General features: G+C 38.7%; 2 protein-coding genes and 1 long non-coding RNA gene across 6 annotated transcripts; 2 read left to right on the plus strand and 1 right to left on the minus strand.

The window, feature by feature from the left end:
- The first annotated feature begins 9,276 nt into the window (after nucleotides 1–9,276).
- vps13c (vacuolar protein sorting 13 homolog C) lies at nucleotides 9,277–102,871 on the plus strand. Of its 4 annotated transcripts, XM_062023006.1 has the most exons (87): nucleotides 9,277–9,494; nucleotides 13,180–13,223; nucleotides 14,914–14,956; nucleotides 15,985–16,080; nucleotides 16,335–16,367; nucleotides 16,691–16,792; nucleotides 20,729–20,791; nucleotides 21,152–21,226; nucleotides 21,429–21,538; nucleotides 23,497–23,556; nucleotides 23,632–23,691; nucleotides 23,770–23,850; nucleotides 29,633–29,690; nucleotides 29,779–29,906; nucleotides 30,027–30,133; nucleotides 30,711–30,885; nucleotides 30,972–31,034; nucleotides 32,335–32,476; nucleotides 32,543–32,643; nucleotides 32,724–32,866; nucleotides 32,947–33,139; nucleotides 33,217–33,331; nucleotides 34,394–34,530; nucleotides 34,646–34,778; nucleotides 34,846–34,963; nucleotides 35,048–35,180; nucleotides 35,291–35,363; nucleotides 35,444–35,544; nucleotides 35,614–35,767; nucleotides 37,291–37,370; nucleotides 37,457–37,516; nucleotides 37,602–37,749; nucleotides 37,818–37,934; nucleotides 38,014–38,117; nucleotides 39,332–39,499; nucleotides 43,391–43,695; nucleotides 43,755–43,902; nucleotides 43,971–44,079; nucleotides 44,160–44,287; nucleotides 44,350–44,512; nucleotides 44,583–44,662; nucleotides 44,874–44,933; nucleotides 46,305–46,461; nucleotides 47,638–47,757; nucleotides 48,797–48,900; nucleotides 49,020–49,187; nucleotides 49,323–49,627; nucleotides 49,746–49,893; nucleotides 51,889–52,027; nucleotides 52,128–52,246; nucleotides 52,504–52,670; nucleotides 52,752–53,005; nucleotides 53,354–53,580; nucleotides 54,663–54,755; nucleotides 54,833–55,066; nucleotides 55,153–55,284; nucleotides 55,376–55,465; nucleotides 55,657–55,812; nucleotides 61,571–61,835; nucleotides 61,917–62,077; nucleotides 62,143–62,264; nucleotides 62,334–62,631; nucleotides 68,976–69,365; nucleotides 69,476–69,580; nucleotides 72,825–72,980; nucleotides 73,060–73,185; nucleotides 73,251–73,384; nucleotides 75,055–75,181; nucleotides 75,252–75,487; nucleotides 79,537–79,681; nucleotides 79,751–79,891; nucleotides 79,980–80,061; nucleotides 80,138–80,207; nucleotides 80,279–80,390; nucleotides 80,458–80,571; nucleotides 83,640–83,770; nucleotides 83,840–83,921; nucleotides 84,005–84,118; nucleotides 84,184–84,259; nucleotides 84,338–84,501; nucleotides 84,582–84,627; nucleotides 84,704–84,827; nucleotides 89,756–89,870; nucleotides 93,738–93,829; nucleotides 93,897–94,020; nucleotides 101,644–101,727; nucleotides 101,801–102,871. In XM_062023006.1, exons 1-87 carry the CDS (start codon nucleotides 9,395–9,397, stop codon nucleotides 101,900–101,902), a joined length of 11,262 nt encoding a protein of 3,753 aa, XP_061878990.1. In that variant the 5' UTR covers nucleotides 9,277–9,394; the 3' UTR covers nucleotides 101,903–102,871. The 4 variants fall into 4 exon arrangements, with proteins under 4 accessions (XP_061878990.1, XP_061879000.1, XP_061879008.1 ...); XM_062023016.1 differs by lacking the exon at nucleotides 16,335–16,367; XM_062023024.1 differs by lacking the exons at nucleotides 20,729–20,791; nucleotides 21,152–21,226.
- On the minus strand, nucleotides 21,387–23,912 carry LOC133631044 (uncharacterized). The gene is made up of 3 exons (XR_009821389.1): nucleotides 23,763–23,912; nucleotides 23,473–23,684; nucleotides 21,387–21,493 (listed from the first exon to the last, which is right to left on the minus strand). It is a non-coding gene; the product is annotated as an uncharacterized LOC133631044 (long non-coding RNA).
- A 10,831-nt stretch (nucleotides 102,872–113,702) lies between the features above and the next one.
- LOC133641847 (uncharacterized) lies at nucleotides 113,703–115,270 on the plus strand. Its single transcript, XM_062035921.1, has 4 exons — nucleotides 113,703–113,822; nucleotides 113,895–113,978; nucleotides 114,057–114,229; nucleotides 114,325–115,270. The coding sequence occupies exons 1-4, from the start codon at nucleotides 113,703–113,705 to the stop codon at nucleotides 114,947–114,949; spliced, it is 1,002 nt and encodes a 333-aa protein (XP_061891905.1). The 3' UTR covers nucleotides 114,950–115,270.
- Nucleotides 115,271–118,033: the final 2,763 nt, after the last annotated feature.

Genomic DNA, 118,033 nt, shown 5'->3' on the forward strand with positions numbered 1-118,033 from the left:
GTGGAAAAAAACTGACAGCTCAGTTGCCAGAAATTTACTGTAAAATGTACAATGTTTTTTATTTATTTATTTTTTCCCCCATTTATTACTGTAAATGGAAAAACATGTTTGTTTTTTACAGCATGGTGGTATTTTTTTTTACAGCATATTACTGTAAATGGAAGAACAGAACCACTGTTTTTAAGATCAAAAAAAAAAAAGACAGCTCAGTTGCCAGAAATTTACTGTAAAATGTACAATGTTTTTTTGTTTATTTGTTTCCACCACATATTACTGTAAATGGAAAAACATGTGTTTTTACAGTGTGGTATTTTTTTACAGCATATTACTGTAAATGGAAAAACAGTACCATTGTTTTTATGGTGGAAAAAAACTGACAGCTCAGTTGCCAGAAATTTACTGTAAAATGTACAATGTTTTTTATTTATTTATTTTTTCCCCCATTTATTACTGTAAATGGAAAAACATGTTTGTTTTTTACAGCATGGTGGTATTTTTTTTTACAGCATATTACTGTAAATGGAAGAACAGAACCACTGTTTTTAAGATCAAAAAAAAAAAGACAGCTCAGTTGCCAGAAATTTACTGTAAAATGTACAATGTTTTTTTGTTTATTTGTTTCCACCACATATTACTGTAAATGGAAAAACATGTGTTTTTACAGTGTGGTATTTTTTTACAGCATGTTACTGTAAATGGAAAAACAGTACAATTGTTTTTATGGTGGAAAAAAACTGACAGCTCAGTTGCCAGAAATGTACTGTAAAATGTGCAATGTTTTTTGATTTTTGTTTTCCCTCCCCACATATTACTGTAAATGGAAAAACGTGTGTTTTTTTTTTACAGCGTGGTGGTTTTTACAGCATATTACTGTAAATGGAAAAAACAGTGCCATTGTTTTTATGGTGGAAAAAAACTGACAGCTCAGTTGCCAGAAATTTACTGTAAAATGTACAATGTTTTTTATTTATTTATTTTTTCCCCCATTTATTACTGTAAATGGAAAAACATGTTTGTTTTTTACAGCATGGTGGTATTTTTTTTTACAGCATATTACTGTAAATGGAAGAACAGAACCACTGTTTTTAAGATTAAAAAAAAAAAGACAGCTCAGTTGGCAGAAATTTACTGTAAAATGTACAATGTTTTTTTGTTTATTTGTTTCCACCACATATTACTGTAAATGGAAAAACATGTGTTTTTACAGTGTGGTATTTTTTTACAGAATATTACTGTAAATGGAAAAACAGTACCATTGTTTTTATGGTGGAAAAAAACTGACAGCTCAGTTGCCAGAAATGTACTGTAAAATGTGCAATGTTTTTTTTTTTTTTTTTTCCCCCTCCCCACATATTACTGTAAATGGAAAAACATGTGTTTTTACAGTGTGGTATTTTTTTTTACAGCATATTACTGTAAATGGAAAAACAGTACAATTGTTTTTATGGTGGAAAAAAACTGACAGCTCAGTTGCCAGAAATGTACTGTAAAATGTGCAATGTTTTTTGTTTTCCCTCCCCACATATTACTGTAAATGGAAAAACGTGTGTTTTTTTTTACAGCGTGGTGGTTTTTACAGCATATTACTGTAAATGGAAAAAACAGTACCATTGTTTTTATGGTGGAAAAAAACTGACAGCTCAGTTGCCAGAAATTTACTGTAAAATGTACAATGTTTTTTATTTATTTATTTTTTCCCCCATTTATTACTGTAAATGGAAAAACATGTTTGTTTTTTACAGCATGGTGGTATTTTTTTTTACAGCATATTACTGTAAATGGAAGAACAGAACCACTGTTTTTAAGATCAAAAAAAAAAAGACAGCTCAGTTGCCAGAAATTTACTGTAAAATGTACAATGTTTTTTTGTTTATTTGTTTCCACCACATATTACTGTAAATGGAAAAACATGTGTTTTTACAGTGTGGTATTTTTTTTACAGCATATTACTGTAAATGGAAAAACAGTACCATTGTTTTTATGGTGGAAAAAAACTGACAGCTCAGTTGCCAGAAATTTACTGTAAAATGTACAATGTTTTTTATTTATTTATTTTTTCCCCCATTTATTACTGTAAATGGAAAAACATGTTTGTTTTTTACAGCATGGTGGTATTTTTTTTTACAGCATATTACTGTAAATGGAAGAACAGAACCACTGTTTTTAAGATCAAAAAAAAAAAGACAGCTCAGTTGCCAGAAATTTACTGTAAAATGTACAATGTTTTTTTGTTTATTTGTTTCCACCACATATTACTGTAAATGGAAAAACATGTGTTTTTACAGTGTGGTATTTTTTTACAGCATATTACTGTAAATGGAAAAACAGTACCATTGTTTTTATGGTGGAAAAAAACTGACAGCTCAGTTGCCAGAAATGTACTGTAAAATGTGCAATGTTTTTTGGGTTTTTTTTCCCTCCCCACATATTACTGTAAATAGAAAAACGTGTGTTTTTTTACAGCGTGGTGGTTTTTACAGCATATTACTGTAAATGGAAAAACATGTTTGTTTTTTACAGCATATTACTGTAAATGGAAGAACAGTACCACTGTTTTTAAGATTAAAAAAAAAAGATAGCTCAGTTGCCAGAAATTTACTGTAAAATTTACAATGTTTTTTTTGTTTGTTTGTTTCCACCACATATTACTGTAAATGGAAAAACGTGTGTTTTTACAGCGTGGTGGTTTTTACAGCATATTACTGTAAATGGAAAAACGTGTGTTTTTACAGCGTGGTGGTTTTTACAGCATATTACTGTAAATGGAAAAACATGCGTTTTTACAGCGTGGTGGTTTTTGCAGCATATTACTTTAAATGGAAAAACAGTACCATTGTTTTTATGGTGGAAAAAAACTGACAGCTCAGTTGCCAGAAACTTACTGTAAAATGTACAACGTTTTTTTTTTGCTTTTTTTTTTACCACAAATTACTGTAAATGGGAAGACGTATTTTTTTACAGCATTGTGTTTTTTACAGCATATTAACATATTACTGTAAATGGAAAAACAGTACAACTGTTCATGGTAAAAAAAAAAATAGCTCAGTTGCCAGAAATTTACTGTAAAAATGTTTTTGTTTTTCTAAAACATATTAAATGGAAAAACAGAACACTGTTTCTGTACAGTAAATTTCTGGCAACTGAGCTGCCAGTTTTTTACCATAACATCTGAGTTATTGTGTAGAAATATGGGGAAACAACTACAAATGTGTGCTTCATTCACTAAATGTGTTACAAAACAGATCAGTTAGAATAATACATAATGTTGGATATAGAGAACATACAAACCCTTTATTTATTAAATCACAAATATTGAAATTCAACGATTTGGTGCATTTGCAAACAGCTAAAATGATGTACAAAGCAAACTATAACCTGCTAGCCAAGAATGTACAACAATCCTTCTCAACAAAAGAGGAGAAATATAACCTTAGAGGAAAATCTAATTTAAAACATTTGTATGCGCGTGCAACACTTAAAACCTTCAGTATATCAGTATGTGGAATTAAATTATGGAATGGATTAACCAAAGAAATCAAACAAAGCACCAATATGATTCAGTTTAAGAGACTGTTCAAACTACAAAATGTTCACAAAGTACACAGAACAAGAATTAGGATGAATATCTTACTAAATTGGCCCTAGTGTGTGAATGTGAGTGTGAATGTTGTCTGTCTATCTGTTGGCCCTGTGATGAGGTGGCGACTTGTCCAGGGTGTACCCCGCCTTCCGCCCGAATGCAGCTGAGATAGGTTCCAGCACCTCCCGCGACCCCGAAAGGGACAAGCGGTAGAAAATGGATGGATGGATGGATCTTTGTTTTTTATTGAGACAAATATTATTTATGTATTTAATATTTGTTTGCTTATTTTTAATTTATTATTTATTTGTTCACTGTTACAGAGGACAAGGACATTGGATAAAATTGCTATGGTATGAAAAGGGGTAGGATAAAATAAGAACTGCTTCTTATACTCCTTTTGGGACGTGCTGTAATGAAACAACTGGAATTGCGTGATGCTTTACATTGTATTTTGGCAATGTTCCAAATAAACTGAAACTTGTATACTATTGGCTAAGTTTTATATTCATAAATGTAAGTTTCTCAATACCCGACCTGTTTTTTTGTGCCTTTAAAAAAGATATAGAACTGTACATTAAAACATTCTTTACCTCTAACAACCAAAAAACTGTGAAAACGATGATATTGTGTTCCAAATTTAAGTTATTTACTGAGATTGAGTGAGCTTCGCACTTTGTTTATTATTAGAAATGTCCGATGATATTATCGGCCTGCCGATATTATCGGCTGATAAATGCTTTAAAATGTAATATCGAAAATTATCAGTATCTGTTTTTTTTTATTATCGGTATCGTTGTTTTTTATTTATTTATTTATTTATTTTTTAATTAAATCAACATAAAAAACACAAGATACACTTACAATTAGTGCACCAACCCAAAAAACCTCCCTCCCCCATTTACACTCATTCACACTAAAGGGTTGTTTCTTTCTGTTATTAATATTCTGGTTCCTACATTACATATCAACAGTGTTGGGTTAGTTACTTAAAACCAGTAACTAGTTACAGTTACTAGTTACTTTATTTCAAAAGTAACTCAGTTACTAACTCCGTTACTTACACCAAAAAGTAATGCGTTACTGTGAAAAGTAACTATTTAGTTACTTCTTTTTTTAAAGCTCCCATTAATGCCCTTTTAGCCTTCATTTCAGTACTGTTATTGCACTGCAGAATAATACAATGTGTTGATCAACTTGACATGCATTTGCATCACTGAACTCTGCTAAGCAATGTGGTCTACATACAACACACAAAGACAAAGATATGTTTCAGAGGGCCAACTTATTTCAGGCCAGAACAAATTGACAAAACTATTTTAAATAGCTGCAACATAACATACATAAGTAACAAACAGCATAATAACAACATAGCTGAAAAAGAAATATGGACTTTAACTTTATTTTTACATACCAAAGCCTAACCAGGCGTTTTTTCTCTCAAGGAATTCTGAAATAAAATCATGTCTTAAGCCCAGAACACTCTACACATTTCCCCAGTTTTAGTTTAGAGCAGGGGTGTCAAATGTACGGCCCGAGGGCCGGATCAGGCCCGCGAACAGGTTTTATCCGGCCCGCGGGATGAGTTTGCTAAGTATAAAAAATGAGCCGCAATTTTTGAATGAAATAAACTGCTGTTCTAAATGTGTCGGAATAGCAATTCTTTGTATCTTTGTAGATGATGCTACGTATGTAAAAAAAATTAATAAACCACATGTTAGTGCACCAGTCGAGGAAAATGATCAAACTACATAAATAACATCCTGTAATTTGATTTTGATATAATTTTCTTATCTTGATGGATTGAAAATAAACACCAATGAGTTGACTAATGAACATTATCACGTAATGTATTCAGAAAATATAAATAACGACAAATAAAGATAGAATACTATTAACCGCAACATGTAAGTGTAAAAAAACCCAACAACATTATGATTTGTACATTTTCAGAACGTGTTTGTTCCATTTTTAAACAAAGAAAACTATCTGAAGTTGTCTTTATTTTTAAGTTATCGTGCCGTGATTTCACCAGTCCGGCCCACTTGGGAGTAGATTTTTCTCCATGTGGCCCCCCATCTAAAATGAGTTTGACACCCCTGGTTTAGAGATAAGGAAATATTGGCCTGGCCCACTAGGATCCCTCTTTATGTTTGTGAACTTTATTTTTTATACATTTAGAGTGATGTGATAATCAAACACTCTAGAATAAACTTATCACTTTCCTCCGGCACTGTTCCCCTAGCATTCAAAAAAGCGGTTATTCATCCTCTGCTCAAAAGACCTAACCTCGATCCTGACCTCATGGTAAACTACCGACCGGTCTCCCACCTTCCGTTTATTTCCAAAATTCTCGAAAAAACTGTTGCACAGCAGCTAAATGAACACTTAGTGACTAACAATCTCTGTGAACCTTTTCAATCCGGTTTCAGGGCAAATCACTCTACGGAGACAGCCCTCGCAAAAATGACTAATGATCTATTGCTAACGATGGATTCTGATGCGTCATCTATGTTGCTGCTTCTTGATCTTAGCGCCGCTTTCGATACCGTCGATCATAATATTTTATTAGAGCGTATCAAAACACGTATTGGTATGTCAGACTTAGCCTTGTCTTGGTTTAACTCTTATCTTACTGACAGGATGCAGTGCGTCTCCCATAACAATGTGACCTCGGACTATGTCAAGGTAACGTGCGGAGTTCCCCAGGGTTCGGTTCTTGGCCCTGCACTCTTTAGTATTTACATGCTGCCGCTAGGTGACATCATACGCAAGTACGGTGTTAGCTTTCACTGTTATGCTGATGACACTCAACTCTACATGCCCCTAAAGCTGACCAACACGCCGGACTGTAGTCAGCTGGAGGCGTGTCTTAATGAAATTAAACAATGGATGTCCGCTAACTTTTTGCAACTCAACGCTAAGAAAACGGAAATGCTGATTATCGGTCCTGCTAGACACCAACATCTATTTAATAATACCACCTTAACATTTGACAACCAAACAATTAAACAAGGAGACTCGGTAAAGAATCTGGGTATTATCTTCGACCCAACTCTCTCGTTTGAGTCACACATTAAGAGTGTTACTAAAACGGCCTTCTTTCATCTCCGTAATATTGCTAAAATTCGTTCCATCTTGTCCACTAGCGACGCTGAGATCATTATTCATGCGTTCGTTACGTCTCGTCTCGATTACTGTAACGTATTATTTTCGGGCCTCCCTATGTCTAGCATTAAAAGATTACAGTTGGTACAAAATGCGGCTGCAAGGCTTTTGACAAAAACAAGAAAGTTTGATCATATTACGCCTATACTGGCTCACTTGCACTGGCTTCCTGTGCACTTAAGATGCGACTTTAAGGTTTTACTACTTACGTATAAAATATTACACGGTTTAGCTCCAGCCTATCTCGCCGATTGTATTGTACCATATGTCCCGACAAGAAATCTGCGTTCAAAGAACTCCGGCTTATTAGTGATTCCCAGAGCCAAAAAAAAGTCTGCGGGCTATAGAGCGTTTTCTATTCGGGCTCCAGTACTCTGGAATGCCCTCCCGGTAACAGTTAGAGATGCTACCTCAGTGGAAGCATTTAAGTCCCATCTTAAAACTCATTTGTATAATCTAGCCTTTAAATAGACCCCCCCTTTTTTAGACCAGTTGATCTGCCGTTTCTTTTCTTCTCTCCTCTTCTCCCCTGTCCCTTGCGAGGGGGAGTTGCATAGGTCCGGTGGCCATGGATGAAGTGCTGGCTGTCCAGAGCCGGGACCCCGGGTGGACCACTAGCCTGTGCATCGGTTGGGGACATCTCTGCGCTGCTGACCCGTCTCCGCTCGGGATGGTTTCCTGTTGGCCCCGCTGTGGACTGGACTCCCGCTGATGTGTTGGATCCACTGTGGACTGGACTTTCACAATGTTATGTCAGACCCACTCGACATCCGTTGCTTTCGGTCTCCCCTAGAGGGGGGGGGTTACCCACATATGCGGTCCTCTCCAAGGTTTCTCATAGTCATTCACCGACGTCCCACTGGGGTGAGTTTTTCCTTGCCCGTATGTGGGCTCTGTACCGAGGATGTCGTTGTGGCTTGTACAGCCCTTTGAGACACTTGTGATTTAGGGCTATATAAATAAACATTGATTGATTGATTGATTGATAGAAGTCTAGAAATAAAGAGTATATAAGAGAATTGACAGAGTGTGTGTACTATAATTCATAATAACATTGATTTTGATTCAATATTATGTTATGAGCAATGACAGTTTGAAAGAAAAAAAAACAGCTTTGTTTTATTAGTCAACATTGTAACGTTTTCTAAATTACATTTCACCTTTAAGCTTTTTTATTTCACTTTTGTTATGTTTTTGTTTATTTTAATAGTATTTTTAGAAAGTGCTGTGGGCCTTTAAAACATTAGCTGTGGGCTGCAAATGGCCACCCCTGCTATAGATAATAAAAAATGTAATCTGATAAATCTATCGATAAAAAGCTGAGCCTGGCAACGCATGCGCGTTAACAACTCTCTCGCTCTCTCTGTCTCCGCCCCTCCCTCACGAATGCTGCTGCGCGCGCACCTCCCTCCCTCCCTCCCTCCCTCCCTTCCCACACTCAGACACACACACAGCGCGGCTCCTCCGTGTGACACAAGAGATTCAGAAGAACGACACCGTAGCGCTGCCACAAAACACACTCAGATCTTCTGCTTCAAGCCAATACTACATACAAAGTAACGTATAATAACGCAGTAACGCATCATGTAGTAACGGTAACTGAGTTACTGAATACAAAAAATAACGCGTTAGATTACTAGTTACCGCCGAAACTAACGGCGTTACAGTAACGCGTTACTTTTGTACTTTGTAACGCGTTAGTCCCAACACTGCATATCAATATATATCAATACAGTCTGCAAGGGATACAGTCCGTAAGCACACATGATTGTGCGTGCTGCTGGTCCACTGATGGTACTAACCTTTAACAGTTAATTTTACTAATTTTCATTAATTACTAGTTTCTATGTAATTGTTTTTATATTGTTTTACTTTCTTTTTTTATTCAAGAAAATGTTTTTAATTTATTTATCTTATTTTATTTGTAATTTTTTTTTTAAAAAGGACCTTATCTTCACCATACCTGGTTGCCCAAATTAGGCATAATAATGTGTTAATTCCACGACTGTATATATCGGTATCGGTTGATATCGGTATCTGTAATTAAGAGTTGGACAATATCGGAATATCGGATATTGGCAAAAAAGCCATTGTTGGACATCCCTATTTATTATTTATATATATATATATATATATATATATATATATATATATATATATATATATATATATATATATATATATATATATATATATATATATATATATATATATATATATATATATTTTTTGCATTCTATTTTAGTTACTTTACAACCCCCTGGTGCTGTTTTGTACTGTTTTTGTACTGTTTTGTACTGTTTTTCTACTTACTTTGGTTATTATTTTCAACTGTTTGTAAATGTTGAAATTTATAAATAAAGGTTTGTATAAAAAAATAATAATAAATAAAAATAAAAATGATTAAAAAATAAACTGAAACCGAACTAACAGACACACCCTTCAAAAGGAATCAGCTGACCGATCGATGCGCTCCGCCTGCACTTGCTTCCCGCGGACGCACAGACATGACTAATCGACGCAGGCGGCAATCGCACACACAGAATCATCGATAAGGACGCAGCTGTCATCGTCTAATGCGGAAGTCGGGGGTAAAAAAGTGACGCTGTCCTCGGCAGCGGGGTGTTCTGTCCGCGGGTGTCAGTCATGGTGTTCGAGTCTATGGTCGGTGACCTCCTCAACAGGTTTATCGGAGACTACGTGGAGAACTTGGACAAGTCCCAGCTCAAGATCGGGATCTGGGGAGGTGAGCTGCGCAGCTAGCTAGCTAGCGACGGTAGCGTTACGCTCCAGAGCCAGACTTGGAGCAGTTTTGTCGCTATTCAAAACTCTCTTCTCTCTCTGCAAATAAATCCTGATTACAGTGAACCGTGGAGCATAAAACTCCACGCAACAAGGTCTTATCTCAACTTCGGCATTCATTTGAGCGTTAGAATTTAATTCGGTGCAAATGTTATTGTCAACAAATAATGATTTATTTATTATTTGCTCAATATTTACAGGTGCATTAATGCACCTGTAAATATTGAGCGGTTTGTCATGCGCAGCCATTGGCAATATTTCATCCACTTATGTAATTTAAAATACAATATGACACTTTAAAGTAAAATGTATTTATAAATGTGTGTTTGTAGAAACACTATCTCGTCATAATTCGCTTCATGTTTTCCCGCCTTTGTATTACGTCATCACACAAACAATTAAGCCATAAAAATAATTCAATTGTCAGTCAGAAGGAGCCACTTAGTTTTGTTTAAGGGGAACTGCACTTTTTGAGACTTTTGCATATCCTTCACAATCAATATGTAAGACAAACACATAAGCCTTTTTTTTTTAATGCATTGTAACTCGTAAATAAACGCTTTAAAAAAAGGAGAAATATAATCTTAAGAGAAGGAGAAATATAATCTTAGGGAACAATTTAATTTAAAACATTTTTACGCACGTACAACACTTAAGACCTTCAGTATATCAGTATGTGGAATTAAATTATGGAATTGGATTAAAAGCAAATAAATCAAACAATGTACTAATATGATCCACTTCAAGAAACTCTTCAAATTTAAAGTGTTTACAAAGTACAAAGAAGAAGAACCATGATAAACATTCTGAATTGATCTCACCCATAAAGCTTACCATGAATTGATTACGTGGACCCCGACTTAAACAAGTTGAAAAACGTATTCGGGTGTTACCATTTAGTGGTCAATTGTATGGAATTGTACTGTGCAATCTACTAATAAAAGTTTCAATCAATCAATCAATCAATCTATTCATTAGTTTTCAAGATAATCTTACTCATCTCACCATATGAAATATATCTTACTTCACCCAATTATTGTTTATTTATTTTGATTGTTATTACTTATGGAGTATATTGTGTATAAATTGAGAACAGGAAGTGAACAAAAGTTTTAGCAACTGCTATGTAAAGGAAACGGGGTAGGATTAAATAAGCTCTGCTTCTTCCTACTCCTTTTCGAACATGTTGAATAGAGAAACTGGAAAACTGTGATGTATCATGTTGTACGCATGCGTGTTCCAAATAAACTCAAACTCAACTCAACTCAAAAACAAAAGGCAGTTAACAATGGAGCCTGTGGTAGTCGCTGTATAGTGCTCTAAAAACATCCAATCACCTCAATCAAGGTTTTATATACATGCTGTAAGTATATATGTAATTTAGTAACAGGCACATTCATAATAACATGTCATATTTACCTATTTTGCTCATTTTAAGCATTTGGCAGCATATTAATTTTACGGACGCATTACACCGTTCGCTATTTCCTTTAACATACAACTGCTTCTACTCATGGCAGACTTCATCAAAGACAACAGACATACTGAAACAGACACTTACTGTACAATGTCTGCTCTCACTGGGATGACGACCAATGGGATGTTCATACATTCCCGTTGAGATGAAGAAAAACCAGCATCTTTTCGTGTCTTTCTCGCCATTTCCGGGTATAAGTTGGATGTCATAGTTGACCAACTTAATACTATCTAAGTGAGAGGCATGATTTATAATCTAGAAACAACTTTTACCAGTTCAGAGGCGGTGCAGCAGCGCACCGGCTGATGATGTCAATATGATCTGTGATCAATGCACTGCTAAAAGTAGGTACTTAACGTTAGCCCGTATAATAACAAAATCGCTAATACTATTGTTGAGTATTGTTGGCGGTTTAATGGGCACAATAGACGCAATGACGCCATTACCTTGACTTGTATTTACAAGTTAAAATGCATTGAAAAAAGACATATGTGTTCGTGTCTCACAAAAGGATTGTGAAAAATGACAAAATAAAAGTGTAGTTCCCCTTGAAACGTTGCCCGATTATGCTTGTTACTCTGCTGTGAGGACACACAAACGCACACATAATTATTAAAACACAACAACATTTTTGATAAGTCCACTGGAATGTTGTAAATGTGTAACCTTCTGATGTGACAGTCACAATTAGAAATTGAATTTATGGCTCTTAGCAGGGAGCCGGATCTTGTGGAGCTGTTCCTTTTAAAAGGGCCGTTCAAAAGACTGGCTCGTTATTATAGTTTTTTTTTGTCTTTTTTTTTTTTTTAAAGATGTGGATCAGAATATTTACATTTTTCATAAATATTACTGTATTGGTAAGAATTATTCTGAAATATTGACAATATTTCTTTGTGTTAACTGTACAACAGGGAAGGGATTCATATGGCCCCATTCGCTGGGTAGATCTTACGTTAGAAGAAGCTGGTGGGGTTGGTTAATCATTTTGCAATGCAGTCTGCTGAAAAAGATGGAAAGCGCTACCCTACATAGCGATTTATGCTGTGGTCAAAGTTGGAATTGCAACAAAACACATTTTAAGATATTCAACACTTGACTGCCGTTTGGTGGCTTAAGTGGATTGTGCATCCCCCCAGTTTGTCACGTTTCATGTGTCAGGTAAACTGCAATGAATGGGGCTACACAAATTCCCTTCCTACTGTAAATATTCCTTAAGGTGGTCCCACAGTAATATCACTATTTACAATTTTTCCTGACCTAAAGAACGTTGGAGCATTTTAATGATACAGATAAAAATATACAAATAACAAGTGAGACTAAAATGTATATAAAAGAGTAAATACAATTAAATAAAAACTAGGACATCATAGAAAAACTTAAATAGGACATAAGAAAATTGTAAATAGAAAATTGTGCGTACGCTTAACCTACATCAGAACAATAAGCCATAAGAGTGAATCTAAATTAAATAAAATAACTTAATGAAATAAAAATCAATAAACAAATAATTTGAAAAAGTTTTATTTTTTAGTCCAGTTGCCTTGTGGGGTACATTGTATCTGCATGTGCATAAAAACAGCTCTCAACTGCCAATCGGTTCTCATCGTTCACTTATAAGAACCGTTCAAAAGACTTGAATCGTTCATGAACGTCACATTTCTAGTCACAGTGTTAGCGTGCAACATGCGCAGTGTTGTTGTTGTTGCAGAGAAAGAAGTGTAATCAGGTAGTTTCTTTAGCACTAACAAACCTGTATGTCAGGATGACATCCTGCTGGCTTCACATGTTTGACACACATAAAAGCATTCTGCCTTTATGGAGCCATCAATCAACCCTGTAAGGAACAGAAAGTAGCTGAGGCTGGTTTGTTGTCGTCATTTGATCCTTTTTTTGAGCGCCTGTGACTGAAAGTCATTTGGGGAAATAACAAAAAGCACCGCTTATACTGTTACGCTCCCGGGGGCGTGGGAGCCTCGCCCGAGTGACTTGACAAAAATGTGAAAAGACTTTCAAATTTAGTGTTTAAAAAAACAAAAACATTTTGATCATTTAAATGCTGTCCTATTTCCCAAATATTGTGTGTCACCTGCATAAAAACATTGTTGCCCCACAGTAAATCAAATAAACTCTTCTTTCTTCTGCATCCCCTTAGGAAATGTTGTGCTCGAGAACCTGAAAGTGAAGGAAAATGCGCTGGTAAGGCTGCCGCTGCTCCCCCTCTTTTCTCTGATGTCATCATCATCAGCCAGTATAAACTATCCATCCATCCATTCATTTTCTACCGCTTAAAGAAGTATACATATTTAGCTGTGATCTTCTTTCAACCATCATTTTTATGCATATTTTCACCGATTGAAATCAGCTCACACTTACATGGAGCCCAGAAAACATTGTGAATGTTTATCTTTTTATTGCCTGTGCATGGATCCTATAACAAGCCTATCTTAACAACATTTACAAAAACATAAGCTCATGTTGCACATTTTTTTATGACACAAATAAAAACGCTCCCTTTTACCCGTCCACACACAAGCAGTGAGTTTTACAGCATGGCCAGTTGTGCAAATTAGACAATGACATGATTTAGTGCACCCTGAGGAACAAAATGGCATTAGAAATAGGTTGTGTGAAATTAGTGCATTATTTGCGATTCAATAATCCCAGTCATAATTAGGGTGTTATGATTTTTAATGGCGTCAATCTAATTTATAATATCCAACGTTTCTGCCTCTGTATGCCTTTGTGTTTCTTCGCCCTCTTCTTGTGCTTGACTCAGAGCAGCAACATCATAATATCTATAAACAACACTCCCGCCATGCAGCACAAAGATAATACAGTATGCATGCAGCCACGGCAAAGAAGAGCTTTCAATTATTATCTAACAAATAGTGTAAAATATTCATAATACGCCTGAAGGAGAACTGCACTTTTTTGAAATGTTGCCTATTGTTCACAATTATTATGAGAGACAAAAACACACGTCAACCCTAATTTGAACAAAACCTTTTCAAAACAGATTCCAAAAGCTTCCCTTGGCTTCTGACGTATGACTTATTGTGTATGCACAGAGTTGGCCAAAAAAACATATTTTTAAAAATGTATTTTCCAAATTGTATTTACAAAGTCACAGAATGTTAATCTAATAAAATAAAATACACAAACCCCTGCTTTAACCCATTCACTGCTTTACAATATTTAGGATTAAAAAAATTACAAATCAATTGAGAAAACATGCAAATACAATACTAAAAAAAGGAAAAACAAATATTAGTAAAAGCAACAGTGTCAATGAATCTTCTTTTTTTTTGTGTGTGTGTGTTCAGCACTTTGTTTGCCACTTGCCTGTGTATTAATTGTGCTATATAAATACAGTTAGATTTAATTGGAATAATGACAACAATAGTAATATCAATAAATTGATTCTTCAAAAAAAAAAAAAGCAAAAAAGTTGTATTTTATATTTTTTAAATCGATTTTCAAAAAATGATTAAACAGTAACAATTGCGATTTGGATGTAAATGGATTTTTTGGAGCACCCCTAATCTTTATACTAATGTAAACAATTTAAATGAAAATACTTCAAGTTGAGGGCTTTTCTCAGCATTTCTGGTGAGATCAAAAAAGAGATTAATTACATTTATTAATTACAGTTAATGATTAATTGATCAGCCCTGCGATGAGGTGGCGACTTGTCCAGGGTGTACCCCGCCTTCCACCCGATTGTAGCTGAGATAGGCTCCAGCACCCCCGCGACCCGAAGGGAATAAGCGGTAGGAAATGGATGGATGGATGGATTCATTGATCACACATTTTTCCTGAATCACTTCACAGCACTAATTACCAGTGAGTTGTAGTGGTGACATTGTTCTTGTATTTTGTATTTTAGAGTGAATTTGATGTCCCGTTCAAGGTGAAGGCTGGACAGATAGGTGAGTGGCTGTCAATCAAAAGGTGACGTCGCCTGATGGCGTGGTCATCTCTGTGTTTAGAGCGCATGTGATGAAAGTTCTGATGTGTCATGTTGAGCCAAAAAAAAAAAGACTACTGTATATGTGCAGATAATTTGTTCATATGCATCTTGACTATGGAGGTTAATTTGTGTCTTTATCCTGAAATCTTTTTTTTGGTCACATAATTTATGTAACTGCATTTTTTTCATTTGAATTTTGTGAACTTAAATTTTGTACACAATTTTCGTAGAATAAAAAAATAGAGAAAAATTCAGTGAAAAAAATTCAGTGCAGAAAAATTCAGTGTAAAAAAATTAATTGCAGAAAAAAAACGTGTGTAAAAATTTAGTGTTAAGGAAAAAAACAGTGTGTAAAAGTTCCATGTTAAAATATTCAATGTAAAAAAATCACTGTATTAAAATTATGTAAAAAACATTTAGTGTATAAAAACTGTGTATTCAGTGCAGAAAAATGTGTTGCTTCAAAATGTAAGAGCCATCCATTTTCTACCGTTTGTTCCTCTTGACTTCTGCTAGATAAAGACTGAAGCACCTCGTTGTCTGGTTCTGAGACAGGATCGATTCAGTCTTAATTTACTAGAATTGAATATGGAGTTTTGAAGCAATGAATATGTCTGCATTTTATTTCTGGGCACTGAATTTTTATACAATGTTTTTTTTTCCACACTACCCCAGGGCAGCTGTGGCTACAAAAGTAGCTTACCACCACCAGGTGTGAATGAATGATGGGTTTTTAACATGTAAAGCGACTTTGGGTACTTAGAAAAGCGCTATATAAATCCCAGGTATTATTATTATTATTATTATTATTATTATTATTAAAACACTGTAGTTTCACAAACTGAATTTTTAAACACGCAAATTTTTCTCACTATTTTTTATTTAATAAAATTTGATTAAAACGCAAAAAATTCACATTTAGTGTCAAAAAAAGCTGTCGTAATGAAGACACAAATGAACCTCCATACTCAACCTTTTTTGTGTCAGGTACGCTGACGCTGAAGATTCCCTGGAAGAACCTCTACAATGACGCTGTGGTGGCGACCCTAGATGGACTCTACCTGCTGGTTGTTCCCGGAGCCAGTAAGCAAACTTCCTGTTACTTGAGTGACAGCTGCCATTGTTTAGTGTGTACACAAGATTTTGATGCATGACAGGGAATATAAGCCTCATCTCGACTCCACAATGGTCCTGGGAATTCTAACGAGGCGACAAAACAAGGAAGTGGTTGTGCCATGAAGCGGTCACATGTTCTGGCCACGTCCAAGCCACTTATTTCCCAAACTAGCACACGTGTTGTTTTGTGTGTTCTCACATTACGTGTGTGTGTGTTCCAGCTGGATCTCAGCTGATAACATGTCCCTTTAACGGTAAGGCTGACGCTCACGACTGTGGTTGAGGTCGCTTCAACCGCCGCTCTTCTGTCAGGCTGTTGAGGAGTTCCTGTTAGGCTGCTTGATCCCCGATTTACTGGAAAAATATGTCATGTGACCAATCACAAGATGGTGCTGTGCAGCCCATTTAGCGCTTGGTATGGTCTGAGTGGTCTTAGCTGCAGACTAGTCTGGGCTTTCACTGGGTCATCCTTCTGGTGGGTTCTGGTTTCTGCACACTCTCTGATGTGGACACCTCTGAGACAACTACCCATAGAACTATGCTAGCTGAGGTGTTGACCTTTTTGTCTTCTTGGCAGCCATCAAGTATGACGCGGCTAAGGAGGAGCGCTACCAGCAGGAGGCGAAGCAGCGCGAGCTGCAGCGCATCGAGGAGGCGCTACAGATGGCAGCCCGCCGAGGTGAGCCCCTTTGGCCTCTTCATTGATGGTCACTCTGAGCTACGATAATCCCCCACCTCTAATATTGGAGATTTCAACACGAAACTGTTAGACACAACAATAATGGCGTATTCCAAGCAGGAGCTCAACTATGTGACAATAGAACCTCTAAAGTGGAACACCCTATAGGTGGGCAATACTGGGAATTATAGTATCGATCCGATACCAAGTAAATAGAGGGCTAGTGTTGCTGATACTGATACTTTTGACTAGGGTTGTCCCGATACAACCTTCTCACTTCCCAAACAAAAGCTATATTGCAGCCTTGACTATTGGCCAATATCAATCTGATATGATATCAGCAGGACTAATACAGGCTTGTTTACTTAATTTATAGTGTGGAATGTTACAAAAGGCTTAATAAAGTGATATGATGTAATCATGTGAGCTCTGCATGCTGGATCTTGGCGCTGCTGGATAAAAGTGCTCGAGCGCAGTCTAAAATGGACTGGATACTATTTTGTTTTTATACCTTGTTTTCTTACAGTAAGTATGTTGCCATGGTCAAGAAGTAGGGGTGTTAATCATTGGGCATCTAACGATTTGATCCGATTCCGATTTCCTGAGGTGATTATTCAATTTGTAATCAATTCTCCAATGAAACCGATTCTCGCAATGTATTTCTATTATCTGTTAGAATACCGTATTTTTCGGACTATAAGTTGCAGTTTTTTTCATAGTTTGGCCGGGGGTGCGACTTATACTCAGGAGCGACTTATGTGTGAAATTATTAACACATTACCGTAAAATATCAAATAATATTATTTAGCTCATTCACGTAAGAGACTAGACGTATAAGATTTCATGGGATTTAGTGATTAGGAGTGACAGATTGTTTGGTAAACGTATAGCATGTTCTATATGTTATAGTTATTTGAATGACTCTTACCATAACGTAACATATTACGTTAACATACCAGGCACGTTCTCAGTTGGTTATTTATGCCTCATATAACATACACTTATTCAGCCTTTTGTTCACTATTCTTTATTTATTTTAAATTGCCTTTCAAATGTCTATTCTTGGTGTTGGGTTTTATCAAATACATTTCCCCCAAAAAATGCGACTTATACTCCAGTGCGACTTATATATGTTTTTTTCCTTCTTTATTATGCATTTTCGGCCGGTGCGATTTATACTCCGGAGCGACTTATACTCCGAAAAATACGGTACTATGTTTCAAAGTGAAGACGCTTTTAAAGGCTCTCACAATGGAAATTTTCAGTTTTTTCTCTGCTAAACTAGCAAGAAGAAACGTTAGCGGGAACTTGGAGCTTAGAACAGACTGCTTGTATCAGAGTTTTTATATCGGACGTTTTAGATGCTAGCTGATGTAATCCGATTTTGGCTGATATCGGACTGTTATTGGATATCGGATCGGGACACCCCCCCTTTTGACTTGAAAATCATTAATTGTAAATCAAATATTTTCATAGTTAGACATAAAAAAACTTTGTACGAGTTTTTAAATACATTTTTCAACATTATGAGAGCCCCCTAGAAATAAAATAACACCTTTTGGTCAACTTTAAACTCTTTTGATCCAATATAGCAATGCTGCATGAGGCCGAGCCAATCAGTGCCCACCATACTAAACAATGCGCTCTGGTTGGTTTGGTCTCCTCTAGTGGCCAATACAACTGCATTATTAATGTCTTTAGTTTATTTAACAGTTTTTATGGTTGAAAATAATTAATTTAGGCCCAAAAAATTGTAGAAAATGCTTTAAAAATATATATAAATATCTTTTAAAAAATTGCATTGTGGTGAAGCTGCAATATTTGAAGCCCAATGTGGAAAGCGATGACTGTAATAATCTCCATTTTAATCATTCAGTTTTACTACACACATTTTTTTAATTACTTTACCGCAATAATTTCACAACATTATAGAATAAAGTACCTTGTCCTTTAAATGGTAAATGGGTTGTACTTGTATAGCACTGTTCTACCTTTAAGGTACTCAAAGCGCTTTGACACTATTTCTACATTTACCCCTTCACACACACACATTCACACACTGATGGCGGAAGCTGCCGTGCAAGGCCCTAACCACGACCCATCAGGAGCAAGGGTGAAGTGTCTTGCCCAAGGACACAACGGACGTGACTAGGATGGCGGAAGCCGGGGATTGAACAAGGAACCCTCAGGTGGCATAGGCGTTCTACTCCCCTTTTTTTTTTTTTTTTTAAGAAATAAATAAAAATTACAGTGAATGTGATATATTAAAAAATAAATACAATAAAAATGAAGTCAAGAAAAAAGTTAATAATTGTAGTACAAAAAAAATACACATAACTGTCTGAGGAAAAAAGTCACTATTGCAAAAAACAAATAGAGCAACAATTTAACAAAGATATAAAATTGTCAAATGTAAACAAAACCACAAAAATAATACCATTACACGCAGATATTTATGAAAAATAACGTCAGTGAGTAGAGCAGAGAAGGGAGAGGAAAAGCATTCCTGACAGACTAGAAGAGATGCTGCAGTCCTATAATAAACTCTGTGACGTATAGAAGAAATCCTGCAACAGAAGTATCAATCCCATCACGCTAATATCGATCTATAACCGAGATCTCACTACTATCGACAACAATTAAGCTACTATCGATATTTAGATCTCACTCCTACTATAGAACACAAAATTGTTGGGATCTCTACATAAAACTTCAAACATTGCCTGTACACTTAAAGGGGAACTACACTTTTTTGGGAACGTTGCCTTTCGTTCACAATCATTATGAAAGACATGATGACAGATGTATTTTTTTTTTATTGCATTCAAAATACTAAATAAATGTCTGCTTACAACGGAGCCAATGGGAGGTCCTCTATTCCGCCCATAAAACCCAAAACAAAAACATCCAGAAAGCGCCCACAATACGCCATTTACATTTTGTGACTTGAATATTAACCAAGTATTAAGGATATTGTTATTATAAGCGCTAACACAGACAAACTATTTGTAGCGGCACCGTGATCACGACCTTGTGTGCCAATGTTGACATCCCTCGTTTCCTTGCTCGTCAAACTTTATTGTAGATCATAAATCATGCCTCTCACCTGGATAGTAATAGGACGAGGATGTAATCCGACAAGTTGGTACACTTTGACAGCCAATTTAGACCTGGCAATGGCAAGAATGACACGAAAAGAGGCTTGGTTCCACCCCCCTTTTCTTCACAAGGATTATCGTCATCTAATTGGGAACATATGAACATCCTAGCAGTTGGCATCCTAATAACAGCAGACATTGTACAATATGTGATGATTTTTTTGGCTCTCATGAAGTCTGCAGTGAGTAATAATCAGTGATGTAGTAGAAATTAATGTGCCGCGTATGCTTAAAATTATCAAAATATAAAATATTGTTATAAATGTGCCTGTTACTACATGATGTATATACTTAAATAATGTATATAAAATCTTAATGGAGGGATTTGCATGTTTTTTTAAGGGCGTTAAAGGCAGAATACTTTAGGCTACCTTGTAAGCGGACTTTTGAGCATTTATTTACTATTTAGAATGCATTAAAAAATACATCCGTCATCATGTCTTTCATAATGATTGTAAAAAATAGGCAAAATAAAAATAAAAAAGTGCAGTTCCCCTCAAAAGCTTTTACGGTGGCCACAGCTGGACTCTAGAACAGATCATTTCCATTTCCAATATTTCTTAAGTTGAAAAAAACAGCTTCTAAATCTGAACAATTCAGACTGTCCCTGAGACTAGTGTCCTGGAAGGGATTGTGTTCCACTTTAGAGGTTCTACTGTATGTTACATGACGTGCGGTTCTAAGGAGAAAAAATCAAAAAGAGTTCTACTCCAGTGAAAGTGTTTAACGAACGTAACAATTTTGTGTTGTGTTGTGTTCACGCTGCGTTGACTGTCAGCGTCTCACACTGGCGAGCTGCTCTTCAGTCTGGAAAGCGTTGTTTATAAGGAGCCCGTGGATGGTAAAACACACATGCATGCATACCTGAAAGTAGCACTAGCGTAGCACCGGCATGCTAAAGCTGGTTCCCGTGATTGTATTGTGGAATTTAATGTTAAAAAAAATGTGTGTTCCTTTTCGTCCCGATAGACACATTCATATCATCCAATACACATGTAGACGTAAATGTGCAAAGGTTTTATTCAGTTTTTCAAACTACAACATGAACCTCCAAATGTCTTTGCTGTGCGTCCTAAACTCTGCTCAGTGATTAGTTGCTCTACTCACACGTCCACCTACCTCCTCCAGGTGGGCGCTTTTGACCTCATTCTTTCTACTTCTCTCCTATTGACTGCTTTCTCTTTCTTTAATGCTGCCAAAGTCCCCAAAGGACATAAAAAATTTAAAAAGCACAAAAAAGCTCTGAAGAAGCTGAAACATCGCGTGAACAAATCAGGTGAGTCTAATGATTTTTACTGCCAATCAAAGATGGCGTTAACCTCCAGAGTGAAGTTTCAACTGAGCAAAAAAGATGTGATGTGGTTTTTGGGAGCATCTTCATCGCCTCAAAGACGTTTTACTGATTCAAGCTTTTGTCTAGGACCGCGTCTGGTCAGTCCGGGTTTAGATCTGAGGAGTCTTCTGTTTGCTGCTTCCAGAAAAGCCTCAGGAGGAGAAGAAGGACACGTTCATGGAGAAACTGGCCACCCAGGTGATCAAGAACCTGCAAGTAAAGATCAGCAGCATCCACCTGCGCTACGAGGATGATGTAAGCTTTGCTTTTTAAAGCCAGGCTTAAGAATCAGGGCCTTGTGTAGGAATTTTTAGGTTAAAGTTCCAGTCAGGATTTGGTTATGTCTACTCGGCCTGGGCAATATGGCTAAAAACTGTTTCATCATCTGTGTCATCATTATGACCTATCAAAAATATATACCAGGACAATAAAATGTTTTAATTAAAAATGTAACCTTCTTCTGATTGTAATCCCCCCAGCTATCAATGCAGAAAGAAAATTATATGTCAACACAAGCATGGAAAACACTAAATCAATGTAAACAAAATTCTAAAATCACATTGAACACTCAACCATAACCTCTTAGAATGCAAAAATAAGGAATATGTAAGAAATGCTCAATAAAGTGTAACAAAATAGTGCAAAGTGTGAAAATGTAAACATAGAGAAACCTGAGAAGATCTTTTTCTGCAGTTGGAGTGCCAGGAAGTGTTGACTGTGCTCTAAAGGGTGAGCGCGGCTAAGGTGGTGTGGTGTTACCGGTCTTGGTGGGGACAAGCGCCTTTTGTTTGTTTGTTTGTGTGTGTGTGAATAATAATGGAAGTATAATTGTTTGTATATACTATATAATTGGTACAAAGGTTTAACTAACATGTGTACAGGGATGCTTCACATGTCTTTACTGTGTATATAATTCAACAGTGTTTATGTTGTGCAAAGGAAATTTTATACTTTTTAGAAGCTCATCTTGTATTTGACATTGTTTATAGGGTTAGGCGCAATAAGTGTTCAACTTCAGCCTAAACCCTTTCGGTCTGCAACATTTTAAATTTTTGAATGTACAGCTGTGTGTGTGTAAAACTGTTTGTTTATTTTGTTGACCACTGACCAAAGAAATAATAAACTAAACTACATATATATATATATATATATATATATATATATATATATATATATATATATATATATATATATATATATATATATATATATATATATATATATATATATATATATATATATATATATATATATATATATATATATATAAAAGGGCTGGGCGATATATCGCGTTTGTAAAATATATCGATATATTTTTAAACAAGATATGAATTAAGAAAATATCGTAATATCGCTATAATTTATTTCCTGTTAAAATGACCAAACGCCGCTTATTTGTTGTGTTCCTTGTTCTCCCCCGCTTGATGGGCTACTAAACCCCTCCCCTTCCTCCTTCCAAGACGTGCTTGCATGTATAAGAACATCCATGATTGGTTGGTTGTTTACTATGAGGAGTCACAATTGGTTAGAGACAGGCCAATCAGAGGCAAGTGAAATCACAAAGTGCCTGCCTGCAAACGTATTTTTTTATCAGAGTTTGATACATTTTGTATTATTTGCACAGCTACGTTATTTATTTTACGTAGAAAGAATATTTTTCTATTTTATTTATGTTGTGTAATTCTGTGCTACTTAAACAATTTATTTTCTGTGCTGTTTATACCCATCTTGACTAACTGGGTTAATAAATGTGCCACTGACTGTTTACAGTACAGTTGTCATTCACTTCAATTTCACTGAATATCGCTCAAAAATGAATATCTTTATATGTATACTTTCACCGAAAAATATATCGAGATATATATCGAATATCGAGTTTAAGTAAAAATATATCGAGATATACTTTTTCGTCCATATGGCCCAGCCCTAATATATATACAGTACATACTGTATGTATGTATGTATACATATATATGTGTGTGTGTGTATATATATATGTATGTCCATACTATATATAAATATATATTTAACGTTTTATGAAACACACTTTGTGTTGATATCGATTACGTGTCTATCGCAATATATATTGATATCGATTTATCACCCAGCTCTACTGTCTACTGAAGTTGAGGTCCAGCTTTCCATTAAGGCTTTGATTATGAGTGCTCTGGTCATGAAACTTGACTTACCTGGAGATGTTTGTGGATTTTTAGGTTTCTGACCCACAGCGCCCCCTGTCCATGGGAGTCACTCTGTCGGAACTCAGCCTGCAGGTAAGACATGCCCGTGTGTGTTCTTGGTCTGAAGACGTCTTCTCATCCTGCTCTTGCATCTTTGTCTTCCCTTAGACCACTGATGAGAACTGGAAGTGCTGCATCCTCAACGAAGCAGCAAAGATCACCTACAAGGTGACGATTTCAATCATGTGTAGATCTCGTTTGTTTGTTCTTATCATCATTGATGCATTTTATGTTTGGACCTGTTAGCTCGGCCGTCTGGAGTGTCTGTGCGCCTACTGGAACGTCAACAGTCAGATTTTCTACAAAGACTCATGGCAGGACATTGTGGTGAGTTTGATGAGGTCACAAACAAGCTACAGTATGTACAATCTTTGGAAACAGGGGAGCATGGCTGTGTCCCCATTCACATGTATGCTGAAACACGTGCAAACTTGATAGCACACGTAAAGCTGATCTAATAAATGTGTGCAAAGTGGATTGCGTCTGTTAAGTGAGCAAAATAAGGCGTGCAATCCATTTTGCGTCTCTGTCTTCATCAATATACAAAATATATGCTGATCAGCAAAAGGCCCACAATACTGGGAGAAGAAGATGCAAATATAGATAATTTAGCTCGCGTAATGTGATTTATCAACACTCTTCACTCTTTTACGTCTTTTTGTCATGTCAGAATGACGAGAAAACTGACAGTCACACACACGGCTGCATGATCAGTGCTCGTGCTGCACAGACAGATGATGGACAGACGAGAATCCTCCGTCCTACATGTGTGTGTGTCAACATTTTGCACGGTCAGAAATAAAACATATTAGACACATCGTTTATTTAGCTACATAATTTTATAGCTGCTAGAGGAATTAAGCGGCGAATGAAAACAAATTCTATTGATGCATTTGGTGTCTTTTAGTATTTTTTTAATGACGTTTGTTTAATTTACGTATAATATGTATTATTAAAATACTTCTTATATGAAAAAAAACAACCTAAATATTAGCGATATTATCGTCCGATAAATGCTTTAAAATGTAATATCGGAAATTATCGGTATCGGTTTCAAAAAGTAACCTTTATGACTTTTTAAAACGCAGCTGTATGGAGTGGTACACTGACGTAGGGAGAAGTACAGAGCGCCAATAAACCTTAAAGGCTTTTCACACACACAAGTGAATGCCAAGCATACTTGGTCAACAGCCATACAGGTCACACTGAGGGTAGCCGTATAAACAACTTTACCACTGTTACAAATATGCGCCACACTGTGAACCCACACCAAACAAGAATGACAAACACATTTCGGGAGAACATCTGCACCGTAACACAACATAAACACAACAGAACAAATACCCAGAACCCCTTGCAGCACTAACTCTTCCGGGACGCTACAATATACAACCTCCCTACCCCCTACCCACTCACCTTGTTACATTGTTTAATGCATCCAGCGGGGCATCACAACAAAATTAGGCATAATAATGTGTTAATTCCACGACTGTATATATCGGTATCTGTTGATATCGGAATCGGTAATTAAGAGTTGGACAATATCGGAATATCGGATATCGGCAAAAAAAAGCCATTATCGGACATCTCTACTAAATATGCATTTTTTGCGTTTTGAAAAAAAAAAGTGGTGTCAATAGATTCAATGCAGTCAATAAGAGTGTCCTTGTGGCGATGCCCCGTACAGTACACGTAAAATCCCCCTTTAAATAAGGCGGTCTGCACCACTTTTCAATTACACAAGTAGTGTTAGTAAACCGCACGCAACACGCCCCCTTATAGTACACGCTATTTTATATATTGCACATGTTGTGTACCGCATGGTGTTAGGATCTCAGTAAATCAGGCCCTTAGTCTTTAGAGTATTTCCATTGAGAAGTGTAAAGGCCGAGTGTGCAGCGATGGACCATTTACCTCCCTCTGTAGTTGCCATCTTGGCTACGTAGAGGAACGGGAGGGACTAACTCAATAACTAGAAATTCATAATTTAAAAGGAGAGAAGAAAATGTTTCCAGTAAATACACAACAACAGTAATGGATCCTTCCCATCATGCCTTGCTGCAGCATGGTTAACCATTAGAGCAGTGTTTCTCAATTATTTTCTGCTACGCTCCCTTAGAAAGAAGAAAACATTTTGCGCCCCTCCCCCTATTCTCCGCCATGACTATAAATAGTATCATTTGTCTATAAAATTGTTATAAAGTACACTTATGCACAACATTGTATCCAAAGTCTTCTCAATAATACGGTGACTGTATCAAACGAAAACTCGGTGAGTGTAGTTTTTTTCTGGCGTTTTAATTTGAAATTGTCGTTATTTTGAAGTTATCGTGCCTAGATTTTACCAGTCCGGCGCACTAGGGAATAGATTTTCCTCCATGCGGCCCCTGAGCTAAAAAGTGTTTGACACCCCTGCACTAAACTGTACATTATTGTTTTACGCTTGTTTACATTGTTACTTTAAATACATCAACTGTAAGTTATTATCTTAAATATTAGCTTGAATTATTTGGGGCATGGTTTACTAAGATCCAAACACCATGCGGTAAACCATACTTGCCAACCTTGAGACCTCCAATATCGGGAGATGGGGGGAGAGGGAGGGGTCTTGGTCGGGGGTGGGGGGCGGGGGGGGGTTGTTTGGGGGCAGGGGGCGTGGTTGGGGGCGTGGTTATTTACAGCTAGAATTCACCAACTCGAGTATTTCATATATATATATATATATATATATATATATATATATATATATATATATATATATATATATATATATATATATATATATGTATGTATGAAATACTTGACTTTCAGTGAATTCTAGCTATATATATATTTTTTATTTTATTTTATTTACATAGAAAAAAATAAAAAATACTTGAATTTCAGTGTTCCAGTGGCTATCCATTAGATGGCAGTATTGTCCTGTTTAACTTCTCTGTTCATGATGAGTATATCATTTCGGCCGCCATGTCTGTAATTTCCTCGTTCTTCTGCTTCGTCTCCATGTTGTGTGCGCAGTTGTGCACTCTATAAAAGCCCTAGATGTTATGACGTCTTTGGGCAGGCAAGCTGTTTATTTTGTGGGAAAGCGGACGTGAGAACAGGCTGTCCCCACTCAGTCTCAGGTCCGCATTGAGCTGGAGGGGGCGTGGCCTCCAGCTCCGGCTGAATACCGGGAGTTTGTCGGGAGAAAATCTCTGCCGGGAGGTTGTCGGGAGAGGCGCTGAATATCGGGATTCTCCCGCTAAAAACGGTAGGGTTGGCAAGTATGCGGTAAACAGGGTGTGCAATACATAAAATAGTGTGTACTATAAAGGGGCCGTGTTGCGTGCGATCTACTAACACTACTTGCAATTGAAAAGGGGTGCAGACTGCCTTATTTATCTTGAATGTATAATAGACTGTATTTATATTATTCACATGTGAATAATGCTGTATAATAGACTGTATTTATATTATTCACATGTAAAAATACCCAAGTGTTTATTGTGAGCAAACTGTGGTGCTGAATTTCCCCCAGGGATCAACAAAGTACTTTCTATTCTATTCTATTTAAACAACAGTAATGGATCCTTCCCATCATGCCTTGCTGCAACATGGTCAGCCATTAGAGCATTGCTTCTCAATTATTTCTGTTACGCCCCCTTAGGAAGAAGAAAACATTTTGCGCCCCACTCTCCGCTGCAAATACCGTAATTTCCGGACTATAAGCCGCACCTGACTATAAGCCGCACCAGCTAAATTTAGGGGAAAATACAGATTGCTCCATATATAAGCCGCACCCGACTATAAGCCGCAGGGTTTTGATGTGTAATTACCGTAGTATATAGGGGTTCCTGCTACCACGGAGGGGATTGTCGGGACTAAGATGACTGTTTGGGAACGCAAAGCGTCCCATTTATTAACAATAAATCTTTCAATCATTCAATCAAACTTTCACATCTTTGACATGGCGAACAGCATTCGTGCAGAGTACAAATAATACAACGGTGCAAAGTAATACAAAGTGCTCGCCTGTACGTTATCAAAATAACCAGCCTACCGGTATATGAAAAGTCAGTCTTTAATCATTGTGTCATCGTCTTCCTCCTGCGTACTAAAACCACCGAAATCCTCTTCGTCGGTGTCGGAGAAGAACAGGCCGTAAATAAGCCGCACCCTTGTATAAGCCGCAGGGACCAGAACGAGGGGAAAAAGTAGCGGCTTATAGTCCGGAAATTAGGTAGTATAATCTGTCTATAAAATTGTTGTAAAGTACACCTGTGCACTGTGAACGAAATATGGAGCATGGAGTCTAATAGACTAAGCTTCATCATTAGAGCCACATATGATGTCCTGCCCTCTCTAACCAACCTACATCTCTGGTATGGAGAGGACCCAGCCTGTCTCCAGTGTACAGCCCCAGCAACCCTCAAACACATCTTGGTAGGTTGCAAGACCAGTCTGACTCAAGGGAGATACACCTGGCGCCACAACCAGGTACTGAAGTGCTTGGCTGCCGAACTTGAGAATAAGAGAGTGGTCACCAATGCCATGCCTCTAAATGCTAAGGCAACCTTCCCACGCAAAACTACTTTCATCCGGGAAGGAGAGAAACGGCGGACCAAGCCATCACCTCCAGACTTAGGCCCACTGAACGCAGCCCGAGATTGGGAAATGCGGGTAGTCTTATGGCTTAGGCTTATCTTCCCACCCGAAATTGCAGCAACCAGCCTGCGCCCAGACCTGGTCCTCTGGTCCATATCCTGCCACCGTGTCTTCATCGTTGAGCTAACGGTCCCATGGGAGGACGCCATCGATGAAGCATTCGAGCAGAAGAGGCTGCGATATGCCAACTTGGCAGCTGAGGCAGAGGCACGGGGCTGGAACGTGAAGGTGTGGCCAGTGGAGGTGGGCTGTAGAGGCTTTGTAGCCAGTTCCACCACAAGGCTCCTGAAAGAAGTAGGAATCAGAGGACAGGCGCAACGCAAGGCTATTAAAGAACTTTCCACCGCAGCAGAACGGAGCAGTCACTGGCTGTGGCTGAAGCGCAGGGATGCAGCATGGGCTGCCAAATAACCACGTGGTGCCACCATGCGACACACACCCAGGTCTGATCAGCCGGTGGTGGGCCAACCTCGGCAGAGGGTGTCTTGTGATAAATGGCTGAAACGCCCAATGACGTCGGGGAACACAACTGAAGATGTGTTGTACTGGTGGCACCACGTGATTAGTGCCAAACTCCACCCCACCCAAGAGGACATCTCCAACCCCATTTAATTGTTATGCTGAATATTTAGGGATCTTTAACAACTAGTCCTATTAAGAATCCTAAAAAAATAAAAAAAATATAGATCAACTTACAACAAAGAATAACTTTACCAACATTGTTTATTAGTCTGTTACAGAAAATATTTAAAGTGCATCAATTTGCCTGAAATGTAAAAAACATTTTTAATCCTGCATTACATGAAGGGTTCTGCAGCTGTGAAACATTTCCATGTCTCCTATCATAATCATGATTTACAATGTAGTAGGATTATTTTTTACATTTAATGATTTCACATCACCCTCAATGGTTTGCACAGGACTATAATCTTTTTGTGGCAGTGGGCTGCCGTGTCATCCTATAATGTGTATAATTGGCCATGACGCATGTGCATGTCATGTTTTGGATGCTGTGGAAGAGACAACAAGTAAAAATGAAGAGCAAAACAAAAATGTTTAGAAAAAAATAAGTTGATGGATTTATCGCTAGTCTTTTTTTTATTTAAAGCTTGATAAATACTAATCCCTCCTGCTGAGTCATTTTATTTTCTGACAGACCAGGTACGTACTAGATATGCTAAGAAGTGGAGATATGATGTATGCCGCCACAAGCTACATTGACAGACAGTCCCGTAATAATGTGTTTATGAGTAAAGGCGGACAGGTAGCGACAAATCTAGTGGTCGTGTGCCACAAATAAATGTATGTAAAACACTGACATTTTTATTTTCAATTTAGCTCAGCCATTAGATGTTAGCACTGTAAAAGATCAAATTAATACTAACTAAATAAAACACATGCCATTTTTCTGCATTGATTATGTGTGATGCGTTGTAATTCCAACTAATCGTGTGTGTTGCAGGATAAGTTGAAATGTGGGATCAGCACTAAGGATCAAGAGCTACCTCAATATCACTACAGTGAGTCCACCAACAACTCAGCCAAGTCTCCTTTTCATCGTTCGCCTCATCTTACTGGCCGATGGGTCGCTTTGTTTGTGCTTTTCAGTATTTAAACCCATCTTTGCGTCCGCCAAAATGCGCATCAACCCAAACGCCGAGCAGGAACTGCAATCTCCAAAAGCCAAGCTGCACCTGGAGGTGCAGGACATCGCTATAGAGATGACCAGACCTCAGGTAACATGTCTGCCTGACTGTTGAGGTCACATGACCACTGTTGTCCATGACTAGCAGCTTTTGACCATCACTTGAATGCATACTGGCTCAGTGCAGATGTTTGTCTGTTGTCATGTGCAGTATGCCACCATGGTGGAGATGCTGGAGTCCATTGACCGCATGGTGAAGAACGCTCCTTACAGGAAGTTTAGGCCTGAAACTCCCATCCATGCCAACGCCAAAGTCTGGTCAGTCCAACACTAAAGCAAACATCACATCACGTAGTACGGGATAGATTTGAGACATTTGGGGTAGTTGCAGTATAGGGACCCTCCCTCATAGAAGGAAAGACTCCTACCAGATTATTTAGTCCTAAGGCTGTTTAAAATGATGAGAGGTGGCTATAATAAAAGTTTAACAATTGAGAGAACCTAGCTACCTAAAGCTCGAAGCAATTTCTAAAATGGACAACCCCCTCATCTGCGTTTGTCCTCCTTGGTTTGCAACGTCTTGGCAGAGATCGAAACTGAAAGTTAACTTGACGTGTGTGCCAAGCTCACACATTCTCCTCCACTCTCTCTCTCTCTCTCTCCAGGCTAATAATGATATATGTGTGTGTGGGGGTGCATAGATATAAAACACAAGGTGCGTTCATTGTGATTAATTTCTTCAAACAGAACCAATGCCAAAGCTAGTAATTTCTAAGGTGTTCCATTTTGTCCAAATGAGGGAAATTATACCACAGCAGCATGCATATTTTATTTCAAATTCGCTGGAACAACGGTGGCTAAAATCTAAATCTCCTCCCGATCTCATTTCCACTAGGTGGCGTTACGCCTTCAACAGTATCCTGGAGGTCCACATCCGCCACACCAGCCGCATGTGGTCCTGGTCCAACATCAGACACCACCGCGAGAACGTGAAGGCCTACAAGTTGGCCTACAAGACCAAAGTACTGAGCCAGAACAAGCTCAACGCCGACACCGAGCGCCACATTCAGGTCCAAAGAGTTTCATGGACACCCCCGCCCCCCTGCCTTCTCAGTGGATCAAACAGCCTCATGTGACTTCTTTGTCTTTCTGCCAGGACCTGGAGAAAGTTCTGGATGTGTTCAGCATCACATTGGCTCGCCAGCAAGCTCAGATGGAGGTAACACTATGGTAGGGCTGGGCGATAAAACGATATCAATACATATCGCGATAGACACGTAATTAGCTATAAAAACATGCTAAAAATGTATAAAATATGTATACAAATTTAAAAAATGTCTAAGTCTAAGTTCGATGATATTTTTAAATTCCATGTCAGAAGAAAGTTCTGAAGTTGCGATTAAGGTTGGTTGCATGAACGAAGGCAGTCGCTCTATAGCAGTGGTCCCCAACCTTTTTGTAGCTGCGGACCGGTCAACGCTTGAAAATTTGTCCCACGGACCGGGTTTTTTAAATTTTATTTTATTTATTTTTTTTATTTTTTTTTATAAAGAAATACAATCATGTGTGCTTATGGACTGTATCCCTGCAGACTGTATTGATCTATAATGATATGTAATGTATATATTGTGTTTTTTATGTTGATTTAATTACAAAAAAAAATATATATATATATATATTATTTTTTTTTTACATTTCTTGTGCGGCCCGGTACCAATCGGTCCGCGGACAGGTACCGGGCCGCGGCTCTATAGTAACCCAGCAACACAGGATAAGATCAGTGGGAGTGACACGCTAACAGCCAATCAGGTAACAGTATCAACTATCAGTATTGTTGTCTCGCTGTTGATTCTTTACATGGAATGAGAAGAGAAAGTAAAAATGAGTGCTGCAGAGACCGAATAAATAAATAAAACTTAACAGTATGGCAGTTTTTGGGGGGATTTTTTCAAACGGATCATAGTCAGACCAGTTTGGTCTGTAAATTTATTAAGTGGCTCGTCCCTACCAAGATCAGTAATACCACACCACCATTAGAGCACAGCTGTTACTTCCTTCCAAGCACTAAACCTGCAAAAAATTGTTATTCTCGAGTTTCTCTATGTTTACATTTTCACGTTTTGCACTATTTTGTTACACTTTATTAAGCATTTCTTACATATTCCTTATTTTTGAATGTTAAGAGGTTATTGTTCAATGTGATTTTAGAAATGTGTTTACATTGATTGTTTTCCATGTTTGTGGTAACATTTTGTTTCCTTTCTGCCTTGATAGCTGAGGGGATTATAATGGAAGGTTATGTGTAAAAAGAAATGGTTACATTTAATATGTTTAGTCCTGGTCCTTATTTTCGATAAGGACCATTTTCGATAGGTCATAAAAAATATAAATGATTTTCAATACCGACCGATATAAAACACTTATATCATGATATATATTTTTAGCCATATCGCCCAGCCTTACACTATGATGATGATGCATAAGGCTACGAGGTATTTAGATCTTTCCCCTTCGTGCAGGTGGTCCGCTCAGGGCAGAAGCCGGGGAGCAAGAAGGCATCGGGGGGGCAGAAGCAGGGAGGAGGCGGTTTCTTTAGCAACTTCTTCAGCAGAAAGGCCAAGAAGGAGGAGCAGGATCCTGAGGAGAGCAAGGAGGCTGAGGGTGGGTGGTCGACTGCGTGACGGCAAGGAAAATGTCAGGTGACGCCAGCGTCTTTCTGCTCCCCAGGTTCAGCTCTGGACGGGATCATGACTGCAGAGGAGAAGGAGAAGCTCTACACCGCCATCGGCTACAGCGGCAGCTCTCACAACCTGACTTTACCCAAACAGGTAGACACGCCCACCGGGCTGCGTGGGTCCTCGTCCGCCGTGTCCATATCCATCTGATCTCTTTCATCTTCATGCCGCAGTACGTCGCCGTGGTGGTCACCTTCCAGCTCTGCAGGACCTCGGTGACAGTCCGAGACCAGCCGGACGTCCCAGAGATCCTCAAGGTCCAGATGATTGACCTTAGTTCTAAAATCTCTCAGCGCCCTGGAGCTCAGGCCATGAGGTGTGTGAGGTCACACGTTGGACTCTCCTGTAATGTGACCGTGTCTACACGCTGACGTGTGTTGTTGTGTGCCCCTGCAGGGTGGAGGCGGCCCTGCAGCACTGGTATGTGACAGGCTTACTGCAGCAGGGGGCGGTGCCCTCGCTCATTGCCTCAGTAGGTGACTCCACCTCTTCACTGCTCAATTTTACCTTTGAGTTGAACCCAGAAGAGAGCGCCGCCGACCAGCTGCTGAGGGTGGACTCGCAGCCCGTGGAAATCATCTACGACGCTGTAAACGCCAACACTGCAGTCAGCGTGTCAAAATCGCAGAATCACTGCTCATCTCTCTGGTTGTTTTCCTTCCTCAGATGACTGTCAACAGTTTGGTGGAATTCTTCAAGATGGGGAAGGGTGTGGATCTGGAGGTCTTGACCTCTGCTACCCTCTCCAAACTGGAGGAGTTTAAAGAAAAAACAGCAACAGGTTGGTTAGATTGTTCTACAGGTTCTCGGAGCTTTAGAACTGTCCTGGAGGCTTCATTAGGGGAAATTTAGACTCAATCTGTCGTCTCCTCCCCCTTAGAATGTTGATGATCTAGCCCAGGGGTGTCCAAACTTTTTCCACTGAGGGTTGCACGCTGAACAATCAAAGCATGCAAGGGCCATTTTGATATTTTTCAAACAAATACAATATTTAGTTGGTTTTCTTTACCTTTAGGGCCTCTCTCAAGTTCGGTTCTGGGGACCCGCTAGGGTCTCAGTCTTAAAAATGTTTTTAAAAAATGCTCATGTAATTAAAAAAAAACAGAAGATTTTATCCAATGCTTAAATCTCTAGATCAGCTTGTCGATATAAAGGTTTTTTTAATTTGTTTTATGCCTTTTTTGTCAAAACCCTGTTTTTATTGCAAAAACACAAAATAGGCAATATTTTACCCCCAAAAATATGTCTAAATAAAATATTTGATCTGAAGGAATGTGGAGGCTTCAATGGGTCAATGTCATGACATAATTTATTGTAATTCATTATTCTTTTTTGGGCAAATATCGTTTAAAAAAATCACACCAAAATTAAAAGTGTTAAAAATTAGAAATTACAATTTTTATTTTTTTTTACTTTCAACGCTTAATCTCTAGATTTAGATCTATTTTATTTTTTAATCTTTGAAAGAAAACCAATTTTTTTATGACAAACACACAAAATATGCAATATTCCTCCCAAAAAAATATTTCAAAGTTGAATATTTGATGTGAAGCAATTGAACTTTTGAATAGGTCAATAATTCATAACAATGATATTGATTCTTATTATTTTTTTAAGCAAGGACAGCTTTAAAAACAAAAAAAAACAGCCTGTATGGCAGCTATGTGTTATTAGTCAACATTGCAACATTTTTTTGTTACATTTCACCTGTTTGCTCTTTTATTCCACTTTTTTTTTGTTTAATAGTATTTTAGGAATGTGCTGCAAACCGTTAAAAAAAACACTTAGGACACCCCTGATCTAGCTTTCTGACCCAGTTCAGCTCAGTTTCAGCTCTTTGCAGGTTTATCCCACATCATTGAGACCCGGAAGGTTCTGGACTTGAGGATAGACCTGCGTCCGTCCTATCTGCTGCTACCCAAGTCAGGATTCTACTGCAACACGTCTGAGCTCATCATTGTCGACTTTGGCAGCCTTAAAGTGAGTCGCACATGAATGAGCCAATGTAGGCGTGGCCTCCCTTGTAGACCACATTCACACACACACACACTGAGTAGAGCGTGCATGCTTAACGTGTGGACACCATGTGTGGCAGTTCAACAGCGTGGAGCAGAACGCTCATCAGACGTTATCGCCATCCTTTTCGTCTCTGGAGGAGATCATGGATCGGGCGTACGAGCAATACAACATAGAGCTGCGAAGAGTCCAAGTCCTCTACAGCAAGTCAGGTACACACACTTACACGCACACAACTTTGCTTGTGGGGAAGGCGTCACACTGTCTTTTCCTGCTCAGGTGAGACCTGGAAGTCAGCTAGGTTGCAGAGTTCGTCCGTCCAGCACATCCTTCAGCCGCTGGACTTCACTGTGCGTTTGTCAAAGTGTATGGTGGACAATGACGCCAGAATGCCCAGGTACGCTTCCCACCTTTCTGACGCCACTGCCAATGACTGGCTCGCACACCTCCGACCTCATCCGCTCTGTTCTTCGTGCTGCAGGTTGAAGGTTTCAGGCGAGCTGCCGCTCCTGCACGTGAAGATCTCAGATCAGAAGATCCAAAACATTATGGAGTTGGTAGACAGCATTCCTCTGCCACACATGGGCTCCACCCCCTCCACTCCAACTGAGAAGGTAACCATTCTAGAACATTAGATATTTCAATAGCATTTCATTAGGGCAACTCAACTTTTATTTGATTGATAGATATCGTTGACTATATTGGGGCGTGTTTCCTTCTGCAGGTGCTCTCATTGGCGGAATCGCGACCACGTGCGATCAGTCTTCCCCCCGCCCTCCTCAGCACGGCAGAGACAGGTTTAATGTTGTTGGTAATTATGATGATGACGCTCCTACTCTAATGTATAATCATTGGGATCAATTCTGTCGCGTGTCAGATTCCGATGAGGACGCCAGCGGGAAGTCCACTGATGACGAGCATCAGCGCTCGGCTGTTGAAGATCTCACAGACCTTCAGTTTAAATTTGAGGTCAAAGAGGTTCGTCTGCTGCCGTTTGCCTCCTTCTACTCCGTCCAGTTCAGGTGAAAGCAACAGTGTTGCGTTCAGGTGCTGTTGGAGCTGACGCGGCAAGCGGACCAGGAGAAGACGGTGCTGTCGCTGAGTGTCTGTCAGCTTGGAGCTGAGGGGAAGAGTCGGAGCTTCGACCTGAGCATCACATCCTACCTGCGCACAGTCGCGCTAGATTATTGTGATGTTCCAGGTAACACATCTGCTAGGAAACTTCTAAACCTGACCTGCTCAGTGGCCTTGTGGTAAGAGTGTCTGCCCTGAGATCGGTAGGTCGTGAGTTCAAACCCATTACCTCCCTGTGTGGCACTCTGCATCAAGGGTTGGAATTGGGGGTTAAATCACCAAAAATGATTCCCGGGCGCGGCCACCGCTGCTGCTCACTGCTCCCCTCACCTCCCAGGGGGTGATCAAGGGTGATGGGTCAAATGCAGAGAATAATTTCACCACACCTAGTGTGTGTGTGTGACAATCATTGGTACTTTAACTTTTAAAATCCCATTTCCACCAAGTGGTCCAGTCGAGTAAATGCTGTTTTTAGCTCCGCTCCGGTGTTGTGCGGTGCAGTTCGTGCATGGGCTTTAACCGGCTTAATCCACCTCCTAACACCGCCACTGTCACGTTACAATTATATAAAACATCAATGATATAGTTTAGAAATCTAATTAGTTTAACAAACAGGCCCATTGGTATTATAGATAAAGGGGATCTACAGTATAATGAGTTTAATCTACATTGAAAAAACATATTTGTGGTCGAGGACTCCATAGATGGCCACCAAAAAATATATGTTTCTCTGTATAGGCCGCAGCAGTACTCGGTTGTAATTCACTTTTTTCCCACTTGTGGCAGTAATGACAATCTCAACAAACAGAAAATGTCTGGACCTAAAGTCATAGAGAAGTTTAAGCGCCGAATTTATGACTAAAGTGGTAAAGCTGTAATTTTATGAACAGTTAAGTTAAGAAACATATTCATTATTAATTTAGTGTATTTATTTCGGCACATAATTATATGTACATGTATTTTCAAGTTATTAATAAGTCCCTTCTTATGCGGTATATTTGATTAGTACTTATTTTACGAATTAACCTGACCTAAGATTTATGGTTTATGTGTTAAATGAGTAATCATCTTTTTGATTTATACATGCTTTCGTATCATTTGACAAGCCCAATGCGGCCCCCCAAGTCACAACGTAGCCAGACTGCAAAACCCTGCAGAAAAAGGCATCCAAAACTACAAGCAAGTTCACGCCAAAATACATGAACCTCATGATTTGGTTCTTTGACATTGTTAAACATGAGTATCCAACATTGTAACAACATTTGTAAGTCAGAAAAGACTAAATTTATCATAGGTCCCCCTCAAGTGACATCGGCCTGCGCTACTAATTCTGAAGGCCCTGGGCACAGTACTTTGACATGGCAACACATACAAGATGAAATCTGATTGGACGTAAAAATCTAGCAGTGCAGTCAAAAGACACTCTGCAAAATGAAGAATAATAGACTGTATGGAATAACGAGTGCCGTTTAATGGAACAAATACTAGAAGTGAAGTTATGTCAGTGCTTTTGAAAGTGTTTAGGCCGGCAGAGAAGGCCTTGCTGGCCCTGAAATGGAGAGCCAAGCGTAATGTGACAGGGTTATTAATAAAGGATCTGTCAAGCCATATTTAATTGGACAATCACAGCAGCATATTTTGACTTTGCAGATGACGGCAGTCCTCCACTTCACCTGATCAGCTGCTCCGAGCAGCAGAGTACGGATCTTCTCAAGGTGGCGTTCATCAAGGTAAGTAACAAAATGACACACAGGAGTCCCTTCCACTGAGACACTAAAGATGACGCCGCTTTGACTGTTTTCATGTCGTCGTGCAGGCTGATCCTAGCGGGCCCAGCTTCCAAACACTGTTCAATAACACCGTACAAACGCTGAAGGTGGGACAAAGAAGCGCTTCCCTGGTTACCACAAGCCATATGTTTGTCCGTGCAGCCTGGACCTCAAGGTGTCGCTCTGCTGCAGGTGGAGTTTTCTTCCCTGGACTTCCTCCTTCATGCTAAAGCGTTGCTTGCAACCATCAACTTCCTGACCAGCGCGATGCCACCACAGCTGCTCTCTCCTCGCAACCCTGATGCAAGGAAGCAAGTGGAAAAGGGACGGGGCCGGACGGGTGAGTCGGAAGATGCTTGGTGCTTGTACATTCCATCAGTAAGCTAAGATTTTTAACTGCCCCTCCAGTGTCCAAAGGAGTTAAAAATGTTGAAGCGTTCAGCTTCAAGTTGTTTGCCATGTTGGGATGTTTCCACGTGGAGGTGTGTGACGACCGTCGTCGCATCGCCGACATTCGGGTCCAAGGTAGGAAATATGAAGGGAAGAATTTAGGGTTGTTTTTGTCGCTGTGATGTTTGTGCGCATGACTGTCGCCGCCCTGCAGGTATTGACGCGTCAGTGCTGGTGCAGGCGAAGCAGACGGAGGTGTTTGCCCGACTCCGAGACATTGTGGTCAGAGACGTCAACCCTCAAAGCATTCACACCAAGGTCTGTTTGTTGGAGTACCCATGAAGAACCACCCACTACATCTTGCTCACCGCAGTTCTGAACCTCAATGTTATCTTACTACTGTTTGTGTATTTATTATTTATAACAGTTGTGTCCAAAGTGCAGCCTGAGGGCTATTTGCGGCCTGCAGCTAATTCTTTAACGGCCCGCGGCCCATTCAAAAAAATATTCCAAAAAAAACCTTAAAAAGTGGCATGACAGAGCAGACCGGTGAAATGTAACAAGAAAAAAATGCAATGTTGACTCTAATAACGCTAAACTGCTATGCAGTCTGTTTTTTTTTTTCTTTAAAAATGTCATTAGTAAAAAAATAATAATTAATCAAAATTAATGTTGTTATAAATTATTGACCTAGTCATGGCCCCAATTCCTTCACATCAAAAATTCAGCTTTGAAATGTTTTTTGGGGAAAATAATGCATATTTTGTGTGTTTGCCATAAAAAACTAAGTTTTCTTTGACAAAAAGAGTATAAAACCAAACATTTTTTTAAAAACGTATAATCGAGATCAAACTTATTTTTAACACTTATGTGGGTGGGGCCCTTTTCTATCCCTAAAGATTTTGGTGGGAATTTTTTTTAACTGTCATTACTCAAAAATAATAATGAATAAAAATGAATGTTGTTATTGAATATTGACCTATTCAAAGCTCAAATGACTTCAGATCAAATAATTCATTTAGAATTTTTTTTTAGGAAAACATTGCATATTTTGTGTTTTTGACATTAAAAACCGAGTTTTCTTTAACACAAAAGGCATAAATTATAAAAATCCACTTAATATTGACCGATAGATCGAAAGTTGATCTGAAGTGGATTTAATGATCAAGATATTTAAGTGTTGAAAAAAAATATATTTTATAACTTATTTTTAAGATTTTTATGACTCGAAGGGAGTCCAAAAGGTGAAAAAAAATCTATATATTGTATTGTTTTTTATTATTAAATATATCAAAACAGCCCCCCGCATGATAGGATTTTTCAGTGTGCGGACCTCAGTGGAAAAAGTTTGGACACCCCTGATTTATAGGAGAGGATAGACTTTATTTATCCCACAATGGGCAAATGATGTGGCTGCAGTGCAGATTCAAAAATATTAGGTCAAAAAACACATGAAAACAAGTGGGACACATAAACAACACTAAAGAGGACAATTGTTCATTGCTCACTGGCATCCTGTCCTTCTTCACCAGGCGGTTTCCATCATGGGGGAGGAGGTGTTCAGCTTCCAAATGTTCTTGTTTTCGGGGGCGACCGAGGGGGACAACTACAGCGACATGTCCAAGGTGGACGGGAAAGTCACCATGCGTCTGGGCTGCATTCAGATCGTCTACCTGCACAAGTTCCTGATGTCCCTGCTGGTCAGACAACTGCACACAAACACAAACACATTCATACCCAGAAGCGCGTGGTCATGTACTCAAATCCTGACACGTGCTGAAGAACCGGCCGAAGGTTTCTCCCTCCTGCGCCCCTTCCTTCTGTCGCTCACACTTCCTGTCTTCTTTGTCATGTCTTTTGTCCTTTCAGGCTTCTTTTAGCTTTCATTGTGCGTCTGCTGACGAGGTATAGCCTGTAGCATGCGGCCACACCTTACCACGACACCCCATCACACCTTCACACCCCAGTAATCATTTGCTTGTCTTTGGTCCAAGAAAGCCTGTTTTTGTTTATAGATCTAACATATCATCTAAGATTTTTGATTCAGTCTTGGTTAGCTGCGAATTGTTCATTTAGATAATCTAAGTGACACTTCAACAGCAGACTTTCAAATCTCACATGCCGGATTATACTTGAACTTGAGCGTCTTTTTTAATTTATTTTTTTAAATAATTAAACCAGCCACTGTCCCGTAAACATAACTGAGAGCACTTCCATACATTAACCCCTCACAGTCATATGACCTGCCTGTTCCTTCTTCACTTCCTGCTTCATCCAGGCGGATTCATGAAGAATCAATTTTCTTTTAAAGGGGAATTGCTGTTTATCATTCACAATGTTTATGTAAGACAAGAACACATGTTTTTCTTTTTTCAATGCATTCTAACTCGTAAATAAATAAACGCTTACAAAAGTCAGCTAACAATGGAGCAAATCGTATTCGCTCTATTCCGCCTATCAAGCGCGCTAAAAAACATCCACCTCCATCAACATTTTATAATACAGGCTGTCAGTATACACTATATTGCCAAAAGTATTTGGCCACCCATCCAAATGATGAGAATCAAGTGTCCTAATCACTTGGCCCGGCCACAGGTGTATAAAATCAAGCACTTAGGCATGGAGACTGTTTCTACAAACATTTGTGAAAGAATGGGCCGCTCTCAGGAGCTCAGTGATTTCCAGCGTGGAACTGTCATAGGATGCCACCTGTGCAACAAATCCAGTCGTGAAATTTCCTAAATATTCCAAAGTCAACTGTGGGCTTTATTGTAAGAAAATGGAAGAGTTTGGGAACAACAGCAACTCAGCCACGAAGTGATAGGCCAAGTAAACTGACAGAGAGGGGTCAGCGGATGCTGAAGCGCATAGTGTAAAGAGGTCGCTGACTTTCTGCACAGTCAGTTTCTACAGAGCTCCAAACTTCATGTGACCTTCCAATTAGCCCACGTACAGTATGCAGAGAGCTTCATGGAATGGGTTTCCATGGCCAAGCAGCTGCATCTAAGCTATACATCACAAAGTCCAATTCAAAGCGTTGCAGTGGTGTAAAGCACGTCGCCACTGGACTCTAGAGCAGTGGAGACGCCTTCTTTGGAGTGATGAATCACGCTTTTCCATCTGGCAATCTGATGGACCAGCCTGGGTTTGGCGGTTGCCAGGAGAACGGTACATATCGGACTGCATTGTGCCGAGTGTGAAATTTGGTGGAGGAGTAATTATGGTGTGGGATTGTTTTTCAGGAGTTGGGCTTGGCCCCTTAGTTCCAGTGAAAGGAACTTTGAATGCTCCAGGATATCAAAACATTTTGGACAATTCCATGCTCCCAACCTTGTGGGAACAGTTTGGAGCGGGCCCCTTCCTCTTCCAACATGACTGTGCACCAGTGCACAAAGCAAGGTCCATAAAGACATGGATGACAGAGTCTGGTATGGATGAACTTGACTGGCCTGCACAGAGTCCTGACATGAACCCGATAGAATACCTTTGGGATGCATTAGAACGGAGACTGAGAGCCAGGCTTTCTCGACCAACATCAGTGTGTGACCTCACCAATGCGCTTTTAGAAGACTGGTCGAAAATTCCTATAAACACACTCCGCAACCTTGTGGACAGCCTTCCCAGAAGAGTTGGAACTGTAATAGCTGCAAAAGGTGGACCGACATCATATTGAACCCTATGGGTTAGGAATGGGATGGCACTTCAAGTTCATATGTGAGTCAAGGCAGGTGGCCAAATACTTTTGACAATATAGTGTATATAGTAACAGCCACATTCAGAATAACATGTAACCTTTACGTATTTTGCTCATTTTAAGCATACGGCGGTGTATTACTTTAACAGACTCATTAAAACGTTCGCTTTTACCTTGAACAACAACAACAACAACACTACTACTCATGGCCGATCTTGTGAGAGACCCTAAAGACTACTTTGGGACAAAGTTATGATCTAGAACCTTTTATTTTTTAGCATGAATATAGCTGGGTTGCGTATGACACAATATTTCTTCTTCACAGCCTAATTTGCAAGATGGTCAAGCTGCTTGAGCTTAGCATTAAAACAAGGGAGTGTAGAGTTTTATTTAGAAAATGCGGTATTGCTGTTCTGTTCTTGGATGTTCCAATTGTTGAAATGGAGAGATAGGTAAGAGCTTTGATGGAGCCGGGAAAGAAGTGGTTCATAAAGATAATAAAGTCAGGGAAAAAACGAAAGTTCGTCAAAGAAATAGGCTTTTATAAATATAATTTTCATCATCTTGTGGGATACAATCAGACCATGCTTGTGTCTGCAGCAATCACTTTGTGAAATGTTTGTTTGAACATTTGATTTGTTTGAGAAACTTTATTCTCGACTATATTAGTAGTTTTTGAGAGCTGAACTAGACGTAAAGCAAGGTTGCTATGTGTATATATAACTATGAAGAAGTGGCTGTGCAAATAAACTAACACCATGTTAAGTCTTTGTAATAAATATTGTGATTGTTGGTCCAATCCACCGTTTTTTTTTCTCGATTTTCATAACCGAAACAGTGTTTCCCATAAACTGCCAAGATACCTGTGGCAGTGGGGGCGTGGGCGTGGCTATGGGCGTGGTCACAATGACATCATCGAGCAATTTGCATAATTTACTACAATGATATGATTTTCTCTAAAAAGGCTCAAAAAATGTATATTTACTAATTAATAATAACAGTTTTGTTTTAAACGTCCATCCATCCATCCATTTTACAATATAATTACAACACTTTATGTACATATTTATATACAGATTTAAACAATAAGTTATTCACTGAAATATATTTGTTAATTGTGGTTCTTACAAAAAATATATCTTATAAAATATAAAAGCTATAATGTCTCTTAAAGCTCTGCCCCTTTAATTAGTGCATACTAAATAATTTAACTTTAGCCTACTACTACAACCATATTATTTACCAGCAACATAAAGTGAAACAGAGGCAGAGGTGTCCTGCCACAGTCAGTAACAAATAAACAGAAAACAGTAGTGGTCAAATACAAAAAAGGCAACAAGAGAAGTATCCTACACTTCTCTTTTGTAAAGTAAATCTGAACAGCCTATATGGGCATCTACATCAACTATATAATTTGCCTGAGAAGCTGGACAGGACAAAAAAAAAAATTTTTTTTATTTGTGGCGGACGTAATTCTTTCGTGGCGGGCCGCCACAAATAAATGAATGTGTGGGAAACACTGCGAAACTAAAAAGTTAGTTGTTGTGTGGGAAAACCAAGTGCTTTATTGGACACGGATGACCACAGTATAACGTCTTTGGTTTTATTTGTTAGCTTTATTAAAATATCCTTAATAGTATTAATAAACTACATGAATACATCTCTTGTAGTATAAACAGTATAAACTGAATCTTGATATCGCTAGCAAACATTGGTGTACAACAGGGAGATATACAGCTAAATGAGACAAAATATGAACTTCACACCATAAAAACAACTGCAGACATGAATTGTAGATGAGACTAATATTTGAAGCAGGAAATCAACCGGCATTCTTTTCTGGAGGTCTTCATCTCGTGGCGTCATGTCTGCCTGTCCTCTCTGATTCTTCTTCCAGATGTTTGTCGACAACTTTCAGACGGCCAAAGAAGCTTTGAGCAGCGCCACCGCTCAGGCAGCTGAGAAAGCGGCGTCCAGCGTTCGCGACTTTGCCCAGAAGAGTTTCCGTCTGTCCATGGACATCAAGCTGAAGGCGCCGCTCATCATTATCCCCCAGTCGTCCACCTCCCAGAATGCCGTGGTAGTGGATCTGGGTCTCATCAAGGTGTCGAACAGCTTCTCCTTGCTGCCAGCCGAAGGCTTCTCACTGCCGGCCGTGGTGGACAAGATGGACGTTCGTCTGACGCAGCTAAAGCTCTCCAGGTAGCCGCTACACGTCAGCATCAGAAACCAAACGCCACTGAACCGGCATTCCTCCACAGAACTACGCTGAGCAAAGACTCCTCACTGCCAGAGATTGAGATCCTGCAGCCAATCAACGTTGAGCTCCTCGTCACCAGGAACATGGCCGCCGCCTGGTACACCAAGATCCCCGGCGTCCACGTCCAAGGAGTCCTGCGGTCCCTGAAGGTAACACTTCTTGGGTGTAGTGTTGGCTTTGTGGTCGCAGCGACACTCACGTTAGGTGTGTCCGCCAGGTGGGTCTAGGAGAGGAAGACGTGAGTGTGCTGATGAAGGTTCTGCTGGAGAACATTGGAGAAGGAAGCAGGGAGCACAAAATGGACGCCAACCCACGCAAACCTCAAGGTGAGCATGATGGGAGATGATGGTAATGTTAAAATGAATCTCTTCTCTTCTGTGATTGGACCATTTATTTGCATCCACAGACACTGCGGAGCTTGCAGAGCGGCAGGTAGAGGTGACGTTGCCATCGGAACCTGGCGGCGGCGCCATCGCTAACGGCGGTCCCTGTGAAAACACCGTCAACGTCCTGCTCAACTTTGAAGTCCAAGAGGTAGTGTGGCGGCGTGAGGGTGCCGGATGTTGGATGGTGGTTGACATAGGTTGTCCTTCAAGGTTCTGCTGACTGTGAAGAAAAAGAAGCCCGGCGAGCAGAAGGAATCTCCTTTCTTGGTCTTCACCCTTGCTCACCTGGGCGTGGACACTAAAGTCAGGAAGTACGACACCTGTGCCACCACCTACATCAAGAAGATGCTCCTCACCTGTTTGGAGTTCAAAGGTCAGCGGTTGCCCTCTTTTCACCTACTTCATATTCTAACTTTGTCGACACCCCTTGTCCGTGGCACCAGACGCCAACGGCGAGCCGCTGTGTCTCGTCAACTCATCGGTGGGGTCTGGAGCCGAGCTGCTCAAAGTGCAGTACTTCAAGGTGATGACATCACTGATCACCTGATCTCACCAGGCAGGGATGGGCAAGGCACTCAATTTGACTTAATTGGTTATTGAGAAAAATTGACCATGGATTATTATGCCCTTTCCTAGCACCAGGTGTATTGTGGGACGTAGGTGCTGCCAACCTAGTTGACAGCAAAGTAAAAATTCGGACTGTCTTTATCTTAACGATTTTTCCACAACTTCAGGCTGATCGCCACGGACCCAATTTCTCCAGCGTGTACAAGAACACAGAGCAAATGATTAACGTGAGTACAGTACATACAAATACGTATGAGAAAATGTAACATTAGATTTTCTCCACTGAGAACCGCAAACTGAAAAATCAAAGCATGCGTTTTCTACCATTTTTATATTTTTTATTTTCAAAACCAGTACAGTATATAAACTTTTTGAACCTTTAGGTCTCTATTCAAATTTGGTCCAAGGTACCTGGATGGGTCTCTGTCATAAACATTTTTTAAATAAATCATCAATTTTTTTTCTATTCAACGCTTGAATCTCTATTTCAACTTTAGAAGGTCTATCTGATGATATAAAGTTTTTTTAAAGTTTTTTTTATGTTTTATTCCCTTTTGGTCAAAATCCTGTTTTTATGGCAAAAGCACAAAATATGTAATGTTTTCCCCCAAAAAATGTCAAAGTGGAATATTTGATATGAAGTAATTGGAGCCTTAATAATTAATCACAACACTGATTTTCATGTATTATTATTTTTTAAATGACAGTTTTTTTTATTTTTTATTAAATCCTACTTAAATTATTGGAAATCCAAAAGGGCCCCACTCATAAAAGAGTGAAAAATAAGTCATGCATTTTTTACTTCCGCTGCTTAAGTCTCCAGATAAGGCCTAGCCTCTCATGCGGCTCTTATGAGTTGACATAGAGGTTTTGAGTAGTGCAATAAATAAATAAATAGTTTTTGTTTTTTCCCCCGCCATCACAGCTATTTGAGTGTACAGCAAAGTAACAAAAATATAGGAATATTTCAGCTTCAAATTGGATGGGCAATGTATGCCCATTAACACGGACGAACAAGCAAAATGCGGTGATCACGTGATGGCAACAAACAAAAAGACAACCCAACCCCGTTTTTTAACTGGCAAAAAAATGCACTTTAAGATGTTTAATATTTATTGAAATTATTATTATTACCTGGACAGATGTCATTAGCACATTTCAAATCTTCAGCGCCTTGGACTTGGTGGAACTTTGACCTTGCCTGTGTGAGACATTGAGACTGGCCTGTGGTCTTAGGACTGTAGGAGGCAATTTCTGTCATTATCATGTTGGTGTGTGACATTTACAGTAAATCTGGCTAAGCAGAGGTGCGCGTGTGTGTACTACTACTACTACTACTACTACTACTACGAGGGAATAATGAACAACAAATCAAATAAGTGACAAGCTTGCAATCCTACAATACAATTATATGTTTTTGTTATTTTTTTTCATAACACAAATGGCCAGGTTTTGTCAATAATAATTACCAATAATCATTTTTCATTACAAAAATCCGCCAATAGGTGAGGGATCCACTGTAATGCCATAGTCGCTCCAACAGACCACCTCGTCAGAGTACAGTACAGTACATCTTCTCCAATTGTCCTCCCTTTCAGGTGACTTTCGCCTCGCTCGACCTCATGCTCCACACCCAAGCTCTCCTGTCTGCCGTCAACTTCCTGTCAGGAGCGCTGTCTTCAGGCAGCATGGCGTCTTCGGAGAAAACTGTTAGGCTCAAAGCGGAAGACAGCAAAATGATGACCACCAAGTCGAGTACGTACAAAGTCACAGCAGTACATTTTCACAAGAGAGACTCTTACAGTTCAGTTCTGTTCAGTTTCAGTTTATTTTGAACATGCATACGATACAATGTAATGCATCACATATTCCCTGTTGTTTCATTACAGCATGTCCGAAAAGGAGTAGGTAGAAGCAGAGCTTATTTAATCCTACTCCTTTTCATATTTTAGCAATTTTATCCCATTTCCTTGTTCTCTGTAACCGAACAGTGAATAAATAAATAATTAATATACCATAGTAAGCAAACAAATATTAAATGTATAAATAATCATTATCTAAAAAAAAATAAAGGTTCAAGATGTTCATCATATTTGTTCTTCTATGTACTTTGTGAACACTTGTAGTTTGAACAGTCTCTTAAACTGTATCATATTGATTCTTTGTTTGATTTCTTTGGTTAATCAATTCAATATTTCAATTCCACATACTGATATGCTAAAGGTTTTAAGTGTTGTACGCGCATACAAATTTTTTAAATTATATTTTTTTCTAAGGTTATATTTCTCTTCTTTGTTGAGCAGAACTGTTGTACATTCTTGGGTAGCAGGTAATAGTTTGCTCTGTACATAATTTTAGCTGTTTGCAAATTCTCCAAATTGTTGAATTTCAATATTTGTGGTTCAATAAATAAAGGGTTTGTATGTTCTCTATATCCAACATTATGTATTATTCTAATTGATCTTTTTTGTAACACTATTAGTGAATGAAGTGTACTTTTGTAGCAGCTTCCCCATAATTCTACACAATAACTCAGATATGGTAACACTAGCGAGCAGTAGAGAATATGAAATGAATTTTGGTCCAGAGCATATTTTGCTTTATTCATTATTGATGTATTTCTTGCTACTTTATGTTGTATATTTTTTACATGAGGATTCAAGTTCATTTTATCATCTATTATTACACCCAAAAATGTGTTTTCTTTTACCCTTTCAATGTCTACTCCGTCTATTTGTATTTGTGTTTGACTTTCCCTTCTATTGTTACCAAATAACATTATTTTAGTTAGTTTGTTTTTGTCAAACCATCTTTTTAATATGTTAATTTCTTCTGTTATTATTTGTATTAGCTTTTGTGTGTTCTCTCCTGAACAAAACGCAGTTGTATCAGTTGTATAGTGGATAAACTCCTTTTTTTTGTTTCTGTCAGACGTGTCCACGTCGCCCGCACATAGCAAGGTAATCGACCTGAAGGTGATGGTGACACTAGGGGCCTTCAACGTCCTGGTGTGTGACCAGAGCAGCAACATGGCCGACATCAAAATCCAAGGTACCAAGTCACAGCACTTTGGAGTCCATCTTTTACATCAGGGGTGTCCAAAGTGTGGCCCGGGGGCCATTTGCGGCCCATAGCTAATATTTTAACAACCCGCGGCACATTTTAAAAATACTGTTAAAAAATAAGTGGAATAAAAGAGCAAACAAGTGAAATGTTACGTGATAAAGTTGCAATGTTCACTCTGATGACACAAAGATGCCATGCAGGCTGTGTTTGTCTTTTAAAGTGTAATTGCTCAAAAATAATAATAAATCAAAATCAATGTTATGTATTATTTAAGTATTCAAGGCTCCTATTACTTCACATCAAAAATTACACTTTGAAATATTTTTTGGGGGAAATATTACATATTGTGCATTATTATTCTTTGACAAAAAGGGCATAAAACAAACCAAAAAATATGAAAAAATAATAAAAACTTGTTATCGACAAATAGATCTGAAGTTAATGTAGAGAGTTAATTGAAATTGAAAGTTAAAAAACAAAGAAAAGAAAAAAAGATTTAAACCTTTTTTTAACACTTTTGGATTCCCAAGAATTTTAGTTAGATTTTTTTTTTAAGCTGTCATTGCTTAAACAGTAACAATGAATTAAAATCAGTGTTGTCATGAATTGTTGACCTTTTTAAGACTCCAAATACCTTAGATATAATATTCCACTTAGAATTTTTTTTTGCGGGGAAATATTTTTTACTTCTGCCATAAAAAACAGGGTTTTGACAAAAGGGACATACAATGTTAAAAAAATAACTTTATTTTAACAGATACCTGAAATTGAGCTAGACATTTAAGCATTGAATTAAAAAAAATATATGACTTATTTTTAACAATTTAATGACTGAGACCTTTCTGGTCCCTCGGAACAAACTTTAAGGGAGCTCTGAGAGTAAAAACAAAAAAAAATCTGTATATTTTATTAGTTTTTAAAATGTAAAATATTAACATAGTTGCTTTGATTCTTCAGTGGAAAACGTTTGGACACCCCAGTTTTACGTGTTTGTTTTGACATGTTCACTTGACATGTTCTACAGGTATAAACGGCTCGCTGCTGGTGCAAGGACCGCAGACTCACATGTCAGCACGCCTGAAGGACTTCATTGTCCTCAATGTGGATCCTGCAAGCATCCACAAGAAGGTCATATATGGACCTTTATTTTACAGCAATGAATGAGAAAGTTGGAAATCATCAGTGTCTCCGCAAACGTTTTCTTTGCGAATGAAGTTCACCGGCCGCATGTGTTCTGCCATCCTCAGGCCATCTCCATCGTGGGCGATGAGGTGTTCAGTTTCTCCATGAGTCTGACTCCCAATGCCACTGAAGGCTCTGGATACGCAGACACGGCCAAAACCGACGGCCGTGTGAAGCTGAACGTGGGCTGCATCCAGGTGGTCTACCTGCACAAGCTGGTCATGTCGCTGCTGGTGAGTCTCAGCTGTGTCCTCTTTTCAGTAAAAGTCGCTTTTTAACACGTTTTAGCTCATCACTTTGTTCGTTTTGAATATTATGACGTCCACAATGGATGTGGCTCACTTCGGTGTCAATGACCTTGCCTCTAGAACTTCACCAACAACTTCCAGACAGCCAAGGGAGCTCTAAGTGCCGCCACAGCTCAGGCAGCGGAGAGGGCGGCATCCAGTGTCCGGGATTTTGCTCAGAAAAGCTTCCGCCTTTCCTTGGACGTCAAACTGAAGGCGCCACTCATCATCATCCCCCAATCATCCACCTCCCATGATGCCCTCGTGATAGACCTGGGTTTGATCACAGTGGCAAACACCTTCTCCCTCCTGCCAGTTGACGGATGCCCCCTCCCCGCCGTCATCGACAACATGGACATTCAGCTGACACAGCTAAAACTATCCAGGTCAGTCCCGCAATAGAAAATAAGACAAGCTGAAAAGATCCACCTTCGGAAACCGTGATGGGTGAACGAAGCGCTCCTTTGCAGAGTGACTTGTTGGATAATGTCTGTTGTCCTTCAGGATCTGTTTGGATCAGACTTTGGGTCGACCCTCCAGCGATCTGCTGGAACCCGTCAACCTGCACTTGAGGGTCAACAGGAACTTGGCAGCATCCTGGTACAAGAAGATGGCTGCTGTGGAGGTGGACGGCGACCTTAAGCCAATGAAGGTAGGAAGAGGAGGAGGTTCGGTATTATTTCGGAAGAATGGGGGATCAGTCTGAAAGGGCAGGAGGATCAGTATATGATGAGTTTCAGGAGGATGTTTTTTAGGGAAGTGGATTGTTTGTGCAAAAAGACGATGAAACTCATTTGTGGTGATTTGATGCTAAGGCTAACTCGTCTCTCGTTGTCCCTGCATCCAGTCCATGTGTCATCATCCGAAGGTATTGTGTGTCCTCAGGTCTCCTGGAGAGTATTATCGCTAATATTGCTAGTCTGAGAGTTACCCTTCCTTTCAAGTTCCACTTGTACCTGTGATCCTTTAAAACAAGGCTGTCCAAACTACAAACTATGGCCCGTCGGCCAAGTGCGGCCCACCAGCCTCTTCAATTTGGCCTGCGAGACATCATGAGTTCAACAAAGCATCGCACTGCGGAGTGCTCTTAAATTAATCTTAATTACCCCGATTACTACATATTTACTGCCATCTTGGGGACAATGTGAGTAAATCAGATCTATGACCCTTGAAAGCACTTTGAAATAGTAGCACAGCATTTACTTATATGACACAATCCAAACAACCTTCTTTGTCATGGTGCAAAAAAAATATGCAACTAACATAGAGGTCCACACACAACACAACCTGCTAACTGAACATCGTGGATATTATGAAAACACCATAAAATAGTAGAAAATTACACCCATTTAAATCCATAAGAGTGCATGATGGGAAAATGTAAAACACTCTCCACACTCATCCAAGTTTGGCGCATTTTAGCTGCTTGATATTTCTGATTGATTACAAAACTTTAAGGTCGTCACAGAAGTATAAAAGGTAGGAGTCAAACTTTCACATACTCTTAATATTCATTTATATCAATTATGTATCCATTTTATTAATCATATTCAGTTATATATATATATAGTGTTTTATACATACATATATATATATATATATATATATATATATATATATATATATATATATATATATATATATATATATATATATATATATATATATATATATATATATATAGCTATATATATATATATAGCTATATATATATATAGCTATATATATATATATATATATAGCTATATATATATATAGCTATATATATATATATATATATATAGCTATATATATATATATATATATATAGCTATATATATATATATATATATAGCTATATATATATATAGCTATATATATATATATATATAGCTATATATATATATATATAGCTATATATATATATATAGCTATATATATATATATATAGCTATATATATATATATATATATATATATATATATAGCTATATATATATATATATATATATAGCTATATATATATATATATATAGCTATATATATATATATATATATATAGCTATATATAGCTATATATATATATATATAGCTATATATAGCTATATATATATATATATATATATAGCTATATATATATATATATATATATATATATATATATATATATATATATATATATATATATATAGCTATATATATATATATATGTATATATATATATATATATATAGCTATATATATATATATATGTATATATATATATATATATATAGCTATATATATATATATATAGCCGTATGTATGTATGTGTTACTTTACATGCAGTCGGCTGGCCAAATTCTTTAAGCTCAATGCAGCCCCCAAGTCAACAGGTTTGGACATCCATGCTTTAAAAGTTGTTTCTACGTGTCAAAGGAAAATCTTTCTTCCAAAACGTTGGTCCACGCTTGTTTTGTGATCTTGGACTGTTCAGAAGGACTGGGTTTCAGTTTCAGACCAACCCCATCCTCCTTGGAACTATCTTTGATGCTGAGAAACATCCAGAGACTCCCTGGCTATAGTTTAGAAAACCAGAACAGTCTACTTAGGCTAAACTAGGGCCTTGGATCCCTCTCATCTGATCTGATCACTCATGCTTCGGTGTTCTATATCGCTTGGCCCTGTAGGTGGAGATTAGCCAGGAAGATCTTAAGGTGCTGCTGAAGATTCTCACAGAGAACCTTGCAGAGGCTGCTCAAATGGAACCAAGTGCCCCAAAACCAGAAGCAAGTCTACCCCTGCAAGCACCTGTTGGCCCTCAGACAGGTCTCAAAAGGGTTTATCTTCTTCATGTTTTGTAGTTTGTTCCAACAAACATGAAGATATTTTAAATACTTACAATCCTGCTGATGTGTTGGTGCTTCAGGTGGCGCTGAGAAGCTACGTGTGAATTTGGACGAAAAGGATGAAACTTTGGAGTCTGTGAAGTTTAACTTCAGCATTGAATCTCTTGGTTTGGTTCTGTACAGAGATGAAGCCAAACAGGTTGGTGAAGAAACCTCAATTGATTGTATTCTTTTCAGACAAGAGCTGAATTCCGAAGTTTAAAAATTTGAAACAAGGATCCAGACGCTTCATCTTAGATTTAACACATTTAGCGTGAACCTGTGGAAACAGAACTTCTTCTTAAAGAGCTATAATTGACATCAAATAGTATCTGTATCATATCAATCACGTGCTCCACGATTAGGTGATTTGGTTCAATATACCGGCAGTCTGAGTCTCAGTGGTCTGTCCTGCAGTCTTCCGGCGTCCAGCACCAGGAGAACCTCCGCCTGGGGGAGTTTGCCCTCCACCTCTTGAAGGCTTCAGGGAAGATCCGTAACAACGGCAGCATAGAGATCAGCACCATCCTGACTAACTGCATTCTGGATGACCAGAGGACGGGCATGGAGAGGGTGACCTCACGGTTAGTCCGCCTATGTCCAGTTTGAGCACAAGTCACATGGTGGTCATTTTGGTTTCGCCGAAACTAAACATTTACCCGCAGGATGGTCGGCCGGCAAGACTCTGATAGCTCCGAAGTGATGATCGATGTGACGTACCGGCAATGTGCTGGGGAACGCGAGGTGGTGGCCGTACTGCAGAAACTCTATGTGTGTGCCAGCGTGGAGTTCCTGATGGCCGTTGCAGATTTCTTCCTCCAGGCTCTGCCGCAGGTGCCGACTCACGGTGTCAGCTCAGCACCGAGTGATAGGTTGGCCCTCAAACAGGTGGCAGAAACTCAAACTGATGTGAAGAACGGTAAGAAACAGACAGGGAAGACCTCCGATGTTTCAAAATAAGAACATGCATTCTGTAGCTGTTAATTTATTCAGTTATCCATCTTATTTGGGCGAACGAGACAGAAAAGATAGAGGCAAAGGACTGAACTCTGAGGCACACCACAACTAAATAAAATGTAAACTCATTGAAGGGTTAATAAAGTTAGAGCTAAACCTAAAATTGTTTACGTTTGCTGCCTTTGCCCTTATTCTTAAATGTGTTCAGTCCCAAATAATAATCAGTAATCCAGATGCTTCATTGATATCAAGAAAACCAAGTTCTTAAGATGCTAACATGCAAAAACTTTTTTTTTCTTTCACTCTGCAGCGTCCATGACGAGGACACGTGTCCGTGCGGTGGTTGTGGACCCAGAGGTGGTGTTTGTGGCCAACCTCATGAAGGCCGACGCCCCCTCCCTGGTTGTGTCTTTCCAGTGTGACTTCAACATGCAGGTGGAGGATGACTGTGCCCAGACCATGAGAGCTAACTTGAGAGCACTCAGGGTCCTGGCCTGTCCTTTCATCCGCAACAAGCAGGACAAAGCCGTAACCACGGTAACTTTTCCCAAAGTGATGATGTGTGGGAATGTTTTAGTAAGGACTGAACCACCTATTATAATGGTTTAATGACAGTCTGCTTAGGAAGAGTGGACTGTATATCAGGGGTGTCCAAACATTTTCCACTGAAAAATCACAGCATGAGGGGGCCATTTTGATATTTTTCATTTTCCAAACCAATACAACATGAAGATTTTTTTAACCTTTAGGGCTCTCCTCAAATTTGGTCCCGGTAACCCCGAAGGGTCTCAGTCTTAAAAAGATTAAAAATAAGTCATGTATTATATTCTTTTTTTACTCAACACTTAAATCTCTAGATCAATTTCAGAAGTATAACTGTAAATATAACGTTTTGTTTTTTTAAATGTTTTATGCCATTTTTTGTCAAAACTTTGTTTTTTATGGCAAAAGCACACAATATGCAATTTTTCCCCCCATGGAACCTTAAATAGGTCAATAATTCATACCAAAATGTATTTTAATTTGTTTTTTATTTATTAAAAAAAATACCACTAAAATCCAAAAGGGACCCACTCCTCAAAGTCTTAAAAATAAGTCGTACATTAAATTTTTTACTTTTAACGCATAAGTCTCTAGATCAACTTCAGTTCTATTTGTCGATTATAAGTTGATATTTTTTATGTATTTATTTTGTTTATTTGTAAAAAAAAAAAAAAAAAAAAAGTTTTATTTGGCAAATACACAAATTATGCAATTTATTTCCCCAAAAAATATTTCAAAGTGGTGAATCTTAGATGTGAAGTAATTGGCACCTTGGATAAGTCAATAATGCATAACAGCGTTGATTGTGATTCAATATTATTTTTTGAGCAATGACAGTTTTAAAGAAAAAAACAGCTTGATTGTCAGCTTTGTGTTATTATAGTCAACATGGCAACTTGTTCTCGTTACATTTCAACTGTTTGCTTTTATCTTTTTTCTTTTATAGTATTTTTACAATGTGCCGTGGGCTGTTAAAACATTATCTATGGGCTACACTTTTGACACCCTTGGTGTATATGAACGTGAAAAGGGAGGAATCTCCTGACTGAGGTGACATGCTGACTTTGGTCAAATAGGTGTTGAGGCCCTGCTCCGTTGTCCTGGAAACCAAAAAAAATCCCAGCCAGCCACTAAGCGGCTCAGTGACGGTGGAAGAGGTCATTGTCAAGGTAAAAAAAAATAGTTATAATGATGTTTTATTATGTAGAGTTATGGATCGCGATGTCCTCATCACGTCTTTCGGCAGATCTCACCTTTCATCCTCAACACAGTCAGCACCATAACAGCGGCCATGACAGCGAAGAAGAGCGGCGAGCAGAGCCATGACTTGCGGCCGGATGTCAGCACCCTGTGGTCTGTCAGAAACATCTACACGTGTAACTTCTGGTTTCTGGGAGTGGACCAGGCCACCGAGGTCACAGAGAGCTTCAGAGACCAGGATGGACTGAATGTGGGCGAGCGCTTTGCCGCCGAGGTCAAAGTAAGACTTTCCAGCTTCTGGAAAAAACTTTTTTATCTCAAAGGCTGATCTTTTGGTGTCCTTGATTATGTGTTCTTTCCTCGCAGGTCATCCAGGTGACGCTGGAATCTGGTCTAGGTCATCGCACCGTCCCCCTGCTGCTGGCAGAGTCCTCCTTTAACGGCTCTGCCCAAAACTGGTCATCTTTGCTGCAGCTGAAAGCCAACATGACGCTGGAGGTAGTAAATGCTCACCCTACCATACATACATCCATCTGTCAAACGTCATGGCTGCACAATAATAAGAGCCATGGAACTCGTTTTTGTGCAGGTGAACTACTTTAACGAGATCCATGCCGTGTGGGAGCCTCTGATTGAACGAGTCGACGGCGGCACACGCAGATGGAACCTGGACCTTGAGGTGCCACTGTTAGCTTTTAAATGCTGATGCTAACTGCTATCTGTTTTTGCTAACAGAGCTGCTGTGTTTAGAAATACATCAAATGTGCAGCTAACCATGTCAGAGAGTGTCGAAAAGAGTCAAAGTGGATGTGATGAAGCACATTTTCTGTTTCTCAGTTTCATTACAGTCTGCTGTTTTTGGTCCTGCAGATAAAAAGCAATGCAGTTCAGGACAAGAGTCCTGTCCATGGAGACGACTTTGTCATCCTCCCTGAACCTCTTACGGCCATCAACATCTGCTCCACCGACACCATGAACGTAACAATGACCCAGTGCACTGTCAACGTCTTCAACAACCTGGCTAAGGTAAGACAACTAATAATTACATCATCCCTGCAGTAAAACATGTAGTAAGTACAACCTTGCATACTCCTAATAACTACTGTACATTATTCCCAAGTTTTATCGAGATAAGGTAAACTTCTTCATAACTACAGTGCATGATCTTAATAATACAATGAAAATGGATAAGTCGGTCATGCTTATGTCCACAAAACGTCACCTGGGGCCTCATGTATGAAAGGGAAACCACACTTTTTTTTAAAATGTTGCCTATTGTTCACAATCATTATGAAAGACATGACGACGGATGGATTTTTTTATTTAATACATTCTAAATATTAATTAAACTTAAATAAAAGTCTGCTAATAGCGGAGCCAATGGGAGCTCCACTATTTTGCCCATAAAATCCAATAAATAACCATCCAAAAAGCGCTAACAATTTACATTTCGTGACTTGCATTGTTAACCAAGTATTAGTGATATTGTTATTACCAGCGCTAACACAGACAAACTATTTATAGTGGCGCCGTGATCACAAGCCTGTGGGCCAATGTTTACATCATCATGTGGTCTGCTGCTTCCTTGCTTCCTTGCTCCTTGGAAGTTTATTGTAAAACATAAATCATGCATTTCACCTGGAAAGTACATGTCTGAGTAGGTATTCCGACAAGTTGGTGCACTTTGGCAGCCGTTTAGGACCTGGAGCTGGCGAGAAAGACACGAAAAGCGCTTGTTTCCCACTGCCCCACCACCCCATTTTTTTGTGATGATTATGAAACATTTTTCATCTAAATGGGAACATACTAGCAGTCGGCATCCCAATGACAGCAGACATTGCACAGTAAGTGATGTTTTATTATGTTTGTTGGCTCTCATAAAGTCTGCAGTGAGTGATGAAGAGAAAAAAAAAAGAAAACGTCGTGATGGGCTTTTGAAATTAATGCGCCGCAAAAGCTTAAAATAAGCAAAATACATAAATCTTATTATAATTGTGCCTGTTACTATATTACATATATACTTACATTATGTATATAAAACCGTAATGGAGGTGTTTGGATGTTTTTTAAAGGGCTTTGTAGGTCGGAATTGCGCTGTTACTATAGGCTCCATTGTAAGCGGACTTTGATTGCATTTGTTTGATATTCAGAATGCAAAAAAAAAATCCATCGTCATGTCTCTCATAATGATTGTGAACAATAGGCAAAATTCCCCAAAAATTGCAGTCCCCTTTAAGACTTGTGTGGATTTCCTACTTAACACACAAAAACATTCAGATTCAATGAAGTGTGCACACGCATAAATCCAAGCACATTTATTTTGTACGTCCCAATTAACGTAGAATTAAAGCGCACGTGTTGGAGTGGCCCGCCACTCCCCATCTACGGCCACATTTAAATACTCAAATCATATTTAAATTAGCCAAGTGCCTGAGATCCAGCGCTCCACACAGTCAGAAAACACAAAGATAACGAGCAAGACAGCAAAAAAGAAGAATTTCACGGACAATGAGTTGGAGGTGCTTCTTGTTGGAGTAGTATATTCTTCTACTATTGTTGAAAACAGCAAGCTGCCAACTTTAACCACTAACTCGTAATGATGCTGTAAAGAAGGGGTACAACATTTGGGAGGCACATGTGCTTCCCGTTAGGTTAATATTAGGACAATTACATCAATAAATGCACTCACCAACTAGTAACAAGTAATCTAATTAATTACTTTTATATACATTACAAAACCTTAGTGAGACGTTTGATGTAATATGGCATGCTACTTTTGATGTGGTTGTATGTCAACAAGACAGCGTCAGAAGTACAGAAAGTTCAATGCAGGAAATATATTTTTGCTAATGAAAGTAATAACTATCACCGCACTAAAGTTAACTTGATATTAAATAGAAGGAGGCAACATCACACAGCAAATATCACACAAGTACACTCACTCATACACACAATGCTACTACGAGGGAATAATGAGCAACAAATCAATGTTCAAAGTGACAAACTTGCAATGCTACAATACACCGTTTGTGAACATGAGTCTACAGCCACCCAAGCACAGTCAATCTCTTTATTAACTAGTGCGAACACAATTCAGATAAAAGATTTAACAGAGCTGCCGTCATTGCGTGCAAACTGCGAATCTGGGGCCGTATTTATCAAGCTTCTTAGAATTACTCCTAAGAAGTCTCTTAAGAGTTGACTTAAGAGTAAATAAATTCTTCGCTGAAAGCTGCACTTAAAAGTTAGTTATCAAGCGTCTTACTCACACTTTCAGCGAAGTGTAGGACTGAATCTTAAGTGTCACACTCAGAGCTGAATTACGACATTACAATGTGCCGTAAACAGAATTTTAGGTGACGTCATTTCTGTGTCCATAGAAATGACCAATCACGGAAGGGAATCCCTTGTCTAAGAATAAAGAAATATCTTAGAAATATTTAAGTGAACAATGGGAGTGTATATTTTGACAATAAACTACAAAATAATACAAAACAAACTAGTCCCCGCCCGCACTCACGCTACCGCTCCCTCTTCTCTTCTCTCGCCCACACACTCACTGACGTCACTCACCTCACATGCTGTCACCTATTAAAGGGCCACACACACACATACGCTACTCTCATAACATTTTCTTTCCAATTCATTAATTAGGCAACTAATTTGAAACTGGTGTGGGTGGCTCTATATATACTAGCCCACTGCAGACACAGGCAGAAATCAACAAGGAATCGAAAATTATTAACACGCGAAGTCCCAGAGAAGGGTCAATTGACACGTTTACCTAGAAAACACACAAGAGGGTCATTTGACCCCTAGTCCCCCCTGTGGACACTCCTTTTGTTATGAAAATGTGGCTGTTAGTGGCACACGGCAGGGGGCCACTTGAGCCTGTGTGGGGGAGGGGACCTTACAGCTCAAGCTTTAGTTCTGAGGTAGGTTGTGTGTGTTTTTGCAAGGATCAACAGAATGAAGGGATCAACACTCTGACATTTATTGTTAAAAAAAATACAAAACAAAACATATTTACAAAGAATGAAAAAGCAACTGTTTTCCCAGTTTTGGTGTGGAGGGTTGTTGCAGAAGCAATTGTTATTTTTGTGTGCCAAAAATAGTTTAAAAAAAAAAATTTACAAAGAAAAAAGCATATTTACAAAGAATGAAAAACCATGTCCATGTAAACGTGACTGACATACATTTGAGCAGTCACTCACAATCCTGGCACTGCCATTGCTCCTTTCGGCATTTCCCACATGTATAATTTTTCTGTCTACCTAGACAAACTGCCCCTAACAGCCTCATTACCATAACAAAATGAGTGATTAGTGTATTCGGGAAAAGCGTCGGGCCAAATGACCCCTCTCTGGGTCTTCTAGGTAGACAGAAAAATGCTGGGACTTCTAGTGTTAAATCTGTGACAAAAATAATACCCGCTCTGTCTAAACGATACCGTTTGATCAGCTGCTCGTCATCAAACAAAGCCAGGACATCCTTCCCTCCCTGAACGTTCGCGCACGTCTCTCTCGCCTCAGTGCCATCCCCTGCTGGCAACTTCTAACCACTTAAGACACCTCTGAAGGTCTCTTAAATATTGTGGATAGTAGGAGTGATTCTTAGACTTAAGAAAGTTGATAAATAGCTTTTATTCTTAAGTTTGAGAGTAGGACTAAATTTCGCAAATTGTCAGGACTTAAGTGTAAAATGGCACTCTAAGACGCTTGATAAATACGGCCGCTGAGCTAACAAACACAACTGAGCTGTTGCTGCTCTGTCTGGGCGCTGACATCACACTTCACTAAGCAACACGTACCGCCTTTTAAAAGCACACCAGCACACTTTGGTCTCATGAAACATCTCAACTGCACACGTAAGATATTTAAAGTAATACAATAAGTACTTCCCCTAGTAAGTATTTCATTTATTAAAGAGTAATTCCGTTAGCAATTAAATTACTTTTTGGCAAAGTAACAAGTAACTATAGTTAGTTACATTTTAAAAGTAATCACTGCTCTTGATACATCTCAACATTTCCGTGAATAGTGGCGTACACCAGGTTTTTGTGCGTATGCGCGTTTGATACGTGAGGCCCCTGGTCCACCGTGTTCTTAAAATTACTAAAAAGTGCCCGCTGAGGTCAATGTCAACAAACATGGGCAGTTATTTTTCTCGACATTAACTATAAGAACCCAAGAGATAATTTTTATTTTAAAAAAAAGCTGATCAGTTTATGTCGACGTATTGTTGACTTCATCAACAGCAACACTGTCTATTTACACAGCATTTGAAAAGGCCTTACATGGACTTCATGTTAAGTGCAAAGTACTGTAATCCTTACAATAAAAGCATCGCAGTATTAGCCAGGTTTTAACCACAGCAATAACAAAATTAATCCGTCAAATTTTTTTTTTTTTTTACTTTTTAGCCACAGGAAAAAAGATTTGCATATGTGAGAAAGCTTTATTGCCATTGTACTCAACGAGATTACTGCAGCAGCTGTTTTAGATAGTGTGAGATCATATGAAAACAGAGTAATAAACAATAACATTTACAAATGGAGAAAAAGCATGCCAACAAACAAATATATTGTTGTCATTAGAGATGTCCGATAATATCGGACTGCCGATATTATCGGCCAATAAATGCTTTAAAATGTAATATCGGAAATTATCGGTATCGGTTTCAAAAAGTAAAATGTATGACTTTTTAAAACGCCAACAAACCTTAAAGGCACTGCTTTTGCGTGCCGGCCCAGTCACATAATATCTACGGCTTTTCACACACACAAGTGAATGCAACGCATACTTGGTCAACAGCCATACAGGTCACACTGAGGGTAGCCGTATAAACAACTTTAACACTGTTACAAATATGCGCCACACTGTGAACCCACACCAAACAAGAATGACAAACACATTTCGGGAGAACATCCGCACCGTAACACAACATTAACACAACAGAACAAATACCCAGAACCCCTTGCAGCACTAACTCTTCCGGGACGCTACAATATACACCCCCGCTACTCCCTAACCCACCCCCCCACCTCAACCCCGCCCCCCCAACCCCGCCCACCTCAACCTTCTCATGCTCTCTCAGGGAAAGCATGTCCCAAATTCCAAGCTGCTGTTTTGAGCTTAAAAACTATGCACTTTGTGACTTCAATAATAAATATGGCAGTGCCATGTTGGCATTTTTTTCCATAACTTGAGTTGATTTATTTTGGAAAACCTTGTTACATTGTTTAATGCATCCAGCGGGGCATCACAAAAAAAATAGGCATAATAATGTGTTATTTCCACGACTGTATATATCAGTATCGGTTGATATCAGAATCTGTAATTAAGAGTTGGACAATATCGGAATATCGGATATCGGCAAAAAAGCCATTATCGGACATCTCTAGTTGTCATCCATTTCCCTCAAGTCTCTGGCCAAAGTCACAAGTATACAGTCGGGAATGTTGTATTTATGCCTTATTCCTTTGAGAATCCTACGTGTGACTGAAGCATTAAAAAGTGGGACTATCCAGGTCTAGCTGCAGTGTGCTCAAATAACCACCAGGTGGCATCTTTGAGCAGATAATACTGAATCATCTCTTTCTCTTTCGGACTTATCAGGTCTTATCAGGCCGGTAGTGCATTCTTCACTCACGCTTTAAGTGAGGGATGAGGCAAAAACTAACCCAGACCCACTTTATGGTTAAGTTTCCCTTGTTGTTGTTGACAGCCACTAATTTCAACACGAACGCTTTTCACAGTAATTATGCTTTTCATGCTGTGATTAGGCCTTCTCGGAGGGAACCGCCTCCACCTTTGACTCCTCCATGAAGGAGAAGGCTCCATTCACCGTTCGCAACGCTCTAGGCATCCCCGTCCTCGTGCAGCACAGCGCCAACTTGAGGCCGGTGGGCGTCCCACAGCAAGGGAAGCTTCTCGAGCTTTCGGTGGACCAGACCATGGACCTGGAACATTCCGTGTTTGAATCCTCCTCTCGGGGAAAACTGTCAGCTCTGCAGCGTCAGGAGAGCTCCTTGTTCTACTTCACCATCGGTCAGAATGTTTCTTTCATTTATTCTGAAGGCGTTTCTGAGAATGAAGGGTAAAAATGTCCGACTGTCTCTGATCCCGCAGTGCCAACGGGATACAGTGAGATTGCCAAAATTCCCGTGGACAAACCGGGCCGCTGCCTCTACAACATCCGGGGTCCGATGCTGCAGGAAGCCGTGTCCGTGCTGATACAGATCGATGCTGCCGAGGGCAACAAGGTCATCACCATCCGCTCTCCTCTGCAGGTTTGCCCCATCTACATGTCTGTGTTGTCATGGTTACTGCGTCCATTCAACATTTTTGCTTTCAGATCAAGAATCACTTTGCGATGCCCTTCAGCATCCTTAAGTTCTGTCCGAAATCCCGTAGCCTGCAAAGTCTGGGACAGGCCCACCCCGAGAAAGAATTCCACATCCCGTTAGACACTTACAGGTAGTAACCTCGTGCCGCCAGTATGTGGCGTCACACACCATGAGCCCACTCTGACCGCTCCCCTTGCAGGTGCCAGCTGTACGTGCGTCCAGCAGGGCGTCTGGACCACCAGTACGGGCCGTCGTCCACATGCGTGGCGTGGAAGGAGGAGGTGCACCGTAGCTCGGAGGTGCGCGCGCTGCTGCAGTGCCCGGCGGCCGACAGCAGCCTGCTGCCACTCATGGTCAGCACCTTGGCCACGCCAGACGTCCTGCGCCACATCACCAGTTACGGCGAGGACGACTGGGATCCCGCCTACGTCATCCACCTCCACCCGGTGGCCACCTTGCGAAACCTGCTGCCGTACACAGTCTGCTACATGATGGAGGTACCAGGACGCTCACTAAACTTTGCAAAGCAGGACATCACACTTTTGTCTTGCTTAGTTTTTTTTGTTGAATCGGCTTATCTGGCCAGGTTTATGTTTTAGTTACAGCGCCACCTACAGTCAAAAACCGGGGGTTTGCAACACCAATGGCACAGGTGTCCAAAGTGCGTCCTGCAAGTTTTGTTGGCCCGCAGCATATTGTAACAATATGCTGAAAATGTAAGAAACAAGAGCAAAAAATTAATATGTAATGAAAAAAAGTAATTCATAATAATATACTTAGTCACCTATAATAACAAAAACCTGACACAAAGGTTTGTCTTTAAATATATATAATATCTGATTTTAGCATTTATTTTAAATGAAAAGATATGAAAAGGGCCCACGCATACTTTCCAGTATGCGGCCCTTGGTGGAAAAAGTATGGACACCCCTGATCTAAAATATTACAAGCTCTAAAAATAGAAATAAAATAAATATACAAACAAAGTTTAGTTAGTTAGTTCAAAAATAAAAATACCGGTAATAGTAATTTATGCTTAAATATTAGAAAAATTACAACATCAATAATAAACACTGTAAAATGTGTAACTGAACATTAATATTTTTGCAACGGCACAATTTTTGAAACACTAGGTTATGCAGTTAGAAAACTGCAGTAATATTATTCTATTCATACAGGGAGAAAAAGCAACAAGAGTAAAAATTTAAGAAAAAAAGAGCAAAAAATCGGAATGTAATTAGAAAAAGCTGAATAGTTCTAACTAATAATTAATATTATTATACTTAATCCCATACAACACAAAGCTGACCCAAAGTTTTTGTTTTTTAATATATATAATATATGTTTTTAGCTTCTTTTTTTTTTTAAATAGAAAAATATCCAAATGGCCCCCACATACTTTGACACTTTGACTTTTCAGTATGCAGACCCTTGGTGGAAAAAGTTTAGACACCCCTGATCTAAAATATTGCAAGCTCTAAAAATAAAATAAATATATAAACAAAGTTTAGTTAGTTCGTTAGTAGGGATGTAACAGTTTAAAATCTCACAATTGACTTGACTTGACTTGACTTGACTTTATTTATTCATGCTTGCAGTGGAGCCAAGGCCCCACTGAAAAAACAGCTGAACTTTACAATGAATATTAAACAAACAAAGATAAAAAAATAAATAAATAAAATTAAAAAATTAAAAGAACAGACAGTATCTTATATAAAAAAAACATTTTCATTTTCAGGGCAACAGCAGCATGGAAACTATTAGCATTCTGGTATATGACTGTATTACTTATTTAATAGTATTATTATACAGTTTAATTGCAGTATGCAGGGTAGAGTTTTTAAGTCTCTTTGTCTTGGCTTTGGGCTCGGGTTCAGCCAGCTTATGTTGGTTCCTCAATGTCCTGGCAGTGCGGCTGCCTCGTGTTGGAGGTAGCAGGTCATGCAGAGGGTGTTGCTCATCATGCATATCCCTGACCAGCTTCACTGCAGCCTCCTCTCTCCTGGTCTGGAGTGATGGTAGGGGTTGTGAGATGTTTCCAGCTCTCATCGTAATGATTTTACAGGCACGTTTCTGGACTCGCTCTAGCTCTGCCTGTTGTTTTTTGGAGCAGCCCACTAAGAGCACTGACCTATATTGCAGACACGGCCTGATGAGAGTGGTGTAGATGGTAACAAGGTCGTCTGTAGTCCATGTCTCGCCATGACTGTGAGGTAGTGCAGCCGCTTGGAGGCGGTTTTTATTGCCTTCTCACAATATGATATTATCACAGTATTAAGGCCACGAAACAATATTATTGCGGTTTATGTCCAAAGAAAAGACTTAAAAATGCCATTGTGTGTAAAATGAAGTGTCAGTAATGTTTAGGATAAACAAACACACTTACTGTAATGGAACACAAACATAATGTTAAAATGTTCCAATTATATTTATTATTGCAAACAAATATTTCTATGTTCAAATAATTGTACAGAAACATCCACTGTTTCAAGCAAATATTTAAAATAATAACTTTAAAGTAACAATGTAAACATCCAGTTTAAAAAGTGTAAAACAAAAATGTACTGTTTAGTGTCTCTCAATGTTTACATTATGGGAAGCAGTGTCCTCTACAGTGGTCATTTTGTATATCAGTCTGGAAAATGTTGTTTCTCAGAAAAGTAAACTAACAGTATAACTTTTGATCATGTATTTATTGATTGATTGAAGCTTTTATTAGTAGATTGCACAGTTCAGTACATATTCCGTACAATTGACCACTAAATGGTAACACCCGAATACGTTTTTCAACTTGTTTAAGTCGGGGTCCACGTAATCAATTCATGGTACAAATATATACTATCATCATAATACAGCCATCACACAAGTTAATCATCAGAGTATATGCATTGAATTATTTACATTGTTTACAATCCGTGGGGTGGGATGAGGAGGGTTTGGTTGATAACAGCACTTCAGTCATCAACAATTGCATCATCAGAGAAATGGGCATTGAAACAGTGTAGGTCTGACTTGGTAGGATATGTACAGCGAGCAGAGAACATAGTGAGTTCAGATAGCATAAGAACAAGTATATACATTAGAAATACATTTGATTATTTTCATTTGGTTATTTACAATCCGGGAAGGTGGGATGTGGAAGGGGGAGGGTGTTAGTCAAGGGTTGAAGTTGCCTGGAGGTGTTGTTTTAATGCGGTTTTGAAGGAGGATAGAGATGCACTTTCTTTTACACCTGTTGGGACTGCATTCCATATTGATGTGGCATAGAAGGAGAATGAATTTAGACCTTTGTTAGATCAGAATCTGGGTTTAACGTGGTTTGTGGAACTCCCCCTGGTGTTGTGGTTATGGCGGTCATTTACGTTAAGGAAGTAGTTTGACATGTACTTCGGTATCAGGGAGGTGTAGCGGATTTTATAGACTAGGCTCAGTGCAATTTGTTTTACTCTGTCCTCCACCCTGAGCCAGCCCACTTTGGAGAAGTGGGTAGGAGTGAGGTGTGATCTGGGGTGGAGGTCTAAAAGTAACCTGACTAGCTTGTTCTGGGATGTTTGGAGTCTATATTTGAGGGTTTTGGAGGTGCTAGGGTACCAGGAGGTGCAAGCGTAATCGAAAAAGGGTTGAACGAGAGTTCCCGCTAGAATCTTCAAGGTGCTTTTGTTGACCACAGAGGAGATTCTGTAGAGAAATCTCATTCGTTGGTTGACCTTTCTGATTACCTTGGTTGCCATTTTATCACAGGAAAGATTAACCTCTAGAATGGAACCTAGGTAGGTGACCTCATCTTTCCTGGTGATAATAATGTCACCCACTTTTATAGTGAAGTCACTGACTTTCTTGAGATTGATTTGGGACCCAAATAGGATGGATTCCGTTTTACCTAAGTGTATGGATAGTTTATTGTCAGAAATACTAAGGAGTTCAGCACTGAGGATTTTTTTCTACCTGTGACTTGTCCTTGCCGGATACCAGCAGGGCCGAGTCATCCGCAAATATGAACAATTCACAGTCGCATGCTGATGACATGTCATTTACGTATATTAGGAACAGTAAAGGCCCTAATATACTGCCTTGGGGGACTCCACAGCTTACTGAGAGGGGGGGGGACACGGTGCCGTTCACCTCTACCACCTGTTTCCTCCCCTCCAAGTAAGATTGCATCCAGCTTGATGAGGTTTTATCGAATCCGATTGCTCTGAGCTTATCCAGCAGTATAGTGTGGTTTACGGCAGTGGTCCCCAACCATTTTGTAGCTGCGGACCGGTCAACGCTTGAAAATTTGTCCCACGGACAAAAAAATAAAAATAAAAATTTTTTTTTTTACATAAATAAATACAATCATGTGTGCTTACGGACTGTATCCCTGCAGACTGTATTGATCTATATCGATATATAATGTATATATTGTGTTTTTTATGTTGATTTCATAATTTTTTTTATTTATTTATATATATATATTTTTTTTTATTTCTTGTGCGGCCCGGTACCAATCGGTCCGCGGACCGGTACCGGGCCGCAGCCCGGTGGTTGGGGACCACTGGTTTACGGTGTCAAAGGCCTTCTGAAGGTCCAGCATGACCATGCCACAGTATTTGCCCGCGTCCACCTCATGTTTGATGTGGTCGGTCAGATAGAGAAGGCATGTGGTTAGTTCTGAAGCCGGATTGGAATTTGTACATTTATTAGTGGCAAGGTATCTATCGACCTGTTCATAAACTATTTTTTCCATTACTTTCGAAATGGAACTGAGAATACAAAACAGGTCGGTAGTTACCAGGTTCTAATTTGCTACCTTTTTTAAAAAGGGGGGTTACTCTTGCTCTCTTGAAATCCTTGGGTACTTGGCCTTGTGTAATTGAGAGGTTTATTATGTGCGTGATGATAGGGGCAATGGTGGTGGCAGAGTCCCTGAGGAATCTGGAGGGAATATTGTCAAGGCCGGTGGCCTTGTTTAGGTGGAGCGCGCTCAATTTATTAAGCACCTCGTCAGCTGAGACCATTTCTAATTTGAAATTGTTGTTGATTACTCGTAGCTTTCTGTAGAAGGCTTTAATGTGTTCTACACCAAAACGACCAGAGTGGTGAGACAGCTTGTTAACTAGAGTTGTGGCTATGCTGGTGAAAAAGGTGTTGAGTCTGCTTGCTACCTCCATTTTATCTGTAATGAGGGAGTCACCCTCCTTGATGTTGATGTTGGTGAGTCTGGTTTTAAGTTTCTGGCTGCATCCAGGAAGCTGGTTGTTGAGAATTTTCCAGAGCTCATGTGGCTTATTTGTGTTTTCCTCTATTTTATCGTTAATGTAATTTTTTTTAAAGGATTTAGTCAGGTTGTTTGCCTTATTTCTTAATTTATTGCATTGCTTTTTAGTGTTGAAAATGAGTGATTTGAGGTTATTATTATTGGGTTGTTTATCTACTTCGGTTTTACACTTTTGGTATTCGAAGTATTTTCTGTCTCTGTCTTTTATGGCAGCTAATAGATCTGGAATCATCCATGGTTCGGAGCGGGCTTTGATTCTGACTGTTCTCACGGGAGCCATATCATTTAGTATCGCTAGGAACGCTGTTTTGAAGCGATCCCAAGCATCTTCGACCAGGTTGCTCGTGAGCACAGGGCACCAGTCCCACTCACCTAATTTAAGGTTGAAATTATCACTGGAGTATGTTTTAAGGGATCTGGATTGAGCTGTTATGTGGCCATTGGATTTGGGTTTAGTTATTTTGCGGGTGCAGAAGGTTAGATAGTGGTTGCTAAGACCAGTGGTCCCCAACCACCGGGCCGCGGACCGGTACCGCACAAGAAATTAAAAAAAAAAAAAAAAAATATATATATATATATATTTTTTTTTTTTTTTTAAAAATTAAATCAACATAAAAAACACAATACATACATTATATATCAACATCAATCAATACAGCCTGCAGGGATACAGTCCGTAAGCACACATGATTGTATTTCTTTATGACAAAAAAATAATAATTTTTTTTACTACCGCATAAAGACTTTTTTTGTTTTGGGTGAATTCCCACCGTGCAATGCACCGTGATCGGCTGACTGTGTCGCCTTGGAAACGTTCCAAACGAAAGTGGCGCGCTTTGCGGAATGCAGACTTTCTTACCTCTGCCAAAGAGGTTATGTTTTGGCCTGTGCTTGTTTGTCTGTTTTTTAGCAACTTTACTCAACCAGTTATGGACAGATGTAATGTCCAAAAAGTTTTAATTTTATCTACGACAAGTACGAACACACTTCACTTCGTGCTTATGGCGTTCATTGCCCGAATCTTGGATTTTGGGAGATGTAGTTTATTCACAAACCAGGCCAACGCTTAAACGCCAGTTTAAAACCGTAATACGTCACGGTATTATTGAGAAGAAAACATTGAAAAAAATCTCAATTCACGCTAATTTCTAAATTACGACTATTAAAAAAACAAAAAACATTGTTTTACAAACTTTATCACATATAATGGCTGCCATTTTACTCAAGGTATCATGCTGCACTGTTGTTAGCATGATGGCCGACATTTTCTCGGGCCTTGCTGGCCAGGGCGAGTTGGCTCTGTTGTCCTGTACAGCTGCCAGTCATTCATCAGTCATTTCAGTGTTTCTCATACAATTCATTTGTGGAGAAATAATATGGCCAAAAAGAAGTGGACCGCCACAATTATTTGGCGCTACCTGTTCGCCCTCGCTCATGAACACATTATAATGGGACTGTCTGTGAGTGTAGCTGGTAGTTACATCTCCATACAGTAGATGGCATCGTAATGCTGCTTCATCTGCCAGAAAATCAGAAGATATTGCGACTTTGTCGTTATAATTGATAATGTTTCCTCACCAGAATTCTGCCGATTCCTGTGAGCTTCCAGAAGGCAGCACGTCGGACCTCCTGAACGCTCGGGTGGCGGGCGAGATCATGTCGCTGGTTCTGATGAAGTACCAGGGCCACGACTGGCACGGGCACATTCGCGTGGAGCAAAGCATGCCGGAGTTTTTCCCCGTGTACCTCACGAGCGACGCCAACGCCAGCATGACGGTGGACGTGAGTGTGCACGTGGCGCGCACGCCCAGCCGCCTGCTGCTGTCCCTCTTCAGTCCTTTCTGGATCATCAACAAGACGTCCCGGGTGCTGCAGTACCGATCGGACGACATCTTGGTCAAACACCCGGCTGACTTCCGAGACATCATCCTGTTTTCTTTCAGGAGGAAAAACCTTCTCAGCAAGAACAAGGTGAGATGCTGCGCGACTGCTCGGGACCACCAGACGCCGAATCAGAACTCTCCATTTGCGTCCCTCCGCACTCTAAGTCAACTTAGTGATCTTTTGTGTTGACATTTCAGCTGCAGTTGTGCGTCTCTACCAGCTCGTGGTCCGATGGGTTCTCTCTGGACACGGTGGGAAGTTATGGCTGCGTTCGCTGTCCTGCCAACAACCTGGACTTCCTGGTAACACCCCGCCTCTTTCTCTCGGCTCATCGCTGTTACTTTATGTGGACAAAATTATTGGGACAGCTGCAGGAAGTGAAACGTGAAAAAAATGGGTTTGTTTTTGTGGCTATAACAGCTTGCACTCTTTCTACAAGATCTTGGGGAGGTCAGAGGTCACGGATATGAAAACCCTAGAACAGACGAAGGCCTTTTGACAATGCATACAGTCGTCCAAAATGTCTTGATAAAATGAATAATTCAGGGACAATAAGAACTCTCGTCCAAAAGTTTCATTTATGTATTAAGACTCGTGTCTAGGATGGGTACTGAATCGAGTGATTTTTTTTGCCACCAACCGAATCTGTCCGGTCCTACAGGGCACTGATTCACGTATAAGCCATGCCATGTTACGGTACCTGGGTTGCGTATGACGTCACGGTTACCGACTCTTGACACGTCGGCAATTGGCAGTCACTCCAGCAGCACTGAGAGCGGTCTCGGCCAAACTACCTCTAGGTAATGTTGCAATTTTCAATGACTACAAAAAATTGACTCAAAAAAACGCTCCAAACTAAGTAACGTAAGACTCCACTTTTCCAAAAACACGCTAGCTTGATGCGAATATACATTGGCTTTGTTTTTGACATGCTACTTATTAGCATTAGCGATTATACATGGCGATTTCGACACCTCCTAATCTGTTGATGAAAACTATAACTTGGATGCACGTTACAATCAAACACCTGGTGTGTAATAAGTACAATACTTACAGTGTTAACACTTGTTAGGGCGCAACAACAGCCAAAACAACACACCGTAAACTATACATTACTGCCCTCTAACGTTTTGGACTTGCAACTGTCATAAATGTGAGACTCAGAAATGTGGTTATAAAACAATATACAACAACTGGACCTCAGTTACCATAATCAGCTCATTTTTAAATGTTGAAATAAAAAACATTATTTTGTTATCAAAAACAATTACAGTATTTTCTGGACTATAGAGCACACTGGTATACAAGCTGGACCCATTAAATTTTAGAAGAAAGATATTTTTCCCCATTAGCCCCACTGGACTATATATATATATATATATATATATATATATATATATATATATATATATATATATATATATATATATATATATATATATATATATATATATATATATATATATATATATATATATATATATATATATAATGTGTGTGTGTGTGTGTGTATATATATATGTGTGTATATATATATGTTGTGAAATGAATTATTTACACAAATATTTTATAAATGTTTATTTACATACCTTAATTGTTTCCAAACGGTGCCTGTAACATGGCAGTAAAACGGCTGATCAAACAAAACAGAAGTCATTGTCATGGACCCACTAGCTGCAGAAGCTAGATCTCCAATCAGCTAAACAGACTCAATAACTTCACGGTGACGTTTTGGTAAGTTTACAAAACTGAAACAATACAAAAAGAACGCCATTCTAAGATAATACTAACACTGACACTAGTAAACGTGTTATCATATTAGCTAATGCTAACAACGCTAGCTTCATTACATTACGATAGCACGTACAAATATGCATGAAAACACTCCTACAGACATTACACATGGAACAATTTAGTAAGTATGATTTTTTTAGTTGTAAAACTTACAAACATTGCTTGGAGTGATGAAAGAAGAATCCATATGAGTAGAAACGGTATGGATGATTAGAAGACGGAACGGCAATTGTATTTCCCGTTTAAAGCTCTAAACAAAATGGCACTGCAGCAACTGCCGTGAGCGAACTCGCTCAAAAGAGCGTCATAGCACATACAATAACACATCTTTTCAGTGTCTTTGCTTGTTTTTGTTTTTTGTAAACTATTTGCATTATGTCCGTCAGCAAAGAAAAATCCATTCATTAGCCGCACCGTTTTATAAGCAGCAGTATTTAAAGCGTTGGAAAAAAGTAGCGGCTTAAAAACTAAACTTATGGTGATATTTAGTAACACACAAATAAGTACTGAAAATTGGTACCCTATCGATTCCCAGGTATCGGGAATTGGTACCGTATTGGTATAAATGTGAACGGTACCTGTGTCCCTCTACTTCTGTCCACATAGTTATTGTAAATGTTTCGTTTATTATTGATATTTTCCAAATGTTTCCTTGTATTTTTGGGTGCCTTAACTTGCATGAAAACTGGCCAAAGTTTGCGAGTCCATCAGGCTTGGTAAAAAATGGAGTACTTTAACTCACCCAGCTGCGCACCCTAAATTCAAAAGGAAAAAAAATTGCCCTTGGCACCAGTTTCACAGATTGTCACTAAGTCTGGGAGAGACGTCTGTCATGACAAGACACATAACATTTTCAAGAGTCCATGTTGAAGTTGGGCCATTTTTGCTGAAAATTAGGGGTCGTACTTTACGAACTCATCTTAGGGACTTTGACCAAATGAGTTCAAATAAATCCCAGATACTCCACAAATGGGTGATGACAAATTGAATTGCCTACACTGCTAAAAGTCAGTGTTCAAAAACAAGAATAAAAAATACAAAAATTATGGGTATTTTATTTGAACTAAGCAAAATTATCTGCCAATAGAACAAGAAAATTTGGCTTGTCAAGACTTTCCAAAACAAGTAAAATTAACCTCAATGAACTCAAAAATACCTTAAAATAAGTATATTCTCACTAATAACAACTGTACTACTATATGAGTACGTATTTTCTATTGTTTCATTAAAAATAAAACAGCAAAGTCCATTTTAATATGAGACACAATTGTGTCAAAGTCATGATTTTTTATTTTCATGCTTGAAATAAGAAATTATTACTTTAAAAAAGCAGTTTTAAACTTGTGAGTGTTGATGACATAGCTTTGCAACACTTGATATTCTAGTTTCAAGCATGTTTTACTCAATATAGGTCATACAATCTCAGCAACAAGCTGTAATATCTTACTGATATCATTTAGGACCAAAACCCTTAAAACAAGTAAAACACTCTAACATAAAATCTGCTTAGTGAGAAGAATTATCTTATCAGATAGAAAATAAGCAAATATCACCCTTATTTAAGATATTTCATCTTACTTAGATTTTAGTTTTTGCAGCGTATGCTTCAGTGTGTGGGCGAGGCATGGTGACAAACTTTCATTCTGAGGATTTGCCCAAAAAAGCGCTTACTTGCGTGAATCCTGAGTTACATGCTCGCAGCTTTAGTTGTTCGATCGGCTGTAGCTGACCACACCGAACGTGTTAACACAGGTGGGCGTGAGCATCCAGATGAGCAGTTTTAACCTGACCAAGATCGTTACCATGAGTCCCTTCTACACCCTGGTCAACAAGTCCTCCTATGAGCTGGAGGTGGGAGAGGTCACCAGCCCGACGACGGCAAGGTGGCACTACATCTCGTCCACTGAGGTGAGAAGATCTTGTCTGCGTGTCCCTGCGTCATCGAGCATGTCACCCGTGCTGAGAGTTTGTGGTCACGCCGTTGCAGTGCCTCCCTCTATGGCCCGATAGCAGCTCAGAGAAACTGTGTGTGCGTGTGGTTGGATCCGAGTCGGCCTCCAAGTTCTTCTTCTTTAATCGCCAGGACAACGGCACGCTGCTGTGCCTGGCCATGGTGGGTATCTCCTTTTGGACCATTCACACGGCAGCTTACTGATGAGGAAATATTTATTCATGCAGTGTGGCGGTATCATCGTGGACGTCAACATCTCCGACCACTCGACGGTCATCAGCTTCAGTGATTACTACGAAGGAGCGGCGCCCGCCTTGCTGGTCAACCACACGCCGTGGGTCAATCTCAGCTACAGACAGAGGTCAGAGGTCAATCTGCTTCCCACTCACACTGCTTTAGGCATGTGAAATGTCCACAAAATTGTGCAAATACGCATTTTTAAACAATAATTTTTGCGTCGAAATATCACTTGTGCTTTTTTTTTTAGATGAACTATCAACAGGAAATAATTTTGCCACACCTAGTGTGTGTGTGACAATCATTGGTACTTTAACTTTTAATAAAAATAGGATCCACACAAAATGTGTTTAACGCTCGCTGTTTCTCTTGTCTAAAATGCAGCACTGAGTTGCAAGACGGGAAACAAGTTTACTAACCATCAAGCTAGCTTACTAGTTGTCTCCTCCGTTTCGCTCTCCGAGCCACAACGTTGATGCCGGTTATCCACTTTGCTAATCATATTTGGATAATTACAATCCGAACATTGTTAGTTCCCAACCAGTTGTAGTTCTAGAGCAGGGGTGTCAAAGTCATTTTAGCTCAGGGGCCTCATAGAGGAAAATCTGTGCAGAGCGGGTCGGACTATTAAAATCATGGCATTAAAACTACTACTATTACTTTGGCCAAAAATAAAACAAACACATTCTGATAATTATACAATAAACATATAGAAAAAAATACCGGCAGCGGTAAAGTTTAAATCCATGAAGTAAAGAAGAAAGTGAATGAATGTTTATGACTGAATACATTTACATATGCATAAAAATGTGTTTTCGTTTGTATTATTTTTTTTAATGAATTAAGTAACGTTTATGACAACCTTTTTCCAAAACACAATATAGAATGTGAGATATAACAGGATAATGCATACATTTATCATTTGTTTTCAAAACGGTTACAAAAAACTGGGACCCCCTGAAATTTACTGTGGGACCCCATTTTTATGACTTGATTTTGAAAATTCCTAGCGCCAACACTGATGGAGTATTGGTGCGTGCAAAACAGTAGCAGGCGGCTCTGGCCTGCGGGCCAGTTCTAATACTAATCAAATATCATCTTGGGGGCCAAAGATCCATCCCGCGGGTTCTAGAGTATTAGTAGCCGGCAGGAAGGTGTATTTTTGACGTGACGGATAGTAAACAGAGTTCACAACACCGAAAATATGTTACCCAAGGGGGCGTGGCTACATGTTAGAGTTGGAGCACAATCGTTCGAATATGTCTGGTAAGGCGACCGACGTACAATCCTTGATATCACTTGACAAATCTTTTTTCAATAAATTATAGGGATCTATTCCGTTGCATAGTTTAATTTTTGCTCATATCTGCTTTTTGCAGGAAGATTAAAGCTTCTTTTGTACTCAGTTCACACGCTGCTTGCTGTACAACAGCCATCTTAGCTTGGTTGACAGCCACTGCTTTTCAATTTCGGGAAGAAGTCACATGACAGAATACAAGGAATTGCAGGAAATGTAGTCTTGATTTTCAAAATTGTATTTTCGTGGTTTGCATGGCAGCACTTTGTGCTGATAGAATTGTCCCCTTCTTCTCTCAATTTTCCTCTTTTTTTCCTAAATTTTCCACTTTTTTTCTTAATTTTCCACTTTATTTCTTAATTTTCAACTTTTTTCTAAAGAGTGCTCACATCTCTGCTGCTTTGTGTCTGCCAATGCTAACTGTATGTCTTGGACTCCACTGACACATCTGCGGCTTTAGAGTAGAAAAGACACTCAGATCTGCTCTTTTTTCTCAGTGGTTGTGACGCGGTCCATCAGCTGAAACCCGGCGAGGCTCGACGTTTTGCCTGGGACGACCCTGCTGGGCTTCGAACCCTCAGCTGGAGCTGCATGGAACACTCTGGACAGACGGACCTTCTCAAGGTCTGACGCACTGGAGTGCACTTGACTTCAGGGACCCTCCAAGTTTGACATCTTCTGAACTTTGTCACAGGACGAGGTCGGTCAGTTTTCCTACGACAGCCTGTCCCAGGTCCACTGGGTGTCCTTCTTAGACGGACGCCAGCGGGTGCTGCTCTTTACCGAAGATGTTGCCGTGGTGACCAAAGCTCGACAGGCCGAAGAACTGGAGCAGTTTGAACAGGAAATCAAGGTGTCACTCCAAAACCTTGGCCTCTCTCTGGTCAACAATGCCAGCAGACAGGAAGTCGCCTACATCGGCATTCCCAGGTACCGTATTTGTGTGTTTTTTACGGGAAGGAATTCTGACATGGTTAAATTTTCGCCACAGATGAAGTCCTGTATTTAGACAGATATTTTTAAACATCACATGTTATGCTGATATTAACACCATGGAAATATTAGGATTTGTTTTATTTAATATGGTTATGGTTTAAGTTTATTTCCAACATGTATACAATTACAATATGATACATCACATTTGAGATTTTTTCATTTTTCTTGAAGCATGTCCGAAAAGGAGTAGGAAGAAGCAAAGCTTATTTAATCCTCCTACCCCTTTTTCCAATTAGTAATTACTAACACATATTCACTTCCTGTTCTCATTTTGCAAAACAATTTACGTCAATGAAATCTAAAGACAACAGCTATCTTAATACGCATTTAAGTCAGTTATGATTCACATAATGAGAGAAATAATATCTAATTTTCAATAAAGTTGTAGACATTTATCATAATTCTTCCTTGTACAATACTTTGCAAGCCTTTTTAGTTTAAACAGCTTTCTAAACTGGATCATATTAGTACATTGTTTGACTTCTTTGCTTAGTACATTCCATAACTAATTTCCACATAGTAATAAAGGTTTTAACTGTTGATATATTTCTCCTCTTTTGTTGGGAAGAATTGTTGTACATTCTTAGGTAGCAGGTTATAGTTTGCTTCGTGCGTAATTTTAGCTGTTCACAAATGCATCAAATCTTTGAATTTTAGAGGTTCAACTACTTACTTTTTAAGGGCTATCAAAACCTATCACAAGTTAACATTTATTAGGAACGTATTTTGTGCACTAGTGAACTACAAAAAAACAATCAAAACTGATAAGAGTAACTTTACGCACAGAGCCCTGACACTTTCTACACTAATGGAGGCTGTGGTAAGATAAACACATGTTTGTATCGATTACAGACTTGTATGTGACAAAGAGCTGCCTTATTTTTGATTAGGTGTTTAAAATGGAGCTAAACAACATTGAGGACATGTATATTGAAAGTCTGCGCAATTTCTTGTAGACTTAATTATGCAATATTATTATGTGTAACTAGATATGTTAGTAAGTACATTTTATTTATATCGCACTTCTCACAGAGAGAGCTCACAAAGTGCTTCTCGTGGTTAAAATACAACTAGTACAATCAAAACAAGCAACAGAAACATTGCAAATAAAATAATAAATATATATATGATAATAAAAATAACAAAATAAAATAACTATATATTTAGATGCAAATATGTAAACAAAACAAACGCTAAGCCGAAGCACGGCACAGCATAGACGGGCAAAATATTCAGGCCAAGACTCAGCTGTCTACTTGCACCTCAGGGAGAAACAGCACTCCTTTGAGAACAAAAATTTACAGATTATGGACAGGGAGGACGGATGATACTAAAGAGGAGTGAGGGAAGCCATCTATGTCGAGGTTGAAAAACTATCCCTGAACAGAGGAGGAGGTCTGGGACACCACCTCTCTCCCACATACAACACTGTCCTTTCAACCATTCCGAACAGACTGCAATTTAGCCTCCAACAAATAACAGGAGTTAGACATTTCTGTAACCAGAATGCCATTTATGCCATTTGTTTACAACTGAATGGAACGCTAACGTGGGTGATTCTGACATTTTTGGACTGATAGTAGTCGACCCACAGCGATCGTTCTGCCACACAATTTCCTTAAATCTAACGAGGTAAATTTACACTTCAAAGACTGTCGTTGGCTTTGACAGTTAGGATTGTCTTGTTTGCATCAAAGCAATTGTTTTTCTCACTACGATGGGGCAAAACCATCCTTGCCCAGGCACACCATAATGGTTTTTGGAGTGAAGTATAGTATTTGGGGTTTTGGCACCAGCCGCTAGACTAGATCTGACCAATCTAAGTCTAAGACTAGATCTGACCAATCTAAGTCTAAAACTAGATCTGACCAATCTAAGTCTAAAACTAGATTTTACCAATCTAAGTCTAAGACTAGATTTTACCAATCTAAGTCTAAGACTAGATTTTACCAATCTAAGTCTAAGACTAGATTTTACCAATCTAAGTGTAAGACTAGATTTTACCATTCTAAGTGTAAGACTAGATTTTACCATTCTAAGTCTAAGACTGGATTTTACCAATCTAAATCTAAAACTAGATTTTACCAATCTAAATCTCAGATTAGATGTGACCAATCTAAATCTCAGACTAGATGTGACCAATCTAAGTCTCAGACTAGATGTGACCAATCTAAGTCTCAGACTAGATGTGACCAATCTAAATCTCAGACTAGATGTGACCAATCTAAGTCTCAGACTAGATGTGACCAATCTAAGTCTCAAACTAGATGTGACCAATCTAAGTCTCAGACTAGATGTGACCAATCTAAGTCTCAGACTAGATGTGACCAATCTAAGTCTCAGACTAGATGTGACCAATCTAAGTCTCAAACTAGATGTGACCAATCTAAGTCTCAGACTAGATGTGACCAATCTAAGTCTCAGACTAGATGTGACCAATCTAAGTCTCAGACTAGATGTGACCAATCTAAGTCTAAGACTAGATATGACCAATCTAAGACTAGATATGACCAATCTAAGTCTCAGACTAGATGTGACCAATCTAAGTCTCAGACTAGATGTGACCAATCTAAGTCTCAGACTAGATGTGACCAATCTAAGTCTCAAACTAGATGTGACCAATCTAAGTCTCAGACTAGATGTGACCAATCTAAGTCTCAAACTAGATGTGACCAATCTAAGTCTCAGACTAGATGTGACCAATCTAAGTCTCAGACTAGATGTGACCAATCTAAGTCTCAGACTAGATGTGACCAATCTAAGTCTCAGACTAGATGTGACCAATCTAAGTCTCAAACTAGATGTGACCAATCTAAGTCTCAGACTAGATGTGACCAATCTAAGTCTCAGACTAGATGTGACCAATCTAAGTCTCAGACTAGATGTGACCAATTTAAGTCTAAGACTAGATATGACCAATCTAAGACTCAGACTAGATGTGACCAATCTAAGTCTCAGACTAGATGTGACCAATCTAAGTCTCAGACTACATATGACCAATCTAAGACTAGATATGACCAATCTAAGTCTCAGACTAGATGTGACCAATCTAAGTCTCAGACTAGATGTGACCAATCTAAGTCTCAGACTAGATGTGACCAATCTAAGTCTCAGACTAGATATGACCAATCTAAGTCTAAGACTAGATATGACCAATGTAAGTCTATGAGCACAAACTGATGAAGCCTACTCGGATGAGCGGCGAAACATCTTCTAAAACAAACCCAACCGTCCAGTTGCGATCGATTGAATGCCTTGAGATTACAAATATGTAAACATATTCTCACGATAATACAACTACATGATAAAATATCCAAGTGCTGCATTGCTTTTGTTGTATCTTTTTGGCAGGATGCTAGTAACTCTAATCACACTTACCCCTCGGACAATAATAATATTAACAATACAATATGACATTTAATTGACAAACCATATCAGTGTGTTTTTTAATCAATGTTTTTGAATCAATAACGACGTGGCGGTAAGTGATTGATTAGGTATTAAAAAACAATAAGTAAATAAGTGTAAGACACCGATGTATATTTGCTTCCATTGCACGTAGGATCAATGTGTATTTCTGACATATGACTTTACTGTGTGTTGCCTTCATTGGGACCCACCCTTTACGGGGGAAGAGTCCACCCAGATTATTTCATTCTAAAGCTGTCTAAAGTAATGAGAAGTGACTAGAATTAAATATTAACAATTTATTCCATACAAAAAGATAAAGTACAGTCAATAGCAATGCCAGCGCTGGAGAGAGGACCGAGCAGTCTAAAGTTTGGCGCATTTTCTAAAATGGTTGCCCTCCTCATGAGTTTTTGTCCATCTTACAACCTCGCCTTGGCAGAGGAGAAAGCGAAAGTTAACCTGGCGTGTGTGTTGAGCACAGACACATTTTCGTCCACTCCCACTCGGCGCACCTGGTACTTTGACAACTTTAGAACTAGAGAAAATAATATATGTGTGTACGTGTGTTACAGTTCAGGTGTGGTGTGGGAGATGAAGAGGAAGAATCGTTGGAAGGCATTCAGTCAGAAGATCATCAATTTATTGGAGAAAACCTACCAGAATCAACTCAGTGGGAAGACCCAGGGCGGCTGGGTCAAAGTAGACTCCAACCTGGAGGTCAGAGGTCAACACTTTCACAAACTGTGAAAGTGATTGTCCAAACGTTTAAATGTCCCTGTTTGCTAGGTGAACCTCAGTGGCGCCATCATGATGATGCGACAGCCCTTTTCCTGCCCAGTGAGGAGGAACTTCCTGTCGGGGATCCAGGTTGAGTTCAAGCGGTCTCAGCATCAGCGCAGCCTGAGGGCCCAACTACACTGGCTGCAGGTAAACACACACACACACACACACACACACACACACACACACAGGTGAGCACATACACACTTGTATATATGTTGTCACGCGTGTCCAGGTGGACAACCAGCTGCCGGGCGCCATCTTCCCCATTGTCTTCCACCCGGTTCCTCCCCCGAAGTCCATTGCCTTGGATTCAGGTGGTCGACTCGTCCCAAACACTTCCTGTTGTGATGTCACTGTCCTGTGGTCTAACCCCAAGCTCCGCCTCCACAGAGCCGAAGCCCTTCATCGACGTGTCCGTCATCACACGCTTCAACCAGCACAGCAACGTCATGCAGTTCAAGTGAGTGTGTAACCGCGGGGCGATCGTCATAGCGACAAAGTGACGAGCGCCACGCACGTGTCACCGCGTAGGTACTTCATGGCCCTGGTCCAGGAGATGGCGGTGAAGATCGATCAGGGCTTCCTGTCGGCCGCCTTGGCTCTGTTCACGCCCGCCGCTGACCCTCAAGCGGAAGGACAGGAGGTAGCGATGGGCGTGTCGCCAGATGTCATGTGACGCGCACGGGCCTCATGTGACTGGTGTGTTTCAGACTCAGCTGATCAAAAAAGACGTGGAGCTGCTGCAGGCTGAACTGATGGAAAGTTCTCTGAGTGACACGTCAGGACTGAACTTCTTTGAGCACTTCCACATCTCTCCCATCAAGGTCCACACACACACTAACATGTTTTATGTTTGTTTACCAAAAATCGACTCATATGTTTTTTTCAGGGATAATACAGATACCGATTATTAGTAGTCAAGAAGGCCGATAACTGATATTTAGAGCCGAAATTCATTTGCAGTAAAAGTTAACTAATACTATACGTCAGCAATCAGCTGGACAAGGCTTTTAGTTGCTTAATTTTTTTAGGAAACCTTGGACAGTAGAAAATGAATGGATGGACCAATAGCAACATTTATGCGGCACTAATGTTGTGGTTAATTTAGCAGCAAAAAACATCAGGGGATTCCATAAACATATTTTTTACGTGTGGCTATAAAACAGACCTGGGCATTCTGCGGCCCGCGGGCCGCATCCGGCCCTTTGTAAGTCCCTGTCCGGCCCGCGTGAGGCCAATTATAAATTACAAAATACATTTAAAAAAGTATCTATTTCGAGTGTGCAATACAACAGTGCTGCTTTTGTTTTGAAAAGCGTTATTTGTATTACTTCCGTGTGGACGTATGCTCGTGCGCGCAGCGGCAATCACAAATACAAAATACATTTAAAAAAACATCTTTGTCGTGCGTGCAATACAACTGTGCTGCTTTTATTTTGAAAAGTGTTATATGTGCGTATGTCCTGTGAGGGAAGGCGCACAGCGGTTATCCCCGAGACGCTAAAAAGAGAAAAGTTGATGACGAATGGCGTGTTTTAAAAAAGACATGGACTGCCAAGTAAAGGTAAAGCCGTGTGCTTATTTGTGGTACACACGTTGCTGTGTTTAAAGAATATAGTGTAACGACCTGCTGAAGTAGATGTTGTCTTCTTGAGTTGCGTAAATGAGAAGTGAGGAGACGTGCGTGTGGAAGGAACGAGATATGTTGAGCTGTGTTAGTATAGCTTGCTCAATAAAAGTTTAAAAATTGCGTCAGACTTGCTGTGCACTTCTTCTGGACGCTACAATTGGTGTCAGAAGTAAAACTTTGCGCATACTGCGCTGCTTGTGTGCTACGTCATCGGGAGGTACGTGCCACGTGAGGAGCTCGCCGGAAAGAGAGAGAGAGAGAGAGAGAGAGAGAGAGAGCGTTTACAGGTGCAGCCACGCTGCTTGCCACGGGGGGAATTCCGCCCTCAATGAAGACTCCCAGGTTTGATGGCAAGGCGAACTGGGAGGCATTTCATCCCACTTGTGACATCAATTGTAGCGTCCAGAAGAAGTGCACACCAAGTCTGACGTTCTTTTTAAACTTTTATTGAGCATGCTATACTAACACAGCTCAACTTATCTCGTTCTTTCCAAAAGGAAAACCAATCCTCACTCCTCATTTCCGCAACAGCAACGCTTCTTCCTTCTTCGCCAATCACCTTACAGACGTGCTACGTTCACAACAAAGAGGATGCAGGATGAAGTGACAGAAATTGAAATTTTTGTATTGTAATATACATCAGGAAGTGTCGTGTAAGAAAGTGTTAAAAATAAAACCATCAAAAGCCATCTGCTTTTGTATAAAGATAAGTTAGGTTAAATGAAAATATTATTATTATTATTATTATCTATCTTACGGTATATCAAAAATAATTTGTGCAAAACTTAATTGAAATATTGTCGGTGTGGCCCTCCAGCAGTGCTCGGGTTGCTCATGCGGCCCCCGGTAAAAATTAATTGCCCACCCCTGCTATAAAAGGAGCATCAACATTTGCATTTGAAAATATGGGGAATCTCCTGGGAAAATTGGTAAAAATATGGGATTTCTCTACATCCCAATAACTCACTATCTACTCAATTTTATACAATTTTATAACAGTTTCTGGATTTAATACGTAGTAAGGTTTCCTCGTGAGGAACCCTGAAATATTGCCAACATTTAAATAAAACAATTCTGGGCTTATTCACTTAGATTATAGTTGAGACATTTTTCAAGATGGTGACATAACTTATTCCTGGATGTTACAGAAAGTAGGAGAATGTGTGAGATGCTGCCTGCTCTTCTTTACATAAATATTAACTTTCCTATTTGTCAAGATATTTACACAAAGTTTGGATTTTTGGCAGAGATATATTTTCTGTGGTCTTCATGTCCATCCATCTCTGTCGCGTTATTTGATTTAATCACGGAACATGAAACTCCCGGCGCTCCTTTAATGAGCCCACACTCCGAGAGTTAGGACATAGGCTTTTCGGGCAGACTCCATCGAAAACAAACAAATCGAGGCCGTGAAGACGCTTGCAAAGAAGGACAAAAACTGGATTTCCCCGCAAAAATTTAAAGTTTTGACAGGTAAGCAGAGGAGACGTACTGCAGGCGACCAGCACTGCATTAGAAGGAGAGAGGAAGCAGACCGAAGAAGAATTGTCACAAGAAATCAAATAAATGCCCGGTTAGACATCAAAACAGATTTGGAGAGAATTCTTGACAATAGGAGGAATTTTATTCTTAAGCGAAAAAAGGTAACTTCTCAAGCAGGGCCAAAGGGCTTAAGCTAGAGCAGTGGTTATTACTGTCTACTAGGGCTGTTCCGATTCGATTCTTGGGGATAACAATTCAATTCAGAATCGATTCTGGATTTCTTTTTTCTTTGCCAGTTCTATGATTAAGTACATTCCTCCATACAATATCTAACACTTCTCTTTTCTAAAGTAAATCTGTACAGCAAATACGGGCATCCACATCAACAATATGATTTGCCTGAGTGGCTGGACAGGACAGATCGAAAAAAAATCTAATAAAAAATATCGATTTTAGATGATTTTTAATCAATTAAGAATCGTTCCAAATAAGAATTGCGATTAATTCGAAAATCTATATTTTTGGACAACCCTACTGTCTACTTCACTAATTGTTATTTTTCAAATACCGATATCATATGTGTATATTGTATCTGCAATGTAGTTCTGTTGTAGTTGTAAAAAAATAAATAAATAAAAGATATAAGTCAAAATGGCAAATATCAGCGCCCTTAGTCGGTTGATCCCAGTTGTTTACACATTTTGTTTACTTACGTGAGATTGAGAAAAAAAGTCTGTTTTTTATTTCAAGCGAGTTTAATTGTGTGTCTCCGTCCTTCAGCTCCACCTCAGTTTGTCCCTGGGCTCAAGCGGAGATGACTCGGCTCAAGACGCGGCCGTTGTTCAATCCCTCAACCTGCTCTTGAAAAGCATCGGCGCCACGCTGACGGACGTGGACGACCTCATCTTCAAGTAAAACACCTCTCTCCGCACGGCACTGTGCTCACGTGTGATTGGCCGCTGTGTTCTGCTCCCTGACAGGCTGGCCTTCTTCGAGGTCAAGTACCAGTTTTACCGCAGAGAGAAGCTGATGTGGGCGGCGGTGCGGCACTACAGCGAGCAGGTCTTGGTCCTGCTTCTTTCTACTTCCTGTCTTGTGCTGTGGGTTCTTGTCGTCTGATTGGCGTGTCATGTCTGTGGGTACAGTTCCTCAAGCAGATGTATGTTCTGGTGCTGGGTCTTGATGTCCTGGGAAACCCGTTTGGACTGATCCGAGGTCTGTCTGAGGGTGTGGAAGCCTTCTTTTACGAGCCTTTTCAGGTAAGACACACACACACACACGCTTGTAGCAAAGTGAGTCACACGTCCTATCTCTGTTGGGTCAGGGGGCGGTCCAAGGCCCTGAGGAGTTTGCGGAAGGTTTCGTGATCGGCGTCCGCAGCCTGCTGGGCCACACTGTTGGTGAGACAAAGAGGAACAAACTCTTCTTTGTGTTTTGAGATGATCTGAGGCTTGTGTGTTTCTCTGGCGTTCCTGCAGGCGGCGCCGCAGGAGTGGTGTCCAGGATCACGGGCTCGGTGGGAAAAGGTCTGGCCGCCATGACCATGGACAAAGAATACCAGCAAAAGCGACGCGAGGAGATGAATCGCCCCCCGAAAGACTTTGGCGAGAGTCTGGCTAAAGGAGGGAAAGGCCTGCTTAAGGTGGGAATGAAGCAGTGCAGCTCCCACTTGTGGTGATTGCACTACTGCGGTACACTTACAGCACAGGTGTGTGTGTGCAGGGCGTCATGAGTGGAGTGACAGGCATCGTCACCAAACCTGTGGAGGGTACGTGGTAACCCGCGCCGTTGGTCGTTGGCGCTGATGTGGCTCCAGCTGACCCAATGCTGGGTTCTGTGTGCAGGGGCCAAGAAGGAGGGCACGGCTGGGTTCTTTAAAGGCATCGGGAAGGGTTTGGTGGGCGTGGTTGCCCGACCCACGGGCAGCATCGTGGACATGGCCAGCAGCACCTTCCAGGGCATACAGAGGTATGGTCCACATCACGTCACGTCAGCATTTTTTCTCGTCTGCTGACTAATGTTCATATGTTCTCTTTTTTTGGGGGGCTCGTGTGTAATCGAGCTCCAGTGTCACTTTATTTTGCTGTGAGTATTTAACATGTTAAGCTCCTGCTAGCTTAACATGCTAACTTTGTGTATGTGGTCATCACACTGTGCAGTCATCCGCAAGTCACTTTTAACTTACATTCAACTGTCCCCGTTTTTTCGTAAAACCATCTATATGTTCACTAAATACCAGTGACCCTCTCTATGCTGTTGAATGTAGAGTTACTAGAAAGGGATTTGTATTTTTTTATTCACTTTGTTTGTATTTGTCTTTTATTGATGGAAAAGCGCAACTTTGTTGTTTTAAATGTGCTCTATAAATGAAGTTAGTCTGGAGTACACATGATGATGTTCCAAGTACAGTGGAACCCTCCCCTTGATTACTTCGACATAGAGCCAATGGTTTTCTTCTTCTCAGCTCTTTCATTCCCTTTTCTGCACTTGACAAAGTGCCTCCAATTAAATTTTGCACAAATTGATGAGAACGATGTAAACAATCTGCCATAAGTTCAAAGATCCTTTATTAGCATGCATTTTCCTCACGTCTCTGGCCAAAGTCACAAATAGTGTTCAAGCAATGGCTGTAATGTTTGTCGACCTAAACGGGTTCCACTGTATTACACTTTTTCTTATTCAGTATTGTTCATTCTGGACGTTAGCTGCAGCAGACTGATGGTAAGTTCTCCCTGTAAAAACAAAATGTTCAAGTTTGACAGATTTATGCACATCACATGACATCACACCGGCCCTAACCCTGCATAACCAACCCTAACCCTGCTGCATACTGAGTTGGTTGACCAAACCTACAGAAAGTAGTGCATGTTGAGGCAGAAAGAAGACTATAAACATGGCACAGCGCTGCAAACATGTCGCAGGACTACAAATATGGCGGAGGATTACATACGTGACACAAGACTACAGTACTAAATGGCACAGCACTGAAAGCATACCATTGGGCCACAAATATGGCCGATGTTTAAAAGCATGACTCAAGACTACAAATATGGCAGAGAATGAAAACCATATTACATGACTATAAATATAGCACAGCACTGGAAACATAGCACATAACTACACATATTGTGAATAACTACAAACATGTCGGATGATTACAAACATACCACAGGACTACAAATATGGCGAACGATTGCAAATATGAGACATGACTTCAAATATGAGGAAAAATGAAAAAAGCATACCGCATGGCTACAAAAATGGCACTGCAAACAGCACAGGACTACAAATACGGTAGGTGATTACGTACGCAACACACGTCTGATCCTAGGATCATTGGGACACGCAAACTCCTCTGTCACGATAAGGTGGCTGCTTAGAAAGGAGCTAACGTGACACATGACTACAAACGTGCCACATGATTACAAACATGGTGGATAATTACAAAGAGGGTACAGGACTACAAAGATAGGGGATGATTACAAATATGGCGATTGATTACAAAGACAACATACGACTACAAATACGGCGGCTGATTACAAACACAACTCATGACTACAAACATGGCGGATGATTACAAAGGGGGTACAGGACTACAAACATGGTGGATGTGTACAAACACGACGTACGACTACAAAATGCCGGCTGATTACAAACATATTACGCAGGAATACAAACATGGCAGATGATTACAAACACAGCATAGGACTACAAAAATGGCAGATGACAAACACGACACAGGACTACAAACATGGCAGATGTTTACAATGATTACAAACACAACACAGGACTACAAACATGGCGGATGATTACAAGCACGACGTACGACTACAAAAGGGCAGCTGATTACAAACATAACGCAGGACTACAAACATGGCGGATGATTACAAACACGACACAGGACTACAAACATGGCGGATGATTACAAGCACGACGTACGACTACAAAAGGGCAGCTGATTACAAACACAACGCAGGACTACAAACATGGCGGATGATTACAAACACGACACAGGACTACAAAAGGGCAGCTGATTACAAACACAACGCAGGACTACAAACATGGCAGATGATTACAAAGAGGGTACAAGACTACAAACATGGCGGATGATTACAAACATGACATAGGACTATAAAAGGGCAGCTGATTACAAACATAACGCATGACTACAAACATGGCAAATTATTACAGACATGACACAGGACTACAAACATGGCAGATGATTGCAAACATGACAAAGGACTACAAACATGGCAGATGATTACAGACATGACAAAGGACTACAAAGTGAAGTGAAGTGAATTATATTTATATAGCGCTTTTCTCTAGTGACTCAAAGCGCTTTACATAGTGAAACCCAATATCTAAGTTACATTTAAACCAGTGTGGGTGGCACTGGGAGCAGGTGGGTAAAGTGTCTTGCCCAAGGACACAACAGCAGTGACTAGGATGGCGGAAGCGGGGATCGAACCTGCAACCCTCAAGTTGCTGGCACGGCCACTCTACCAACCGAGCTATACTGCCCCAAACATGGCAGATGATTACAGACATGACACAGGACTACAAACATGGCAGATGATTACAAACATGACAAAGGACTACAAACATGGCGGATGATTACAGACATGACACAGGACTACAAACATGGCAGATGATTACAAACATGACAAAGGACTACAAACATGGCAGATGATTACAGACATGACACAGGACTACAAACATGGCAGATGATTACAAACATGACAAAGGACTACAAACATGGCAGATGATTGCAAACATGACACAGGACTACAAACATGGCGGATGATTGCAAACATGACAAAGGACTACAAACATGGCAGAGGATTGCAAACATGACAAAGGACTACAAACATGGCAGATGATTACAGACATTACACAGGACTACAAACATGGCAGATGATTACAGACATGACACAGGACTACAAACATGGCAGATGATTACAGACATGACATAGGACTACAAACATGGCAGATGATTACAAACATTGACAAAGGACTACAAACATGGCAGATGATTGCAAACATGACAAAGGACTACAAACATGGCAGATGATTACAGACATGACACAGGACTACAAACATGGCAGATGATTACAAACATGACAAAGGACTACAAACATGGCAGATGATTAGACATGACACAGGACTACAAACATGGCAGATGATTACAGACATGACACAGGACTACAAACATGGCAGTCGATTACATAAACATGACAAAGGACTACAAACATGGCAGATGATTACAGACATGACACAGGACTACAAACATGGCAGATGATTACAGACATGACACAGGACTACAAACATGGCAGATGATTACAGACATGACACAGGACTACAAACATGGCAGATGATTACAAACATTGACAAAGGACTACAAACATGGCAGATGATTGCAAACATGACAAAGGACTACAAACATGGCAGATGATTACAGACATGACACAGGACTACAAACATGGCAGATGATTACAAACATGACAAAGGACTACAAACATGGCAGATGATTAGACATGACACAGGACTACAAACATGGCAGATGATTACAGACATGACACAGGACTACAAACATGGCAGTCGATTACAAACATGACAAAGGACTACAAACATGGCAGATGATTACAGACATGACACAGGACTACAAACATGGCAGATGATTACAAACATGACAAAGAACTACAAACATGGCAGATGATTACAGACATGACACAGGACTACAAACATGGCAGATGATTACAGACATGACACAGGACTACAAACATGGCAGATGATTACAACCATGACAAAGGACTACAAACATGGCAGATGATTACAGACATGACACAGGACTACAAACATGGCAGATGATTACAAACATGACAAAGGACTACAAACATGGCAGATGATTACAGACATGACACAAGACTACAAACATGGCAGATGATTGCAAACATGACAAAGGAATACAAACATGGCAGATGATTACAAACATGACAAAGGACTACAAACATGGCAGATGATTGCAAACATGACACAGGACTACAAACATGGCGGATGATTGCAAACATGACAAAGGACTACAAACATGGCAGATGATTACAAACATGACAAAGGACTACAAACATGGCAGATGATTGCAAACATGACAATGGACTACAAACATGGCAGATGATTACAAACATGACACAGGACTACAAACATGGCAGATGATTACAGACATGACAAGGACTACAAACATGGCGGATGATTGCAAACATGACAAAGGACTACAAACATGGCAGATGATTACAAACATGACAAAGGACTACAAACATGGCAGATGATTGCAAACATGACAAAGGACTACAAACATGGCAGATGATTACAAACATGACACAAGACTTCAACTTTGGTGGATGATGACAAAACGTAACGCATGACAACAACATTAGATTAGAGAAATGACGACTATAAAAAAACGCTATTAGCCTTTGTGGCAGCGTTGTTCAGTAGCCTGCTGAGCGTGGATACTGTGCATGTGCGCGTGCATGTGTACTCCCCATGGCGATTGGCTGACTGATCACGTAGTTTGGCCGCCATAGCTTGCGTTCAGCGGGTGGAGTCTTTTTGACGAGTCGATTTCAACACACATTCTTTCATCTTTGGTTCGCCGCGCCAACCTCGCTCTTCCTGATTGGTCACGTGACTCACACACCTGTTTTATTTTGTATTTTTTTGACGTGACTGTTCCACGCTGTCGTGCAGAGGTCACATCAGGTGAGACGCTGCAGCACCGTGTGTACCCACAATGCACTGCCTCTTCTCAGCATGCCCACGCGTCAGCCGCCTCGTCATTATTCACCTGTATAACAGCTGTGTGTGTGTGTGTGTGTGTGTGTATGTGTGTGTGGCAGGGTGGCGGAGTCCACAGAGGAAGTGACCAAACTTCGTCCAGTACGACTCATCAGAGAGGACGGAATCATCCGACCTTATGACCTCACAGAGTCACAAGGCTTTGACCTTTTCCAGGTGGGATCACTTTGACTCTTGTCTTCATGCGTCCTTCTATTTGTCCTTGCAGGAGATTCTATACATGACACATTTCATAGAAATATTAATACTATTAACCGCATGTAGGCAAATGTTTTTTTATTGACGATTAAGAATAAAAACATTTATAAAGCCGATAAGGATGCAACTAATGATAAAAATGGTGAGAAAATACTTCATTTCCCAGAATGCTTTCCTTTATCTAATTAAAGTCTTCCCTTGTGTATTATGTTAATTAGTACCAGGTATGACCGTGTAAAACAAATTTCCTTGAAGTAGGAATATTATAAAGAAATCACATTTTTTCATAGAGCATTAATTAAAGCCCAAACAGGAAGTCACAACCATATACCGTATTTTTCGGAGTATAAGTCGCTCCGGAGTATAAGTTGCACCGGCCGAAAATGCATAATAAAGAAGAAAAAAAACATATATAAGTCGCACTGGAGTATAAGTCTCATTTTTTGGGGAAATGTATTTGATAAAACCCAACACCAAGAATAGACATTTGAAAGGCAATTTAAAATAAATAAAGAATAGTGAACAACAGGCTGAATAAGTGTATGTTATATGAGACATAAATAACCAACTGAGAACGTGCCTGGTATGTTAACGTAACATATTATGGTAAGAGTCATTCAAATAACTATAACATATAGAACATGCTATACGTTTACCAAACAATCTGTCACTCCTAATCACTAAATCCCATGAAATCTTATACGTCTAGTCTCTTACGTGAAGGAGCTAAATAATATTATTTGATATTTTTTACGGTAATGTGTTATTAATTTCACACATAAGTCGCTCCTGAGTATAAGTCGCTATGACAAAAACTGCGACTTATAGTCCGAAAAATACGGTACAGTAGAACCCCGATTTACAAACTTAATAACTTCTTGAACAAGTTTGTGAATCGAAAGGTTCTTATAGTGAAGCAAAGTTCTCCACAAGAAACAATGTAAATATGAACAATGGGTTCCACCCTCGACTAGGGTTGTCCCGATACCATTATTTTGCTACCGGTACCAAACATGTATTTCGATACTTTTCTAAATAAAGGAAACCACAAAAAATGGCATTACTGGCTTTATTTTAACAAAAAATCTTACAGTACATTAAAAACATCTTACGGTACATTAAACATATGTTTCTTATTGCAATCGAAGAACAATCCTTGAATAAAATAGTGAACATACTAGACAACTTTTAGTAGTAAGTAAATAAACAAAGGCTCCTAATTAGTCTGCTGACATATGCAGTAACATATTGTGTCATTTTCCATTCTATTATTTTGTCAAAATTATAAAAAACAAGCTGTAAGAATTTATTATTAATCCACTTGTTCATTTACTGTTAATATCTGCTTAGTTCCTCTTTATAACATGTTCTATCTACACTTCTGTTAAAATGTAATAATCACTTATTCTTCTGTAGTTTGGATACTTTAGTTTTGGATGATACCACAAATTTAGGTATCGATCCGATACCAAGTAGTTACAGGATCGTACATTGGTCATATTCAAAGTCCTCATGTGTCCAGGGACGTATTTCTTGAGTTTTTTTAAACATAATATTAATTTTTTTTTAAATATATATATATATATATGTATGTGTGTATATATGTATGTATGTGTGTGTGTATTTATACATATATATATGTATGTATGTATGTATGTGTGTATGTATACATGTATGTGTATATATCTGTACACTTTGTATATATATGTATGTGTGTGTATATATTTGTGTGTGTATATATGTACATATACACATATGCACATGTATACACACATATACGTATGTGTATTTATGTATACACATATATACACTACCGTTCAAAAGTTTGGGGTCACTTTGAATTGTCCTTATTTTTGAAGGAAAAGCACTGTACTTTTCAATGAAGATAACTTTAAACTAGTCTTAACTTTGAAGAAATACACTTTATACATTGCTAATGTGGTAAATGACTATTCTAGCTGCAAATGTCTGGTTTTTGGTGCAATATCTACATAGGTGTATAGAGGCCCATTTCCAGCAACTATCACTCCAGTGTTCTAATGGTACAATGTGTTTGCTCATTGGCTCAGAAGGCCAATTGATGATTAGAAAACCCTTGTGCAATCATGTTCACACATCTGAAAACAGTTTAGCTCGTTACAGAAGCTACAAAACTGACCTTCCTTTGAGCAGATTGAGTTTCTGGAGCATCACATTTGTGGGGTCAATTAAACGCTCAAAATGGCCAGAAAAAGAGAACTTTCATCTGAAACTCGACAGTCTATTCTTGTTCTTAGAAATGAAGGCTATTCCACAAAATTGTTTGGGTGACCCCAAACTTTTGAACGGTAGTATATATATATATATATATATATATATATATATATATATATATATATATATATATATATATATATATATATATATATATATATATATATATACATGTATATATATACATGTATATATATACATGTATATATATACATGTATACATGTATATATATACATGTATACATGTATATATATACATGTATACATGTATATGTATACATGTATATATATATATATATATATATATATATATACTGTATATGTATATATATATATATATATACTGTATATGTATATATATATATATATATACTGTATATGTATATATATATATATATATACTGTATATGTATATATATATATATATACTGTATATGTATATATATATATATATATACTGTATATATATATATATATATATATATATACTGTATATATATATATATATATATATATATATACTGTATATATATACTGTATATATATATATATATATATATATATATATATATATATACAGTATATATATACAGTATATATATATATATATATATATATATATATATATATATACTGTATATATATACTGTATATATGTATGTATTACTTTACGTGCAGTCGGCCCTCTACCAAAAATGTTTAGCCCAATTCGGCCCCCAAGTCAAAATGTTTGGACCCCCCGATCTAGTGGTATGCCAAAGAATCACCTAATTAAATATGCAAACACAGTGTTACTGTTCAAACTGTGTGTAATGTTGCAGAGGACAACATATTAAATATACTTGTTAAATAAAACCTCTGCCTTGTTTTTAATGAATACTTAGGCCCACTACGCTACTGTATTTTAATATTGGTCACTAAGGTGGTACTTAGAGTGTTTTCTGAGGTGGTTTTTGGTGACACAAGTTTGAGAACCGCTGCTATTAGGAATTTCTCTGAATTCCACTTCCTGTAATTCCAATTCTTCAAATGAACTTAAGTGAAATTCCAAATTCTCCACAAGTGTCTCGTCACTTCTCCATGTTTGCTTTTTTGGTGTTGAGAATTCCCAGCATGCTTCACTAACACGCTAACTTCTCACCTTTCTTCTTCTTCTTCTTCTTCTTCTTCTTCTTGGTCTTCTTGTGTGTTTGTCTCACATGCAGCACGAAGTCGACTAAAGCTGGTGTGATTGCATCATCTTGACCAGGCTTTCCTTACTATCATTTCATGGACATGTGCACAGTATACACTTCTGTACATACTGTACTTTGCCCCAGCGATATTTTTGTAGCAGTGTATCCACGTTGTGTAACCGTGTGTCAGCATGACCTCTTGTGTGTTAATAAAAGTACACAACTGAAGAAAAGCCATCACTTCCATGTGACTAAACCTGCATCAGGTGGGCGTGTCCACTCACCTGACGCCTCATTGGACAAGAAAGTTAACTTGCAAGTGTGTGTTTTCGCATATGTGTGCGTGTGTGTGTGTGTGTGTGCGTGCATGCGTGCGTGTGTGTGCGTGTGGTCGCAGCGCTCTGAGATCAAGCAGCTGGAAGGAGAAGTTTTCCGAGACTATTGTCCGTTTCCTGGACACAGAAAGACCAACATTGTCGTCACCAACAGGTACACACAATGCACCTGTGTACACAACCACTACGTTGTTGTCATGTTGTCGCCGTCGCGTGTGTAGGAGGGTTGTGTGTGTCAAGGAGCTGGACTTTGTGGGTCACTTCAGCAAAGACTGGGAGTGTTTGTTTGACAACTTCTACGCTCCTCCCACTGTCCTCGGAACACAACTCAACATCTACTGCAAGGTTAGGCACTACACAACTGTAACACAACAACAAGGTTACGCACTACACGACTGTAACACTCACAAATAATAAGGTAGCACACAACTATAACACTAAATAAAAACACTTATAAGGTAACACAGGATACAACTACAAAGTAGCACACAACTACAACACTGACAATAACTACCAAGTAGCACACAACACAAGTACAACACTGAAAAAAACAAGGTAGCTAAGTACAAAACTACAACATTTAAAAAAAACAAAAACAAGGAAGCACACAACACAACTAAAAATAAAATAACAAGGTAGCGTAATACACAACTAAAAATAAAATAAATAACAAGGTAGCACACAACACAACTAAACATGAATTAAAAACAGGGAAGCACACTACACAAGAAAAATGACTTAAAAATATGTTAGCACTTTAGCACATTACAAATAAAATAAAAACAAGGTTGCACACAACTAAACATGAATTAAAAACAAGGCAGCACATTGCACAACTAAAAATAAAATAAGGTAGCACACTTACAACTAAAATGAATTAAAACAAGGTAGCACGATTCACAACAAAAATAAATTGATAGTAAGGTAGCACACTACACGACTAAAAATTAGATAAAAACAAGGTAGCACACAACACAACTAAAATTGAATTAAAAACAAGGTAGCACACTACACAACAAAAATTAAATAAAAACAAGGTAGCACACTACACAACAAAAATTAATTAAAAGTAGGGTAGCACACTACACAACTAAAAATGAAATAAAAACAAGGTAGCATACTACACAACTAAATAAAATAAAAACGAGGTAGCACACAACACAACTAAAATTGAATTAAAAACAAGGTAGCACACTGCACAACAAAAATTAAATAAAAACAAGGTAGCACACTACACAACAAAAATTAATTAAAAGTAGGGTAGCACACTACACAACTAAAAATGAAATAAAAACAAGGTAGCATACTACACAACTAAATAAAATAAAAATGAGGTAGCACATTACACAACTAAAATGAATTAAAAATAAGGTAGCACACTACACAACTAAACATGAAATAAAAACAAGACAGCACACTACATAAGTAAAAATAAAATAAAAACAAGGTAGCACACTACACAACAAAAATGTATTTAAAAAAGTTAGCACACTACACAATTAAAAATAAAATAAAAACAAGGTAGCAAACTACACAACTAAATTTTTTATAAAAACAAGGTAGCACACTTCAGAACAAAAATAAATTAATAAGGTAGCACACTACACAACAACAACTTATTAAAAATAGGGTAGCACACTACACAACTAAATAAAATAAAAACGAGGTAGCATATTACACAACTAAAATGAATTAAAAACAAGGTAACACAATACACAACTAACCATGAATTAAAAACAAGGCAGCACACTACATAAGTAAAAATAAAATAAAAACAAGGTAGCACACTACATAAGTAAAAATAAAATAAAAACAAGGTAGCACACTACACCACAAACACTTTTTAATTTTTTAAAAGGTAACACTACATAACTAAACATGAATTAAAAACAAGGCAGCACACTACATAAGTAAAAATAAAATAAAAACAAGGCAGCACACTACACAACTAAATAAAATAAAAATAAGGTAGCACACTACACAACAAACATTTTTTAATTTTTTAAAAGGTAACACACTACATAACTAAACATGAATTAAAAACAAGGCAGCACACTACATATGTAAAAATAAAATAAAAACAAGGTAGCACACTACACAACTTAAAATGAATAAAAAACATGGTAGCACACTACACAACAAAAAATAATTAAAAATAAGGTAGCACACTAAACAACTAAAAATTAATTAAAAAACAAGGTAGCACACAACTAAAAATAAAATAACAAGGAAACACACTACACAACTAAAAATAAAATAAAAACAAGGTAGCACACTACACAACTAAATAAAATAAAAACAAGGTAGCACACTACACAACTAAAAATAAAATAAAAACAAGGTAGCACACTACACAACTAAATATAATAAAAACAAGGTAGCACATAACACAACTAAATAAAATAAAAACAATAGCACATTACACAACTAAATAAAATAAAAACAAGGTAGCACATAACACAACTAAATAAAATAAAAACAAGGTAGCACACTACACAACTAAATAAAATAAAAACAAGGTAGCACACTACACAACTAAATAAAATAAAAACAAGGTAGCACATAACACAACTAAATAAAATAAAAACAAGGTAGCACACTACACAACTAAATAAAATAAAAACAAGGTAGCACACTACACAACTAAATAAAATAAAAACAAGGTAGCACACTACACAACTAAATAAAATAAAAACAAGGTAGCACACTACACAACTAAATACAATAAAAACAAGGTAGCACACTACACAACTAAATCAAATAAAAACAAGGTAGCACATTACACAACTAAATAAAATAAAAACAAGGTAGCACACTACACAACTAAATAAAATAAAAGCAAGGTACCACACTACACAACTAAAAATAAAATAAAAACAAGGTAGCACACAACACAACTAAATAAAATAAAAACAAGGTAGCACACTACACAACTAAAAATAAAATAAAAACAAGGTAGCACACAACACAACTAAATAAAATAAAAACAAGGTAGCACACTACACAACTAAATAAAATAAAAACAAGGTAGCACATAACACAACTAAATAAAATAAAAACAAGGTAGCACATAACACAACTAAATAAAATAAAAACAAGGTAGCACACTACACAACTAAATAAAATAAAAACAAGGTAGCACACTACACAACTAAATAAAATAAAAACAAGGTAGCACACTACACAACTAAATAAAATAAAAACAAGGTAGCACACTACACAACTAAATACAATAAAAACAAGGTAGCACACTACACAACTAAATAAAATAAAAACAAGGTAGCACATTACACAACTAAATAAAATAAAAACAAGGTAGCACACTACACAACTAAATAAAATAAAAGCAAGGTACCACACTACACAACTAAAAATAAAATAAAAACAAGGTAGCACACAACACAACTAAATAAAATAAAAACAAGGTAGCACACTACACAACTAAAAATAAAATAAAAACAAGGTAGCACACAACACAACTAAATAAAATAAAAACAAGGTAGCACACTACACAACTAAAAATAAAATAAAAACAAGGTAGCACACTACACAACTAAATAAAATAAAAACAAGGTAGCACATAACACAACTAAATAAAATAAAAACAAGGTAGCACACTACACAACTAAATAAAATAAAAACAAGATAGCACATAACACAACTAAATAAAATAAAAACAAGGTAGCACACTACACAACTAAATAAAATAAAAACAAGGTAGCACATAACACAACTAAATCAAATAAAAACAAGGTAGCACATTACACAACTAAATAAAATAAAAACAAGGTAGCACACTACACAACTAAATAAAATAAAAACAAGGTAGCACACTACACAACTAAATAAAATAAAAACAAGGTAGCACACTACACAACTAAATACAATAAAAACAAGGTAGCACACTACATAAGTAAAAATAAAATAAAAACAAGGTAGCACACTACACCACAAACACTTTTTAATTTTTTAAAAGGTAACACTACATAACTAAACATGAATTAAAAACAAGGCAGCACACTACATAAGTAAAAATAAAATAAAAACAAGGCAGCACACTACACAACTAAATAAAATAAAAATAAGGTAGCACACTACACAACAAACATTTTTTAATTTTTTAAAAGGTAACACACTACATAACTAAACATGAATTAAAAACAAGGCAGCACACTACATATGTAAAAATAAAATAAAAACAAGGTAGCACACTACACAACTTAAAATGAATAAAAAACATGGTAGCACACTACACAACAAAAAATAATTAAAAATAAGGTAGCACACTAAACAACTAAAAATTAATTAAAAAACAAGGTAGCACACAACTAAAAATAAAATAACAAGGAAACACACTACACAACTAAAAATAAAATAAAAACAAGGTAGCACACTACACAACTAAATAAAATAAAAACAAGGTAGCACACTACACAACTAAAAATAAAATAAAAACAAGGTAGCACACTACACAACTAAATATAATAAAAACAAGGTAGCACATAACACAACTAAATAAAATAAAAACAATAGCACATTACACAACTAAATAAAATAAAAACAAGGTAGCACATAACACAACTAAATAAAATAAAAACAAGGTAGCACACTACACAACTAAATAAAATAAAAACAAGGTAGCACACTACACAACTAAATAAAATAAAAACAAGGTAGCACATAACACAACTAAATAAAATAAAAACAAGGTAGCACACTACACAACTAAATAAAATAAAAACAAGGTAGCACACTACACAACTAAATAAAATAAAAACAAGGTAGCACACTACACAACTAAATAAAATAAAAACAAGGTAGCACACTACACAACTAAATACAATAAAAACAAGGTAGCACACTACACAACTAAATCAAATAAAAACAAGGTAGCACATTACACAACTAAATAAAATAAAAACAAGGTAGCACACTACACAACTAAATAAAATAAAAGCAAGGTACCACACTACACAACTAAAAATAAAATAAAAACAAGGTAGCACACAACACAACTAAATAAAATAAAAACAAGGTAGCACACTACACAACTAAAAATAAAATAAAAACAAGGTAGCACACAACACAACTAAATAAAATAAAAACAAGGTAGCACACTACACAACTAAATAAAATAAAAACAAGGTAGCACATAACACAACTAAATAAAATAAAAACAAGGTAGCACATAACACAACTAAATAAAATAAAAACAAGGTAGCACACTACACAACTAAATAAAATAAAAACAAGGTAGCACACTACACAACTAAATAAAATAAAAACAAGGTAGCACACTACACAACTAAATAAAATAAAAACAAGGTAGCACACTACACAACTAAATACAATAAAAACAAGGTAGCACACTACACAACTAAATAAAATAAAAACAAGGTAGCACATTACACAACTAAATAAAATAAAAACAAGGTAGCACACTACACAACTAAATAAAATAAAAGCAAGGTACCACACTACACAACTAAAAATAAAATAAAAACAAGGTAGCACACAACACAACTAAATAAAATAAAAACAAGGTAGCACACTACACAACTAAAAATAAAATAAAAACAAGGTAGCACACAACACAACTAAATAAAATAAAAACAAGGTAGCACACTACACAACTAAAAATAAAATAAAAACAAGGTAGCACACTACACAACTAAATAAAATAAAAACAAGGTAGCACATAACACAACTAAATAAAATAAAAACAAGGTAGCACACAACACAACTAAATAAAATAAAAACAAGGTAGCACACTACACAACTAAAAATAAAATAAAAACAAGGTAGCACACTACACAACTAAATAAAATAAAAACAAGGTAGCACATAACACAACTAAATAAAATAAAAACAAGGTAGCACACTACACAACTAAATAAAATAAAAACAAGGTAGCACATAACACAACTAAATCAAATAAAAACAAGGTAGCACATTACACAACTAAATAAAATAAAAACAAGGTAGCACACTACACAACTAAATAAAATAAAAACAAGGTAGCACACTACACAACTAAATAAAATAAAAACAAGGTAGCACACTACACAACTAAATACAATAAAAACAAGGTAGCACACTACACAACTAAATAAAATAAAAACAAGGTAGCACACTACACAACTAAATAAAATAAAAACAAGGTAGCACACTACACAACTAAATAAAATAAAAACAAGGTAGCACACTACACAACTAAATAAAATAAAAACAAGGTAGCACATAACACAACTAAATAAAATAAAAACAAGGTAGCACACTACACAACTAAAAATAAAATAAAAACAAGGTAGCACACTACACAACTAAATAAAATAAAAACAAGGTAGCACATAACACAACTAAATAAAATAAAAACAAGGTAGCACACTACACAACTAAATAAAATAAAAACAAGGTAGCACATAACACAACTAAATAAAATAAAAACAAGGTAGCACACTACACAACTAAATAAAATAAAAACAAGGTAGCACATAACACAACTAAATCAAATAAAAACAAGGTAGCACACTACACAACTAAATAAAATAAAAACAAGGTAGCACACTACACAACTAAATAAAATAAAAACAAGGTAGCACACTACACAACTAAATAAAATAAAAACAAGGTAGCACACTACACAACTAAATAAAATAAAAACAAGGTAGCACACTACACAACTAAATAAAATAAAAACAAGGTAGCACACTACACAACTAAATAAAATAAAAACAAGGTAGCACATTACACAACTAAATAAAATAAAAACAAGGTAGCACACTACACAACTAAATAAAATAAAAACAAGGTAGCACATAACACAACTAAATAAAATAAAAACAAGGTAGCACACTACACAACTAAATAAAATAAAAACAAGGTAGCACACTACACAACTAAATAAAATAAAAACAAGGTAGCACACTACACAACTAAATACAATAAAAACAAGGTAGCACACTACACAACTAAATAAAATAAAAACAAGGTACCACACTACACAACTAAATAAAATAAAAACAAGGTAGCACACTACACAACTAAATAAAATAAAAACAAGGTAGCACATTACACAACTAAATAAAATAAAAACAAGGTAGCACACTACACAACTAAAAATAAAATAAAAACAAGGTAGCACACAACACAACTAAATCAAATAAAAACAAGGTAGCATACTACACAACTAAATAAAATAAAAACAAGGTAGCACACTACACAACTAAATAAAATAAAAACAAGGTAGCACATTACACAACTAAATAAAATAAAAACAAGGTAGCACACTACACAACTAAATAAAATAAAAACAAGGTAGCACACTACACAACTAAAAATAAAATAAAAACAAGGTAGCACACTACACAACTAAATAAAATAAAAACAAGATAGTACATTACACAACTAAATAAAATAAAAACAAGGTAGCACACTACACAACTAAATAAAATAAAAACAAGGTAGCACATTACACAACTAAATAAATTAAAAACAAGGTAGCACATTACACAACTAAATAAAATAAAAACAAGGTAGCACAATACACAACTAAATAAAATAAAAACAAGGTAGCACATTACACAACTAAATAAAATATAAAAACAAGGTAGCACACTACACAATTAAATAAAATAAAAACAAGGTAGTACATTACACAACTAAATAAAATAAAAACAAGGTAGCACATTACACAACTAAATAAAATAAAAACAAGGTAGCACACTACACAAGTCAAAATGAATGAAAAACAAGGTAGCACACTACACAACTACAACAACAAGGAAGCACACTACACAACTACAACAACAAGGAAGCACACTACACAACTACAACAACAAGGAAGCACACTACACAACTACAACAACAAGGAAGCACACTACACAACTACAACAAAAGAAGGACACTACACAACTACAACAACAAGGAAGCACACTACACATCTAAAATGAAACATTTGTCTTCCAGGAGCAGCACAAGTTGAAACTTCCCAAAAAAGAGGTTCATGATTCTGTACGCGGCGTTCAGCTGAAGGACACAAACACAGCACAGGTGTGTGTAGTGCGTGCGTTTACATCTGAGTGCCTAAGTCCTCCCCTTACACTGTTGCCATGGTTACCCACAGAAAATGATGGCGTCCATATCCGATGCTTATGTGTCACATCAACAACACCACATGAGCAGACGCAAGTCACAACGCTTCCTCAAACCCACTAGCAAGCACTGAGTCCACTTCCTGTCCACGGACTGACATTTGTAGACCCACTTCCTGTTTGCAAGTACACTTCCTGTTTGTAGGCACACTTCCTATATGCAAGTACTCTTCCTGTTTGTAGGCACACTTCCTATATGCAAGTTTGTAAGTACACTTTCTATATTCAAGTATGCTTCCTGTATGCTCACTTCCTATTCGTAGGTACACTTCCTGTTCATAGGTACACTTCCTATATGCAAGTACACTTCCTGTCGGCCAGCGTGATGGTGGTCAGTTGTCTCTGTGGACTCCAGAAGTTTTCTTAGCAAAGCACAAAGCCAAGAAGAGGTTTGACTTAGTAAAATGTTGTGGAGTTTAGACAAAGATTCACTTTAATGGCGGAGGAGATGTTAGTTTACATTTGACTTATTAAACGTCAGAAGGAATGCCAGAGAAAATTTTTGTATGATTTGGCGGCCAGCTTAATAGCTGATGGATGTTGTTGAGGTCACTTCCTGTCTGGGCGGAGACTTCCATGATTTTTTTATGTTTTGCAGTCCAATTGTTGCATTTGTCTTACAATGGAAACCCCAAAGATGTAAAAAGTCTGAGATATTTTTTTAATTTTTATGTCATTTTCACACTGAGCAAATGTTTCAATTTAATGTTGAGATTTTTGCACAAAGAAAAACATCATTCTATTGAATCAATAAAAAAGTGTTTTTTTTTGTATGCATATGAGGAGTTGTGTATGTTTGTGTACTTTAAAACAGAAAAGACAATACAAGCTGCTGACTAAATGTAACTACATCTGCAGCAGGTGTGTCCAAGTGGTGGCTCACGGCTGAAATAAAGTTGTATCCTCTGTAGTGGACTTTTGTTTTAGGGTGTTTTATTTTGTCTGTAAAAATAGTTGTGTTATGCAAGACACTAATGTCCACTGCAGAGGACGCAAGTTGTCAGGAGCAGTGTTCATTTTGTTGACTAAAAATGTTCGTCTTAGTTATCGTCAACGATAACCAGGAAAAAAACGACAAAATCGAAAGTAGGTGAAAAGTTAAGCCTCTCTCGTTTCTGTACTTAGAAAAAATCCCATTTAAATGCATTGGATTTGGATGTTTTTTTTCCTAAGTACAGAAACGAAAGAGGGTAAAAGGAGGTGTTTTTTAGCCTCTCTTGTTTTTGTACTTAGAAAAAATCCCTAATTTTTTCTCTGTTTTTTTTCTAAGTACAGAAACGAAAGAGGGTAAAAGGTGTTTTTTAGCCTCTCTTGTTTTTGTACTTAGAAAAAATCCCAGATTTTTTCTCTGTTTTTTTTCTAAGTACAGAAACGAAAGAGGGTAAAAGGAGGTGTTTTTTAGCCTCTCTTGTTTTTGTACTTAGAAAAAATCACAGATTTTTTCTCCTTTTTTTTCTAAGTACAGAAACGAAAGAGGATAAAAGGAGGTGTTTTTTAGCCTCTGTCGTTTTTGTACTTGGAAAAAATCCCAGATTTTTTTTCCGTTTTTTTTTTCTAAGTACAGAAACGAAAGAGGGTAAAAGGTGTTTTTTAGCCTCTCTTGTTTTTGTACTTAGAAAAAATCCCAGATTTTTTCTGTTTTTTTTCTAAGTACAGAAACGAAAGAGGATAAAAGGAGGTGTTTTTTAGCCTCTGTCGTTTTTGTACTTAGAAAAAATCCCTGATTTTTTTTCCGTTTTTTTTTTCTAAGTACAGAAACGAAAGAGGATAAAAGGAGGTGTTTTTTAGCCTCCCTCGTTTTTGTAGTTAGAAAAAATCTTGATTTTTTTTCTCCGTTTTTTTTCTAAGTACAGAAACGAAAGAGGATACAAGGAAGTATTTTTTAGCCTCTCTTGTTTTTGTACTTAGAAAAAAAACCGGAGGAAAAATCTGGGATTTTTTCTAAGTACAGAAACGAAAGAGGGTAAAAGGTGTTTTTTAGCCTCTCTTGTTTTTGTACTTAGAAAAAATCCCAGACTTTTTCTCTGTTTTTTTTTTAAGTACAGAAACGAAAGAAGGTAAAAGGTGTTTTTTAGCCTCTCTTGTTTTTGTACTTAGAAAAAATCCCAGATTTTTTCTCTGTTTTTTTTTCTAAGTACAGAAACGAAAGAGGATAAAAGGAGGTGTTTTTTAGCCTCTGTCGTTTTTGTACTTAGAAAAAATCCCTGATTTTTTTCCCGTTTTTTTTTTCTAAGTACAGAAACGAAAGAGGATAAAAGGAGGTGTTTTTTAGCCTCTCTTGTTTTTGTACTTAGAAAAAATCCCAGATTTTTTCTCCGTTTTTTTTTCTAAGTACAGAAACGAAAGAGGATAAAAGGAGGTGTTTTTTAGCCTCTTGTTTTTGTACTCAGAAAAAATCCCAGATTTTTTCTCTGTTTTTTTTCTAAGTACAGAAACGAAAGAGGATAAAAGGAGGTGTTTTTTAGCCTCTGTCGTTTTTGTACTTAGAAAAAATCTTGATTTTTTTCTCTGTTTTTTTTCTAAGTACAGAAACGAAATCAATCAATCAATGTTTATTTATATAGCCCTAAATCACAAGTGTCTCAAAGGGCTGTACAAGCCACAACGACATCCTCGGTACAGAGCCCACATAAAGAGAGGGTAAAAGGAAGTGTTTTTTAGCCTCTCTTGTTTTTGTACTTAGAAAAAATCCCAGATTTAAAATAAGACGATAACGAATCACAACAAAAGCACGTTGAAGACAACAATGACAAAATTAGTTGACAATTTAGTCGACGAATAAAAACTAGACGAAAATAAGTGACGGAGAAGAAATACAATCATATTTAATTTTGTCTTTTAAGTGGGTGGGACAAGTTAGAAATCTAGCCAATCACAGGCGGGAATCCATTTTTCAGCGGGAAACAAGACTGTATTGTAGGGAAATAATGACAGCGACAACACCGTTAGTATTTATTAAAATGATCTAAAAACCGATAACTGCACTTTTATAAACTCCCGAGCCACGGCAGCCCTACTGGTGCCAGCTGGCTCGCTTAAATGCTAACATGAAAACACGAGGCATTAACGTCTTTCCCCATTAAAAACATACCCAATCAGCACTTACATAAACACATTAGTGTCTGAGCAACTAAGCTATTCAGTTGTGCACATTGAGCCTACAAGCTGGGCTCTTTTAGCAAGGATTTGGGAGGTTCCAACTTTTCTCAGAGGATTGGTAGAGTTGCCGTGGCAGCAACCTGAGGGTTCCTGGTTCGATCCCCACCTTCTACCAACTGAGTCACGTTCGTTGTGTCCTTGAGCAAGACACATCACCCTTGCTCCTGACGGGCCGTGGTTAACTGCCACTGGTCGTGGTTAAATGCCCCCCCTCTACCTCAAAAGAACTACTCACCCCCAAATCCTCCACACGACACCTCCGCTCCGGACAGGCTAACCTCCGAGGACAAAGCTACGAACAATGGGAGACCGGGCTTTCTGCTCAACCGCTCCCAGTCTGTGGAATGATTTCCCTGACCACCTGAGGGCACCACAGACTGTGGATGCTTTTAAAAAAGGCTTAAAAAACCTTTTTTTTTCTTCTTTTTTTTTTAAACCCTTTTTTTAGATATATGCATACTAGTTTTAGCTATTTGGCTGTTCTAGTTTTTATTTTTATTTATTTTTAATTTTTATTTTTTTTATTTTTTTTAATATACTGTAGCACTTTGAGGTTGTTTACTCAATGTAAAGTGCTTTTTACAAATAAAATCTATTATTATTATTATTATTATAACTCAGTGTGTGAATGTGTGTGTGAATGGGTGAATGTGGAAATAGTGTCAAAGTTCTTTGAGTACCTTAAAGGTAGAAAAGCGCCATACAAGTTTAACCCATTTATGTTTTTATGGTGCGTTCAAGTACCGTTGAACACAACGCCCGCCAGAAGTGATACATAATAAGCATAAGAAGTGGCTTTTCTAACAGTGTCTATTTTTTTTGTCGCATTTAAAAAACTTATTGAGCACGATCTGCAATAATAATGACAACCGTAACAATTTTGGCCGCAAAAACCATGATATGAAATTGTCATATTGTTACATCCCTACTGTATTGTTACACACATCATTACAATATTTCTTCTACACCTGGAAGAAAGAAGACATATGGACACATGTTACCTTTGCAATGCAAGACATGTCAACCCTGTGGCTAGATTGTCCCCGGTAAAAAATACAACCAATTTTAAGTGCCATTTGCAAGCTAATCATCAGGATTATGCAACAGTAAGTTGGCCTAAACATAAATTTGCAAAAGACTCATACTGTACTGAATGACTGTTACTATTAGAGACAGTAGAGAGGGAGCAAGACTGCTTACTCCACCAATACTTTTGTTGTACGTGTAGGCGAGTTTACCCGCCAATATTAAATACAACTAGTTTGTCTCTTCATGTGACCATTTTAGTCATGTATTATTCAACATTTGAAAGAAAAAAAAAAGCAAAATTTCAGCTGAAACAATAAGACACAATAAGGGTTAGTGTGAAATGTACTTGCTGAAATATTCATGGAGTGCAGGTCTCGTTGTGAAGTTAGTAATAATTATTACAAGTGCTTTCAAGACAACTTTAAAGTTGCGTTGTCCGCTGTACTTCATATTTTAGCCGACAAAATTGACTGTAATTTTACAAAACCCAAAACCAGTGACGTTGGCACGTTGTGTAAATGGTAAATAAAAACAGAATACAATGATTTGCAAATCCTTATCAACTTATATTCAACTGAATAGACTGCAAAGACAACATATTTAATGTTCCAACTGATTTTTGTTGTTTTTGCAAATAATCATTAACTTAGAATTTAATGGCAGCAACACATTGCAAAAAAGTTGGCACAGGGGCTTTTTCACCACTGTGTTACATGGCCTTTCCTTTTAACAACACTCAGTAAACGTTTGGGAACTGAGGAGACCAATTTTTGAAGCTTTTCAGGTGGAATTCTTTCCCATTCTTGCTTGATGTACAGCTTAAGTTTTTCAACAGTCCGGGGGTCTCCGTTGTGGTATTTTAGGCTTCATAATGCGCCACACATTTTCAATGGGAGACAGGTCTGGACTACAGGCAGGTCATTCTAGTACCTGCATGCTGTTGTAACACGTGGCTTGGCATTGTCTTGCTGAAATAAGCAGGGGCGTCCATGATAACGTTGCTTGGATGGCAACATATGTTGCTCCAAAATCTGTATGTGCATTTCAGCATTAATGGTGCCTTCACAGATGTGTAAGTTACCCATGCCTTGGGCACTAATACACCCCCATACCATCACAGATGCTGGCTTTTACACTTTGCGCCTAGAACAATCCGGATGGTTCTTTTCCTCTTTGTTCCGGAGGACACGACATCCACAGTTTCCAAAAATAAAAATTGAAATGTGGACTTGTCAGACCACAGAACGCTTTTCCATTTTGCATCAGTCCATCTTAGATGAGCTCGGGCCCAGCGAAGCCGGCAGCGTTTCTGGGTGTTGTTGATAAATGGCTTTGGCTTTGCATAGTAGAGTTTTAACTTGTACTTACAGATGTAGCGACCCACTGTAGTTACTGACAGTTTTCTGAAGTGTTCCTGAGCCCATGTGGTGATATCCTTTACACACTGATGTCGCTTTTTGATGCAGTGCCGCATGAGGGATCGAAGATCCGAAATATCATCGCTTACGTGCAGTGATTTCTCCAGATTTTCTGAACCTTTTGATGATATTACGGACGATGGATGGTGAAATCCCTAAATTCCTTGCAACAGCTGGTTGAGAAATGTTGTTCTTAAACTGTTCAACAATTTGCTCACGCATTTGTTCACAAAGTGGTGACCCTCGCCCCGTCCTTGTTTGTGAATGACTGAGCATTTCATGGAAGCTGCTTTTATACCCAATCATGGCACCCACCTGTTCCCAATTAGCCTGTTCACCTGTGGGATGTTCCAAATAAGTCTTTGATGAGCATTCCTCAACTTTATCAGTCTTTTTTGCCACTTGTGCCAGCTTTTTTGAAACATGTTGCAGGCATCAAATTCCAAATGAGCTAATATTTGCCAAAAAATAAAGTTTTCCAGTATCTTGTCTTGGCAGTCTATTCAATAGAATATAAGTTGAAAAGGATTTGAAAATGATTCTAGTTTTTATTTACCATTTACATAACATGCCAACTTCACTGGGGTTTTTTTTGTTGTCGACTAAAATATGACTAAAACTAAAATACATATCAAGTTTGTGCTAACGAACTGAAGCCGGATGTGGTAGTCCGTGGTCGTGAAGTCCGGAAAGAAAATTGATGAAAATGTTTTGAAAGTTAGTTTCCCGTGTTTGTGCGGTTGTAGCCAGGAGAAGTTGCCAGCTGATGTCATCCACCTCCAGGGCGGAGCGGGATGACATAATTCAACCTGGGCGTCATCAGTGGACAATGATGTCGCTCGTGCACCTTGATGACATCACCCAACTTTGATGATTCGGGCGAGAAACAAGGGCAACTTTTTCCATGGTGGTCTTACAAAGAATTGTTGAGAGGCTTTTCTGTGTTCATGTCAGCAGCTGCAGCACATGTTGGCTGACTGGACATGTCTGCACCCGCCTGAACCGCCTCGCGCCCGGCCACAGATGACCCAGGTAACCACCCGGGGGTTCAAGGTCGTCACCACCATCCCAGCTCTTGTTGCACTTCCTGTTAGACGCGAGCTCTGGGACCACTTCTGGACTAGTTTCTATTCTATGGACTAAGTCCTTGTCTCCAGGTTTAAACCCTGTCATCAATTAGTTGGACTTGGGTCTAGGTCCCATGTTAGGTTCTGTCCACTGGTCTGGGTTCTTCATTTTTAATCTTTGGACAGGGTAACATACTGTACACAGGTCGAAGTGGTTGTAGTCTATGTACAAACCCCGTTTCCATATGAGTTGGGAAATTGTGTTAGATGTAAATATAAACGGAATACAACGATTTGCAAATCCTTTTCAAGCCATATTCAATTGAATGCACTACAAAGACAACATATTTCATGTTCAAACTCATAAACTTTCTTGTTTTTTTTTGCAAATAATAATTAACTTAGAATTTCATGGCTGCAACACGTGCCAAAGTAGCACTTTTTTACTATGAAGCCACGCTGTTGTAACACCTGGCTTGGCATCGTCTTGCTGAAATAAGCAGGGGCGTCCATGATTACGTTGCTTGGATGGCAACATATGTTGCTCCAAAAGCTGTATGTACCTTTCAGCATTAATGGTGCCTTCACAGATGTGTAAGTTACCCATGTTTTGGGCACTAATACACCCCCATACCATCACAGATGCTGGCTTTTACACTTTGCACCTAGAACAGTCCGGATGGTTCTTTTCCTCATTGGTCCACGGGTCACGACGTTCACAGTTTCCAAAAACAATTTGAAATGTGGACTCGTCAGACCACGGAACACTTTTCCACTTTGCATCAGCTCGGGCCCAGCGAAGCGTTTCTGGGTGTTGTTGATAAATGGCTTTGGCTTTGCATAGTAGAGTTTCAACTTGCACTTACAGATGTAGCGACCAACTGTAGTTATTGACAGTGGTTTTCTGAAGTGTTCCTGAGCCCATGTGGCGATATCCTTTACACATCGATGTCGCTTTTTGATGCAGTACCGCCTGAGGGATCAAATGTCCGTAATACCATCGCTTACATCGTGTTTTCTCCAGATTCTCTGAACCTTTTGATGATATTACGGACCGTACAAGGTGAAATCCCTAAATTCCTTGCAGAAATGTTGTTCTTAAACTGTTGGACGATTTGCTCACGCATTTGTTGACAAAGTGGTGACCCTCGCCCCGTCCTTGTTTGTGAATGACTGAGCATTTCATGGAAGCTGCTTTTATACCCAATCATGGCACCCACCTGTTCCCAATAAGTGTTTGATGAGCATTCCTCAACTTTCTCAGTCTTTTTTACCACTTGTGCCAGCTTTTTTGAAACATGTTGCAGGCATCAAATTCCAAATGAGCTAACATTTGCAAAAAAATAACAAAGTTTACCAGTTGGAACATGAAATATGTTGTCTTTGCAGTCTATTCAATTGAATATAAGTTGAAAAGGATTTACAAATCATTGTATTCTGTTTTTATTTACCATTTACACAACGTGACAACTTCACTGGTTTTGGGTTTTGTAGGTTTTCTCTGGACTTAAAACGAGTCTCCAGGTTAGGTTATGTCATCTAGTCCAGTAATTCTCAAACCATCTAGTGGTATGGCAAATAAGTACAGTGTTTAATTTTCTTATAGTCAAACACAGTGTTACTGTTCAAACTGGCCAAAAATGTAAAATAAAACATCTGCCTTGTTTTTGATGAATACTTAAGCCTACTACGCTACTGTATTTTAACGTTGGTCATTATGGTGGTACTTGGAGAATCAAGTGTTTTCTAAGGAGGTCCTTGGTAATATAAAGTTTAAGAACCACTGGTCTCGTCTTAGTACTATCGTGTAGACTAAGTTCTCGTCTCCAAGTTAGATCTTCGGTCTCGGTACTATCCTGTGAACATGGGTCTAGTTTCCACTGGAGTTCTAACCATTGGTCTAGATTCTTAAAGTGGAATTTTTCTAGTCCTGGGATGGGTATTTAAGTTTAGTCTCCAGGTTAGGTAAGGTCTTCTAGTCTATGTTATCTCATGTGTACTAAGGTTTAGTCTCCGGTTTAGGTAATGTCTTCTAGTCTATGTTCTATCATGTGTATTAAGGTTTAGTATCCGGTTTAGGTTCCATCCACTGGACTAAATTCTTAATATGGATTTAGTACTCGTCTGGACTAGGGTTTTTTTTTGGGCTTCAAGGTTAGTCCTGGCTTTTGTCCTTTGGTGTAAGTTCTATCATGTGGACTTAGTTCACGTCCCCAAGTCTCCTTGAAACCACACTCTCTTCGCATCGCACCATTAGAATTTGTGTAATTGCACACACGAGAGGTGTTAATTGTTCATGTCTCTGATGTGTTCATCTATCAGTCTGAGGAGTGATTGTTACAGCTGTAGTTACCCAGCATCACCTCTGTGTGTCGCCAAAGTATCCACAGCGTGTAGAAATGTGCGTACGTAGCATGAAGTTGGGGTGAGGCGCCGCACATTTCCACATTCAGTTCACTCTTGATACATCTCCACTTTGCCTGAGGCCCATGAGTAGGATCTGTCCACTGGATTAAGTTATTTTCTTTGGAATTAGTCTAGTCTCCAAGCTAGGTTCTATACACTGGCCTATGTTGCCCTCTCTATGACGTAGTTCTAGTCCCAACCCAAGTTAGGTTCTATCCATTGGCCTATGTCCCTCTCTCTAGGATGTAGTTTTAGTCCCTACCCCAGCTAGGTTCTATCCAAGGCCTATGTTGCTCTCTCTAGGATGTAGTTTTAGTCTCTACCAAAGCTAGGTACTATCCACTGGCCTATGTTCCTCTCTGTAGGACGTAGTTCTAGTCCCAACCCAAGTTAGGGTCTATCCACTGGCCTATGCGCTCTCTAGGACGTAGTTCTAGTCCCAACCTAAGTTAGGTCTATCTACTGGGCTATGTTCCTCTCTCTAGGATGTAATTTTAGTCCCTACTCAAGTTAGGTACTATACAAGGCCTATGTTGCCCTCTCTGGGACGTAGTTTTAGTCCCTACCACAGCTAAGGTCTATCCACCGGCCTATGTTCCTTCTCTCTCTAGGACGTAGTTCTAGTCCCAACCCAAGTTAGGTACTATCCACCGGTCTATGTTCTTCTCTCTAAGACGTAGTTCTAGTCCCAACTTAAGTTAGGTTTTATCCACTGGCCTATGTTCCTCTCTCTAGGATGTAGTTTTAGGCCCTACCCAAGTTAGGTCCTATCCAAGGCCTATGTTGCTCTCTCTAGGACATAGTTCTAGTCCCAACCTAAGTTAGGTACTATCCATTGGCCTATGTCCCTCTCTCTAGGATGTAGTTTTAGTCCCTACCCAAGCTAGGTTCTATCCAAGGCCTATGTTGCTCTCTCTAGGACGTAGTTTTAGTCTCTACCAAAGCTAGGTACTATCCACTGGCCTATGTTCCTCTCTGTAGGACGTAGTTCTAGTCCCAACCCAAGTTAGGGTCTATCCACTGGTCTCTGTTCCTCTCTCTAGGACATAGTTCTAGTCCCAACCTAAGTTAGGTGCTATCCACTGGCCTATGTTCCTCTCACTAGGATGTAGTATTAGTCCCTACCCAAGCTACGTCTCTCTAGGACGTAGTTTTAGTCCCTACCAAAGCTAGGTTCTATCCACTGGCCTATGTTTGCTCTCTCTAGGACGTAGTTCTAGTCTCAACCCAAGTTAGGTTCTATCCACTGGTCTAACTTGGGTTGGGACTAGAGCTACGTCCTAGAGAGAGCAACATAGGCCAGTGGATAGATCCTAGCTTTGGTAGGGACTAAAACTACGTCCTAGAGCGCAACATAGGCCTTGGATAGAACCTAGCTTGGGTAGGGACTAAAACTACATCCCAGAGAGAGGAACATAGGTTCTATCCACTGGACTATGTTCCTCTCTTCTAGAATGCAGTTTTAGTCCCTACCCAAGCTAGGTACTGTCCAAGGCCTATGTTGCTCTCTCTAAGATGTAGTTTTAGTCCCCATCAAAGCTAGGATCCACTGGCCTATGTTCCTCTCACTGGGACGTAGTTTTCGTCCCTACCCAAGTTAGGTTCTATCCACTGGTCTATGTTCCCCTCTAGGACGTAGTTCTAGTCTTTACATTAGTTTCCATCCTGTGTTTCTAGTCCCTGGACTTTGGTACGTAGGGTTGTTCATCATGCATGTTGGCATGTTGATGGTATGATCCCCCCACTGACCATCCCACAGTCTGCCTTCTCTCCATATACTTCAGGGTGTTCGTCCCAAACGGAAACCCACGGTCTGGCTGAGATGGAAGGTTCCATCGTGAAGAGCAACACAAGTTTCTACCACATCCAGAAACTTTTGGATCGAGGAACCAGCAGCCACGTCTTCAGATGTAGCAACTTGGGGACGGCAAAGAACATGGCCCTGAAAGTCCACAAAAACTACGCCTTATTTGAAAATGAGGTTGGTGCGTCCAAGCGTCTTTGGTGGTCTCAGTGAAAGGTAGAACCTGTAGAACATGTGATGCGGTCTGGTGTATACAGATCGACATGCAGGAGATCGTGAGCGTGCTGGACCCGGAAAAGAAGAGCATCGTGGAGTTTATCGAGACGTTTACCTTCAATGGACACCCTTGTCTGGTCTTTGAGCTGCTGGACACCAGCTTGTTCAGCATGGTCTACGACAAACGCTGGAAGACCTTCTCGCCCAACGACATCCGACCCGTTGCCCAGCAGGTAGAACACACACATTAAAAGGTCCTTAGTTTATAATAGCGCGTCAGTCAAATCTTTGACACTTCTCCAGCTGCTGACCGCCTTTGATGCTCTCAAGAGCATCGGCGTGATCCACACAGACCTGAAGTCGGACAACATCATGCTGGTCAACCATGCAATTCAGCCCTTCAGGGTCAAGCTCATCGACTTCGGCTTGTCCATCACAACTTCGGAAGCGCCGCTCAGTTACGGCGTGGCCCTGCAGCCCATGGGCAACAGGTCTGTAGAACAGATCACCTTTTTGTTACCTCTAGTCTTTCATCAAGTCACATGACTCTGCTGTCAACAGGGCACCTGAAGTCGCTCTGGGTCTTCCCTTCGCCGAAGCCATCGACATGTGGTCTCTGGGCTGCGTCCTGTCCTTCTTGTACCTCGGCAACTACCTCTTCTTGGCTAACTCCAACTACAACATGGTCAGTCGTCGTCACCTACGATCCGTGAAGACTTGATGTCAGATGACTTTGCGTGCACTACTTGTGGACTTGTCTCTACAGCTGCGCAGCATGGTCGAGGTCGTAGGACGTATTCCTGACCATCTCCTTAGCGCCAGCAAAAACACTCACAAATATTTCAAGAGGAGCAACAGAGACATTGACGGCGATCACCCAAAGTGGCGACTGATGGTACGGTCTCCTGGACGTTTGTCTTCGAGGAAGCTGCGTGACTGACGTGAGTTGTGTTCGTCTCCGCTGCAGACGGAGAAGGAGTACCAGGACAAAACCGGCGTCCGTCCTGATGCATTGCCGTGGTCTTTCAAATGTTTGGACGACCTGATCAAAGTAAGTCCGCTAACATTAAAGAAAACACTAAACTATGCGATCCTGTGACCATGACAAACTGTTTGGGACTTCCTCTAGCTTAACCCGCAGGTGAACGAGCCCATTGAGTTGGAGGACCGTAAGGCCTTTGTGGACCTCCTCGCGTGTCTTCTCCATATGGACCCTGAGCGGAGGATCACCCCTGAGGAGGCTCTTAAGCACCCCTTCCTGACCATGAGCCACCTGAGTGAGCACCGTAACAGCAGCTTATAGTGAGTCCAACCAGATCCAGAACTTTTGATAGAACCTGAAGACCAGAGTTAATTCTAGGCAGGGAATGTCTCCATTTTTGACTGTGTTGTTTCAGTGTGGCGGACAGCTTTGACAAGATGAAATTCTGCCCAGCCAATTACTTCCAGAAGGACCCCACTGACCCTAAACCTGACGTGGGTCTTATCACCAACCCAAAGAACTGGCGGCAAAAGTTCTGTCAACTTTTCAGGACTAAAAAAAGGACAGATGAACCTGTTCCGCATGTCAAGCTGAAGACCTGGTTGCAGAACCTCTGTCAGACCAACAGCAGTCCTGATCCGCCGGCACAAGGTCTCGGTTCCCCTGGTCTATGTCCACGGCAGCAGTCCAAAAAAACCTGGTGCAAAACAATCCGGCACTTCTTTAGAAGGAACCAGATCGGTCCAGAACTGGAACACCAAAGCCACATCAAACCAGACCACAACAACAAGTGTGCCGGGGCTAACCAGTCAACACAAGTTAAAAAGGACGAGTCATCAAATGTTAAAAAGGACGAGTCACAGAGAGATAAAAAGGACGAGTCGGCAGCAGCAAAAAAAAGGGCCAAAGTTGACTTGAAGACAACTCGGGTGGCGACTAAAAGGCGCAGGGACATGACCTTCGACATGAACTACCTCAACTACCTGCGCTCGGACGTCGACCAGAAACCCAGAAAGTCCGACACTTTGGAGAACCTCTGACCTCAGCTACCTCTCAGATGAGATCACCTTGACCTCGCCTACCTCATCATTTGCACAAGCGACCGACGGAACGCCCTAGACTGTTCTGTTGCAGGACTTGTTTCTCAAGGAGCACTTTATTGGACCAAAGCAAGTTTACCTCAAAGCACAGGTTCAAGAATACACAATGGGTATAGAACCAGTCTAGCACCTTTAGAACCAATGTTGTACCAGTTTAGAACCTACACAGTATATTATTATTATATAATTATAATTAGGTGCGGCTAAGTTGGGTCTACATGGACTCTTATCTTGGTTCTAATTGCCGGTTTTAATGACGCAGAAAGTTCTAGTCCCTGCAGGTGACGCGACTGGTGTCTGTTGACAGACCTAAGAGCACCGTGGTTGGGCTTCCTACAAGAACCCAACAGAACTTTGGTGTTGAATAAATCACAGCTCATCTTCCTGGGCAACATAGTTAAAATAAATGTTCATGACCTATTGAAATGTATGCACATCAGCCGTGTGGTAAGCGCACCAGCTGGGTCCGCAACAATTCCGCTATGTGCCTGTCTCTGCTCTTTGCTCTTACTTTCAGTGTGCCGATGGACCCAGCAAGGATCTTTAGAAGGACCACAATCCTGAGAACCGGACCGTTTGTCAGAAGCATCGTACTCTGCAAAGGGGAAGTACTCTCAAGGCCACATTTTTATTTGCAGCTGATTTGATCCACATTTGGACTATTAGTACGCATAATTCTCCCGCCCCTTGGTTATGGCCCTCCTAGTACGAGATGCGAATGTTCCAGGTTTTTAGTCAGCCAGTCTTAAATAGGTCCAAGGGCTGATTATTCAGTAGTTTTAGACCCTGGTTTTAGCTGAGCCTCATTTACCACCGAGAGGCTAGACCGGGGGTCGGCAACCCGCGGCTCTAGAGCCGCATGCGGCTCTTTAGCGCCGCCCTAGTGGCTCTCTGGAAATTTTTCAAAAATGTATGAAGAATGGAAAAAGATGAGGGGAAAAAAAATCTATTTTTTTGTTTTAGAATGTTTTCTGTAGGAGGACAAACATGACACAAACCTCGCTAATTGTTATAAATCACACTGTTTATATTAAACATGCTTCACTGATTCGAGTATTTGGCGAGCGCCGTTTTGTCCTACTTATTTTGGCGGTCCTTGAACTCACCGTATAGTTTGTTTACATGTATAACTTTCTCCGACTTTCTAGGACGTGTTTTATGCCACTTTTTCTGTCTCATTTTGTCCACCACACCTTTAACGTTGTGCATGAGTGCACAAAGGTGAGTTTTGTTGATGTTATTGACTTGTGTGGAGTGCTAATCAGACATATTTGGTCACTGCATGACTGCAAGCTAATCGATGCTAACATGCTATTTAGGCTAGCGATGTGTACATATTGCATCATTATGCCTCATTTGTAGCTATATTTGAGCTCATTTAGTTTCCTTTAAGTCCTCTTAATTACATTTATATCTCATGACACATGTAATATGGCTTTTAATTTTTTGCGGCTCCAGACAGATTTGTTTTTGTATTTTTGGTCCAATATGGCTCTTTCAACATTTTGGGTTGCCGACCCCTGGGCTAGACCCTTCGCAAAAATTAGATACACGTAAGGCCAAAATATTAGGAAAACACTTTTAGCCGGAATTTGAGGTAATATTACAATTAAGTACAAATGAGGCCACAGTATTCTTTGCAGCTAAAATACACATTTTGCCAAAACATTAGGCTAAAATAAGGGACGGGGCGACCATCTTTCCCATTGAAGTCAGTATTGAAAATAAATCATCTTGCTTATTACTCAAATTGATATTCATAATGTTTAGTTTATCGAAGGAAACACATTCTTTGTCAAACAAAATAAAAGTAAATATAATGAACCAAGGGGTTACAACAATATAAAGACACTAACTAACCCTTGTGCACACGTAGAGCCCAAAATGGGAATTACAATTTGACTAGCAAATTTCTTACAAGTTTATTGAAGTTATAAAAATGCATTGTGTTTTTGATTGCAATGTTGTTAGAATAGATATGAAAATAAAGTATACACACTTTCTCTTAACACCTCCTTCGGCCCCATCGACTTCCATTATGACTGTTATTTGTTAACAGACTAATCCAAGGGTATATTATAATGCTTTTTCCACAAAAAACTAATTAATTTCATTCTTGCCAATTAAAAAAAAACAAGACAAGATGGTTTTGGTGTAATCGCGCCCCATAACCACCAGAGCTCACCAGAAAACTATGAGCATAATTCTCAGAGCTTTGATGATTTTAAGCTGCCATTACATTAAATTGCTGAAATGTAATGAAAATGGTCTGTCAGAGTTATATATATATATATATATATATATATATATATATATATATATATATATATATATATATATATATATATACATACACAAATTTTCTACCGCTTGTCCCCCTCTCTGTATATATATGTACAGTATATATACACATGTATATGTATATACATACATACAGTATGTATATGTGTGTATTATATTATTATATAGCACTTGTGTTTTTTTGTTTGTTTTCGTTATATTTGGATGTAATTGTTGGTTCATATATCATTAAGTAAGACTACGTATTATGTTGAAGGGGGCAGGAAAATATAAGATTTTTCTTCATCCTGCTCCTTCTCAGGCATTGGTGTGTCACTCTATAACTGAATAATTGTGGTATAATTGTCTATCAAAGATGCACATCAATGAAGGAGATAAATAAAAATGAAATTAAATATATATATACACACATATAAATACATATATATGTATATATACTGTATGTATATATATATACACATATGTATGTATGTATACAAACACACACACATATACATATATAAATGTGTATATATATATATATATATATATACTGTATATGTGTATATACATATATGTGTATATATATACACATATTTGTATATATGTGTGTGTGTGTGTATATATATATATATATATATATATATATATATATATATATATATATATATATATATATATATATATATAGTATATATATGTGTGTATATATGTACATACACATAATATATATGTATATTTTGT

The sequence above is a fragment of the Entelurus aequoreus genome, linkage group LG02, assembly GCF_033978785.1.
Source record: "Entelurus aequoreus isolate RoL-2023_Sb linkage group LG02, RoL_Eaeq_v1.1, whole genome shotgun sequence".
NCBI lineage: Eukaryota > Metazoa > Chordata > Actinopteri > Syngnathiformes > Syngnathidae > Entelurus > Entelurus aequoreus.

Excerpts from the sequence above, each read along its gene's own strand:
- LOC133641847 (XM_062035921.1), top strand. The coding sequence starts at position 113,703 with ATGGTCGAGGTCGTAGGACGTATTCCTGACCATCTCCTTAGCGCCAGC. Across the intron at positions 113,823-113,894 it reads ACCCAAAGTGGCGACTGATG|ACGGAGAAGGAGTACCAGGA; the intron begins GTACGGTCTCCT and ends TCTCCGCTGCAG. Across the intron at positions 113,979-114,056 it reads GTTTGGACGACCTGATCAAA|CTTAACCCGCAGGTGAACGA; the intron begins GTAAGTCCGCTA and ends GACTTCCTCTAG.
- vps13c (XM_062023006.1), top strand. The coding sequence starts at position 9,395 with ATGGTGTTCGAGTCTATGGTCGGTGACCTCCTCAACAGGTTTATCGGA. Across the intron at positions 49,188-49,322 it reads AGCTGGTCATGTCGCTGCTG|AACTTCACCAACAACTTCCA; the intron begins GTGAGTCTCAGC and ends CCTTGCCTCTAG. Across the intron at positions 83,771-83,839 it reads GTGGACGACCTCATCTTCAA|GCTGGCCTTCTTCGAGGTCA; the intron begins GTAAAACACCTC and ends GCTCCCTGACAG.